The following is a 144,179-nucleotide window of genomic DNA, read 5'->3' as shown; positions in this document are numbered from 1 at the left end:
GTATATGGAAAGCTAAATCCTGCTTGGCTGCATACAGATAGACCTATCCAGCTGGTTTTTAAGATAAGTCAGCCTTGGTGTAACAAGTGCACATGTCAGGGGATGCTCGTTAAGCCGACTATCTACAAAGACGTTTCAATGAAATGTGACCCATTTTTCATTATCTGCTGACTGCAGTGTCATAGAAGAGACAAACAAGGATTGATACTATAGTATGTGGGCCTCTAGCTAGCTCAAACGTTAACTCACTATTAAAGAGCACTGCTACAATTATTGATTACTTCACTCTGACTACACTGCAGGTTAGAAACAAGCATTTAAGAGACGCGTGTAGCATATTTCCAAATTGTTAAAGGTTTTTATGACCTCCTTCTCATGCTTCCTTCTACAGCTCAGTTTCTGTATGAGTAATGATAGGTGTGACATTCACTCCTCTCCATGAGGAGAGCACTCCTTATTCCCTCAAGTTCAGAGGTGCCTACATTTTTCCAAACTGTTTGGCACATCACTCCTAGGTTAATTTTACTTATGAATCACATTGCATGGTTTGGCATACACAGCTATCCTGGAAGTGTCATGAGGATTTGATGTTCTAAAAACAGGCTGTATGTCATAAGGTTTCCATGAAAACATTCTTTAACATAAGCACACAAAGCTTAAAAAGTGCATTTTAGTGCTGCTTTGTTTAAGGAGACTGGATCTGCAACTAATCACAGGTTTTTTTAAGACTCTGAAGCTGCATAAGGTTGATTCAGATTTTTTCTTTCTGGCTGCCAAATGAAAACATTTATCTGTTTTAGTGCTCAAAGTCTAGAGAGCCAAACGTCTCTTACATGCAACTCCAGTCAAGTCAATGGATTAAGAACTAGGATGAATTTGGCACAGTGGATGACACTGCTTGTGCTTAATGTGAACCTGCCTTGTATGATGAAGCTATCATTACAATTCATGGCAGGAATGAAATGTCAGTGACAGAGAGTATTGCTACTTCAGTCATGCCATGTATCTCAATGTCAGAACTCCCCTTGGAACTGACATTTCATTGCTACCACGTACAACGTTTTGATGGTAAGAATAAAATAAAATGTTAATAAGCAAGGAGTAGATATGGCCATACCAAAGATTTACATAAAGCTTAATGTCACAGGAGAGAATTGTTTTTCATTTATAAGCATTGCAGAGAGATAACACACACGCGGCATGCTCTTTTTCTCGGCTTAATCTCAAAATATTTTAAGATTATGGTGAAAATAGTGACTAAAGAACACACTGCATAGGAGAACTAAACACAGGCTTGAAAGAGAAGCTTTAAATCACTTATGTTGCAAATTTTGGATTAGTCAAAGTAAAAAATAACTGCAAAGAAAATAATTAACTCAATCCTGCTTCACTGTCTGTCTACTACAATAACTGGAAGAAATAGCTTACATGGTGGTTTTAAATTTGCTTATAGGAAATTAGAATTGTTCCTCACAAAGGCATGCAGTGCAGACTTATCTCTAGACAAACACAACAGGTTAATTGGGAAAGTTGATCAGTAGTAACACAAAGACTTCTTATATCTTACTGGTAATTGTATCACAGCATTTTGTGTAATGTGTTTTGCTTTATGTGTCACTTGACTGAGGAGCCACTTTTGAGTGGACACAAAAATATAGTATCACTGTATTATGTAAGTTATTTTAATGTTCTGAAAAGACGCTGCTGAAAACAAGGAAATTCTAGAACATGGGCATTCTGGTATTTATTTGGTATTTATTATCTGTTTGGTAGTTTTTCATACCTGCTAAAGCTAACACATTAAAACAAGGCTACATTATAAGGAAGAGGCATGAGGTAGGTATATAAAAAGACATGAGTAAGTGCCATGACTCACCTCCCAAAGTACACAGTTGCCTACATGAATTACACACCTAAAAGGCAACTTGTACATTCATATACCAAATTTGTGCTTGTAGTCATACAACAGTGCATGATCCTTAGGTCTTCTCTCCTGAAAATGTGACCATTGACAATTATCACCAATTGCAAATCCTGAAAACAACAGCAGAATAAACCATATCATACAGAGAATTTTAAAAATTCCCCATTCAGGATCACAGGAATCCTATATCATTTCCTGGTCTGGAACTTAAAAACGGTACTAATCAGTTTCAAAGGACCTTTTCAATCAGCCCTGTGCTGCACATTAGCATACCTCTCCCTTGGGACAACATTTCCTCTACTTACTTATGGTAGAGTTGTTCCTTTCTCCCAGGCACTAGATGTTTATGTTCTGGATACCGAGGACCCTACTACTAGCTATGTCTGTATTTACATGTTTATAAGGACGTGACTGAATAGAAAAGCAAATGTGATGTGTGATTCTGGGGAGCCAGTCAAAAAAACCCCCACTGTATCTCATTATTAGTGGGTAAAACATGAGATCTGGGAATGTCATTATGGGTGAAGTCTAAAATTGACTGAAATAGTTCCTTCTGTTTGAAGAGGTTTGTATGAGAGAATGTGAAGTTTTCTGACTGGACTATGATGGAATATGAAGACTATAGCTCTATCAGAAGAAGCTAGAAAGATCATTATTTTTAAAGGAAATGTATTTTGAATGGAAGTGTAAAATAATTCTTTTAAAATAAAGAAGACACAAACAAAACTAAATGTTAGTGAAGAACCATGCAATCTAATCTACTAGAAAATAATGGTGATACTGTGATAGTGAAATCATTTACAAGAGAGGTAGTTTGTAAATAATCATTTTAAGACTAGAGATTTCACCTTTTTAAAAATTATTTTTAAGTGCAGCTTCACACCTTCTAAAAAAGATTAAAAGAATGGTTAGATACTCTAGAGATATATATGAATATATATGCATGTATGTATTCACTCTGTTCTTACACTCTTCTGTAAGTGTCTGCTCTCAACCACTGTCAAGACAGCACGCTGGGTTAGGTGGACTTGTAGTCTCAGTCAGAACACCAAGTTCTTATTTGTCTTTTCACATGTGCTAGCTCACCTGGCATCCTAGGATACGTGCTGATGTTATTATTCCCTTTTGCATGGTGACAGCTGTGCCTTACATTTCCGAAGGTGCTGCATGTTGTATGTTTGCTGTCCAGAACACTGTTTATAGCTGTATTGTGTGAATCACCTTCCACAAGATCCATTGCAGTTTGAGAAGTAGCATGAATGGCTGCTGAAAGCTATCCTGGAGTGAAGTGTTGTCCTAGACAGATTATCCACTGGCAGGATGTACCTCGGAGCATCTCGTTTTGCCCGCCAGAGTTGTAGAAAACCCAGGAAATTAACTATGGTGAACTTCAGAGGGACAGATGAATAACCCCTTAACCTCGTGGCTCACGTTGAGTTCCAGCAAACAGCTGTGGCAATTTAAGATGCAGCTGAAGCCTCCTGACTGCCCAGTCCCTTCTTTTATGGTTATTAACATTTACCCAAAGTGACAGATAGGAGAATTTGTATGGTTCAGTTATCCTAGATCCACATGTCTGTTGTTCTGGTGCAAACCTATGTTCATTAGACAGAACAGAGGCAGCTGGGCCTGGGAACAGATTTTGCCCTGCCATCCTTCCTTCAGAGCAAGAATCCTACAGCAAAGAAGACAGCATCAGGATTTAACCTTTTAAAGTACTGCTGCCAGATCTGCAGGAGCTTGTCCATCACTGTCCTAAGGCTCAAATGGAATAGAAAGGAGTAACTTTGGTTGAAGTTGTCCACATAAAGCAGTGCCAGTCTCTCGTTGGTAAAACCCTGCAAGAAGGATGTGGATGTATTTTAGTCAAGCGAAGCTGTCCTTCAGCTGTGAAATGTCAGGGAAGAGAGCGGGGACATTTTATACCCTACTGGCATCCTCATTTAACATGATGATATTTACTACATGACTGTCCACTGCAATTGGAAAAGTTAAGTTCATAAAAGTAATTTTCTTAGACCCCTTTTCAATTCTTGTTACAATGGAGGCTTGTAAAAGAGGACAAGGAAGCAGATGTAGACATGAAGCAAGACTTTGAAGTTCTAGCTCTCTAGCTACAGAGGTTTGCCTTTCTAAAAGGGGAAATTGTGCTAAGCAGTATGATTCATTCTACAGTGCAGGAGCTTCCCTCCGTAGCAGGCAGACCTGTACGCTTTCCAAGCTGTACATTCAAGTCAGTTGACTGTACAGCTACAGATGACACTAATGTGCAGCTCAAAGTGGACTGGGGAATACCCTGTCTACTGTAAGAAAGCCGTGCTGGACAGCTAGGACTGATGGTGCACAAACAGTGCGTGGTTTACTTCTTAGCTATGTAAGCAGCATTTCAGTTCCAGATCTGTACTCCTTCATACTTCGTAGTCATTTGAGGCTACTTTTTCCATTCTACATTATATTTCTATTAAATTCTGTTTTTCCATTGGTATGGACTGTCTTACAGGTTTAGTTTTTTCCAATATATTAATTTGGGGTTTTCATCATGATCAATTTGTAGCACAAACTGTTGTAAAAAGATGTGCTTCCAAGAGGTGAACACAATTGAATGGTTACACAAATTTATTTATTAATGGTTTTCTAAATTATCTGAGATGGAAATCTATCAAAGTACCTTACAGTATGAGCCAGGAAATACAAATTATTACAATTTATTACTCAAAAACCTATCCTTATCCATTCCACAACTAATCTTATTTGCTGTAATATAATAGTAAATACATTTGCCATTGCTTTGATAGTATTTGTATGCACTCAAAAGCTAGCAGGCACTTTTACCAATTTACCATAAAATATGGATGAAACAATTATTCATTTTTAAAAAAATCAATTGAATAAAAACTGTTGTCAGTATGACAGCCCCCACCCACACATGCATAAGATGCATTAATCAACTACACATAGTTGAGAAAGCAGCAGTAAACAGAAAATACAAATATTTTAGTGGAATTTTATATCTATATTTATGAGAAAAGTTACAGTGAAGATGAATTCACCTTAGTTTGGCTTTTCAAATTTAGCAAGTTATCTAAAAATACAGGTATTTCTGAGTATTATTTCAAACATTTAAGTCTGGATCCCTATACATAGTACTACACCTTCTCTATAAAACCGAGATTATCTTATTAAATTTGAATCTGATTCTGCAAACCCACCTGCTTTTTCTCTTTCTGTTCAGTCTTTTCCATATTAACAAGCAAGAACAATCAGGCCTGCTCTCCCCCCCTATCAAGTTGAGCTGATAGTGACTGTCATTAACTCATCCTGTGGAGCTGTCTTTTCAGGTGCTGCTTTTACTTTTGCTTGGATTCCGGCATTTTCTATGGAAACAACCCCCCTGAACACTGAGGGACTTAGCAATGCCTTAGATGAGAGCATGAAGTCTCTAAACAGCCCAATATATTCTTGCATGTGGGTTTTACTTTTAAACATAGCAATATGATGCAGGAAAGAATTTGAGGCCCAGCTGTCCCACTGGCCATGTCCCTCTAAGGAAGTGCTTCTATATTGTAATAGATCACTTCTCTGTCCTTGTGATAAACCTATGCCATCTTTTATAAAAAGCAGATGGTCTTAAATATTTGACAAAACAAAGAGTAACATTATAGTAAATTTCAGTCACATTCTGAATCAACATGAACTTCGGTATCACAAGTTTGAGGGTAATTTGTTCGCCTAGGGGTTGGGGTTTTTTTGCCACAGTTTAAGCCACAACGTAGATCTAAATGTACCTCAAGAGAAACTGAGAGCTGGACTGATAGCATTCCAAACTCAGAGCTCTTCTACTCTACTACTGAAATCTGTATATCAAGAAAAATACGTGCTAGAGTCACTTACATAAACTAGTTTGTTTAAATACTGCGATGAAAGGAACTGTAATTGAATATTATGAAAATCATAAATATTTTATTCCTAAGGCTGTTGATTCGACACTTGCCTGCAGTGCTCTGTCAGAATCAGGCTAAAACACACCCACTTTATCATCAGAGAAACTTTGAACATTGTCATTCTTGTTGTCAAGTTGTTTGCATTCATTAACAGTATTTTTTGCCTTGCAGGTGGTACTGTGAAGGGAAGGAGCTTGAAAACTCACCAGACATTCAAATTATCCAGACGGGTGATCAGCACTCACTGGTTATTGTTGAAGCTTTTGAGGAGGATACGGGACGTTACTCGTGCTTTGCTTCAAACATCTATGGAACAGACTCCACTTCTGCAGAGATTTACATAGAAGGTAATATTAGAATTGTGCAGAAACTGATTGTTGAAATTGGTCATACAGGACTAAGATACAATTGTGTATTTTGTATGTTAACCGTGTAATAGATTTGTCACAAAAAATACATAGCAGAGAGTCAACACTTTTCATCATTATTTACATATTTTTTATTTATCTGTAAAATACCCTTCAGGCAAGTGACTGCCCTTTACTTAAAATTTTATTGTGTTGCTTCTGTTTTCTTTTCCTTATGCTTTTAATATATCCTGCTTGGCTTAAGAGAGGTCTGTGTTGCTTCCCAGACATTTTATATATCTCATTGCAAGATCAAAGTCTAGAAATATTCAGATTCTGATGCTACCTTATATTTTTTGTCTGTGGTATTCTACAGAAATATAAGAACCTATACTTTGTGTCTATTTATTATTAGAGCCCTTTTCCCTACAGGCATTATTACAAATTGAATATAGGATAGCTTCATCCTAACCCATTATTTGGACCTTGTAATCAAAATAAATATGCCAGCGATTTGATATTTTACTTGCACAATAGATGCTGTAAATGAAACAGAATGCATAGCTGCAGATTTAACTCTGTTTTCTTTCTCCTTATGCTTTTTACTATATCCTACTTGGCTTAAGAGAGGTCTGTTTATTATATTCCTTTTTAACACTTTTTTGGGTAAGGTTTTATATTGCATCCATCATTGTGCTAGCAGGATTACAAAATTAAAATAAGCATATAGAATCTTTGGGGGTTTTTTGCCTTTTTTTCCATTTCTCAGGCGTACTGTGAGTAGCATCACTGACAGCAGCGGGACCATTCATAAATTAAAGCACCTACCCTACTTAATACAAAGTTAATTTTGCTCTACTGTTATTCTTCTTTCATATTTCTAACCTGACAGTGAAAGGACAAATCCTTTTTTAGTATCTGCACTGCCTCTGGCATTATTGGGAGATGTCTGTACTTGCAGGGGTTTACTCGTTCTCAAGACTGGGGCCAAGGCCTGCTTCTACCTACCTCAGTGGATGTTGGATGGAAGCCATGGCTGATGGAGATGCTCACTGGCAGGAACTGCAGAGAAAAAGCAAATTCTAAACTCAGTGAAGGCTGAATCAGAAGTGTAAAATGTCTCAGTAAGGCAGCTGTTAGTAAACTGAGCTTGTATCTTCTCCAAACTGTGCTACAAGACACCAGTTTAAGAGTAATAGCTATGATTCCAGGTCTCTCTTTTTTTTTTTTTCCCCCCCTTTTTTAAAAAAACTGGTAGTATCAGGTGTCTGAGGAAAAAAAAAAAAAAAAGCTCTTACTTGATTCACAACAGCAATTACAGACTAAATCATACTAGTGACACTTTAAAGAGAACCTGAGCAAGACCCAGGTATACGTTCACTTGTGGACGCTGTTTTCCTCATTTCAGTCACACCTCATCCCAAATCTGCCTGATGTCACTAGCAGTTCTGCATCTTACACAGTGTGCAACGTTGGTTCCTTTCCCCTGCAGTATGAGCTTTTGTTTTGGCATAGCTTCATAGTACATGCCCTTAGAATGCTCTAGAGGAAATTTGAATAAAGTTTTCTATCATTCATAGATAAACTTCTACAAAAACCCCTCTGCAAAGTGATTTTTTTTTTTTCTTTTTCATAGGAGTCTCTTCTTCTGACTCTGAAGGTGAAATCATCAAAGACGAAATGGATCAGTAAGTCTAAAATCAATTACATCTTCCTTATTTCTTATAGTTAAAAAAACCCACAAGTGTAGACATTTCAGTTTCCATTAATATTTTGCAACTTCCAACACATTAGGGTTTTGTTTGGCATTCGTTTGGATTATTTTTTGTTGGGGGTTTTTTGTGTGTTTGTTTGTTTGCTTTACAAATAGTGTGGAACAAATACACGTGTGCTTGTGTGTCCTCAACCTTAGCTTAGGAATTGAAACTTTAATATTAAATACAAACAGAAGAAGTATGATACCTTAAAGATTAAACTACTAACATTAATTTACTAAAACAGATGCCACTTGACTAGACCCAACTTAAATGCCAATTTAAGCATCTGACTTGGAAAAAGAGTGTAGCAAAATTTCTCACATGAAAATATGGTATGTCATTAAATTTTTGGCAGAAGGTGGCTATACATGGATTATTTAGATCTAAGATCAGGAAATTAATACATATGAACTAGAATACACTGAAATGATGGTTCTGGAAGACTACTTAATTATAAAAAGAAAGAAAAGGTGTCAGATGTAATCTAAAACCTAAGAAATAATTTTATTTTTCCTAAATGAAATCCATTCCCTGGGCATTTAGAACATGATCCGGTGCTGTTAAAAGCTATAGCCTTTCAGAATCAAAGTCTTTGTGTTAACTGGAAAGGGAGTCAGACTGGTTGAAAACTAAAATAACCAATCTCTTTTTTTTTAACTCCTTTGTATGCATTAATTCATCCCCAAAAGCAACCAGTGCCTTATAAAGAAGGAATTTTAATCAGGTAGACTCGTTTATCTATTTTTTCCCCCCCATTATTTATTAAGGAAGGTTCTACTCCATTACAAATGTAATATTCTTTTAAAATGCAAATACAAAACACTGAAGTGTGTTTGACTGAAGACCTCAGGCTGACAGCAAACCCTGTCTTTGGTGATTTTTACTTCAAAGTCACAAAAAATTCCAGATTGGGTTTGTTTATGATAATTTTGATAAATTGATAAGTTTTAATATAAAACTTAAGATCAAGAACATCTCAAAGGTTTTGGGACAGATTGCTAAGTTTTTCGTAGTTCTAGCTCAGACTTTTCCAAATGTCTCAGGCATTATGTTTTTTCTTATTAATCTCATTAGATGTTACTGTAGTGTTGACCATGATTCTTATCACTTGATGGCATCTCTAATTTGCTTACCTCATTAAATTGGGAAGTAATGAATTGCATTCTGTAGTTCTTAGAAAAAAAAAAGAATGCTGCTCTGACATTGTGGTGGGATGTCCTCAAATGATAGAATTATGAAAGATCAGGTATAATCAGAGCATCTTTATTTTTGCTTAGCTTCCAGCTGTCATCACATGAATATGAACACCTGGAATTACAGAGAATTAAGATGAGAATAGGTGAAAAGAAAGTTGACAATTTTTAAAGTTAAATCAGTGATCACAACTGTATATTCACTCTGAATAAGGCTTCCTCTGATTTGAAGGCTGGCTTTCCTGGGGCACCCGTGGTACATTCCAGAGTGGTTAGTACATACCTCAAACTGAATAAAAAGTCCACCGCTTAATTGTTTCCATTATTCTATTTAGCAATGAAAATAAATAGGGTCAACTCTTTTACTTCCACATAGAAACAACCTAGAAGAAGTGAAGAGGTGCCAATCTGTACACTACCAAAATTGCATGATATGCTGATCAGAAAGCATACCGCCCTATTTTTCAGCAGTAAACTATTGAATCTGTATCCAAGCAGACCATGGTATTTTCATTACCTTATAGACCCAAATCATCATATAAGCTCAGGGAGCAGTGCAAGAGAGGCTCGCACTGTCCTCTGAGAAACTAGCACCACTCCCTCATTCTGCCCAGAGCTGGTAACAGCAGCTTTCAAGCCACAATTGGGTTAATCCAAGCCATTTATGACATTTGGTGTAACTGAACTAAGTATGAGTGATTTGAGTGGCAAGATATGCAGTCTGAGTCTTATAAACTGCAGTTTACATAGGAGTACGTATCAGTTTAGGTAGCTGGAGTTCAGCCCCAGAAGTGAGGCTGGGGTTGATGTGTAACTGGGACAGACATAACTGAGGGACACACACGTAGCTCTAGCTTCCAATTAGAGAACTTGTTTTTGGTTAATATTTCACAGCAAACCAAAGCCAGCTGATACCTCCTTGAATGCAGCATCTCCCGTTGTTAGAACTGCAACCAAGCATCAAGAAACCTCCAAGGCACCATCTGCCATGGTTCAGCCTGTGTCTGTGCCTGTCCAGCCTGTGCCAACACCAGTTAATCAGGTAGGGGAGGCAATACGGGGAATTTCAAGGCCCAAAATAAAGCTCTTAAAGAGGTGTTTCTTCGACCGTTTGTGACTCAGAACCCCCAAATTTTCTAATTTTTGCTTTGCTGTTGAACTTCAGCTTTGAACGTGACAGCCATACCGTAGTTGGCTACACAGAAGAGATGTCCTGCCCACTTGCTAACCTTTAGCACCTGGCAAAGGGGAGGGAAGCTTTCATCCCCAGGTTACAGGCATCTCCGCGGCAGTGAGCAGAAGGAGCAGCTGCCGCTCGCTCAGCCAGCGGCGGGAATCCGTGAGCGCTCCGGCAGTGCGAGACTGCATGCCGTGAGGGGCACTTGGGTGTAAGTCACCTCACCACCCTCTTCACATTGCACACTGACTCATTCACTTTCAATAGAGGCAGCCCATAACTTTTTCTTCTCCCTCTCTACAGAACTCACTTGAAATCATTTTCTTTCAGTGAGACTTACTTTAAGCTGAATCATTTCACTACTACATTTACTTTATATGTAGGTATGCTTATTTACCACATAACATTTTAATAGCTAGATCAAAGTTTATCATTAATGTTAGCATGCATTTGGAGTCCTTTTTGTTGCAAACCATCAGAATATTCATAACTGTGAATTCTTTCCTAATAGGAAAGAAGAGCCATATTCACTTAAAACAGAAAAGTTAATGAGAAACTCACTTCACACTGCATTTTCAATGTTTACAGCCTAGAATTAGGTGGTAACCAATAAACAGATACTGAATAGGTGAAGCAATGCACGAGTGCTTTTGACTACAGAGAGAATAGAAGTAAGCCTCAGTGACATGTTGCCATTTTGACCGATGTTGACTAAGTGTGATAGTTATCTCAAAAATTACCACCTTTTAATCTTGTTGACTTACAAGACACCATTCATAAAATCTGGCTGTTTCCTGAGATACTGAATCACTAATTCTGCTCTTCTGGGGCAGCTTCTATTTCACTAAAATGAAAAACTCTACTAATCAAGTTACATAAGGAAGTTTTCCAGGAAGATAATAATTTCATTCTGATGTGACTGAATAAGATCAACAGGATGATATTCCACCTCTGTAAATTGTTTGATTTTGTCAAAAAAGAATTACAGTAGCAGTCACACACATGGCTTGACTTAACTTTTCCCTAAAACATCCATAAATACTTTGCAAGTAAGAATTTTTAAAAGAAGACTACCACCAAGCAGCCTGCATCCATTTGCCTTAGTGAAGTATTAATGAAAGAAGTTATAATACACTGCAGCAAAGTTTTCTTTGCCCCGATTAACTCAAAAAGGCAATAAGGCAATAACAGCATTTTTGTTACTTAGGCACTAACCCATCCAGGAAGATCACTAGCAGTTGTCTACAGTAGAGCACCTTTTATTCATTGCATTAAATATTTTGCTTCGGACTTCACCCACTGAAATCTCTTCCATGTCATTCCAAAAGTATGTTTCTTCTGTATATGAAAAAATAACCTCTGTACAACATCATCATGTGGTGTTTTGCAATCTACAGGCTCAAAGCCCCACTAACTATTTGCAAGGACTGGATGGAAGACCTATAATTGCTGCTCCTGTATTTACAAAGGTAATTTGTTCAATGACATATTTGAAAACTATACAGGTCAATTAATTATATGGAGAGATAATTGACGTTTTCTATCTATCAAATATTAAAAAAAAAAAAAGGGAATTATGCATTTCTCAAGCCATTCAGGGATTTAAGTGGCTTTATGAAATCATACTGAATGAAGTAAGATTGAATTAACTGGTATTACTTCAGTCCAATAAGACACTTACTGACTGTCCATTCATTTTCTCTATTAGATGTTGCAGGATATTTCAGCTTCTGAGGGGCAGCTTGTTGTCTTTGAATGTCGGGTGAAAGGAGCTCCTTCCCCAAAGGTTGAATGGTATAGAGAAGGAACACTGATAGAAGATTCTCCAGATTTTAGGATATTGCAGAAAAGTATGTTCCTTGTGTGGAGATATTGTGTCTAATAAAATACAGGCAAGCAACATATTTTCTAACATAGCAACACTCTGACTTTATTATTACAATGGTAAGAACTATATAAGCCATATTTATGGCAATAAATCTGGGTTCCAGAAGCCAAAACTGGATGAATTGAACAGCATACTCCTAAGCAGTATTTGTCTGACATTTCCCAAATCCCCAACTATTGACCTGATTTGCCTTCTGCTTTGATCCTTTTGTCACTTTAATTTCCTTTTTGAATTCAGCCTTACTCTGCAGTTTGTTTTTGGTTTTGCACCATGTAGAGTTCCACTGCCTGTAAATCCCTCATCTTTTAGTCAAGTGCTATTATAATAGTGCTTATGGGCAGTGGATTGGAAATGTATTCCACAAAAGTAATCCGATGTACACATTAGCATGCTTACACATACATGTGTGTGCACATGATACATGATAGGTTGTAAACATATACTTCTACTTTAATTTTCAAATTTCTCATAAGTCACTGGACTGCTAAAATTGCTAAAACTCAGTAGAAATTCCTTAAATACCACACTAAATTAAACCTGAATGAAACAATGTTTATCATAACTTGATTTTATGTCTGTAATAGTTTCTGAAATTGTCTTCAAGACACAATAAAGTAGTACTAAGATTGCAAAAATTTACTTCTTGCAGAATTTATTTCCTATTCATAAATTCTCAAAAGTGTAAGTGTTCATATTGTTCAGTGGATTTAACATACCATTGAGTACAAGGCCTGGCTGTCTCCACCACCCTAAACAGAAAATTGGATCAAAAGGAGTATTCTGTCATATTAAGAAGACCAAGCTTCCTATTTAGTGCTTAAGGAAAAAAAAAAAAATGGCAGAAGTAAGTATATTCAACCTACTAATTCTGCTCTTCTTCCCTTTAGAACCACGATCCATGGCTGAACCAGGTGAGGATCATCAAAAGGCTCATACTCATTTGATTATACAAATGTGGTGATTTAACCTCACAAAATATTAATTATTTAAACTCCATAATTTCATTAACATAATTTCTTTTTTTCCCAATGTTCTGTAGCTACTAGTGAGATGCATTCCACTGTATACTGTTCCATAAATGTATAATTTGAATTCATTCTATCACTTTTGAAGAAAATAATGTTTCCATTCTGCTTTCACCCACTTCTAATTTAGGACCTAAATGTTACCACCTTATGAGCTAAAGATTAACAAAATTAATGTATGAGGGTCCCCTGTATATCTGAGGTTCAGAAGTACACCAGATGATGTAGGACTGAGCTATTTTTATCTAGTTTACCAGTTAGGGAACATTGCATCAGATGTTTAGCCATGTCAGCCATTCCCTTTGCTCTCTACCAGCGTAATATGAGAGTATCACATCAGGTGTTCCACCCCTGGTATCAGCAAATCCTGTAAAAGTGGCTGGATTTGCTAATTTCGAGGGTGAGCGCAGAGTGTAGATTGCTCTGCATGATTTGAGCAAAGGAGCCTTATAGATTTGGATTACTTCTCCATGAGACAATCACTCTCACCATTATGCTTTTCACTATTAAAAACAAAAAGCTGCCCCTCTTAAGATAGAAAATTACCGGAGTATTAACCCTTACGGAATATAAACTTCTGTAACTCTTCTCCTTGACGTATTAAAAGTTTTTTATGCCAAAAAGTGTCTTGAAAGAGATTCCCTCTCTCTGTATCATCTCTTACTGAGACTTAGGAACAAATAAATGGAACTTCTATCAGAAGCCACACTGATGCTGTTCCTTTACTGTCCAGTGGCATCACTGCTGAGTAATGTGAAGCAGTTCTTAGAGGGTAACCAGTTGGGTGCAGTTGTCACTGCCTCATCACCTGCTGCTCATTCAGAAGGAATCTGGATTTCCATGCATGCAGTGGTTGGCAAATCTAAGCACTATAAACTAGATACTATAATGCCTTAAACTAGTTCTATAATCCTAGTACTATAATAAACTATTATTCTCCTAGAGTTGTTACCAAATAATCTCTTTGTTGTTACTAGATTTTCCTCAATGATGACACGAAACAATCACGTTTAAGAGTACTATGGTCTTCTGCAGAAATACCCATTAATCCTGTAGGATTTTAGGAAAGTTTCTTGCAAAATGGTAGCAAAATAGTCACTGACTAGTTTAAAAAAATGCTATCAGCCTACATTTCAATATGCTTTAGATGTTACTCACCCTCCCTATCTCAGCTACCTGGTCGGACAAAAGATTTAAAATCACACCACCAGTATTTATTAACTGGTACCACTGCCTGGACATGTCAGATACTGGTCAGACAGGAATGTCATAACCCCAGATTGACTTTTTAAGACAGAATTTAATTTTTGCTAGTACAATTTTGCTAGCACATTTCTGGTGCCCATTAGTCTTCTTCACAAAGAAGTGAAAAGGCAACTTTCTCTAAGCACAATTAGCACAATCCCCTCTATCTGCAAATCTGCACTGGTACTTTTGGAAAACGCCAGCCTATATGTATGTGCTTGGTATTTCTTCACCTAATAGAGTGACTCCACTTGAAGTGTTCCCAGTTAATTATAACTAATCTTCCAATCTGTAGAGGGATAAAAGTACATCTATCTTATTGAGTTGTAAGTGCAGAGTATACTATATTTCCCCAAACTAAATTTAAAGTTCTTCAGAGAGGAAGTCTGTACTTCATGTGATCAGGAAAACATTTTCTAATGTTTTCCAGACACTGCTGACACCTGTTCTTCAGTTTCCTTGGGCATGCTGGAGCACAGAGGGTACCAGTTGCTGCAGACAATGCTGATAACAGCTGCATGCACACAAAGACTGCCAAAACTGATAATACTGATGAAACTAAAATCAAACTGAGCAAGGTGGAAAACCTCAAGGAAATGTCCCCGAGGGTAGTCAAGGCTTTGTGTGTTTGTTCAATGCATGTTCCCTTCAAGTAATAATACTGCTCTGATGCTTTGCAGAGGAAATTTGTACTCTCGTTATTGCTGAAGTATTTTCAGAAGATTCTGGCAGTTTCACCTGTACTGCAAGCAATAAATATGGCACAGTATCTAGTATAGCTCATCTAACTGTGAAAGGTAAGAGTTTGTTTTAGTCCTTTGCTTGCTAGTAAATAGAAGCAGAGCAGGTTGCTGCACTGTGCAGTCTAGGCTGCTTATTGAACATACAGATTGCAATGTCTTTTCAAAGTGTCCTTCCCCAGTTAGAAATGTGAAGGGACAAGGAACATTAGGGAATGAATCCCAAACAGCTCTTCCAAAATCACAGCTCTTGCTGACCTCAAGAGCTGGGCAATAGCCATTTTTTGAATCTCTATGTACTGTCTAGTTTGCTGTTTCAAGAACCCACTGGTGCAGAGCCCAAAGGAGGAAACCTCAAAACAGATTCTTTCATACTGCCGACACGATTCATGCTGCCAAGGTGCTAAGCAGTTAGGTGAGCAAAGTACAGAACATAAAAGCATAGTGCACTGTTGACTCCAATTCAGCTCAAGTTCTGGCAGTATTCTTCATAACTAAGAAGTTAGAGAAGTCTCTGAAAAGAACGTTTATATTTTGAAGATGCGAGTGGAATTCACAGGGACATGGATAAAGACCTTTGTTGGATCTTCCAAACTAAAACTGTCTCTTTTTCCCCTGCCTTTACAATATTCATTTGGTAAGGGAATTTGTCGTTAAACAAATGAGGTCAAACAACTCAGTTCAACAGCTAGAAGGACATCAGAGTGAGTTTTTCCAACTCTAACTTTTGTGATTTCATTTCACTATAATTTATGGTATTTATATATCATCAAAAGTTTGATATTTGCTATTTCAGCATCTGAAGACAGTAGTAATGCTGCTACCCTTCACACAATGAGCTCGATCAACTTAATTGCTGCTGAAAATCAACCTCCTCCACGTACTCCTTCCCATCATGTCGTAAATCAAACCCCCAAACCTAAACTTGAAGGTGTCCTTGTGAACCACAATGAACCCAGATCGAGTTCCAAGATAGGTCTCCGTGTGCACTTCAAGCTGCCTGAAGATGATAAAGGAAGTGAATCATCATCAGAGGATGGACCTGGCACTACAAACCAAATCAGACCCAACTACTTCCAAGAGAGGATAAATGGACAGCCAATGAAAATACCAGAGCCAACATCGCCATCCAAGGAACCCCCCCCAGTACTGGCTAAACCAAAGCTGTAAGTAAAAGGCATTCTAAGTCTCAGAAGCATCACTGATAATATTTAGTATTCATAGACCAGGACACTATTGCACTAGAGCAAAAAACTCCAACACAGAACACAGTCAGTATCACATGGTGCTGGCCTAATTAACCATACTCTTAGAAAACATACTCTACAGAGCTAGATAATTTTTTTTTCTGTATATCCTCCTTGGGGAAAGTGTTCTCCAGTTTTAAAAGGAAAGTGTTTTTCCTTTGAAATTGTGTTTAATTCCTCAGTAATTTCTGCTGCAAACAAACTTGAACAACTTGCTTTTATGCAGGCAAAATAAAAGCAGGTTCTGAAGATACATCTCATTCAATTCTGAGTATGCAATTTTGCCAAAACCAAACATATTATACACGCTATGGGCTAGCAACTGCAGTCCCAAAGGCCATACCTCATGACTTTTATGTCTCACAAACATAATGTCCTCCTAAAACAGATTAAATACTTGGAAATGTTTGATAATGTGAAACCACTTGAACTAAAATGCACCTGCGTGATTAGTGCACTGTGAGCTCAAGGGGAAATTTTAAAAATTAGTGTGCTTTTCTTAGAGGACAATTTATGGAATTCACAATGCAGTTCGTTAAGAACTATCTTTTCAGCATTTTTGAAACCTCCCAAATCTAGTTGAACAAAAAGCATGCGGAGTCCTTCATTTAATTTGTTAAATAGGCAGAAGCTTTAACTAAAGGCTCAGGAAGGACTTTATAGAAAGTAATTCATTGGTACTCTTAAGCACGGATGTAATTTCATAGCATAAACATTACAAGTGAGAAGACAGAACTTACATACCATGGAGCAGAGGAAGAACTTGGAGCAGTGTTTTTTTTAATTTGTTAAGCCCATATTCACAGCCCTATTTACTTTCAGAGCTGTAGTGTGTTCCAGGGGGCAGCAGAAGCAGTATTTAAGTTGCCCAGTGCTTGCATAAAGCAGAACTTCGAACTTCTCTCAACCCCCAGAAGTTGCAAACTTCTCTCAACTGTAACAGAGCGCATTATTATGCAGATGTATATACAAAGGACAAAAAATCAGGACTGCACAACTTCTAACTCTCCAACATTCTGCTTTCTGAAAGCTTGAAATTGCTGTCTATCTACCTGTAATGTGATTTTTGTTTAGTACATTATAGAAACAATAAGTCTGTTAAAAAGAAGTTCTGTTGGCTTCATATATTTGGTTTGTCAGTACCAGTTGTGGTTGGTCTCTACTACATTTTTCCCTTTCTAACAATAGCTATTTAATATTCAACCATTTAGTACTTGATCATTTTCCATATCCTCTGTGTCCTTTTTGGTTTTGGAAGGGGAAAAGTCAGCCTGTTTTCCATATGCTGTATTTCCATATATATAATAACTAAATAAACCACTTGACAAGGCAAAATAATTTTCTTTAATTGCAAAGTAAAAAAGCCCCGAAGACCTACACATAAGACAGCATCTAGGAAGCAGCAACTGCATGAAATGCAAGTCGTCTCTGAATTATGCACCCCTGCCTGTCACCAAATATCAACACCACCTAAACTATGTCAGTAGTATCTCTTTTGTTGGATTATTACAACACTTTATTAGCCAAAATACTGGTTTCAGAACCCACTTTAATAGAAGCTAAATAACTGCAATCTGGCTTACAAATGCTCAATAAATCCAATAAACAAAATCCTACTCTTAAGTTACACAAGCAGAGAGGTACTAAGGTGACATGGAGCAGAATTTGACAACGCTATCCCTTAAATATCTTTAAGTAAGATTTATATTTATATTTCATGTGTTAAAATGTACAAATCATCCTCAGAGAGTTTTCAGACACAAAGCGTTAGTGCCTCGGGCAAAGAAGGGAAGAGGAAGGTAAAGTTTATTTTAATAGCAAAGTAATGTTATGCTCTTCTCATAATGTTAGAGAATATGTCATGTAGCAGTTTCGCCTAGCTCTTGTTTCCCCTACCTCTTACTGTATCCCAGGACACAGAATTTTTCTCTCACAGTTCACATAAGGAAATGTAGTCAGCCAGCACATTCAGGGCTCATGACCAATTCTGCTCATCTTTGTTTTATATGCAGCGATCAGACCCAGTTAAAACAGCTCCACAACCAGGTCTTGCTTGAACAACAGCAGGTGCATCAGACACCTACAAGAGAGTCGTCATTCAACACAGCGTTATTGAATTCTGCTACTTCGCTCCATCAACAGTCCACCTCAACCACGTACAAACAAAGCAAAGCCTCTGCTTCACAAGCATTCAGCTATACCCGACCTAAGCAGTTCCTACCACCACAAACCACACCGCCTACCAGCTCCTCTTCTAGCTCCTCAGTTACAATATTCAGCAATGTCTCTCAAGGAACTCAAAGAACAAATAACAAGGAAAATTTCACGGGAAATCCTCCACCTGCTCAAGCAAGGTCTTCAGGAGGGTATACAAGCAAAAGTGAACACTCTCCACCAAGCCCAAAAGAATCCATGGTGCCTCCATTAACACTCTCTACATCTAGTGCAAAACAGTTTCAGCCGCAGAATGTGACTCCTGCTCCTCTCTCCCCAACTGGCCGGATTCAGAATCCAGTAGCTTTCCTTAGTGCTGTTCTTCCTTCACTTCCTACTGTGCCACCAACCAATGTTATGGGACTGCCCAGAAGTACACCAGCCACGTAAGTAGCATAAACCGTATGCGCAGAAGCAGGGACAAGAAATACTCATAAAGGAAACTAAGAAGTATTTCTGTTCAAGGGTTCAGTGGGGAGTTTACTGAAATGCAAGTCATTCATAAAATAGAAAAGCCAGTTACTCATACATCCTGGTCATTTCATCTAACCTTTACACTCTGTTAAGAAAGGAAGGGATAGTAGCTTCTGTAATAAGATACATCAAGAGTAAGATAAATTCACGACAGAGATGTGATTTTATAAACAGATAGATACAAGAATTTGGGGGCTCAGAGATTCATAAGACTTCTGGTAGGAGAAAGGAGATTTCATGAACTTGCAGGATAAGTCACTCTAAGACCATTTGCCTACATGGGCTATAAAAACATTCTTACCTATTGTAAGCAACGAGTAGTTTTAAAAGGTACCTCATAATGTAAGTTATTTCTTAATTCACGTAAATCCAAGAAATAACTTACTATAAAGGTATTTTTCTGGTTGCAATACTTTGTATATTTAAAGTCAGAAAATCTCAGGACACTTAATGGTTTGAACATAAATATATTAATTGACAGTCAGCATGATTTCTGTGGCAAAAGGGCTACTACCATAGAAGCAAATAAGGATGATGATGTACCGAAAGACTGTGGCCTTAAGAGTTCCTTCTTTACTAGTAGAGTTGAAATTAATATCCCTTTTGTGGAGTAAATGAACGCTGTGTCAGCACAGCTAGCACCAGTAGATTGATACAACTTTTTAACCATAGAGCTCCAAATTCTGAACAAGGAAGGAAAATTTCCCCCTTTTACCAATGGTACACTTCAAGGTAGTGACAGCCATCAGTAAGTCACAATCTCCCAACTATCCTGCCGATACTACATCAACCAATCTGTAATTATAACACAAAAGTGTCCCTGTATATGTAACATTCACCACTCTGTGCCAGGAAATCCTGCCTTCAAACCATTACTCCTACTCCATCACTCCTACTCACAGACTTCCCAGTTGCCCAGCACAGCCACATAGTTGCCCTCACCCTGTGCCACATGCCTGGAAGCCTTCATGGCCCTGGCATGATGGGCAGCCATACATAATAAAGTTATAAGGTTCATGGTGAAGGTTTTAACTCTACCCAGCTCAAGCCTCTGGCCTGCTTTCACAACATTGCAACTGCAAGCAAAAATCAACTGCAGCTACTCATCCACTCCCCTCCCGCCCCTTCAGAGCTGGTGCACAAGTGCTCAAGCCCTATTCTCTTTGCACCAATGACACTTAACCCTTGCAAAGTGCTTTACTTCTTCTAACTGCTGTACAAGCATTACCAAATAAATCCTTACAATATGCCTCCCAGGTAGAGTGGTTAAATATTGTTTTCTTCATTTCACCTCTCCTGGGTCCCAGCCCAGAGCTGAATCCCCACATAACTAGAACTCGTGCTGAGATTGAAATCTAGATCTCTACATGGGAGAGAGTCAAGCGAGGGCACAAAAGATCAGGAAGGAACCTGAACAATTCCTGTGCTAACCCGTGAATATCTATTGAAGTTTCAGCTTCCTTTTTTGGCATTATCAATTATAACAATTCTGGTTACAAAAACTGAGAGATCACCAGGTCTGCAGGACAAAAGGAAGATCTCTCGCACAGCAATCATCAGTTATGCCTTTTACCTAGACCCCCTGCTATTAAGATCCCAGCTCCTGGTAAACTACTAGAATGTTGCACGCTCTAGTAGTGTGCTGCTGCTGTGCTTCAGCAGTGCACTCTCACAGTCTCCCAACAGTCTTATTTAAGAATTGAACGATTTTCAGACCTTATTAAAATAAAACAGACCGCATCTATAAAATAAAAATAAAAAGAACTATTGATGTTAAGTGTCATAAAAGGGTGAGAGAAATGAAAGAAGTAAAAGTTCATGGAAAAAGTAAATTATCAATGAAGATGTGAGATAAAGATCAGTGAGAAATTGTATTAAGTTTTAAATTATTATCTGATACAGTAAAATGTACAAATTGTATACCTATGGTAACACCTATACGCGTTTCTTCAGCATTCGTTGTGACATCATTATTCCAGGATAAATATAAATGGGACTTAGATGCTTATTATAATGTTTGTTCTCTTTAAGATGTGTGTCCGTAATTCCTACTGGCATGGGAATAGGATGCACCATTAAAACAGTACCCAGAAAATCAAATCCCATATTGTGCTTTGGCTTCTACATAAATAAATAATAGGCTCCTCCAGACAAGTGAAGCATAATATACCATATCACACAGATGACAAAAAAAAAATATATACTGGTTGCTACATGTTAGTATCAGAATTTTCTTTTAATAGCCCGACCCAGAGATTAACAAAGAAAAATCTGAAGCCTCTGCTGTTAGCAACAGATGATTCTATTCGTGAAAATAAAGCTGCACTTGTAAAAGACCTGGAAAGAAAACTGCAATTCAGAGAGGATGTTAATCAACAAAGTAGTCAGCAGGTAAGAAAATCAAGTGTTATTACAATAAATTTCACTCATGAACAAGACATATTTGGCTTGTGGAACAAAAGGTGTTTGTGTGGTCGAGCTGCTACACTACTTTGTGGAGTGAGCTGCTGTGGTAAGTACTGGTTTGGAATAGCAAACTGAAGCTTTAAATAGGAAGTATGAGGGCATGCAGCTGTAGAGGGTTTGCTTTGTGACTGAGTAGCATTTTTAATTTTTGATCATCTCTATTAGAGACCAGTAGGAATGTAAAACCTTTTTCTTTTCATGGGAGCTTTTGTATGCTGAATTTCATTTTTTCACTTTACAAGTTGCTCAACTCATTGCACATACACACTGTATATTTTAAAGACAAATTAAGCAGTAAAGTAATCAAACTGTTGAAGAAAAGGTTTCTGGTTTTACTTCAGTTGAACTAAAATGCGGGATTCAATTTTTAGCATTAAACCTATTTTTCCAAATCTCCTGACTTAAATGAATTGACAGCGACTTGTTGGGAACTTAACAAAGTTTTTGGTAGCTGTTACTGGCATACACCGAACTTTAGGCCTAGTATTATTAGAGTTTAGCAAAATAACAAGCTTTTCACAAAGTTTAAGGAACTAAGTATCAGCTCATTCTTAACTGGAATCAATAAATTAATTAGATCTGGGCAGTGTCTATGAAATTAAAGAAGAAATTAAAAATTAAATCATACTTTGAGGTTGAAATCGCTGTAAATCAGGTTCAACCACCCCTGAGTAACAGTAGGTCACACTAAGGACTGCTAGATAGCTGTTCCGTCTGTAGGTAATTATGCCACTCTCACCTTGGCCACAGAGCCCTCCATAGCTGTCCCGCCAGCTCAGGCTTAACGCAGCAAATAATGGTTTGCCCTGATCTGTCGTCAACAAGGGAACTTTTCACAACGTCTGTTAGCCCTTCTGACAGAGAACATGCAAAGATAAGCAAAAACCCATGGAGTCTCTGGAGCAAATTACCCTCTGTGAACAACTGCAATGTAATCCCTGTTTTTTTAATTTTGCTGTTGACCTTTCTTTCTGACAGATCACGCTGCCAAAGCACTTTGAGTAAAACAACTGGCAAGCGGTATGTTTTGCAGATGAATCACAAGTGTTACAGTTTGTACTTGCTATGGTAGTAAGACAAATTATTTAGAGAGCTACTGTGAAATACCAGTCAGTCTTTTGAGTTAACTGCATGATAACCCCTTTAGAAACAATGATCACTACTAGTGTCAGTTATCTGCTGACAGCAAAAGTTATTTATACATTTATTTGCTATTCTGTATGAGCCCAAACCAAAATCTTGATTCCTAAATCCCCCATACACTGAAAAACTTCAAAGCTGGCACTTCTCTAATTGTTATGGTAATTAGAATGCCAATGGTAATGAACCAGAAAGCAATTTCAGGATTCCTCAGTAAAAGTTCCCTCATCTTCCCCTCAGTTCCCACCTTTAATCACTTCTGATTTTATTCTTTCACATCCAGGAAAACCACTGCTCAGACTGACTCCAGCAAATTCAAGTCTGAGTTTTCTCCTCAGTGAAATCAGTGATTATTTAAAGGGATGAGAGGATGCATAGTATTTTCCAAAATTCCTGTTGCTTTGCCATTTATAGAACAATCAACATCATGAGAATAGTATGTTGGAGTGCTGGATTCACACCCACAGATTTTGTTCTGTTTTTTCCTCTTGTAGCTAACACAGAATTAAAAAGGAAACATTTTCATCCTATATATATCATATCTGCATTAAACTGATTACTAGAATGGTAGTGAAGGGCTTCTTATTCACTTTCTCATAAATATAAACGCAACTCTCCTCTGTGTGAGAGATCACTGCATAATGAATGGAGTACAGCATCCAATAAGAATCTCAAAGTGTTGGCTTCCTTGTATTTTTTACATGCTATTTTAGAAATTCCTTCTCATAAGATGTGTCCTATAACATATTTTTATTTAGGGAATTGTACTGTAACCCCCTATTTCAATAGCAGCATTTGGTCTCATTTACAGTATCTGCAGAGCATGTAGGGATCATCCAGAATGAGAGCTGCAGATGACAAGTCTCTGCTTTAAAGTACTGGCATTGTCTTATATTACTATATAAAGTGCAGTAATGAACACGGGTGATTTACATTCTGGTGCTCTATTTATTTTCTATCACTGACTTCCATATGAAAAGTGTTTAGCTTACAAATCAAGAATTTCCTAAGTGTCAGCATTATGCGCTCAGCATGATATCTAGTAATCCAGATGTACTCCTTCTGTTTCATCCCGTACATCATTCATCACCAACAATAAAGAAATCCAGAATCAGAACATAGTTGGTAATTTTGCTGATGTTGCATGAGACAGAACAGATTAGTCTCTGGTCTTCTACAGCTATGATAATCATGCGGTGCTGACAGAAATACAAATATGATTTTGCTAAGATTCTAGCTGCCACTTTGATCAAGTACATGCAATAACAAGCTGTCATTTTTACCAGAAAAAAGCACCATACCTGTCATTTATGCAGATGGTAGTATGCTACATTGCCAGGTGAAATTTCACAATTAGAAGTGTTGAAAAAAATGTGGCTCAGTTATACCAAACGTCTTCAGTCAGATTTGCTCAGTTTTTTCAAACAGAAGATACACTAAATGAGGATTAGCTTTACGCAATTGCAGGAAGAGGTTAGGACAAATCCCAGGATGTAGGAGATTTAACTCAATTTCTTCCTTGGCCTGGAGACAGTCGAGTTACAAAGGTAACCCTTAACCCCCGTAAGGGCAACCTAACTTCTTGCTGGTGGGTACGTGTACTGTTGGTGCTGTCCCAGGTTGCACAAATAATTAATCATTCTTTATCAGCAGGATAAAAATCTGGAAATTCCACCTTTCAAAATAGCTCCCATAACAGGAGACCTGAGACTTTCTCTCACTTTCTCCAGCTTAATGAATAAAATTTAACACTTTCAGGCAGTGTGGAACAGGCCCTCCTTTAGCAGGACATTTCAGAGAGCTTAATGGTTACGGTGGTTTGAGGAAGCTGCTAGAATAATTTCTTCCAGTTTGTTTTGGATAAAAGAAACAGAGACAGACTGAGAAAGAGAGAGAAAAAGAGAATGACTCTCCTGCCTAGGAACCAGGACAAATACCTGGATTCTTGTCCTTGTTGTGGTGGATGTTTCAGTATTTTGGCAAAGTGAAAGAACAAGGACAAAGAACTTCATTGTCCACTTATCACAAGCCCCATAATGTTTTATTAGCATGGAGCTCAGAGCTTCCTCTTGGGAGTCTGAGGCTGAAATCCTGTGAGACAAGTCTAATAACCCCAGTGAGCATCTGGGCTACTGCACCATTTGATGAAAGGACAGCACAGCCAGTGTTATCTACACTTCCCAAAACCTGTCAGTCTAGTCCATTGGGCCTTTTATTTTCCTTACAAGTAAAATAACTTAGTAATGTTCAGTCAGAATATGTCATGTAGAAACAAAATGATGCGTAAGACTGCCCAACATCATTCATCTGCAAGAAATAAGTTGCTTCAGTGATACCTCTTCATGGGACATGATAAGTGAAGAAAAGTATTCATGTTGGATCTGTTGTTTTTTTGATTCCCACCACTGAGAGGAGTGGGGACATGGAGGGAAGGAGAGAGAATCCAAACTAAACAGAAGATTTCAGTCAGAGTAGCCTAGATTAGACTTTAAAGCCGAAGAGTGTTCAGGTTTGGAAACAGACACTGAGATGCAATATATGCCAGTTTCTTAGATAAACTGTTAACTGGATTTAGAATAACTCTGTCAAAAATGCCAATCTAGTACTGGGATTAAGTTGGGAAATTTGTCTGGAGTTGGCAATGACTGGCAAACAGAATTATGACTTTATACAGTATATGAGAATCAACATTCAAATAAAGTTCCTCTAGCCTTTCTATTTGTGGTAATTTCCATGGGTTACTATGCTAACATCAGATTATTTTGATGCAAAAAGCTTCTACTAACTGTTAGCATGTATTTCCACTAAAATCTGAATTCTGCTAAAGGCAACAGCAAGACAGGTTTTAACTTCAACAGGTGCAGGATTTTAGAACTCATATTCACACACAAAGGTGCTTAGAAACCTATAGAAATTACTACAGTCTATCAATTCCCTTATTTGCCAGAAAGGTTCTCAGATAGCACAATGGCCAGGAGCTCGACTGCTTGACTCATGATCTAGGAGATCATGATCCAACTCTCTGTGCCGTCACAGACTTTCTGCGTTACCTTAACGAGTCACTTGGCTTCTTTCGGCCTCAATTTCTCATACGTAAAATGTAGGTAATAGCCTTGTCCTGAAGGGTGCCTTGCTGTCAGGTGCTCAAAAAATGATGATGATGGGGCCACATAGAGATAAAATGATGAGAATCCGTACCTTCAACAATACTTGCATTGAGAGAAGGTTTTGTTTGCCACACTGGCCAAATTACAACCATTCAGCAGCACCCTACAGCAATATTGCCAAGGCAGTGCAGAGGCTAGCAACTCCCCAGAAGAGAAGTTGCATTTCACTTCTCCATCTGCCCCAAATTTCCACTAGAACTTTTCTGGCTTTTTTTTTTTTTTTTTTCCCTTTTGAGTTCACTTTCTTCTAGCTCACTCCTGCAGAATAGGTCACTGTGGGCTTGGATGACCACCAGTGATGGCAGGAGGGACGTGTGGGAGCACATGAATATGAGCAGGGAGGGAAGCGGGGGAACGCTGCTGCTAGCACAAGCTGGCAGCTGAACTGGTTCAGCTTCGTTGTCAAATCATACACTGAACACACTACACGTCTCTGTGGCAATAATGCTGTGCAGCTCACTTACAAGGTGCTACTAAGGACTAGAGAAAAATGGTACAGAACTGCTTAAGACACATATTCAGCAGCACATCTCCTGGCTTTGCTCTGGCCAGTTTTAAGTCTTGTACCCTTCTAGCTATACCCTGACAATATCAATGCAAACACCACTGCCTACTCCCTTTTTCCTAAGGCATGTAAGTGAAATATCCAGGTTTCAAAAGTTGCAGTCCACTCAGCATATAGAGAATTACATACAATTATAATATATATGTATTATATATATTATAATCTGTACAGAAAATTTACACCTCTAGATAAGAGCTTGAATTTTACAGTTTTCTAGCTGGGAGAAGGCACAATCTTAAATATCTGGATACTATATTAAACAAGTGTGTGAATCTCTGTCTGTAAAAATTTCATGTTCCAGGAAAGTTGCCAAAAAGCAGCTGGAACCCTATATTTTTGACCCAAAACAGAACTTAAACCCTTATACTCTTTCCCTTAGTCTCCTCAGTATGCTGAACTGAAGCCTAGTTTTAACATTGTACCCACTGACTTGTTCTTTGTGTGATGCTTTATGAAATACTTGTCTGAACCACAACTGCAAACACTTTGTCCTACTCCACTTATGTAATCATGTTCAGAAATAGTTTTATGGCTTATGTGATAAAAACAGTTCTTCAGAAAGCCATATTAACAACTATTTTCTGTTCTTACTTATCCTAGAAGAAAATCTACCAAACAAGCAAAAAACCCCAAGATTATATTCTCTATACAACTGTGTATTTCCAGTTATTTCAGAGATTCCTGTTCTTTATAAGAAGTTTGGTATAACACCTTCAGTATATGTATGTTGGTGTTAAAATTTTCACAGCAATGTTAACTTAGTCTTAATGAAGTAAATTTTTTAAGAAGTTAATATCTTCAGCACATCAGTCAGGAAAAAAATTATACACTGTGTTCACATAAAACTATTCAGTTTTAAAACTGAGGCAAGAAACGTTAGGTTAATTACAGTTAGAAAATAATTGCTCTAAGTTTAATTTATGTTAGACAACTTAAGACAAACCTGTACCTTTGGAGTAGAGGAAATAAAAGATGTTAATTGTCTCTATCAGCATTGTTTGGTTTCATCTGTAGGCCATCATGGCTACAGCAACCCTACACTATTAATTTCTTATTACATATCACAACTTCTTTCGGACAGCAATGAATCTGAAAAAAAAAAACAGTATGAAAAACTGCTGACTCAACTCAACTCTCTATAAACAATACTGGACTCTCCCATTAGCAAGCAGTATTTCATTGCATTTTAACCCCACTTTGTAGCATTTTGTTCTGGAGTCAACACCTTACTCATTCGCATGATGCCTGGAAAGTGTAATGGCAATGCCTTCCTAGCCCCATTAATTCCCTCTGCTAGAGAACACCATTATGATGAAAAACTCACTTCAGGGACCAAGCAATGATTCCTCAATCTTCCCCTGTATCTTTGAGGATGTATTAGAAGTACAACACTGCCTTTTTAATTTGAAACATCATTCTCATCATTAGAAATTTTCATTTCCAAAACCTGCTTGTTGTGGTTTAACCCGAGCTGACAACTAAGCCCCACACAGCCACTCACTCATCACTCACTCACTCCCCCCTGGTGGGATGGGGGAGAGAATCAGAAGGGTAAAAGTGAGAAAACTCATGGGTTGATACAAAGACAGTTTAACAGGTAAAGCAAAAGCCATTCAAAGGAATTCATTCAGCCCTTCCCAACGACAGGCAAGGGCTCAGCCATCTCCGTCACACGTAACGGTCACTTGGGAAGACAAACACCACCACCCTGAACATCCCCCCCTTCCTCCTCCTTCCCCCAGCTTTGTATGCTGAGCAGGACACCACACGGTCTGGGACATCCCTCGGGCCAGTTGGGGTCAGCTGTCCCGGCTGTGCCCCCTCCCAGCTTGTGCACCCCCAGCCTCCTCGCTGGTGGGGTGGGGTGAGGAGCAGAAAAGGCCTTGGCTCTGTGGGGGCACTGCTCAGCAATAGCTAAAACATCCCTCTATTATCAACACTGTGTCCAGCACAAATCCAAAACATAGCCCCGTACTAGCTACTATGAAGAAAATTAACTCTCTCCCAGACAAAACCAGCATACCGCTTTTGACACAGACACCAGAACTAAAGAAAAATTTGATCTAGACATTAGTTACATCATTCTGAAAAAAAAGTCATCACATTCATGCCTTGTAGGTCTAATGAAATGTGCATATAACTCAATGAAGTTGGAGACTATACAACTAAGATAGTCCAGTGGCAGATTTGTACACTGCCATAGAAGAATGATATTAACTGTTGGTAAAGTTCACAGGGAAGTAAATAACTGGTCTGCTGACTTCCAGATAATGCAGATTGAACAGTCTGGGATGTGGGAGAAGATGCAGGCCCCCTACTTTTTCTTCCTTTGTTCTTTATTATGTTGCACTTAAAAACTAAAAGGTGTTGGCTCTTGCAAAAGCCCTCTTCCAATTTTTAGTCTTCTAGGCTACTACTTTCTGATTGCTATCTGACTCTGAGAAGTCTTAACACTTTTCATTCCCACTCACTTTATTCTAATCTGAGTTCAAGGTTGCCCTCTCCAAGTAAAAATTCTTCACAGACTTACTATGTCTAGCTTCTAACCAATTTGTGAGTCACTTTGTCTACTCTGTCCATCAGCCCTGTGGCCCTCTAAACATACATAACACTTGCAAAATGGTTTATATTTGCAAAGGAAATAACAGTGCTCAGAAGTGCTCAAAAATGATGTGAAACAGGTACGCAAAACAGTGGACTTAGCTTTATACTTAGGCTGTCATATAACCAATATCCAAAAATAATTACATAATTTCTGAGAGGTTCATACCACAATAAACAGTAACATGTGTAAACAGGCAGAAATTAGACTCTCTGTACCATACTTGCTATGGTGCACTGACCTTTATTCATGTGACAAATCGATGATGGAAAGGGAAGGAGGGAAAGAGATGACCCCTACTTTAATTAATCCTTAATCGGTCTCCACACTTCCAAAGGCCACAGAGCGTGTGAAATCCCTGATAACAGTTTCATTCTTAGAAGAATTATCTATAGTATCTTCAGGTCCTACTGGAAAATTCAGACAGTCATGGTAATCCTTTCTCAGTAAGTCAAATTTTTTGCCACAGATTTTGCTCTCTGCTGCCAAGAACTACCTAAACAACATGAAAGAAACTGTTGAAAGATCTAAAAGTAGTGGAAGGAAGACAAAATTCCAAATATGTTCCTCAGTATATTGCTTGCAACCCAAGTATTTAGGTTTGAATTCCTTAATTTATGGGAGACGCTAGAAACAAAATACGACTGCAGCACATTTTATTCACATGGCTGCTTCATAGAACATAGTAGTTACTCTCTGATTTTTACTTGCTCCTTCCTTCCTGAAAACACACTAGCCTTTTCTCAGTATCAAGGGTGAAAGACTGATTGCTTAACTTTCCTTGGAATACTGTGACCAGCTCTCCTCATCTAAATGGAAAAATGATAGCTTTGGTTGGTCAGAAATCAGAGAATCTCTGGTTTTACGCTGGTTTAACTGAGATTAGAAGTTGATTTATTGAAGTGATTTGTTGAGACACGCTGTGTGAAAGAAAAAAAGCTCAACAAGATGAAATTTTGTAAGGCTGTTTGCTGACCACCAGCTGTCGGCCGGCCCACAAAGCAAACAGCGCCAGCTCAGCAAGAGGATGGTACCATCTAGTGGCTGCTCCCACCTCTTGGCACATGTCTCGCACACTTCTACAAACCTGCAGCTCGAAAGCTGCTTGGCAAAGCTGTGCTCCAGTGGTACCTTTGAAGAAAGTAGCAGAGAGCAGACTGTCCCTGTCAGAGTGGAGGGAGACTGGAAGGTAAGGATGGCATCTGGAGGGGGGGACCCAGCAGTCTGAACTCCCCGCGAACACTCCTGCTGCCCTGTTTGGAACTATCAGCACTGCTCCAAAACGGGGAGGAAGGGACAGCCCTGCAGCATCAGAGCAAAAGGGAGGAGTGGAAGGAGGGCTCAGTTTCCAGCAAAGAGAGTTCATTCATCAAAATCCTTCCCTCCCTGCTCTGAGCTGCCTGCCTTTTCTCGCCATAGCTAATCTTTACTAGAGCTGACCTTACAGCAACCCCCAAAAAATATTTCAGATGAAGAGACCAATGTACAACATCTACCATTACAGTACCAAAATCAGATATTACCAGGACATTTACTCCACCATGGCAATTTCCAACTTCTTTTACTTTGTGGCTGCCACATTTTGCTCCTTTCACCCCCAAGTCTCACAGACTCCTGTCTCCCTAAAACTCCTTTATAACCTCTCAATCTTTGGCCACTCCTGTCCCCTTGGTCTCCTGAAGAAATCAGAAGACTTCAGAAGAAATCAGGTAAAATTTTGTGCTGCCTCTCCATCTTTGCTCCCTAACCTTGGGGAACTACTGGTCAAGACCATGATCAACACTATGATGGAACGGTTAAATGATCAGGGATGTAAAGTCCCAGTGATCTGGAATATTTGCTGGTCCTTTAATTAACTTTCTGTAAGATTTCAGACAAGACACATTTTCTGAACCTTGTTTTTTTCAGCAAATGGTATGTATCTAAGGATAGGCTATGTCCTTATTTACTATTCACCAGTTTCTAAAAATCTATTTATAAGAATTACACTTTTGGAATTGCATAAGTATTTCTCTTCCAAGCCACAGATCATTTCCTTCCCATAACAAAGCAACAAACCCCATCATAATAGCACTATCTGACAGATTAAAGTGAGATTCTGAAGCTCCAAGCTTGCCACAGAAGACGAATAAAACATAAGTCTGCTTGCAGAGTGTCAGTGCCCTTCAATAGAAGGAGGAACGCAAACTCTGGTCTTACAAACAGCATAAATTCACGTCTGAGCAAACCGATTTGGTTACTTCTACAGGCCTACATATGGTATATGTATCCCCACAAGATGGTTTATAATGAATTAAGCAAGACATTATTGCAGCTGTCTATGTTAGTGTAGCTAGGCAGCGACTGCTACCCGAAAAGTCCATTCAGGTGTATCTTTAGGGTTCCGCCCTGCCCAGGATAAACACTGGTTTAGTGTCAAAAACTGAAGCTGGCTGTTGGTGTGAAGCTTCACATGTCACAGCAAGAGACATTTGGCCAAATGCCTCCTGGTCTAGACAAGAGACATCATCATGCAAAACAGCTAAGTAACAACAGGTTTCTAATTCAGTCACAAGGTGTTAGGAGGAGGCTCATAATCACATCAAACTATGTGGAAACGGTCGTCTGTGTAGGAATACATTGGTTTTTCTTGCATCATCTGTTTAATCTTCTAAGGATTTAAATGTGATATGTTTTGCTTTCTCAGTTACACCAGCTAGAAATCTGGTCAAGTTTTAACCTGAAGGCAAATTACTCTTTTAGTAGGTATAGTTTTCCTTATTTTATTCTGAATTGAAGTATGTATAGTATTCATTTCTACAATTAGCAGATGACTAATATTTGAACACAAAATCCTCAAAAATTTGGTATACTTTAATGACCATTTTTGATCAACAGTGTGCAAGAATATCGTTACTTCACAGGGACTTGCAAAAATTACATGTTTGATTTTTTCGTTTCATTAGTTGCATTCTGCAAACTTAAGATGCAGTGGGAATCTGTGTCTGCAGAGCAAATTCAGACTGTTTCGATATGTCCTGGTTTATGTAGGCTTTTTTATTTTCGCTCATTTTAGAATTAGTCTGAAAGCAGAAATAACTGCAACACCCACAGCACACGACTTGTCCTGTTCAGAACCGTGCCTCTCTCACTCTGCAGGAATACAGGATTTCAAGCTTTGAGCAGAGGCTGATGAACGAAATAGAATTTCGCCTTGAACGTACCCCGGTGGATGAATCAGATGATGAAATCCACCACGAGGAAATCCCTACAGGCAAATACATAGCACCCATCTTTGATAAGAGACTCAAGCATTTTCGGGTAATGGAAGGATCTCCTATTACATTCACTTGCAAAATAGTTGGAATACCTGTTCCCAAGGTAGGTCATTCTCACTCTTAGCAGTAAAGGAATAAAAATCATCTACTTGCTATATTCTATACATCCCTCTGGAAAGTCTCACTTCTAAGAACATGGGTCTGTAGAGAGAGCTCTAAAACAATTACTTCCTCCCCACTTTCTAAAATAACACTATCTGCTCCTGAGCATCTCTCAGCCCTTTGTGGACTGCCTCACAGCCACCTGACTCCAAGAGAAAGAGAACTTCATAAAACCCCTTTCCAGAGAGATGAGAACCGATCTGAGATAAGCAGTGATGTGTCTATAGCCAAGAAAAGACAACCTGACAGGCCCAGCTATATAAAGGAGATACGCAGATATAAAGGAGATACTGTTAAACCTGAAATCATTCTATTTCACATCGTAACCAATCTGCAAATATTATAATATTCTAAAATTTTTACTAGCAATTAGTCAACTTATCTCATATTCCTATCTACATTTTTTTCTAGTCACTATTCCACTACAGAGCAAGTGTTAAGTCACTGGCGGGGGGTGGGTCTGATCACTGCAGGTATACTGGTTCAAGGATGGCAAGCAGATTTCAAAGAAAAACGCACATTTCAAAATGAACAGAGAAGAGGATGGCACATGTTCTTTACATATTGAAGCATCTACTAATGATGACGATGGCAACTATACAATTATGGCTGCAAACCCACAAGTAAGGTGTTTTATTTTCCTCTACAGGAACGCTTGCTTCATCTGTTTTTAATGTATGTTAATAGGAACACAGATTGGCCCACCTAGTCTGACATCAAGTGGTGACTGTATCAAAAATCAGTTGCTTCAGAGGATCGGAGAGGAAACCATGCAATGAAGAATGATGAAACCACCCACCTATTCTTACACATCCCAGTTGCAATCATTAAGGACGTTTTTCACATTAATAACTCCTGCCCTATCTTCTGAGTCCCCCTCCTGTTGCTGATAGTTACCTTTTAAGATGTGGTGACGACAGACATGACATTTTGGACAGAAAAAATAGACCAAGTGGAAACAAAAAGTTACATCAAATTTAGCAGTGTTACCAAACACATTTATTCTTTATCTAGGATGCAAAGATGTGGTTCTGATAATAGTCTCGTCCCCAGTACCATTCTCCTTCACCCTGTGTGCTAGCTTAGCTGTTTATTTAGCAGTACGCTCAAGCAGATCAGGCAACTTTTTCCAGTTTAAATTTTTCCTTTTTTCTGAATTATATTTCAGCCCAACTACTTTTCAGTTTCTGGGTGGCCATATAAACAAGTATGCTGGTACAAAAGTACTAGTACCCGTGGAGACACAGTGGCAGGGATGAACGAGCAGGGACAGGCGCTGCTTAAGGTGGTTTACACAGCACCACTGCTAACTGCATTGCCTCAGCCTTGAAGGCTCTGAGAAACACCCTGCTCGAGACACACAAAGAAACCCCCTCCTCAGCTGCACTCCACTGCATGCTAACAGCATTTGCTTTGAAAAAGTAATACTTACCCTACAGTTCAGTTACTTTACAAAAATAAATCCGGATGCACTGTAAATGTTAAATATTTATACTTTTAAACAAAATGAGCTATTAAGCAACTATTAATTCTGATTCTATTGTGATTTGCAGGGGAGAATCAGTTGTTCAGGCCACCTGATGGTTCAGAGTATCCCTCTTCGGGGCCGAATATCAACAATTCAGCCTCACAGGTAAAAGGAGAGACAAGTCCTTCAGACCCTCTTTATGCTTCTTACTGAAGGCACTCGAACTAACTAGCTACTGTACTTCAGTGCACCCTGTACGTCAGTTCTCAACCATAAAATGGAGATAACTGCAGCAGTTCCCTCCCAACAGGTCACTTCTGGAACGTAATATTTTTGAAGGTTAGCTTCAAATATGGGGAAGTTTAAGTGTAAAGTGTTATTTCATTTACCTGTTGCAGTGGAGTTAAAGGCAAGGGATGGATTAACAAGATGAAATTCTGCCAAAAGAAAGCAAAAAGAAGTGGAGCACAGATTGGGAATCCAACAATACTACACAGCATAGTTAATTTGGTAATATTTCTAAATGGAAATAATGCAAGTATTAAACTACAATCAGTCCATTTCTTTCTGCCCTTTTATTGAATTCCAGCTATCTGATCATCCTTTCCCACAATTTCTTCCTTTTTTCAAACATCAGCAAAAAAAGTTTGACTTCCAAACATATACATGCAATTTTTTGTGTTGCAGAACACGACCTCGGGCGCCAGAAGGAGACAAAGAGACGGTTCAAGAACGCTTTTTCAGGCCATACTTTCTACAGGCTCCAGGTGACATGGTAGCACATGAAGGGCGACTTTGTAGGTTGGATTGTAAGGTACTGACTGTTTCCTCTGTTCATTCTCACTTTCCCTACCTCTCTACATGTACTGCTAAACATGTTCTCATGTTCTTTATTGCATGCGTGAACACCTTCTGTTAAAGTTCTAATGCTTCATTTTAAAAAATTATTTCTTATTGCCATTGTCTCCGAGCTGATTCAGGGGATTTCTTTTCAACACATGTTATGTGGGATGAAGAGCACCCCAGGAATAGAAGGCTTGATTACAAGGTTGTTCAAATTACTAGATATGTTCACCGTGTCCTTTACCAGTGCAAACTCCAGAAGTTCATCTGGGAATAATAGGTCCTCCTGCTCCATTATCAGATTCTTGAACATAATCCAGAATAGCACAAAACCATGAGAAAGAAAGGATTCAGCGTGTTGTATTCTGTACAAACAACTGTTCCCATTGTATTAGACTGAATTACTGAAGATTAATACTCCCTGAAAAGAGGGAACCGAGCCCAGTTCATTTTATGCTTCCCCAGCATGCACAGATGCAGAAACATCCCCCACTTACAGATTCAAATCCCCACATGAGAGAGTTGTCAGAGGTTAGAGTACACAAACTAACAGGAGTTAGTGAACATCCTGTTATTGAACAGCTTTAAGAAATTCATCCGCTCCAACATATTTTGGCAGTCCCTCTATATCCCAGTAGCACAGCAAAGGTACTAGTGCTGACACTGACTTCTTCCATGCTCCAGAATGTCTCCTACCCTGAAGAGGGTAGAAGTTCTGAAGCAGAAGTTAATGCCCTGAAGATGAACAAGATTCCTTACTACTTAATTTACAATGTAAAGTTTACTCGGGAGCATGCCAAAGAATCTGGTTATTCTTAGCTCTGCTATCCTGGCAGAGCTTGTGAAACCTTAAAGCATGTCTGGTATTGCACAAACCTGGAAGACAGCAGTCCTCGTTCAGGCAAGTTCCACTTCCCTCTTTCTCTGGTTTGTAGAATATAATTTGGAAAGCGATATTTTGGACATGAGTAAGTACTTCTATCTATTGGAAGGAACTTTATAATACAATCTAATAATCTTTCAAAAAAATACTTAATTTATAGTGTTCTAAAACATGCAAGTTTAATAGCTACAAAGAACTATATCATCCTTCATGAAATTTTAGTAAACACAAAGTCATTTGTATAGAACTCTTTTTCTTCTCTATTAAACTCTGTAGTGGTTTAGATCCAGGGTTATTGTTTATACTCAGCACTAAAAAAAAAAAAAAAAAAGAAATCTAGCAGATTACTAAGAGTCTTTTGTGAATCTGATATATAACCAAGGTTCTTCCTTTCTGACTAAGAGAAATGTAGGCATTTCATGTACTTGTTTTTCTTGGGATTTTGTTGTTTGTTTGGTTTGGTTTTGTCCCTTTTGTAACTAATCGGAAGAAAAACAGAAGCTGAGAAATAAAAAAAAAAAAATCTTTGTTCTAGATTCTGACATCATTCAGATGGTACCTGAAAAAAGGCTTACCTACGAATTTACTAGAATCAGTTTGTGAGTTTGACATTTGTCTCTAGCTGTTTCACTGTCTGTTAGGTGAGTGGGTTACCAACTCCAGACCTGACGTGGCTTCTGAACGGCAAACCTGTGCTACCAGATGGCACCCACAAGATGCTGGTCAGAGAGACTGGAGTTCACTCTCTGCTTATTGATCCTCTCTCCCAAAATGATGCTGGAACTTACACTTGCCTTGCCACTAATAAAGCAGGACAAAATTCATTTAGTCTGGAGCTCACTGTTGTAGGTAAGAATCATTGAAAAACTTGTCTCAATGCTGAAGTTATTCGTACATGCTTCTTTGACTTTTCCCTACAGACAGGTATAAATAAATAGTTAATCCAATGATAACAGGAGAGTTCAACAGCTATAAAACTCATCTGATGGAAGGAAATGGATCTGGTGCTCACTCGATAGGTAGACTCCATTTATTAACAGAGGGCTGGAAGAATTCTGTCTCATCACTTCACTGCTCTTGTCTTGGCAAAATGACATTCTCAGCTTTCTCCCCAGAAAATGCTTAGGGTTTGAATTCATAAAATATGTTGAGGACTCCTAGATTCCAGTTCCAATTTTATGAGTTTCAAAGTATTTTAAAATAGAAGAATACAATTCTGAACACTGTCCTTTATTAAAGCTTTACAAGATGTGAGATATTGAAATTCATGGATCTGGCATTCATTTCCTGCAATGGTAGTATGTTTAGACCATTAGGTATGCACACATTCTTTTATGAACATCAGTTCTGTCTATTATTTTCTTTATATTCCCTTACAGAGGCTATGTCATGGCATTTCACTTCCCTTCCAATATCCCATTAAAAATCCACAACCTATTTTGATATCACAAGAATAATTTTTGGTCTTGTTCTTCCATACTGTTCAAAGCAAAACAGTGACTAAAATATCTGTTGCTCGACAATTTTTTTTTCTCTTTTTCCAGCAAAGGAAGTAAAAAAAGCCCCCATGTTTTTGGAGAAGCTTCAGAACTGTGGTGTTCCTGAAGGGTACCCTGTCAGATTAGAGTGCAGAGTTGTGGGAATGCCACCCCCCATATTTTACTGGAAGAAGGATAATGAGACCATCCCATCAAACAGAGAGAGGATGAGGTACTGTGTCGCTGTACCCATGCTTGGAGTTTCTTGTGGCTGGGCCAGTTGTTTCCATGAAAACCTGTGTGATAAGTACAGGTGGTGTTCTTCTTAAAACAACATAAAGATTTTAAATCTGGCTTCACTGTGAAAACACAATAGAATAAAGGATGGAGCATAATATGCCACTGCTTCAGAGAGTGGTGATAGACCTTTCGGGCCGTAGGCCTGCTACAGCATATGCATCTTCTTATGAAAGATATTATGATATGGTATTTTAATGCATTTTAGCAGTTTATTCTCTCTCTAAGCTGTTTTTTTCTCCAGTTTAGTTCTAACTATGGATAAATTCAAACACAGAACAGTTAGAACACAGTTCTGAATTCCCCAGAGCACAGGACAATGGAGAGTTTAACATATCAGATACAGAGGCTGATAACAAAGTTTGGTCACAAACGTAGGCAAAGAATTTGATCCATGCTTACAAAATTCGAGTTCAGCTCTTGCATTCAAATGCATCACTACTTTTTCGGTTTTGCAAAAGAAAAGCTGATGAAATAATGTGCCTGGTTGTAATTAATGAGAAATTAATTGCTTTCATTTATTTTTTAAAGATTACTGCTTCAGCATAAATCTGATTCCTAATATTTTGTTTCATTTGGCTCCAACTGATGATTCGATGAAGTCATCGGATCTCGGAGATCAACTTCAAGCAGTACAACATTTTCACATGCACACGCTGCAGGCTCTCTGTAAACTGTGCACAGCAGCACTTGTTACGAATGCACACCTGTCATGAGGGAAAGCTTGCCTGTCCCCACTCCGAGACTGCCGTCCTCTCCAAAACCCCCACCTGATTCTGATCTTCTACAGCCTGTACTCTCTATTCCTCTGCCTCTGGGCAGATTACTCAAGGATTTATTTCAAGTACTGGTACTTTCATGGTATTATGTAATTATGGTTATACACATGCAAGCACTAGTTAACGTAAAATGAATAACTGTCCTAAAATGCCTCATTTCCAGTTGTTTCACAGAAGCTTAGAAAACAAATTTTTGCTTCAGCTCAGATGAGGACAGACTAAGGGACACCTCCCACACCTCCCAGTGCCAGGAGCTAACAAACACCTCTGCTGTGTCAGCCTGGCATGACCAGACTGCCTGCCCCCAAGGCCTCGAGTGGTTCTGCACAGATCCACCTCAGCCATGGGCAGCACTGTCCTTCTTTGTCCCTAACTTGCCTCACTATTATCTTCCTGCCTGAATCCAAGAGACCTTTTTTTGTATGACGATATGGACGTGCATAAGCTTCTGTACTACTGCACCCACAACATAAAGCAAATTATGTAGTGCAGCGAGCAAAGGGTGAATGTTCCCTTTTATACTAGAGCTGTCAGAAGCACAAAATGTGCTCTTGACCTGAAATTCTGTGGTTCGATGTTTCATTCTAGTTCATAAGGAAACAACATCTCAAGTTTCAGAACTTCCTGCAACTTCCAAGTATTCTGACGGTGCTCATCTCCCACCTCTGCCTTTATAATGAGGGAAACTCTTGGGTTGATATAAAAGACCAACCACAGCCTAGAAAGCAGAGGAGCCTCTGTTCTCGGATATACTGCTGAATAGTTTTCCCTTTAAATTGCAGCCAGAAAGTCTTGGATCACTGAAGAGCAAAGGAAGATTAGGGAATAATGAAACAGATTTCTTTTAGACTGTTGGCCAAACAAATCTTTAAGATTTTGCCACTCAGTCATTTTCTCAAGAAAAAGGGTGCTGTAAGACAGTTTCTGACTAGCCCTGGTTACTGTTGTGAAAAATATCACTACTTTGTACAAATGTGCTTTGCATTTTGTTATGTTATTCTTCCAGCTTCTGATTTAGGAAAAAATATGGTATGATTGTGCAACAGCTTTGTGTGGGTTTAGTTCACTGGAATTCAATAAACAATCATAATATTAACACATACAAAGCAACAGTTCAGCTCACACGGTCAGGCCATGGCTTTGCACAACTGAGAAGAGCAAGAACAGGTTTCAGCTACTCTGATCATAGGTTGAGGCTGTACTGAAAGCAAATCTATTGACTACAAATGTCTTGGACTGCTACCTCTTGGAGAATAAAAGTTACGACTCATCTATTTCATATTTAATGTACATATTGTAAAATCTCAAAGTTGATATGCTCTTGAGAAATACTAACTCCAAATCACGTGTTTTCCCAGCATGCATCAAGATACAACAGGGTATGTCTGTCTCCTCATTCAACCTGCCAAGAAAGCAGATGCTGGCTGGTATACCTTGTCTGCAAAAAATGAAGCTGGTATTGTCTCTTGTACTGCTAGACTTGACATATACGGTAGGTACTGCTTAGTAAATAAAACAAATCTGAATTCATTTTGTTTGACCCGTCCCAGCCCTCACTTAGTTCTTAGTCTGTAAATTTTTGGTTTTGACATGGATTAGAAATCAGTGTCACAGCATGGCCACATCTTAATATGGCCACCAGGAGGAGATATGATGATACAGCTAAACAGCCAAATTAGCTCTCCTGCATCAGATTAAAGGCAGGTAAAGAGAAAAAACAGAGGAGTTTTGCACAATATTCTCTACTCTCATTTTCTGCTTTCCAAATTCCCTAGACACATAAGCATATAATAAACATGAATTCAAACTGAACCTTAACTCTATTCCCTCTGACACATGCCCGTGCTACAGTCCTGACCTGATATGGAACAATACATTGCACACAAGAAAGTAGACCCCTTCTTCTACGGAGCATGTATGATGCAAACTATGCCTAGTTAATGGAGGCTAGTTTGTCTAGCACACGGAACGCCCCAGCCCAGCTCAAGAACTACAGCACATCCCTTAATCACTCTGTATCTATGCAAGATGTAATAGTTAAGAAAATTCATCTAGACCAAGAGTGTACTTTGACCAATTAAGCGGCATAATGAAACAGTAGACATATTCCACAAACTGTCAGGTTATAGTCATACCCTCAAAGGAAAAAAAAAAAAAAAAAAGAAAAAAAAAAAGAAAACACCACATTTCTAATTTTTTAAAAAAATCCACTTAATTATCAGGGATAAAAAGAAGTCACCAAGTGCATCCCTGTCAGTTTTTCGCCACCTTGTGGAGATACCGACAATAGTAATGTAATGTTCAACAGAAGGCTGGTGAGAGTCTGATTCAAGAAAGACCACACAAAAAGAAAAATAATTCCTTAGGTATCTAAATGATGCAAGAGTTCATGATTAAATTTTCATATGAAGGATTCAAGGTACAGACAGGAAAAAGATGGAAAGTAAGAAATGCTTCCTGATTCCAACCATATTTTCTAAAGACTGCAAGTTTTACACTGCAAAGGGAGTGACAGAAATGGTTTTTCTTTATGCTACTTTGAATGGATGGGATTGGGAGATTGAAAGCGTGGTCTGATATTTGCAACTACATGTGCAGAGAAAAAAGTACAGTAAACAATGAGTGTGTTGTTCAAATAGAAACAAATTGAGAGCTGCAAGAAAAAATGAGGGGTTTTTTCATTTTTTTCCAGATAGACAGGGTCAAAATTCAGCATGGAAAGACACTTCCTATCAATGCTTGTCATGTAGATTGTAGGTCTCCCACACTAATCTCTTCTCAGAGTATCGTAGCCTGAACTTCTACCCTTTCATTTTAATTGCTGACACATATGCTTGTCCAGTTTGGATGTAGACCTGGAGGGTTTGTATGGATAAATACTGGAAAATATCAATTTCCCCTTTCTGAAGTGTTTTAAGAATAATAACTGTTAAGTATTATATAATAGCCAAATATTCTTACAAAATCATAATGGTATTTATTCATATGGGAACATGTTGAATGTTACTTTTAAATTACTGAATATATGTCTTTGAATTACATTTCTTTCAGCAACTTAAAAAATTTAGGAAACATGTTACTAGTTATAAGTAGTAGAGGGAAATAAAAATTGTAATCACTTCTTAAAAAAAAAATCCCCATATTATTACTTTGAAATTAAATACCACCAAAAAAAAAAAAAAAAGGGAAGAAGAGTCTCCCAGAGGATGGAGTAGTACAAAATCAGAGCCATGTCCAGTCTGTTCACCTCTGTTCATGCTGTGGTATGTTTTTAGTTTTGATTGTGTGAGCTTTGGAGAAGGCTCCAAAGATTATATTATTAATTTTAGGACTTAATGAAATCCATATAAACATTGTCATTGAATTGAACAGGGATGGAATTCCCTCTGTAGACTTCAATAAAAACACTCAACATACAAACTATGTCAATGATTTGAAGGAACAGACCCTCAAACAGGGAACAAGAATGCTGTGCTCTCTTCAAGGATGTCGGAAGCGACTTTTCAGTTGTGTGCATTGATTTCTGTTGTTTCATTGCTAACTTATTTAAAGGTTGACACAGCCTATTCTGTTTCAGCTCAGTGGCACCATCAGATTCCACAACCAATAAAACTTCGACCTGGTGGCAGCCGGTGTGCAAACCTCACCGGTCAAGGACTTGAAATTTTTTCTGCCTTCCCAACTACTGAAAGCCCTATGCTGTTTTCATCCCCAACCCAAAAGGTGGTGGAGAGTGAAGAACTTTGAAAAACAAACAATTGTTCCAGTTACACCTGCAGAGATACTAGAACTGTGGGGGAGAAAAGAAAAAAAAAAAAAAAACAACACAAAACAACAGGTACAAGTCAAGATGCTCAAGGTTTACAAGCAACTTGTTTGTAATTGTGTACTGCTGCTGCAAATGTTGCAAGTCACATATCATACAAGACTTTTGCATATTATTTTACTGCAGGATAATCGTGGTATGGAGTGTCGTGCAATAAATTCAATACTGTGTAGTTTGCTAAGAATTACATAGTAAACATAGTTTTCAGCACCTAAAAGCCAATACCACTTTTACTGCTTGAACTAAAGCTACTGTACTGTAGCAAACCATGTAAAGGATTGGTGATGTTCAGCTGGAATACTGCCAGTGAAAACACTGACGTTACAATAACAACAATCCGGAATGAGGGTAAACAGCAAGACTTTGAATGTAATTCTAAAAAACATGCCAGATAATCACAAAGCACAAGTTAAAGAGAAAAGATGTAACTCATTTTTATATATTATTATGCCAGATAATCTTAGAATTTTTGAACTCAAGATTAGATAAATGTAGTGTTTCATGTAGGTATGCCCTATATATTTATATTTGTGTGTGTGTGTGTACTCCATGAACTGTGTACTCACGGTGTAAGGATTCATAAAGTAAGGCACAGGGCACGTGCATAGGATGCTAACATAGGAAACCAAAATTCCTATTGTCTGAAGCATGTTCTCTAGAGCCCATAGTTGAAATTATTTTCCAGATGTGCTTCATACTTTTTTCTTTACAATGTTAGTGATTCTCTGCCTTTAAACACAGATGTTATCAAGCTTGTAACTTCAGTTTTTAAATACCGGTCTCTTTTTCCTAATTTTTAACGTGACTAAAAGAAAAGTGCATTTACCATCTAGCTCATATTTTTAACTAACTGAAAAGAAATTATGATCTGGTGGAAATTAAATTTTCACCATCATTTAGGAAATAGTCACAAGTGTGGAGTCTACTATAAAGACAGAAAATTCTGTTAATATACAAAAGTTATGAAGTTAAGCAACAGTTATGTTGAAAGAGCTAAAACCCCTAATAGTAGCAATAAAATAAGGCAATTTAATAGACATGCAACAGAAGATGTTAAGTGACAACACTGAATGATTAATTTAAATATATTTAACATCTATAAAGTTGTATTAATACCTCACAGCACTTAGGATCCATGAATATCTAAGATGATTTCCTGAATCTTTAAATCACTGCTACCCCTCTTCTTTGGACATTTTTTTCAACAGTTCTTACTGCTTTCAACATGGCTGGAGAATGCAACAAAGTCCTGATCAAAGTCACAGAGATGAAAAGAAAAATTAACAGACACTTTCGTTTTAGACCTTATTTGGATTTTTTCAAATTTTAAAATGTAACTTTAGAAGATTACATATGCAAAGAAAACAATGAGGAGTTACCTTAAGAGCAACAGGATACTGGATATAGACAGGGACAGAGCTAGCCTTTCCCTGGGTTCCCTGAAGATCCAGCTTATCTTGTCTCTAACTGTTGGTTCCCTAAGGGTTTAGATGAAGTGAATTTCTCGTATTGTTCCAATTCCCACCTGAGTGAAGACCATAAAACAAACCCATCATTATAACTTTTATGCTTCTGTTTGAAATCTCAGGCCATTCACCCCACATTGAACAAACCAGGAAGCTAAAATATATTCTTCTCCTGAGACACAGACAAGGTGCAGGTATTTCAGTGGGAAAGTAGAAATACCAGTTGTTGCCCGTGCTGTACCCCCTCCCTGGCAAACAAAAGAAAACTAATAGCTATTAAGAACGATGCACTGATTCAAGTGACTTCAGCTATGGGGTAACTAATTTAAGACACGTTGTGGGTCTGATTTTCCAGGATAGAGTACCTTCTGCTTCTCTTGTTTTTAGGATTGCTTGAGGATTCCAAAACTAAACCTAGACTGAGTCAGAATTGGGCAATCCAAAATGTAAAGTTTCCCATATTAGTAACTAGTCTTGGGAAAATAATCCAAGGAAAGTTACTGTATTTTGCTTGTTTAATCCGGTGCTGTTGGGAAGTGGGAGGAGGGGATATTAAGACACGAGAGATCAAATTCTACTCCCACCTACAGCCCCAGTCTTCCCATTATTTCATGCCAGGACTGAAGATTAGATTTTGATCCCAAGTATTCCAAGTTGTATACTGGTCATCAGGCTTTATACTTAGCACAGGCTTAGTCAAGCAATTGTCTGCTTAGAAGTCCCCTGTGGCCCCCTTGTCTGACTCTGAGTGAGGGGTTGGACCAGATGACCTCCTGAGGTTCCTTCAGACCTAAATCACTCTGTACTTCCAAAATTATTTCCCTTTCCACTGCCTGTCTGAATATCCTATGTGGATTAGTTACCTATTGACTGAGTAGAAATTAATTCAGGCAAGCACAATCTTTTCCTTTTTGACTGAGATATAAACTATTAGGCAACTGTAGCTACAAGAGTGATCACTTTAATCAGAGTTCTTTACATAGTTTGGAAGAAAGGAATACTAGTACTATTAGCAAGTATCTGGTTACCAGTGCTGGAATCATACTTATTAATATTACTGACAGTAGTAGTGGTTCTCACATTTTACAACGTCAGACAACACAGCCAAAAACTCAGTACAAATTAAAAGACAAAGTGCACAGAGAAAATGTGTAAACCATATCTCTTCAACCTTTTCTCCACGATTTCAGTGTAATGTCTCCAAACTTACATCACTATAACCTGAACTGACAAGCTGAGGATTAAGTGGTACGATGTTTTTTAACATTCAAGTTCAGCTTTAGGAAGTGGGAGGACAAGAAGCTACTTCTGAAAGACTTTTCCCAAAAAACTGTGTAACAAGGATTAATCTTTAGCCGTTGAAGAAGGGGCCCCAGAAGTCTCACTGAGAGGTAGGCTACAGAGAGTGGATCACCAAAACCTGTCAGCTGAACTGTAACATTCTCTCCTTGACAGTATTTACTAACAAAAGGATCAAAACTTTACCCATCACATCTCCCTACACAATGCAGAATCAGTAATTTCAATTATTTTCAGTGCATCTGATATAAACAAAATCAGAGTTCAAATGGCCTGTAGTCATTAAATTTTGCTCGTAGTCATTAAATATTGCCACAGGACATTTCTCCTCTCCATATACTGAGCCCATAAAATGAGTATGTAAAGGAAGCTTATGTGAACACATGTAAATGCTGTTAATTAGTAGTATTGATGTGCTCATCACAAAGAAGACTTGCTAGAAAAAGACACAGAAATTATGTTGGTGTTGTTAACTGATGGAAAAGCCAAAGGAAAAAGGCTTTTGTAAGCAGCAGAGACAACACTGTGTTGTCACAAAACATGTGGTGCTGTTTGAGTTCATGTCCTCTGAAAGATGGCACTATCTCATCATACTGTGTCAAGACGCACTAAAGACTATGCAGCTGTGCCCCCTTCCTGAACAGCTTGGCTGTCCTCTGTTTTTGTTTAACTGAATAACTCGTTTGACTTCAAACCAACACAGTATTTCATTCTTATTCAGGGCAGGCTGCTGCAACAACAAAAATCAATGTTAGAACTTTCACTGAAGTCAGTGTTAGCTATTATCTCCCACAAGTCCATTAAATCACCACAGTGTGGAGCATAACATTGTATCAGTGGGATACAGAAATGCTCAGGTCTGTAACCTTGTTGGTTTCTGATTCAAAATCTTGTGGGTTTATTTAGTTTCCTGTTTCCTTCTGGTCCTGGTTTTGCATACAACCAGAGGCACAGTAAATTTCAAAGAAGAGCAGAAATTATAACTTCCGTATTGCAATTCTAGAACGCAAAAGTTTTATCTTTGCCTTAAAATTTTGGTCCAGCTTGGTGCAAACCCAGTTCTCAGCAGCACCACGTAGCAGTTTGCATTGGTATCACTGGACTTCTTGCCTTAAAACAGCTGGATTGAGTTCCTTTGCTTCCACGTGGGAGGCGGAGCGTACATTCTGAAAGCCTCACGTCTCCTCCCGTGAGGAGAAGATGAGAGCACACCTTCAGATAGGAAAAGCCAAGTCTATGCAGTCTTTATCTTAATATGTTAATAACTGCTGATCCCAACTGTTTACAGTAATCATAGGTACTTCAAAGCAACAAATCTGGAATAAGAATACCTTTAAGAACTGTGTTCTTAATACTACCAGGTTTTAAAGTGTTAGTTTCTGGAAGATGTCTTCCCACAAAATTATTAGCAAGACCTAATGAAATATTTCAATTGTTAAATATTGGAGAAGTGAACCTTTATTAATTGCCTTACTATTTCCAACACAAAGTTGTCACTTTGAGCCTTAAAATTCTATTTTATAATTTTTTCTTGATTAAAGTTGATATTTTTTATTTTTTGATCCAAAGTCATTCTCACCGGGAAGAAAAATGTTAATGTCAGTTTTAAAGTATATTTTAATTGCATATGAAAGGTAAAAAAACACACCTGCCTGTTCAGTAATGCATTTCCCTTTGTCTCACCTGAATTTAAATAAATGCTTCAGAATTGCATACGACTGTGTCCTTCACGTGTTCAAATAATTGTGAGTGTGCAACAAGACCAGAGGTTTCCTCAGAATTTTGCTGTGACAGCTGATTAATGGAATGACATCTTATATTATTTAGAAGAAAATCATAAGATACTGTCAAGTTATATACGAGCCATGCTTCTAGCAGGTAGTTGCGAAATATAGTTGTCGCTTTTTTAAACAGTTCTTAGTATCAATTTACTTTGGTTTTAAATTATGTGCTTTTTTTCTGATAAACTCAGCCCCTTCATCAAAGTTTGAAAGAACAAGTTTTCTCAGGGGTACCAGAGCAGAAGCCAAGGAGTCTTTAGGGCAATTTGCATGTTTTAAAGGTCAATAAACTTGCCAGATTCTCAGTATCTTGGAGAATTAGTATCCAAAGCCTGTGCTTGAGCATTTCTACCTACAGACTATCATAGCTGAACTGCATTGTGTCTCAAAACTTCATGCAGAATCTATCTACTACTACACCGGCTGCCCAGCCCACACACTGCCCCTGCAATACCTGTTCACTAGGTCTAGACCGACACACCGAGAAGTTTCTCTGTGCAGTAAGGCACTGCAGACCTGCTACACAGGACTTACTTTTTCAACCAATAGCTTGGGTTTTTCAATCCAGCACTTGAACAAGCGAAAATTGAATGAGGGAAAAATCAAACCAACCGACCACACTGAATTTCGCTCTTCCTTATACATGTCTTCAACTTGAATGATTTAACGTATTCTTTGTATAAGGGTCCATTAGCAGACTTTGGAATTAATTTTTAATGAGCAGCAGATGCAAAGACAACACTTGAAGGAAGCTGGATCTTATAGCTTGGGTACAGAAGAGAACAGAGTAAAAAATAAGGATGCATCCCGTTACATTTGCTGGTACTGATTTTTCTGCCATGTAACCACGTTTCCATTCTTACCTGGCTTGATTTCTGTGTAATTCTGTGCCTGCTAGCTCACAGACAATGTTCTTAAGACCATTTTAGCTCAGCTATAGCCCCACGAGCTAAAGCAGCTACTACACATTTTATAATTTCCTCTGAACAACACAAGCTGCTTTTATTAATGCTTTTATCCTTCAAGTCCACTATAGATACAAAGAACCATTTATTGCATAATACGAAGAAATCTTGGGTCATATGTGCTGTGAATGTAAGTGGAGTTCTCCATTTATATCAGTGGGAAATTCTGCTCAGAAACGGATCACACAATCCATTAGTAGCAGGCAACATTGTAAAGAAATGGAAAAATACTGAAGACATTCTGACTACACACCCCAGGCTGCAGAAAGCCATTCAAAAATGAACTTATTTCTTGGAGTTACATATGCAGACATTTTAAGCAAATTCTGTAGAAGATATATTTTGCATGCTAATTTCTGTACAAATGAAAACCAAATTGCAAATTAGAAAAATACAGTAGACAATATTAAAATGTACTCTTTGGTAGAAGATATATTTAAATATTACATGTGAAGTTGCTTTGGTTTTTTTTAAAGCCACAGTTACTTGAAATGTAATTAAAGTTCAAAACATAGATCATTTTTTTAAAAGTGTCCAAGTATCGGGTGAAATCGATGTTTGTTGCAAGATATCTGTGTAGAGGAAACACTGGACTGCTTCTTCAATGAATAAACATGTCTTTATTGTCAGTGCATTCTTTCTTTCCCTGGATATTTTGTAAAGTAGAATAGCTGAACATATTTAGTGCAAAAAGAAGAAGTTCTGTAAATTCTTACTGAATTTTAAAAACCTAGATAAATTTCACTCCTAAATGACAGAAATTTGCATTCATATTGTTTAGCTCAAATAGCTGGAAACCTAAGCGTAAGGGTACCCATCTTAAGGCAGAAGCTTGTTTTGGAAAATCAAAAATTTGACTGGAAATCACCTCTTTTTTTAAACTTGTGCCTAAAGAATCACATCACAGTAGGGACTTCCACAATGATTTCACCAGGGAAGTTCTACCTAACAATGATTAGGAAACTTAGCTAAATACTAAAAATCTCATGTTTCCCCACGTGAAGGAGTTGTAATGTCATCGACTTTACAAGACTATAACTATGGTTAGTAACATTTTTACTTTTCAGAGTTTGTACTGCAGCACCATTTAGGAATTCCAGCCAAGAACTGAGCTTTACCGTGTAAGTGTGTATAGCATAAGATGGACTGTGCCCTAAATACCTTATCAATGGTGAGATGGAAAATAGAAGCCTAAAAACTTGGAAAGAATTAAAGTTGTAAGACTTGCTAATACACAGCCACTGATGACCTCAATACTTAGACAGGAGGAAACCACTTTTCATTACTAACACATTTTGGGAACGTGCTACTCTAGTTCTGCTTGCAGCCACTGAAAAGTCACTGCAGTTAAAAATGTCACTCCAGTTCCGAGTTCAAAAATAACTCTGGTCACCTTGTCAAAACAGGGTGATATGATTCAAAGAATCACAGAAGCAGAGTATCTATAGCTACTTCAAACAGAAAACCCTGCAGTCTGAACCTTTTAGAAGAATGTTAATTTTGCACAAACAGTTCCTGAGAACTTCACACTGAATTTCAAGAGCGAAATGTGCATGTGTGTAGCACGCAACAAACATTTAATGAAGTAAGCATTTCTCATCCCAATGTTTTCACAATAACGTGGTTCTAGAAGTACAATGTACTGATACTACAAATAGAAGTATTTCAGGTTTCCACTGCTGTTCAGCAGAACAAAACATTATGAGCAGACAAAACTCAATCACTAAGAACACATCAAGCTCTAAGCTTTTGCTTCATCTGGAGGCCCACTGGAAACAATATTTAAGGAGAAGGGGCTTCAAATGCCCATATGAAAAAAGTCCAGTACAGAAGAAGGGTCACAGACATTATCTGACAAGCATCAAACAGCCAGTGGGGAACAAATAGTTGGGAGCAATAATCAAACCCGAATTAAATGGTCAAGTTCACAAAGTGTCACTGAAGTGTTTGTAAAGGAAAACTATGAAAAGAACCCAGTGACTTCCTGAATACTTGAGTTTGAGAAGTACAAACCAGCATGGATAATATCTGCTTGCCTGCAGAAAAAATTTTTAATGATTAAACTTCCCCCTCGCCCCGATTCACTCCCCGAAAAGCTTTGACAGATCATCAATAGACAGACCACTGTCTATACACTACAAAGAATTTGTTGCCTTCAGTACCTATAGTAAATTGGAAATCTCAACTTCCAGCTCAACACTGCACCCTACCAAGAAAAAAAATACTACATTATATAAAATCAGTTTTTCCACTAATAATATTACTAATTATTATCAATAGATACAGAGACCAGTAAAACAGTCACCTCTCACTAGCACAACCAACTTGAAGAGAATGGGGATTGCAATCTTATCACATTATGCAACAGCAGAGATTGATGCAATGACCTAATTTACAAAGTGTTCACAGGATATTTACTGCACTGAAGTGCTTTTTAGGACTTTAGTTTCAATTCTTAATAATATTTGGTAACACGACCACAGATATTTTATGTTTTGTGTTGGTTTGTTCCTCTTTATGCTAGCTTATTATCATTTAATCATTCACTGCACACTTACCCCTTGTTTTTATAATTATATCTACCATCATATTCAGTAGACAGTAAATTACAACACAACCTACAAAATCAGAAGAGAAATGGGTGTTAAGTACTTCTACATAAATTGCATACAAACTGCAATGTCATGTCCCACAAAATCAAATTATATGCCAGTAGTGCAGAAATACATCAGTACTATTCTTGCACACTGCTCTGGTATTCATACTTTTGTATTGTATTACCCTTCCCACCCAAGGTTTGGAATGCTTTCTTTCACTAAGCCAAGATTTCCACATCATATAATTGCGTGATTTATTTGTATCATATTCCTGTTTCAGGATGGAAAACCCACTACTGTGCTAGCAGTGCAGGTGAGACAACCTCTGCATAAAGTTTACAGCTAATAAATTAGTGTAAGATGGCACATCATCTAATTGTTTAAGGATTGTATTGATTCTTATTACATACAAAATCTTGTCACTTAATGATGAGTAATATCCAAACAATATTAACTTGGATATTTGATGGACAGCAATTAATTCTAGTCTCTCTATATAAACTTCTGCAAAGAAATCGGTGAGTAACATGATATTCCCAGAAGGCTGAATCTGCTCTTTGCTGATAAACATATAAGGTAATTCATAAGAAGCAAAAGCCCAACTTTAATAATTAACACTATTACCTTTAGAGAGGATAAAATATTTATTAAAAAATATTCTTGAATGCCAGTGTTTGAAGGAGAGAGTTGCTCAGAATATACCATGCCTCTTCTACGTGTGTTTAACCCAGCCTGAAAGTCTGTCCCAGCAGCTTTCATCCCATGAACAGTCCAACTCCCGCTCGGGAGATGTACTAGTCCGCACAACAGTGACCAAGGGCAAAACGTCAATGAGGGTTCTGAGAGAAGACAGACAGTGAGGTCAGGTCTTTGTATGCAACTGTTCCGGCAGCAGAGTCGCCCTCCCCCAAAACAGGGCTTAGTTCCTATTGATGCTTTTGGTTTTCACTGAAAGCTGCTTAATTGTTGAAAATAACTCCTATCAAAGCTATTCATTTGTCATTTGAAAGAATTCTGAAAGACGAGACATGGCAGCAGCCAGCAGGGAACCCACCAGCCTTCCCTGCTGGAAACCCACCAACAGCTGTTCCGGGACAGCAGCTCCTTTTCTCCTTCTCCCTCACAGCTTACACTGGCAAGGGCTTGTTTCTGGAAACTCCCCTCAGCAGAAGTACCCTTCAGCTTCAAAGTCTGCCGCCATCTCAACAGACATCAGCAGTCAAACTTTTGCAGACTCTACATCCTGCTACAAACACATCTGCTTCTCCAGCCGTCCTGCTCCTACTTATTTTTTGACCTTCCCAACCTCCTTCCCTCTTCTGCCTTTTCCAACCAGATCCCTGTACCCTTCACACGTGAAAGAAGCAAACAAACAAAAGGCAATTCAGGGCACCACCAGGGCTGAAATGAGCCCCACTGCTTTGCAAGAATGCTCTGTAACTTTTTACCAAACCCTTATCTTTAAAGGCTGTTTTCCAGAGGGTACATAAAACACACTTCTTACTCTAACTGGGAAGCAAGAATCGTTTGCTAATTGATTCTTCTGCACATTAAACTGTCAGGACTGCGATGGAAGCAGTGTAACATTTGGGGTAGGAAAGCCACTATAAGTAATTCCTAGAGTAGGAATTTCAGGTAGTTGGTGAGGACATATCATAGAAAACACTTTATTTATAATTTACAAAATCCGTTATTGTTTCCAGATAACATAAAATTAAAAAATAAAATCCAAACATTTAAATTCTACAAAAATCTAGAAGTTTAGATTATTTTCACGCAAGCATTCCCACTTATGGTACATAATCACACGTGCTTTTACAGCCATTGAAAATTGCTTCCATGACTTGAAACATTCCTTCGATGACTTGAAACCAGCTCTTTTTCGAGCATACAAGAGACACCATAAATTGGATTAAAGCAAACCTACACAACCTTGGAACCCATAGGTCAAACTTACAAAGTTTAAGAAAGTTAGTTCTCTGAGGACTAGAACTCCAATACATTATAAAACTTTTTCCATGGGAGCCATATATGTGAAAACAAAACAAAGAATAACTTTAAACCTGACATAAAAGTAAAAACATGGAATGAAGTTCATTTCTAGTGTTATTCCATTCAGCTATACCACCACTGGTCAATTTGGCCTGTGATCTGTAGAAAACACTGTCACAATTCATCACAGTAAAAAAACCAAACCAAACCAAACCAAAAACTTACTTAATAAAATAATAAAATGAACTAGATAACTAGGAAGCAATTGTCAGAAAGGTTTCAAATTTAAAGTATGCTTTCCACCAGCGTTAAATATATTCAGTCTTCCTAAATGCATTTTGATATAAAGATCTCAAAGCAAATTTATTTTGTCAAATTAGTATAAGACGCAACCAAGAATGAGCTATTATAATGCCAATATTACCTTATTCAAGTGGATTAACTCTTGCTAATTATTAAATTACACATCTGGCCTGCTGCATATTCTTAGTTCGTAAAAAGTTCTAATTAGCTATTTGAAAGTGTTCGGGGTGATAGCTGAATATTCGCTGTGCGTAAGGATCACTGTCTGCTGCCACTTTTTGTGCTGTGTAATGGTGGTAGCTCTCCGGATGAAAGTGTTCACAGTGAAGGCTAATCCATTCTCTTTCAGTACTGTATCTTTCTGCTTCGGCAAGTATTCTAGTGAGAGCCATGATATAACTCAGAGCCATCTGAAGGGTCTCATACTTGGACAGCTTCTTATCTTGACCCCACTGTGGAACCACCTTTCTCAAACGATCAAAGGCTGTGTTCAGTCCTTGCATCCGTCTTCTCTCCCTGGCATTGGCAGCCAGTCTTCTCTTCGCAGCACTCTCCATCCTTTCCGAACTGCACTTCACGACACAGCCTGGTGCACTTCTGCACTGGATGTCTGATTCGACGCCTGAATCCAAATGACTGGATTTACAGGTTTTCATATTCGATGCAGCTTCAGTTTCACACGCACAAAGATTACTTTTTTGAAAATTAGGTATCTAAAAAATGGTAGGGAAAGCACTCATGTGAGTAGCCTATGTACTTCTTGAATCTGTTTCCAGATATCAATGATGGGATATTTTTCTTAGCATCTAAAAAAAATATAATAAAATAAAAGGTCTTCTGGTTCTTCTGAAAATGTCTTAAAATTGTTTCTTATTGTTTAAAGAAAGAATAAAGAGTTTTTAATGTCATATGCTTTCAGTCTTTTAATTTCTTTAAACTCAGAGAGTCAGAAAACAATGAAATCTCCATTCTCAAAATGTATGTTACTGAAGAAAACGGTCCATTTAATTCAAAAAGGATCTGAATGGATTAAAGACACATCAATTCCAAATGAAAGAAGTTCTGATTCAGTTTAGGAGAGTATTTTGAAATGATGAATGGTTGCGATCTGAAGACATTACTTCGTAACAGAAATCTCTGCTTTCTTGACTCCTGCCGGCAAGCAATGATTGTGTCTTACAGACAAGATGAGGCTTTATAGAAACTGCAAAAGCTAAACAGGTGGTAGCAGGTGGGCGGGCGGCACTCTGCTTCCATCCCAGTACCTTCCCACCCTGGGAACTACAGGGGGAAAAAAAAAAAACAAAACAGTAAAATCCGAACATTACAGCCTTCATCTGTTGAGAAGTCTTCCAAAGCCGTTCTGTCCAGCCCTAACAACTTGCCATCTGGAGTAGTGTCTGGCTGGCCCCACAAGACTCTGGGCAGTTAAGCAAAAGATCCTTTCAATGGATAATCTGTTGCAAGTCAGGAAAAAAAAAATCTCTGTGCATTGTAGTATTTGTACATTAAAACTTGTGAAAATTCTCATTAGATGGCATTAAGGGTAGAAGAAATAACTGTTCTAATGAAACAGAGGACAATTAGCTTAATGGTATATGGCCAAGAATACTACTGGTTTGCACTGTATGGTACCAAAATAAGTAGACTCAAATTATTAGAAACCCTTCGGCACTCACAATTTGAATATTGTATAAAGCACATTGCAGAGAACAGTATCTTGAGAAAACTGGGAATTATGTATTCGCCTGTCAGCAAACCCAATGTCATTAAAATAATTTAGATATATTTAAACAGTTAAAATGTAGCCATGGATTTATCTATAATGATTGCAAAAATATTTAGATAGGTTGTGATATAGACATACACAATAATGGGTAAGAATACACACTGAAAACTGCCCTTTTTAATATACCATATTAAAGTATATATGTATATTTTATGGGAATTTTTTTTTTAAAGTGTCTTTTAGTACTATCCCTAAATAAACAAAGAGAATGAAAGAAGATGTGAAAAAAAGAAACCTGCCTCCTTGGAGTAAGGACTCATTTCTGCTATCAGCTTTAATGATGAAGCCACCCTCAGACACCCTCACCCCATAATCAAAACATCTTTCTTTTACTGTACTTATATTATTAAAACCATTATCTACATAAACTTACGAGGAAATATCATTAAATCATTTTATGATATACACAAACGGTAAAAAACCCCTGCCATGCAATGATTTCTTATCTGTATTGATTTCAAACTTAATTAAATTGTTACCTGCATTCATAAATTAGTAACTTTTTTCATTAGAGACTGAATACTGTATATTTATTTAGAACTATAGCTCAATTGTTTTCATTATGACTCCAAAACTTGGTGTAGTTGTAAACAGCTGATTAATCCCTAGCAGAAGCAATGACAATGAAATGAGGTTGAATAATCCAAAAACAATAGGATGCAATTGAACACTAATGGACTCCAGCATGACAGATGTTGAACGTAGGCTGTTACGCCCAGTTGCTCTGCTCTTAATATTCTGAATCCTAATGGTCTTGAACAGACATGATAGTAGGGGTAGGGAGTCTCCATTATTCCATTATCAAAATGTATGCCACATCTTTAATTTTTAAAGTACAACTGCATCACTTTTCATTATAAATTTTCAATATCTTGTGCACTGACCTATTCTCCCAAACATAAAGAACTACTACCACGCATTAAAATGCTACTTTCTGAATGACAATTTCTGATTATTTGTGTGTGCGAGAGAGTTGAGCACGGCACCTTTCAGAAAAGCCACATAAACTTACGTCTTTCACAGAGGATCAGCAATTAGAACCTGTGAGATATTTCTTTTTCTGAAGATGCTTCATGGGAAGCATCATATGTGCAGTGAAAAAAAAATACACCTCTGATCTTTATGCTATTGCTAGAGCATATTTCAATGCTACAGCCTTCTATGCCCAAATAAGTTCGTTAGGTAAACCCTTTGTCTCTTATAAACGAATCTCAAGGGATTTTTGATGTAAAAGAACACAATAAAATTAAGGTGTTTTGTAAACTAATAGATATTGTGCATTCTCATGAGATAGCTATTACACAATTCAGATAATGAATCACTCTTAGCATTGAGTGCTGTTAATTTCATTCCAGAAATATGAAAAGCACGCCTTTAAAATATCATATGGTACAATACTGTATTTTTTAGTTTGTCAGCAGTTCTCCTATTTTTAACTTATTATCTCCTGCCAGTATGAATTACAATGAAGACTTCAAATATAATGAAAAACACACTGCTTAAAAACTTCGCATTTTACTCCACTAATACATAGTAACATAGTACATGACAGTGCTGTTAATTTTCCCTTTCTTAATTGATTCACTACCATTATCATGCTTTGACTAACACACTGATATAATCCCAAGAGGGAAGCTGTGATTTATCTCTCTTACTGAATAAATTGCAACTTTACCTTAAATGATTTACTACCAAATCACAGGACAAGGACCCAAACCCATCTGGACTAGTGATGAAATCCTAACAGGATTTTATAGCTTATAGGCAAGGCTAAAAATTGTTCCGTGGCAGACCAAAATGCCTGCTTTTCATCACTCATGATTTTTAAAGTTTCTGCTTTATGAACAGAAATAAGAAATGCAAGCATTAAGGTCTTATCCACACTAATTAATTTAGTTCATCTGCACAGCCCACCAGCCATATGTAAATACGTTATCTCAGGCTTACAAATAAACTGCCTTATCACTCAGTCAGTAATAGAAAGGGTATCAGTGAAATTTTCCCAGGTTTCCTTCATCTGGTTTGATTTCCTCTATATTTCAGCTTGTCTCAGCTATTGTTTATTTAACTCTATTCCCCCCTCCATTTATTTTTAATCATTTCTCAGAGATCTTCTTTGAAATAATTTTTCAAATTATTCTCAAGATTTTTATAAGTTTTGAAAAAATTTAATATATTCTGATGTGATATACTGCTATAGTGATAAAAACTTCTCCAGATCCCACCTTATATTAGATTTCTCTTTATTGTACATCAATCATTTCTCAAGAATTTCCCTTTTACTCTTATTTTATTGTCATAACGTAATCTCAAGCCAGAAGAACATTAGAATCACTAGAAAGTTCTGTGTCTACTCAATTACTCAGATTTCAATCTTTGAATCTCTATGCAGGTACAAATTCAGTGCTACTCCATGACGCTAGCAGCATTATTCTTGGTTCACATTTTAATTCTAAAACAGTATCCTTAATCAAAATATTATGGTTTTCTCAGAGAAAAACAAGAGAGACAGGTAAGAATGCTATTTCAGCCATAAACCAAATTATCTTAGCATCTTTAAGTCATCACTGATCTTAGGAAAATAAGGGATAGTTTCAGTCCATTAAAGAAATTAACTAGTTTCAGGATTTATGACTACACATAAAAATACATTAAAAACTGCCTGCTAGATATCCAAGTTAATAACTCAGATGTGATTATCACGGCACCCATTAAGAAGAGCTGGATATCTTCCATCTGTACTACTATGGAAAACACAATCTAATTACTTCTGCTGTGGAAGGACTGTGGACAAATACTCACTTGAAAAGGAAGTGAAAGTAACATTTCTGGTTAAAGTCTAATTCCTCAATACCTTCCCTTCTCTAGTCATACTAAAAATAACACCTACAAGCAATATATCAAAGTAAGAATCTTACCTCTTCCTCTAGGCAGAACTCACTGATTCATCTCAGGTAGACCCTTTCTAAAAGCCTCATCAAGACTTCCTACCACCGTAGTTTATACTGAGCAAGGCTGAAAGACTGGCGTTGCTGTATGCTGCTTAATTAAGAGCAGGTGGGTAACTACCAAAATATGACCATCCTTAAGGGCCCTATTTCTAGTAATATTTGACTCAGCTCACAAGACAGGCTAGAAATCCATAGTGTGCAGAATAATGTATTTTCCTGCTTTGGTTATTTGCATTGTTGTCCCTGTGATGACTACAGGACAATCAGAAAACAGAGTAATTCACGGGTGAATGTTGTATCCTGAACTGAAGGGAAGTATAGACACTAACTCATAGGGGGAAGTTGAACAGCGATCTACAGCAGCGAGATGAGTTTACAACCATTTCACCTAGGGCTTCCCAACCTCATACTGGACACCCTTTTCTACAGGGTGCTTAGAACATTTCATTTTCCTCTTGTCTCTCTTGGCCAAGCTTTTCTTTCTAATAGTCCAGCAAGTCTCCCAACCACACTTCAGGCTCTACTTGCCACACTACCCTCCAGCTATTGCTTCTTCTCAATTTACCCATTTCTCCTTGCCAGTCATCCTTTTCTGTTGACGTTTTCTTTCTTAAGTAGCTTTCCCTCAGGTGAGGCTCAAACAGCAGAGCTTTCCCCAGTGATCCTGCACAGTATGCCTTTCCAGTGTAACTGCTTTTAAAGCAGGCTTCTACAATAGGAGGTCTAAAACCTCCAACCAAAAAAAAAAAAAAAAAAATTCATTTTATCATGGTACTAGAGGAACATGCTTTGAACCTTTAACTGTCTAAAATGTTTCTCACCTATGCTATACATTGCATATGATTACTATTACATACATATATACACACACATACATATACACAAGGCAGTTCATTAAAAGAGTTTCCACTTAGAATGACATTGCAACCCATTGCACCACTAAAGCAGCCAAAAAAGCTTTGACATGTCCTTACAAAACTGGCAAATTTTCTGAGTACTTGACATCATATAGGTTCTCATGTGCTCAAAAACATAGTGATCTGCCAAGCACTATAGCACCTGCACATGCTCGGCCATCTGCAAAAGCTGGCCTGAAGTTTTTCCCCAAGGGACCTATAGGCAGCACAGGACGGGGGACACAGAGTTACCCAGCACAATGTTCACTGTTCAGCTGGCGTTGTGCAGGGAAGCTTGGATACTGAAGCAGTACAGCCGGGGAAGTTTTGCTCTACTGCTGAACTACCTAGCCTGGGTAAAACACTGATCCTCTGTTCATCTTTCAAACATGAATTAACTTGTTTGCACTGGCTTCAGTAGCACTGGGTAGTACAAATTACAAATTACAGATTAAAATTACTTGTTAGGCATGGCATAGGCATTCTGGCACACATAAGAGCAGAATCCATCTATTTAAGATGTAATTCAGTTTCTTTAACTGTCTTTTATTTTCCTATTTATTCAATTTCAATGAGGCAAGAGTTTTCCAGAGAAGACCTTCCTTTACTATATAGCCAGAGACTTTCTAAAAGCACTAGGCTATGCACCACAAAACAGATGAGGGAAGGGATCTGGTTTACCCTCCTGACTCCAGACCCGGATTACTGTTATTATGATCTGTGATAGATGTTTTTCTAACCAGTTCTGAAAAACCTCTAACAGGGTAACTAGGAGCACACGTGACAAATTATTATTTTTTAATATACCAGATACCTCAGGATTAGAAAGATGAAGTAGGTGGTTGGGACTTATTTAATCAGCTGCTTTGACCGTATTTGCTCACAGCAGAAGGAAGTATAAACTCAGGACTCTTGGATTCAACTCCAGATTCTGGAGGGAGCAGAACTCCAAGGGAATTGGCTGGATGGTCACACTCAAGAGAGTTGCTGTCAATGGCTCGATGTCCCAGTGGGGAGCAGTGAGGAGTGCTGTTCCTCAGGGGTGGGTGTTGGGACCAGCACTGTTTAACATCTTTGTCAGCGACAAGGACAGTGGGATCAAGGCATCCCCAGTGAGTTCACAATGACACAAGCTGTGTGGTGCGGTCACACACTGAGGGAAGGGATGGGCCATCCAGAGGGACCTGGACAGGCTGGAGAGGTGGGTCCCTGCAAACCTCATGGAGTTCAACAAGGCCAAGGGCAAGGTCCTGCCCATGGGTCGGGGCAATCCCCAGCACAAACCCAGGCTGGGTGAGCAGTGGATGGGGGGCAGCCCCAAGGAGAAGGACTTGGGGGTGTTGGTGGATGGAAAACTGACTGTGAGCCAGCAATGTGTGCTCACAGCCCAGAAAGGCAACGGTGTGCTGGGCTGCACCCAGAGCAGGGTGGGCAGCAGGGCGAGGGGGGGGATTCTCCCCCTCTGCTCCGCTCTGTGAGACCCCTCTGCAGGGCTGGGTCCAGCTCTGGGGCACCAACAGCAGAAGGACACGGACCTGCTCGAGCGGGGCCAGAGGAGGCCACGAAGATTCTCAGGGGGCTGGAGCCCCCCCTGTGAGGACAGGCTGGGAGAGTTGGGGGGTTCAGCTGGAGAAGAGAAGGCTGCGGGGAGACCTTAGAGCGGCCCCCCAGGGCTGAAAGGGGCTGCAGGAAAGGGGGGAGGGACTTGTCATCAGGGGGTGTAGGGATAGGATGAGGGGTAATAGTTTTAAACTGAAAGAGGGCAGATTTAGATTAGATATGAGGAAGAAATTCTTCCCTGTGAGGGGGGTGAGGCCCTGGCACAGGTTGCCCAGAGAAGCTGTGGCTGCCCCCTCCCTGGCAGGGCTCAAGGCCAGGTTGGACGGGGCTTTGGGCAACCTGGGCTGGGGGAAGGTGGCCCTGCCCGGGGCAGGGGGTTGGGACTGGCTGATCTCTAAGGTCTCTTCCAACCCAAACCAGCCTATCGTTCTATGTCATAGCAGCTTCTTACAGTCATGGGGTGTGAGGGCTCTCCCCAGCTAGCTGTTGAAGATCATTAATTATCAACACGTGAAAAGACAACTACTTTTTATTTTCTCATAAACATTTTTCTCTTAATATATGGGGATTGTCTTCTTGATACACAAGAGGAAACTAAACCTGTCCATACAGTAGTACAGGCTCTTTGTATTAGCAATGAACTTACTTTATCACAGCCTAGGGAAGAGACAGCTGTTACACTGTTTAATACTGAGGGGAGAAAGAGGAGTAGAGAAAGGGAGATATAAAAATTACTTCATGGTATCAGAGGAGAGGAATGTAAGAATGTGCTCCCACTGAGTTTCCCGGTTACATCATCACAAAGAATCTTACTTAAAATTGAACAAACAAACTGCTTGCACATGCAGATTCAGAAACAGAACAACAACAAGAAAATTGCAGCATTTTACCTATTGTTTTAAAAGTTCCCTGTACAAGTTATAACTGTCAAAAATTGCACTGAGCCAAAGCACTGTTCCTCTCCCCAGACACCGATGGCTAGTCCCCTTCACTTCTCGTGACTTCTTTTTCTTCATATTGTCACCTCCCACACGACAGGACCAGTAATGGACTCCACAAACATTCAGCTTTCTGTTCCTTTCACCAAAGTGCTGGAAGATTAATTTGCTCCATTTTTTCCTACAGTGAAAAGTCACTGTCTATAGCTTATTCTTTTCTGTATGAAGAGGCCTGAAGACCCTCAACCTGAAGCTGATATCTTCCCAGCACCTCTAACCACAGAAAACTAAGGAGACATAAGTGAGTGATGCAAATTGGTCAATCTGTTTATGAGACACTATTACTTGTGTCTAATTTCTGTACCATAAAGACTTTGCAATCTGCAACCTGCAGCCTGCTTCACTCAAAGTACATAAAGAATTAATTGTGCAGGAAAATACAAGGTAGTTTAAGTATGAAAATGAGTATGAAAATTGTCGAAAATAGAAATACTTCTTGATACGTAGACAAAATCAAAAACCATAGAGAATGGTCTCTGTTTTGAGAATCAGAAAAGTGCACAAGAAAGAAGCTCTGTAAGGGGTAAAATACAGTGTCTAATGCCATGAACCTGCAAAGACTTGAGTGTGTTTAATATTAAGCCCTGAGGAATCCCACTGAATTCAGTGGCAGCCTGCTTACAATAAGGTAAACAGCAGCACTTGGAATTTCAGGGAAAAGAGAACAAGCAAAGAAAGGCATTGGGGAGAAACAAGGGCCACACAATGAGATATAAGCGGAGATACAGGCAGGAACAGAAAGTGAGAATAAAAGGAAGATGAAAAACAAGGGAAGGTTTCAAGTGGCCTGAGTTGCAACAGTTTACAGGGGCTGGAATCTATAGTCTATAATATTAGGAGCTGTCTTTTTTTATCTTCTCAAACTCTTTGACTCATTGTTGTGACACGAAGAAGAGACTGTAATGCACTTTGGAAACGAACTACAGTTATACATCTGGTTCTTAACCAGTTAGGAAGAAGACTCTCAAAACTCCTCATCTCCCAAAACATAATTAATGCTACAATTAATGTTGCTTGCCTAAAACAAAATCACGTACAGATTGTGCCATGTAGTTTATTGACTGAAGTAAAAATATATGAAGCAACAATGGAGAGAGTAATGCCAAAGGATGCTGTAAGCTTTTTATAAAATAATTTTTCAGTTCAGAAGGAGTTATTTTCTTGTGCAAACAGGCATAAAATTACTACCCACTACCGCGCTTCTCATCGATTTCTACTTGGCACAGTTTGCCAGATGCTGTTTGGTCTAAGTGTTGCCTTGACCTCCACTGTGACGCTGGCCCCTTTTTGCTTTGTTGCGCAGTATTTTCCCAGCAGGGAGGTCCCACCCCTCTAATAGTTCAGTTGCAACTTTTGCTAAAGGCTTATAGGTTACCCATATGTTGTACTGGAGGGGCCAGCCTGACTGGAATTAACTCAGAAGTGGCGTCCAGCATTGTGGCTGGAGCTGGCCCAGAGGAGATTATAAATGCCCCAAAACTAATTAAATATTTTGTCTCCTGCTGGTAAACAAAAGCGAATGAGGGCAAAAATATGAAATGCCTGATTTAACTAGGATCTGTAAGTAGCTTGACAACGGCAACCCTGAAGTCAGTGATGCATGATTTAAAAGCCCCTAATGGGTCAAAGCTGTTACACAAATGAGACATTTGTCAATTATCCTTCACTTTATCTACTTGCAAAACTGTTACCTAAATGTACTTACTATCAGTTTTCCGAGTATTTCACAACAGCATTTCTGGGGTAAGAGCCGTGCAGGCCAGATATTTATTTGGAAGTATTTTTAACTTGCAGTTCTGCACTGAAAAAATCCAGAAAATAAATATGACAACCCAAAAGAAATATGTACAAATACGAACTGACAGTATTTTCATAACATTTTCAAGGATCTGAACTGTGAAATGGTGCTCCATAAAAACGAGATAGAAAAATTCTCTTATTTAATAGCATATTTAGCAACATTTCTAAAAAAAATGTTAGCTAAGTGCCTTTTTCAAGGCGCTTCTATTTAAGAAAATATATACAGAATACATATAGAAAAATAGATATAAAGAAATCAGTTAAATTATGTAAATACAGAATAAAATATATTTAAAGAAACCAGCTAAAATATTTAAATAATGGATAAAATGCTTTTGATATATGTCATTCACATTCAAAGTATTCAGTTTTGTAAATTAAAAATCCTCTCTCATGGCATTTTAAATATTGCATGTCCATAAGGGTATACTATATTTTAAAATACACAACTGGAGACTTAACATCTTTTCTCTTAGTAATGCACAATAGTTGTAAATATTCCATGAAAAGGTTTTAGAATGTTAAGTGAAGAAATGTCCCACAAATATCCCATTAGTAAAGAAAATGAGAATTCTAAATAGGTGTTCTATATACTTATTTCACATACATGCTCAAGCTCACATTTTTAGGTAATCCTACTGCAGTTAATGAGACTAATCAATTGTCAAAAGTTAAAAAAAGCTGTAAGTTTGGGTCACCCAGGACCTCAGTTCATAACGCTGTTAGCATCAACTAGAAAGTGACTCGTTTAACAAAAGCAAGCATTCACCTCTTCTGGGAGGACATATGTTAATTAATTCTTTATGTTTTCCATAAGCACATTTTTACTTACTTTTTATAAACCTCTACAATAAGGTTATCTTTACTTGCTGAAATTTGAAACACCGAAAAATGGCAAGGATCAAATTTATGGGTGAAAGAAATGGAAACCTTCAAACACTTAAAAACCTTAAAACCTTAAAATTGATAGATGCGTATGTATAAATACATATACAAAAAACATATACACCTCAGTTCATTTTTTATAGTACTTTACCAATAGATTTTTACTTTAGAATTAAACTATTATGCAAATTAAGTAATCCACACCCAGCTTAAGTAAAAGTTTACGCTATTAACTGTAAGGGCGGATGTTGTAATTAATGCTTCCCAAATTAACGAGGAAACTTTGTAGCTATATTGGTTTGCATCCTGCCATAAACAGATGAGCGCACATGCACACATGCATATAACACATCTGCTCTTTTGTCCAAACGGACAGCAGGACGCCACAGAGGTTTTTCCATCAAAAGAAATGCAGTTCTAAAAGATTAAGATGTTCTAGTTAGGCACATGGTAACATTTGATGTTTCAGATTTTCAGATCTCCCATGTGTGACATTTCCAAACGATAATGAATTAGATGTGACAGGTATATTCTAAAAACTACTAGTAAAGCTGGTTGTGAATAAAGGAACACTTAATGTAGTGCTTGCTGCTGGATTTAGAAGGCACAAAGGGCAATGTTTCCCGTTAGGTACATGAGAATAAAAAGTGATAAACCATGACTAGAAGAGCAAAAAGCTCACTTCACCCGATGTGCATAGAAAAAGGACCAAATATTTCGTATCAAAAAGCTAGTTGTTTCTTTTCATTCCTTATTATTTCAGAGATTTCAAGAATCTCAGATGACAGCATTCTATCAGATTTTAGTGAAGTTTTCTCTTGATTAGCCAAACCTGAGGATTTCTCAGACTTAATATCACAGGGGAAATTTCAAATGAAAAGCTTTTTACCGCAATATAGTCAGCCACTTCTGTCAAACAGGTTTCCTTTTAAATATATATAAATGACACAATCTTGCTTAATTAATTACAGACACTGTGGTTTATGTCACCAGCTACTCACGAACTTTAATTCCTAATTCAAAAAATGCAGTAAAGCAGCTACATTTCTGCTGCAGCTGGTTCATACGCGATTGAGAAGCAAAAAGGTATGTATTATTCTGTTCTTCCTTACAGCTTAAAAAAAGTGTCTGAGCATAGTAATAACTCTATTTTTGCAATTCAGACTCACTGAAAAATACGCATTGAATAGAAGTGCTACGAGTTTAAAGAATTAGGGATGTTCTTAGACTCAAAGACTAGGAAAAAGTCCCACCCAAGTTCTAGAGCATTAAAAACTCAAAAATGCAAGAAAGCAAGGAGTATTTAATCTAACAGACAAACCCATTAAAATATCCCATAGCTGGAGGACAAAGTTTGAATATCAGGAACTGGAAACAGAGTATTTTGCCAAGAAATATGATAGATTCTTCATAAACTTACATTTTTATATTAAATTTGGCTGCCTTTCTACTATGCCTAAATCACAAAGTATTGGCTTCAGGGCACAGATTGCTTTGTGCAATATTACTGTCTGTGATACGTGTTCAGGTCATCAGATGATGGCCTGATAGATACGCATCTGTGAAATGCAGAAAAGACTACTAAAGTTTCCTAATAATCCAAGACAGTGACCCAATAAGCACCTGAAACTACAGAGAATTCTGGCAGACTACATGCAGATTGATTTACTCTCTAAATCTTTTTCTTTAGGGAAAGTATGTATCTTCTTTATGGTGAGTGGAAGCCATTTATGTATCTCAGACATTCAGAGAATAGAGAAACTATAAAATTCAAAGTGCTCAATGAAGAGGAAACAAACCCATATATTTTACTGGTCTCATTGAAGCCCAAAACTTATCACTGTATATCACTCTGTCTTCCTCTGAATCTTGAGGAGTATGAGTGACAAAACAGGAACGTGTATTTCTGTACAGGGAACGCAAGCTTGCATCTATCTTTCCAGAAGGGTTGTTTTTTAGAAAGGGTGTTAATGTATTCTTCCACAAAGGAAAAGGATCTATTAATTAGACTGCTTTCAATACACTGTTCCTATTCCATAGGTACATACTGGAAGAAGCATGGGAGAAAAATTGTCCTAGTTACAAAAAGACCAGCATAATCCATTTCAGCTGTCAATAAGTAAGATGAAAACTGTTAAGAACCTACAGAACTTATGATCTCTCTTCTACTGTTTTTTTGGCTGGCAGGGAATGCTAAACTGAAGTAATGAATTCATATTGTACCATTTTAAGGATGAAGATTCCAACTTCTTTTTGTCCATCTCAAAATCCTAAAGCATAGCACAACTTAATCCACACTCCCAGTCAGCAGGGATATCTAGCAAATTTACACCTCTGGAAGTGCAATTCCCTTCAGAGCTCTTCCTGGAACTGTCTGTATCACATTTTAGTCAGTGCTAGTGCTTGAGACAATTGAATCCTTTGTTAAGAACTTCCAAAATAAAACAGAAGTACCAATTAATCGGTATTCTGACTGGGACTAATTCAAAGGTGTCTTCTAGTACCTTGGGATATGGTGTGTGCTGCTTTGGAGAGAATCAATCAGTCAGAGATTGATGAAGGTGTGCTGAGGTCAGGTTTGCAAATACAGAACCATCTGCAGAGTCTCCTGGGTTGGTACCTGCAGCACAGTAATTTACAGGAGCAGGTGTTTCCTTTTAATCTACATTTTTTTTTTCTGCTGAAATTGTAACTTTACTGAGAAAGTGCCTGCAGTTTGCTATTAAGAGGATACTTTGTTTATTGATGCTATTAACTATTAACTGCTGAAAGGTTTCTGAAAGTTGTAGTAACCTTACTCCGAAGAATAAAGGCTGCGATGTTAAATATTCAAGTCAATTAGACATATCTTCAGAAAACTGCTATGCATAAACATATTAAAGACCAAAAGGCTGTTTTTAAAACAGAATTATTTTGTTCAGGAAGGAGCCATTTCCTTCTGAATATGAGTGACTGAAATTATCATAGTCGTTAAGATTATAATTTGTTTATAGCCAGAAATGTTTATGGAGAAAGGAGGCATTCTGAAACAAAAGAAAAATTCAGTAATTCCAGCTGGAATCTCCCACCTGAATTGAGCTTGGTGAGATGGGCACTGTGGGAAGTGCCCTTTGGTTTGGATCCAAAGCATAGCAAAAGGTCAGTAGAGAACACAACTGAATTCAAATTCAGGTTCCTGGCTTTGCTGCACCTCATACTCTGCTCCAGATCCACTATAACCTACATAATCTCTTCTCTAGCCTAACATCTCTAAAACTGGCTCCCCGATCATACAAACTATTAACTCAAACATCATTAACTTCAACTAGTGGCAAAACCCGAGGGCATGCCCTTGAGTCTTTTAACTATGCTACCATACACAGGTATTACACCTCCTTCTCCTCTTCTGCTCCTCACAAACATACTTCACCTCCTTCAAACTCCCTCCTCTTCACAATTTTAGAAATGCTCTTGAGAATTTTTCTTGGGTCTGCTTAATGTATTTGATCTACCCTGTAATTCTTAACAGGGCAAAACTTATGTATGGGAAAGTGGTTTCTTGGTTTGGGTGTATCACCAAAAAAAAGCCACAGAACACTAGAAAGTGGATAAAACTTAGGCTTTTATGGTTCATGACATTAAAAAACAGGGAATGTCCTCCTTCATCAATCAGTGAGGCAAAAACACAAAGTGAACCTCTCACTAAAGAAACCAACAGAGTTAAAAATGGTTTGGGTTTTTTTTTGTTTTTCATATTCTGCTTTAGACATTAAATCTAAACTAAAGGTCTTAGTCTAAAACTGACCTGTAATTTTTAAAAAAAAAAAGTTCACATTATTTTGACTATCTGGTAATATGTGGGGTTTTGTTATTCTACTTTCCATTCTTTTGAAAATTTTTAATTGTTTGTAGTAAATTTTAGGAAATAAAAGGAGGACAGTGACTCAGCAATTTAGAAAAATCCTTTGCTCTGTCTTTTTGGTATTGTAAAGTCTGGTAATGTAAAGCTAGATCTACTCCTCTGGGAAAACAAACAAACAAACAAACAAAAAAACCCAAGCAATTTAAAGTCACAATCAAGCTGCTTAACTGGTGTATTTTTCAGCTTTTAATTAAACTAATTTAATTTTTACCTGATCCAGTATCACCCTTAATTTTCATTAGTTTCCCTTTTTAGCTCCTGGGAAGGTTCCCTCTGTTTCTGCCATGTTTCTTTGTCACTCTGATGAATCCTGAGACAAAGAAAGCTTTCCCTTCCCAGAAATAACTGCCTCATCTGTTGCTAATTTCCCTTCATACTCCTTACGAAACACACGGCTCCTTTCTATGACCTCTTGCTGTGTACACATTCAGAAAATCTTTTATTTCCATCTTTTGCAAAATTTTCCAATTTTGATAACAACTTTTCAATGTATGTTTTCTGTCTATTCTCATCTAGATAACAGAAAAGAAATGCAAAGTATTTTCATGAGTCCTTTAACCAAATCTGTTAAATGGCTTATTGCATTAAAAATCGCTTCCCATTTTCTTTTCATCCCTTTTAGCTGTACATTAATTTCCATAGCAACAAACTTATACGGTTTCTGTTGTTCGATTTGATTTTTTTTATTATTTTGTTTCCTTCCTCACAGCTATGTGCTTCCTTCCTGACCCCTACACGGGCTATGCCTCCGCAAAGACACACACCAAAGGTGTAAAATGAGCAAACGTGCGTTTAAATTTTCATGTCTCGGCTGTTGGATCTAGCCACAGATTAACTCAAAACTTACAGTGGCCTGGAACTTAATGACCTTTTCTTGGACACACTCACAATAAATAACTCTCCAGTGCACAGGAATTTTTGAATTGTATTTTCCCTTTACACAATTTGGTCTTCGTTCAACACATCCCTATGCTAACAACCTTAATTAAGAGACCAGCTCAGAACAGTTCTGCAAATCATAGAATCAAAGAATTATTTAGGTTTGAAAAGACCTTAAAGATGATCAAGTCCAACCATTAACGTAGCACTGCCAAGTCCACCACTAAACCATGTCCCTAAGCACCACATCTACACAGCTTTTAAATACCTCCAAGGATCCTCTGCACCAGAAACTGAAGAGACACTGCATTTTTCCAACCTCCCACTCAGTATCTTCACTTAATTTAACTTTTGATTCAACATTTTAGTTTAATCAAAATAATGCAAATTAGCTATTTTCTTAGAGAAACATTAAATTCCAAACTTCTATGTTAATAACTGTAATATCATACAGGCAGCTCCAGAAAATTCTCTCTTGAACAGAGGTTTTTTTAATTAATGAGTAAGGCCTAGCAAATTGCATTAAAAAAGTCCATGGAAAGTCCATGATGATGAGGTCTGCATGAAGTTCTACAGCACTCAAAGATTGTATTTCGCATTATAAGGAGCTAAAAATTGTGTTGCGTAGGTCAAAGATCACATGGCACTAATGCTTATTTAAATTATAGTAGTCTCTTCACAGAAATCTGCCTTCAAGTATTGTTTTCTTTGTACATTTTCCATGCTGGCTTTGGCTTTTGGAAATTAACTTGAACATCACTGTGTTCCACACTTTCTTCATGTGAAACTCATAGAATTTTGAGTCCGAATCCTCATTTCAAGTGTAACCAGACATTTCATTTGGCGCTAAGGTAACCTTGCAACCAGGATCTTGCTCAAAGATAGTTACATTAGATTAACTATATACAGCTAATAAAACCAACAGGTAAATCCTTCACATGAAAACATGAAACAAGGCCACAAAAATTCTAAATAATCTTATCTGAAGCTCACACAACCTATTTTTTGCGCTAGGAAAGACAGAATTTGTCAAAACAATTTATTTCCTCTGCTGTTGACTGAAAATGTGCAATGTATTAAAATAAATCTTAGTGAGTAATTAGGATCACCAGGTCAACTACACACATTTCATGAGAATAAAGTTGCTACTCAGAAAATGAGTGCTCTTTTTCTTGCCACTCTCAGCAGCCTTGCTTGTTTTTGCATATGGTTGCATATTTAATTAGCAATCCTTCTGTAAGTGTCTGCAATTAGCACAATGATGATTAATAAAATAACTCCTTTAAAGCTCCATTTAGGCAGCAGAACTGCACAATCAGGTATAATTAATTCATCATTAATAAATCATGGCTGATTAACTAATCTGTTGATTACAAACACATTACTGCATAGTCTCCCACCTGAGCTCTGGTGATTTTTCTATTGTGAACAGAAATAGGGACAAAGTAGTAGTAAACTATAAAAAAAAAAAAAAAAATGCATTAAGCAGCAAAGATATGGGTTTGGTCAGGAAATTTAGATAGCAAGTATATACAAAATTTACCGGGCTTTGTTCATTATTAGTCCCCTTGAGTAAAAAAGTTATTGTACTGTCTATTTGTTAAATGTGGATGTGTGAACAATAATTGCTTCTTTAGTTCATTTATATTCTTAAGGAAGGGTTGGGTTTTTTTTCCCCAAAGCATCTCAGATTCACTCTTTGCGTAAGCCAGTAGGAAGCAGCAAATGCAACAAAACAAGCTTGCAGTATTGCTCCTCAGGAAGATCCAGGTCACTAGCCAGAAAGTGATCAGTCTGCTTTGTGAGAAGGCAAGGTCGAGGTGGCTACTAAATACGCCACAGCAGCATCGCTATTAAGCTGCCTCCATGGCTGTGCCTGGCATCTGATGACGAGTCCGTGTTTATAAGCCACACTTCAGGTCCATGAACTACGCAAGACTGAACAGGGAAGAACATGCATTTCCATCTGGAGATTCCTTTTGCTTGCCACCTACCTCTTGAGCGTTGCAGTGCATTTAAATCGTATATTCCATATGTTCTGCGTAGCGGCGGGAGCTAGAAACTTTCATTTCAAATGAATCCTAGGATTCTCACACTTATCTGTCTTCAGCTACTCGGACTTAAGAAAGATGTAAGTTACAATTTATGATAGAATTCAAAATAGCTGGAAATAGGGGAACTTGGCACAACCGAGTTCCTCATCATTTATAAAGGGCTGACATCCAGCTGTTCCCATAGTATGAAAATACCTCTGAATTCAGAATACTTCATCCTGAAATACTGCAAACAAAAAGAACTAAAGCAGAGCTTAAGACAACACTGATTTGAAAGGGAAAACAGAGCTTTAGCTAGAGTAACTGAAACAGTTCAATATTCCTAAAAAATCCAGAGAAAGACAAGAACACTAAAGAAAAAGTGACAGAATCTGAAGCAGTACACTTCATGAAGAAAATACAGAAGAAACTTTTAATTTAGGAGCAAATCTTCAGTCTTTGTAAAGTAAATGACACTGCTGTAACCAATAAAGCTTTCTTCCAGATTTTAACCAGTTTTATGTCACTATGTCAATCTCTTAAATCTTTCCACTAAAACTTTAATTAAAAATATTGACTAAGCAGCAGTACTATGGGCCACTGCAATACCATTCATCTTTGAAAAATACTGTTTGTAAAAGAGAACCATAAAGCACATTTCTAAGCTATTTATATTTTTCATATTTTTAATTCAAGTAAATTAATGAACTTATGAGCATCATTTCAATATATGGCAGAGAAATTTATTTAATTTTTTAAAGTACTGTAGTCAGATTTCATGAAAGATGACTGAATATGGAAAAAGTTTGATTATTTTATCCATCAGAAAGGTTTACAATTTGGAAATAAGGAACAGAATCATTAAACAGCAGAAAAACAAGATAGCTGTCCTCAGACATTTTCTGAGGTCAGTGTACATATGAAGTGGCAAGATGAAAGTGAAGAAAATAATAGCACGGATCTTGAAGATTAGAAGTGAGCATATTCAAGCAATTTTTTTTAAAATAGACAATAAGTAATCAAAGACTTTTGCAGACAGTGGTGATTCACGCCTAGAGCTAAGATATAATCAGCATAATATGAGCAATTTGAAGGTGTGGGAAATTAGTGTCGATTTCTTCAGAAAGTCAGGTTTCCTTTTAATACAATAGCCATTTGCCCCGCAATATCAACTCTTCCATCATTACGCAGCGAAATCTTCAACTCTCCTCCACGGCGGGAACACTGAAAAGCTAAATGGAAACAAGAATCCACAGTTAAAAAAACTATCTATCAGAAATTATTTAAAAATCCATTAAAACTCAGAGAAATGAGGTTTCTGTCTCCAGAAAGCAAGCAGCACCAGGGATACCCTGGATGAATTTGTCTTTACAGATGATTAGCTGAGGGTGTGTATCAGACTAGAACTGGTCTACTGAGTCTGACAAAAACATTAATTAACACAAGTAGTGAAGGATAGTTTGCTGCGATGTAGCCAACCATGTTTCCTTTCCTAAAGAAGTCTTGAATTGTCCCATCCATGGGAGAGGCAGTTTCTGTAGGTACGAGTGAAGAACACCAAGTATTACCTGCATAAGAGAGAACCACTTACCATACTGAACATCTCAAGTAGGTATTAGCCAAACACATTCTTTGAACCTAAGTAAATAGTAAAGTAAATAAATAGTAAATAAAGCTCAAGCAGGCCGTGGAGAAAGCCTACCAAGAAATAGATACTCCTTCAGCTGCCATAAACTGAGACCAAATTCTTACACATACAGGAACAGCTATTGATTTATATAATCCTGAATATGTAATTTAATACAGTGGGATAACATTTAAGTAGCAATAGCCTTCTGCTTGTAAATAATTACAGAACTAAACTTTTGCTTTAACTGTTTATTCATATACAGGTAGGATGATAATGCTCACTTAACATGCTGAGTCTGCAGACTTGTTTCAGTAGTCCAATTTTAGTTGTGCAACTACTTGATCAGAAAATGGTCTGGTTCAGATGGCATTTAGCAAAGGTTTGAGTTTCATATAGTGTTGTTTTTGTAAAAGACTGTAAATGGAAAAGAGGCATTAATGTTCAGTCTTCTTACTCAGTGAACTTCCAACTACTACAAAAGTTATTCAAAGCCAAAGGGCATGTTTTTCCTCACAAACCCACAATTTGTAAATTGGGTAGAGGTTGCATTCAGATCCTGACAGAGCACAGGATCTCTAACAGATGGCCTATATACTGTATGCTTTAAAACAATCCCTCAGCCACAGCTAAAAAAGCTCAGTCCTGGATACAGCCCCTTTTCTTCACAATAACTTGGAAAGTTCTCTATAATCTGTTTGAATATACCAAATTCCTTAAGCATGTTTATAAATGTTGTCTTAGAAATGTGAAAACTACGTGAAGGGCTGGATACAGAGATAGTTGCTAAATATTGCATTTCTTAGCAATTATGAAAGTCTACACATCTGATATGAGAGATTATATTTTTTTAAATACTGCAGAGACTCTTGAAATGAAAAACCAGCAAGGACTGATACTGAACTCTGATTCAACACTCAGCTTAAATTCAAGGATACGTAAAAAAGTTTTAAGAACAATCATAAAGTATTACACCTTGTAAAAAGACTGGAAAATTCTCTTTGTAGTTGCTGGGTGTGGTCATTATTTGACAATTTGGTTTAATAAAAGTAGGAAGAGAAGCCAAAACCAGGAAATTATGTCTGATACTTCAGCAAAGATGCAGCTGACCTCCTCCTAGAGGTCACAATACCCCAAGAGATCTGACAATAGATTTAATGTTCCTCATTTTTATATTATTTCATATCTGATCTATTTTGGAACATCTTTCATTTTATGGAAGAAAAAACTTCCTTTATTCTTGCAATAGTATCAGATATTACAGAAGCTACTGCAAAGCCTTCTAAAAAGTCAAAAGATGCTCTCATTCATTACTGTTTGGTGATATGGAATCTTCTTGACTGTCAACCATCTTTTCCAAATAATCTCATTAGTAATAGAATTCGTCCTAGTACTACCTGATACCCCCTCAGTCATGTGTATGTAAGGAAAAGCTACTTCTCAGAAGACTACATATTGATCAGATGTCAAATTAACTTCTCTATTTAAATCTCTTCTATGTGATTTCTACCACAACAGAAGTTTGAGAACATAAATGCATTAAATTTAAAAAAAAAAAAAACAAAAAAACAAAAAACACCACAATCTTCTGGGAAGACAGGACTATTTTTTTTCTGATAAACACATTAGAGAAGCTGATTACAGTATCAATTGCCTTTAGTGCCTGAGATAGTTTCTCTAAAAGAGGAAATGGCACAGTACATACAAAACACATGAAAATGCAAAACAGGTAGAAAGTATCACCTAAAAATACATACGGAATTTCCGCCTGTTTGATTACTTAAAGAAGCAGTGTCTATAGATAGCATGGAAGTTTCAAATTCCACATTAACATGCGAAAATGTCAAAATCTTCTGAGAAACATCCAGTCCATACGGAGGCATTACCAAAGACAGTTTCTCCTTTTCAGAAAATACATTGGGATTCTTCCCCCCAACATTATGGAAACTTTCACAGATTTGTGCAATGTTAATGCAAATGTGAGATCTTCAGAATGTTAAACCTTTCCTTCGGTCCACAATGAAGAAGGTCTCAGCCACTGTGGATTACCACCCTGAGCTATGGAGTGCAAACAGATCTTTTAAAGAGCTTATCATTCTCAAGAAAATCCATTTTGAGATTCATTTGACCAAATAAAGGAAGGCTGATAATCAAGGAACCTGTTTGGAAAAGCATTTACTTTTATGGATGAGGAACCTTATTAGTTCAAGGCTCCAATCTCTGCTCCAAACTAAATGTTGCCAAAGACTTAATTGTTGTCAGGTCCACAAAAGAACTGTAATCCCCTGCTCCCCCCTAGACAGGGACTAGGCTATTTTATTGCTTCTGTTGTTCTTCCATTCTCTGGCAAAGCACTAGAAACATGAGCAGTAAACAGACACCCAATGCCTCTTTATCTAGTGTTGTCATGTATGAACAGTTTCTCTTGTTTTTTTCCACCAAGTTCTTCAGTTTCTTGCTTAACAACAAATACATGATCTAATAAGCATATCTCACTGATTGAAAGAATGCCAATAAATCTAGATGTTCTTTGACTTCAGAGGTCCAGCCATCTTAAATTCCTTTAAGGCTTAATTATTTCAAAGTAAAACTGCAAATAAAATCACAAACAAAATTTGCCCGTGCCCATGTATCTTGTCCCCATTCTTATATATTTAAGGTCAGTCAAATTCTTTCTGCTCTTGTAGTGTGACTTCTTTTTTATATTCTTCCTTGCTACCATGTAAAATATCATCACCCTGAGGAAAACTGATCTTCATACCTAAATATAGGTGTATCAGAAACCAGAAAAACCCTGTACCATAAAGCACATTCTGTATGTAGAATCTGAATGTTAGAAATACATCACCTCTTCTTAACTAGCTATAACAACACTAGCTATTCTAAACCCTAAGTTTCCTAAAGAAGTCACGAAGGGATTAATCTGGAGTAATTCTCAAGAAATTTCCAAAATCAGGCAGAAACCATATGACTTTTTCAGTCTCATCTTACTATACAAGGGGAAAGGAAAACACTGTCCAAATTGTACTGATGAGTACACATCCTAAATGAAAATACCAATACCTTTTCCCAATACCTAACATGTGAGTCATAAAGACCAAGAAGTAAAGTAAAATTCAGTCAAAACACAAAAACATCATCTGAAGTTCACCAAGCCTCAATTATGATGAAGGGTCACGAGAACTGAAGTCCAAAGCTGAAATCAAAAACTAACTGCAGAGTTACAATCCAGAAACTGATACTTCAGACTCTGCAGGCATGATGTGTCATGTTGGTGGGTAGAAAAGAAAGCTATTTCTTAAAGATTATCTCACACACAAAATATTACATAATGTTCTATTCCTATCGAGAAAATGGATAGGGAGTTATTTCTACAGTTTGGAGTGTATCAATAATATTACTTTTTATTTTTTATTGAGTAGTTACATGAACGTGCAGCTTTGCAAGAAAACAGTTTCTCTTACCAAGCATTTCTTTCTTCCCCAGCTGCTCTGACCAGTAGCTGCTTAGAACAGCATGGGCAGATCCTTAAAAGAAATTGGAAAACAAAGTACAGAGTTAAATTAGAATTGCTACTTTATAGAGCAAGCACCTTCAAAATGTAAATGCCATAAACAAATCAAGTGCCACAAGTGTTTTTAGGGCAAAAACACCTAAGGGTTTTCACAGTAGACAGAACTTAAGGCTTTATAATTTCATTTAGTTATGATAAAGCTGTATTACTTCCTCATCCTCTGACTTCAGTGGAAATTTTGCCTAGGCCAGGGCTTTGTGATTAGCCACAAACAGGCAGGAATTACAAATAGTATTGATTAAATTGAGCCAAAGTACTCATTTGTTTAGCAAAAGTGAAGTTTCCTAATAACAGAATCTGAAAATATTAAACTCAAAATATTATTATTCATCTAAACATGATGTTATTCAAAGAAACATGAACGGCTACCCATCAAAAAATCTGAATAGGCTTTTCAATATTTTTTAAGAACAAACAGTTAGATAGAAGTGACAGTGTAAAACAAAAAGTATTTCCTCTCATAACAGTTTTTCACAACAAACCTGAATGCTGTTAAGTATCAGGATGTAACTCAAGGAGATCTTTAAGGTCTCACCACAGCTTCTGAAAACTAAAATACCAATCTCTTGTTTCCTGATCGGCAGATGGCTTAAAAACTTTGGATGACTTCTCAGCTTCATAGCTTGTCACGCTGCTTCAGTCTACATTAGCAGCTAGGGGCAAAGACACTCTGCTGGAAACCCTGCTGTGAAGTAACTATAATTATCAGGGCTCAAGGACACCGGGGCATGTAAACATTATTAAGAAATAATTACAAAAGAAATATAATACAAAGGCCTAACTGTTAAAAGTATACTTCAGCTACACAATAAAAAGATTTGTTTTCATCAAAGAAATTACACTTGAAGATAGAAGACAAGCAACAGTGAGCTATAACAAGCCTAGAAAAATCTCAGAGATTCAGGAACTTCCAGGTTTTCCTACATATCAATACTAGTCTTCCTAGAAGTCCTAAGGAATGAGCTCTGCGATTAGATATGTCTACAAGACTCTGACTCCATCTTTATGTGGAAAATGGGACTGAAAGCTTAAGAAATTGTTATAGCTCATATGTCTTCGTAAACCTTTCTTTCTGCTAGGAGTGCTGAATAACCACCATTGTTCCAATAAAGAAAGTTTCCTCTTTATTGAGCAAAACTCTTAATGAGCAATTTTGACCAAGTTCTCAGCTGCCTAATAATTAACCTGTAATTAACTGGTACCTAAGCAAATAACATCATTCTGCAGCAATCATCACACCTACTGAGTGGAACATCAAGGGAACAGGCAGAGAACAAGTCTGTTAAATGTCCCTCAATACACAACTAGCCAAGTTCATATTATTCACAGGCCTGAGAAAATCCACAATAAGTGTCATGAAACTAGAGGAGATCTCAGCTTAAGTCCAAAAAAAAAAATACAGGACACAAACAGAAGCGGCTATGAACTTCTGCAACATCTATTCAATACCAAACTAGTTTCTCACTTTTCTCTAACTGGAATAGTTCAGGGAAAAGATCTGAAAGAGACACAGGAAAATCTGACCTGATGACAGCAAGAATTTTTTCTGAAAGAGCTGGCATCAGTCATGAAAGTTCCCAGCTTAATGAGCACACTCCTGCTGTCCATATAAAACAGTAATTTATCAGAAGGACTCCAAAGTACAGACTCATGAAGTTTAATAAGAACCTTTTAATTGAACTGAAACAAGAGTTAGAGTCGCTTATCGCAAAAACACAAACCTGTAACAGGGTCCTCCAGAACTCCATACCAAGGTGCAAAATATCTGGAGTAGAAATCATGGCCTTTATGTTTTCCACTGGAATTTCCCTTAAGAGTGAGTATGAGTCCTTTCACCTTTCCTGTCTTTTCAGCTGACAAAAAACTTTGTGCGTTCACTTGCAGTTCTTCCAACACAGACCTTGAATATAATCACAGAATTTTAATAGCTGATATTCTTTATTTTACATGAACTTAAGTATTGAAAAGAAACATAAAACTACAAAATCTTCTTCTGTACAATCCCAAAACAGACATGGTAAAAAGTTAGAGACAAGACTTGCAGACCTGTCCTCCCAATGTTATTTGACAGAAGACTACCTTGATTATAACAGACTGAGTGAACAGAGAAAAAAGTTCAAGCCATGCACTTCCTATTTATTTCTGAAAACAGAGCATCCTGGAATATTAGCTACAAAAGAACACACTTTTCTTGCAACTTTTTAATCATTGAAGAAGTATTTCATCACTACAAAATGCAAAGAGTAAGCCCTCCACTTCCTTTCAGAACAAGCAAATAACAGCATTCAGATCTTCATGGGATTCTAAAGCATTCTACAACAGTCTCAAGTCTGTGAAGCTGCAGATACCTCCCTACAAAATAAAGTTTGAAAGAGTAAAAATAATAAGTACTCAGCTGAGGATATTTCCATCTCCCCACTAGACCAACCTTTAAACATTCGTTAGGCCAAATTTCAAGTGAAAATAATAGTAATTTGGCCTAAGTAAAGAAGTTGTGTTTCAGTAATATATACTCAAATCATACTTGACTTAACCATGAAATTCAGCTCTCTGAGATTAACAAATGCTTTGGAATTATTTGAATTGGAATTTCCTCTCTAAAGCTACTTACGATGCTGTTAAGTCTGTGTAAGCAGATTATAGTCAAATGGGAACAAGAACCCATGGCGTTCTGGCAACGTGCCCTGTCTCGCTACGCTACGCAGCTCTGACTTCTTCATTTGAGAAGCAAGACTCCTAATTTCCTGCTAGGTTACTGAACCATTTTTTTACTCAGATGGCAAAAATACACCATTGTTAAAACTGTTTTCTACACCTCCTTTTCTTGGAGATAGATTTCAGACTGATCTTAGTCAGCTTTGCAGGTTCATTAAGCTCACATTAGAAGATAAAATAACTATTTAACACAGGAGTTCAAATTAGAGTTTTTAATGCCCACCTGTTTTAAAACTAGCTAAAAGAGCCTAGTATGTAAGGAATAGAAAATTAACAATCAGACTCAATTTCTGTACACTTTATTTAAAAAAAAAAAAGTATAAGACACCTTTCATAAGCATCACTGAGGCGGACTAAGAGTTTCTTTGTGTCAGGAGAATAACGGAGATCTTGAACAACCATGTCGCCAATGGCTGCCTGGTGGAAAAGTGAAAGGAGACAAAGAAACACATTGTCATTTGAATATGAAATACTATTTCCTTAACATTCGCATTGAACAAGTACCCTGCTAGATCAGGGCTTATGCAAGGTCTCTCATGCAGCCCTCAAGTCCATGCAAGCAAGAAAAGTAAATGCACTAAGTGCATGAATGGGTATGGCTGGTGCTAACAGCTCCATGTATGTCAATTTAGAAAGAAATTCGGGGACCTGAAGAGGGCAAGGACATTAGATTGCCCTCACATTCAGACAATAGGCTGAAAATGCCACTGAAATAAATACACTCCAGTCGATGATAGTGAGAGTCAAAAGTTCAGCTGCAGCATTTTCCTGAGCTGCACGACTCAGACCTTTAAAGTTTAGTACATCAAGCAATGCCATGCTGTCACTTTTCAGACATTTTAATACACAAAAATAAGTATAGCTCTTGTGAGACTACATATAGATACTTTTTTTACCTTTATTAACTCTTCTACTTCCTGAAGTACCTGAAGAAAAAAAAAAAAAAAAACACACTGTAAAAAATAGAACATATATATGTATGTATCTATCCAGCTACCGACAGACAGATATACTTACATACCCATACAGACATAAACACATACTTCCCTTGAAAGCCTTTAATAATAAAATTTTGACTGACCTGTGGGTAGGTGAAGTAAAGTGGCAAGTCCAGGACAATATGATCCTCCACTTGTCTGGCTTTTAATTCCCCACTCAGCGTCATGAACGTGAGAACTGAATTTATGTTTTCTAGAGAGAAAATATTGCAACATTATTAAACATAAGAATTTGAATCTAAATTATTTTAGCTCTTAGAGTAGCTCAGCATATTCACAAAAAGTTCATCATGCAGCTAAAACGTAGTAACTACAGTAAAGCTGTATTCTGTGACAAAACTCCAAACTAACTCAATAAATAATCTGCTGAGGACAATAAATACAGCAAACGCCTGAGTCTTTCCTGCACGTTCCTAGAATGAACGGGAGATTTCTTTTAACAGAAAGAGCAATATTCCCCATTCATCAAATTTTACTGTACCTCTCCCAGATGACATTTGCATATTTAGGGCTTTTCTTAAACAAGAGTAATAGTAGTGCATCAGAATCCAAGTGTAGGCATCAGACTACAACCTTATAATTGCAAAGCAGTTGTAAAAGACAATACCTAAGTTATCACCATATGTGTTCACTAAATGTTCTGAATATTAATTGCCTTTGTTGCAGAAAATAGAGATCTTCTTAATTAGAATTAAATTTTTGAAAAAGTTATAGTAATAAACAGATTGTAAACATACTTTGTACGTGAAACAATACAGCAGCTGCTGCAAGTGTGGCATGACCACAAAGAGGAACTTCATTGGCTGGGGTGAACCATCTGAGTCCAAAGCAGGAACCTTGGAAATAAAGTTTATTTAGCGTTATTAAGTGGAAGAAGACTAGTTCTTTAACTTATCTCAAAACCTTATACAGAGTAATGACATTTCAGTTAATCAAAATGCATGTTATAATCAGTCTTGGTCTTAAACACACTTTTAGGAACTTACTTTGTACTGATTTTTGGAACAGCTATTGCTTTTGAGTCAGGCCAACAACAGGAGTCTACTATTGACAGACTAAATGCTTATGAAAATATATTTCAAGTGAGTAATTACCATACAAACAGAACTAAAAGGTGCAAAAGAAACAAATGGTAGTTAAAAAAAACCCGAACAAGTCTTGTCAATGCCCCTGTGAAAAAATAGTGCATTAAATAGCCCTATCTAATGAAAACAAATAGAATCCCAACAAAACCTAGTGGATGAAACTAACGGTGGCGGCAGAGCAGCGCGCTGAGGCAGGGGAGACGCAGGACTCAGCTGTGGGACTGCCCTGTGGCGTCAAGGCGCTCCCCCAAGTGGACGTTGAGCCTGAAAGCGAGAGGAAAGGCGTCGGCCATGGCCGGCTGGAGACAGAGAAGCTCGGTGACCCAGGACACCTGCCTGGATGCTTCAGACATGCAGCTGCACTCAGACGGAGAAGACATTTCGTACTCTCGCCAATTAATGTATTCCTAAAATAATGCGGATTTTTAAAAATTAAATGAAATGCACCGATCACAAACGCATACTCCTGCAAAAACATACTCTTTGTCCAGGAGCCCTTAATACACCAATTCATGTTCCAGAAGCAGATGACAGTCTCATAAATGACATTCTGATGCTCCTGGTCCCCTCTTGCCCCCATCACCCCTCAATACACACTTCTAAGCTGTAGCTCAGTGACTAAACTCCTGTGAAAAAACCATGCCTCTCTTCAGCAGCTGCAGGGGTCTGATGTCACAAACTTTACTCCCATCAAAAGCACTTTAATGAGAAAGAAACTGGCATTTCATATGCTGTTGGGTATGAATGACTTGAAAATAAATAAATGTGTTAAGCATGTTAGCAAGGTGTTAACATGAAAAATTAAAAGTATTATCACTTCTTGATAAAATATTCTTTACAATAAGATAATTGTAAAACAAATTACAATTTATTAACAATAAGAGTAAGTGCTGACAGTTATTACTTTAAGAAAATCCTATTTAATTACAGAGACTGTGCAAAATTCCACTCCCTGGACAAACAGTCAAATGATAAAGAACAGTTTCTTTGCATACTGTCCTAGGGTTAGGGTCTCTTTCAGACAGCCAATAACCCCAAAACTGTTTCTCTCTCTTCCACTACATGGTATCAAAGCGAGGGCATGCCAACATGATACCTTAACCTGGAACCTAAACTGCAGGCTAGTTGGGTTCCAGCCCCTTGGCTCCTGCCACCACACAACTGCAAAGTGAGCAGATTCAGCAAACTGATTCAGCTGAAAATTAATCCACAGAGCAATTCCGACCAGACTCTTTGTCCAATATTTTCTATCTTGTCCAGTGTCTCTCCATTTCCCCTTTGATCACACATACATGCCCTACCAAAGAACACCAGTTAAGTCCCTCCACTCAGACCAAGCAAATGAGCAGCATTTGTTCTGGGCAACTTCAGATTTCCCAGTTTTGTTGGAAAACTGTATTTTCCAATATTGGCTCCACAGACAGCTTACGAGATTTTGTGACAAACTCGAGTAATAGCTTACAGATACACCAGCAATCTTCTGAACAGCCAAGCCAGATTCTACTCACTTTGGAGTCTTGTGCATATGGTATAAGTATGATCCATCTCTACTCTTCTGCTTGTATAATAAGAAATTATCTCAGGAGATTATTAGTAGTAATGGAAGTATTAATTGAAGAATATTTGCATAGCATTTTTAGGAGATTTTCTGTATGCAACTTGCCTGTTTAGTAAAAGGCACTAAAACAAATGGTCTAATTTATGAATAATAAATGTTTGTATATTGTAAAATGAATTTGATATGCAGCACAAATACTTTAAAGAATCCATGTGCAAACAGCTTATTAACATTATCTTGAGCAAGATACATCACAACTCCGAGATTGTGCTTTGGCTGTCTTACAAATTAGCGTTGTTCCTTATAAATCCACCCACAGGGTCTTCCTATTCCCTTGCAAGAGATTTTGGAGGGTAAAGAGAACCACTCACTTTTGGTAAAGTCATCTCCAGGGTGCAGTTTTCTGATGAAAGCAGTTTCTGAAAGGTTCATTTCTGTTGCAATTTTTTGGTGCAAATTTTCAACCAAGTCCTAATGATAAAACAACAAATCTAATTAAAAGCAGGCCAAAAAATGCTGAATCAAACTGTCTGCCAAATAAATAGTGTCATTTCATTTTCTATTATAATAAACCATAGATTCATTTTTAGTTCAAAACACTTTTGAGAGTAAAAGAAGCTTTAAGCATAAAGCAGGATAACTAGTTCAACTGTTATGATACCTGGGAAGTTCTAATGTCTGTACTATTAGTTCACAAATTCTTGGAATACGTGGAAAATAAAATCACAAAAAAAATAAACTCAGTCTTTCCATGAACACAAAACTTTCTTAAAAGTCATGATTAAAATCACACTGAAAATTCATTATTAACATAATCTGAAAATAACTACAAGTCCCTTTCTATGACTCTGAAAAATCCACGCCAGCAAGAGGTATGCAGCAATGGCTGGGGCAAGGGCCGAGATGGCTGCTCAGCAGTTAGGGCTGTACCCTCGATAGCGCTCTTCGAGCAACAGGAACAATATGCTAAGTCAGTAGAAGCTGAGAGGAGATAAACTGAAAACCAAAAATGCTGGAGCTCACTCCGTTCTGCTCTAACTGCCTGCAGATTTAAACCAGTGAACGCTGATCCAAGGATACATGAGCTGAAACAAATGTATAAAATTCTACTTCACCCTTGTTCCATTGCTCTTTCCCACCATTATGCTGACTGGCAATGTTTGAGAATCTGGTCTTTAAAAGACAGAAACAGAAATGAAACAAAGTACTGAGTGCACTTGGTCAGGTTCAACCTCTGACAGATAAAAACTTGCCCTCCTAACTTTACTTGTTTCTCTTAATAACTTTAATCCTTTCCAGCCAGTGATCCCATACTACAGATAGGAAACAATCACCGATGCAACAGATCTGCATGTGCAAATTGAATTCTGTACAATGAAACAACACTCTTTTTACCATAATAAGCATTCCTCCTCAGAAAAACAGTTCCATCAATTAGATACTAAAAAGATACTAAACCAGAACAAAGACCAACCAAAATGTTATTAAAAATAATAAAACTTTATTGAACTACTGCCATCCTGTGGCACTTTGAAATACAGGAGGGGCTTGTGCCATTCTGGGTTTTTGTAAAGCATCTGCTGAGACTCTGAAGGGAAAGGAGAACAGAAATATTGCTGCTAGGTACATCACACTTTCTTGGAGATTAGAATAAAACTACAAATTAGGATCTGCTCTTTAACTGAATCTCAGCTTTAACTCTGACACTGAAGCCTCTAGCCCCAGGTTCTGTAGAAAACAAACTTCAAAACCTGAACACTCCAAAAGCAACATGCAAATAAGTTGCCCTCACAATATATTAATATAATAAAGTAAAATTAATATGAAAACGCAATTAAAAGCTCATAGTTTTAAAGTGCATTTTGAGAGGGAGTATCTAGATTTTAGGGGGTCAAAACCACCTCTGAAGGGAGATGTTCTGTTATAACTTCAGCTGATCTGGGAATTAGGCTATACTGTATGAGATCTAGACAAGGCTTAGGAACATTTAGAAAGGATTCATATTATCAGTACAAGCGACTAGCATTGACTGTTCTACGGACATTTTCATACTCATAATTTTCATCAAGTGTTACTATACAAATAATATAAGGCCTATAAATTTCTAAACCAGTTTAATAATTAGTTTTCGGTAGACATTGTCAAAAGTGTACCAGTTAGTACCAACTGTTCACAACACCTTGATGAGAATGATGACTACTGTCAATTGCACTAAAACTACCATGCAACTTCAAAGCAATAAAACCTGGCTGTTTAAACTTGGCTAAAGCCAAACATGACACACTAAAAGTGAAAGACTCAGACCCAGGTCTATAACTCCTCCTCTTTCCTTCCATAGAAAAGAGAGGAAAAAAAAAAAAAAAAAAAAAAAAAAAAAAAGGGGGGGGGGGGGAAATCCACACCAAATCCCACATTTTAACAATTCACTCAAAAACTACTGAGTACTGATTCAGTGTTACTGCATTTCCTTTCCATTTAATTCTGAATCCATGGGCTTAAGAAATTAAGCCGTTTCTTTTTGACTTGGTGAGACTAAAACCAATATGTTCCTTCAAAAAACAAACAAAAACAATTAAACCTACAAAAAATGCAAAGCATGTCTTGAATGAAATTATTCTGACGGGGGGAAAAAAAAAAAAAAAAGAAATCTCTGCTTTGCTAATTTCTCTATTCGGGAGCAACAGCAAACAACGCTTGCAAGAACTCCCGAGCAAAAGAAGCAAATTCGAGTGCTGTGCTGAGTGCTCAGGCCAAGTACAGAATGGCAAATGCCATTGCAGTCCCTTATAAAATCGGGGGGGTTTTTTAACTTACATTTTCAAGCAGACAAACTGCCGCAGGATTTCCAGAGAAAGGCCGGTTTGTAAACGCATCAACCGTAAAAATTGGAATTTGCATTGTCGTTTGCGCCTATTTAGTCTTAAGCTGTTTTCTGCAAGGTACTTTGTACCTGTTTTATCCCCGAGTGACAGCAGAACTCCGAGTTAATGTTTCCCGAGCGGCAGGAGGAGCCAGCGCCCCCCTCCCGTCACTTCCGAGCGCGGACATGGACTCAAGACTCCTTCCATTCAGCGCTCGGCACTGATTTAAAAAACTTTAACCTCGCTCTCACGTCGCTGGCTACCAGCTCCAGAACGCTGTAACGGGCCCGCCCGCCCCGCGCGGAGGCACTGACGATGCCCGGAGCCGGGTCAGGTTCCCGCGGGTCCCGCCTAGCCGCGGGCTGACTGAGGAGAGGCGGACAGCCATTACGTGCGCCCACACGGGACGCTCTTCCCCTCCCGCCCAAGCCGAGGCCGAGGCCGCCGGGCACCCTGAGGACGCACACACGCTCCAGGACCCGACCGGACCCCCGTGCCCGAGGCGCCCCGCGCCCAGACCCCATTTGGCGCCAAGCGGGCCCGGCGGCCGCGTGACCGCCAGCCCAGCGCGCACGCGCCGCGGCGCCCCCCAGCCCTGGCGCTGACAGAAAGAGGCGGGAACGCCCCGTCCGCCCGCGCCGCGCATGCGCGGTTCGCCCCTTCTCCCCGGAGGCGCGCATGTGTCGGGGCCGCGGAGCGCGGCGTGGCTCTCGCGGTATTTGCGCGGCCGGGACGCCATCCTGCCTATCTTCGTTGCGTAGGTTTCGAGCCCGCCGGGCGGTTGGAAGTGAGGAGGAGCTTCCTTCCCGGCAGAAGCTCCTGCCGGGGCACGTCGAGGGGTGTGCGAGGGTCTTCTGGTGAGTGGAGAGGGGAGAGCGGGCTGAGGGAGCCCCGGCCGGGCCCGCCCGGGGTGGCTGCGGGCAGCGCGGCGGCAGCGGTGGAGGCTTGGGCCCTGAGGCGGACCGGCCTTTGCGCCCCTCGGCGCGGTGTCGGGGCCGGTGCGCGCCTGCGGGGGCCGTGGGCAGCGGCGCTGGGGAGAGGGCTATGGGGGAGGGGGCGGCGCGGCGCCTCTCCGCGGAGCCTCGTTCCGGAGCGTGGCCGCCATTTTGAGTGGCGGAGCCGAGGGCGGCGACGGCCCCAGGAGAGCGGCGCGCGGCGGTGAGGGGCTCCCGGGGGCGCGGAGGTTGTGCGGGCGGAGGCCGGGCAGCTCCTCCGAGGCGGAGAGGTGGCAGCGGGGCGCGGCGGGCAGCTGGGCGGGAAGGAGGGAAGCGGGAGGGGGCGGCCCTGGGGAAGCGCGGTAAATGGCGCCGGGGAGCGGGCGGTGGGTCAGGGCCGCGATTTCGGCGGTAGTCGGCGCCGCGGGTCGGAAGGCTGGCGGCGGGGAACGGGGGGCTGCGGGTCGCCGGCCGTCACGGCTCGGCGGCCGCGCGGCCCATTGTGGGGCGCTCCCGGTACCCCCCCGCTCCGAGCGCGCACGCACCCCCGCCGCGGCTGAGGGCGGTGCGCGCGCACCTGCCGCCGCGCGGGAGCCGAGGCGCCGGTGCCATCCGCCGCGCCGGGCCGGCCTCCCCGCCCCGGTGTCGGTGCGCGGCGCCCTCCCCTCGGCGGGGGGCCCTCCCGGTGCGGGCAACGCTTCGTCGGCGCTCCCGGAAGGGGGTGCGGAGGGAAAACGCAACGAAAAACAACGGGGAGCGCGGCCCGTGGCGCTTTGTTTGCAGACAAAGGAAGGCCTTGTGTTTCCACGCAGGAAGCTTTGCGTGGTTCCTATCCCTTCTTCAACTGTCACGCTGAAAAAAAAGCCACCCTGAAATAACAAAAAAAACCCAACTCAAAGCGTTATGGGACAGATGTTCCGTGTATTCCGAGTAAATAATGAGCTTTATGTGCGGTGCCTACCCACGTGCAGCCCTCCCTCCCTACACGCTGTGTGCCCTGTCAGAGTTTGAGCGCTTTTAGATGCACGTGAGCTCTGGATGTGATAAGCACCATTTTAAGTGTGTAACAGAATTAAAGTTCGTTATCTATACTACTAGTTAGCCGAAGAAAAACCTGCCACATTTCTTTTGACGGGAGGGACTTAGGCATCTCTGGAATCTCAACATTTTTCCTTCTTTTTTTTGTAGGGTTTGATTCAAATAAAAGATGGACTGGAGTGGAAAACATAACGGGCCAAATGATACAACTAATGATGGAACAGTGGTACGACTTCGAGGCCTGCCCTTTGGCTGCAGCAAAGAAGAGATTGTTCAGTTTTTCCAAGGTACCTCTAGTATAGTCGAAGTATAGTGACTGAGTTTTCTTGTGTCTTACACAATGTTTTGCGCATTTTAATTTGTGATAGCTGTTAATGGGGTGGAGGGGAGGGATTGTGTTAAATTAGTTTGCCTTAAGTAAGAATTATGCCCTGTAAATGAAGTAGAAGTAACCATAGATGTAGTAAAACACAGTATGTGTCTAATTCTGTCAAGGTGGTAAACATATGCATATTGGGGTAACCCGAATGTTAGCATTTGGATCAGTTAAATTACTTGATTGGTAGCTGTATTTTCTTCATGTAACATAGGTAGCTGTATTTTTACATAGTTTAAACAGAAAAGAAGTATGGCTAAATCCATAAATGTTTAATGAAAGATCATTGGCTTGCATTGTTGGGTGATGGGGGAAACAAGGTGGTTTTCTTTTTCGTTGTTGTTGTTTAGATATGCTTTAAGTATTTGCTACAGATGGGAATGTTTCAGCCTTTAACACTGTTCCCCTTGATGGGGTTATTTGTCCTTGGGTTAAAGGGTTGGAAATCGTGCCAAATGGGATAACATTGACGCTGGACTACCAGGGGAGAAGCACAGGGGAGGCCTTCGTGCAGTTTGCTTCAAAGGAGATAGCAGAAAATGCTCTGGGGAAACACAAGGAAAGAATAGGGCACAGGTGGGGATGGAGAGTTTGGGATGGTGTTAAATCTTTATTTTTGGGGGTTGTGGGTCAGTAATGCTTTTGGGGGGGTTGGGGACCATTATATGGAACTGGCTGTTTTTAAGAATTTTTATAACTGATCCTAAGTTAACTTGGGAAATATGGTAGATTGGGGGGTGGGGGAGACAGTATTGCTTTGGGTAGTTTGCTAAACTGAGAAAATTGTTTCAATCGTACTTGTGTAGGGTAATTTGATAAATGCTACTATAGCTAGACGTTGTTTTTCAACAGTATGTTTCTCATACTGGAAAGACATGTTTTATGCTTAATTTGTACAGCTAGAATTTTCACGTAGTAATTTTGGCCACTGTAAAGTGTTTTTTTATACACTTAAGATTCTTACGGTTTTGAGGAGAAACTTAAGTTGTATGGTACCTCTAGTCACTTGTATTGGATTGTATGTTTAGTTATAGAAAACATAGTATGGCCTTTTATAATATTCAGAGAGCTTGTGCGTGTATTCTTATTGGTACCTTGAAAATCCTCTTTTATTAGATATATTGAAATCTTCAAAAGTAGTAAGAGCGAAATCAGAGGATTCTGTGACATGCCGAGAAGAATGATGGGACAACAACGACCTGGACCATATGATAGACCATTAGGAGGAAGAGGGGGTTATTATGGAGCTGGGCGTGGAAGTATGTATGACAGAATGCGTCGAGGAGGTGGTGGATATGACGGTGGTATGTTTATCTAATGGCTGGAGGTTCTGTTGTCAGTTTGTGTTTCTGACATCTTTGTCAAGAACTAAAGAAATGGTGGTAGCTGCAGTGCCCCTTAGGTTTGACACGCTGCTCTCAAAGAAATTCTTACTTGTCATGTATCCAAAAAATGTGGCTTAGTATTTAAGAGTAATGGAAATAATAAGGGAACTGTTTTCAGCAGAATTTGATGTCTCGCTTGCATGTTTCAGTCTTCTTACTGTATAAAAGAAATTTCACATTTGCACTCAGTTCAGAAATCCAGGTTTAACAGTCTGTAGAGACTGTTTGCAAACTTCGGGGTGCCCAAAGACTGAAAAATTTACTCTTGTGCATTGCTTAGTGAAATTTCAGTAATAATGTAATAATTCCTTTCTTTCTCTCCATTGCACACAGGATATGGTGGCTTTGATGATTATGGTGGCTATAATAACTATGGCTATGGAAACGACGGCTACGATGACAGAATGAGGGATGGGAGAGGTAACAAAAAGTCTTTTATAATTGTTTAAAAAGATTTTTGGATTATTTGAGTTGGAAATACTATGAATTACAAGACAGAAATAATAGCTTTCTTCATTAGACTACATTGTAAAGAAAGGAGGTTGTTTAAAAAGGGGAGGAATTGGGGAATTTCAGGAAAACATAAATATGTTGCTTAGGCTGTCTTCTGGTTAGGTGTCTGGGCAGATAAGCAGGAAGTGTAAACATCTTGCTTTCAGGGGCAGAAAGTGAGTGCTTTCCAAAAACAGTAGTGAGGACTTTTCTGGGGGATTTCATGATGATTTTACAGGTGTGTGGTTTTGTTTGGTTTGGGTTTCTTAATAGGCATGGGAGGACATGGCTATGGTGGAGCTGGAGAAGCAGGGTCGGGTTTCCATGGTGGTGGTCATTTTGTTCACATGAGAGGACTGCCTTTTCGAGCGACGGAAAACGATATTGCTAATGTAAGTACGATGGGGAAAGGGGCTTTCTGGTGCCAAGAGCTCGCATGTTCTTGTCTGTCTTGTTCCAAACTCGGTTAAAGTTCTCAGATGAGCGATCAATAGCTCTGATATATCTGCTAACTAAAGTCAGGGCTTGCTGTGTGAGTTCTACAAAGCTTAGTAGTGAATCAGCTTCTAGAAAGGTAACGCCTGAGGTAAGGTTACTGGAGAGGTCAGCCAAACTATACTTAACGTTCATCTCTGTACTCCACATTTTCATTTCCATAAAAGGGGTATTGGGAGAGGATAGTTGTTGCAGTTGGTATCCTCGTTTTTAAGGCTTTCAGAAGTTTAACTGGAGACTTACAGCTCTGTGGAAGAGCGATAGCAGATGTGAAATTTTGATTGTAGTTTGTGTATGTGTGTGACTTCAGACTGACTTTAGGAGGGACAGGATGGGCAGGCTGTAGGGAGCTGTGTTTGGTTGGAGGGGACGGTATCCCGTTACTTGCAAGAGTCGAGGGTGGCAGATAAAAGCACATCTGCACGATTTTGGGAATGCATTTCTCTGTGGCCTAAGTAGGGGAAGAAGTTTTCTGGGATATAAGGTCTGGTTTAAACACAGCCCCTCTCTACAGTGGGCTGCGTCTTTGTTAGTTGCACCTACATATTATGTATGCAGAACTCTGTTCTTAAGATTGTGCTTTTCTTTCTTGCTTTTTTTTTTTTTTTGGCTTGCTGCTTTTTTTTCAATTAAGCTATATTTTCTTCTGTCAGTCTAAAGACTCTCAGAGCAAGAGCTTTGATTCAGAGCATGTTACTGCAAGGTGATGAGTAGCGTACCATGGGTTCGTTTGTAGGTGCTCTTTGGGATTGAGGCTGTTGTTCAGAACTCCCACCATATCCCCTCGAGTTCTGGAGCGAGCAAAAGCGGTCTGGCTGACAATCAGCTGGTTTTGAATTCCATAAAGATGTCCTTGCTTTGAGACATTGGGCTCTGCTTCTTCAAAAACAAATTATTTTCCTCTTCCAGGATGGCATCATACTAAACTTCTTGATTAAAGCAGCGTGTGCAGGCAGGAACTTGTGTTTGCATCTCTGCTTTTAAAGAAAGCTCCTCAAGCTCTGGAGCTGGAGCTCTTGGAGTTGTCTAATAATAATAGATTGTGCTTGTAGATTAGTCTAATGTTGAAGGTCCACTGTCACTAAGTAATACTTTGGAAATTAGTAGTTAAATGTATGTGGTAGGATGAGATGAAATTGCTGCAGTGCTCCACTACCCACTGGGATGAAAAAAAAGTACCTGGCTTGAATTCTGCATTAATGTGATGATTTCTGTTTGTTTTTCTTCTTAGTTTTTTTCACCATTGAATCCTATAAGAGTTCACATTGATATTGGGGCAGACGGAAGAGCCACGGGAGAGGCAGATGTGGAATTTGTAACACACGAGGATGCAGTAGCTGCCATGTCTAAGGATAAAAACCACATGCGTGAGTGTCGGGTTCACGTGGAGCTGTCCTGGGCCAGGCTTCAGCGCGGGCTTGAAGGGCAAACGGAGTAGGTGGCCTTAAGCCGCGCTTCACCCAGGGTGCTGTGCAGTGAATACACAGACTGAGGCTTTTTGCCAGTTACCACATTTCAAACTGGCTTTTCGGGGGGCTTGTAACCGCTACTCGTAAGGTGGGGGGTGTTAGCCTTGCATCTCTGCGCTGCTGGTTTCTGAATCAAAGTCCGTCACTTTTGTTCCCTGCAGAGCATCGATATATCGAGCTGTTCCTGAACTCGACTGCTGGAGGCGGCTCCGGGATGGGAGGCTACGGCAGAGACGGCATGGGTACGTGCCCGCCCCGCACCCCGCTGCCGCCCGGCCGAGGCCCGCCGCTCCCCAGGCCCTAACCAGGCCCTTTCTGCTTTTCAGATCAAGGCTACGGCTCCGTGGGTAGGATGGGAATGGGCAGCAATTACAGCGGTGGATACGGCACTCCCGACGGCCTGGGCGGATACAGTAAGTAGCGCCCTGTCTGACCGGGCCTCTGCGGGAGCGCTGCGGGCGCCCGCCTGGTGAGGGGGGGGCGGGGGGGTGCAGGCTCTGCGGGGGAGGGCAGTGGGGGGGGACAACTTAAATAAACCACGGGGGGAGGGGAGGGGGTTATGCGTTTTGCTGCTGCAGCAAACGCTTGTTTAGAAAAATAGTGTAAGTTAAGTCATCTTCAACCAACTGTTCTGTATTACCCATCACATTTTTTCTTTTTTTAAGGTATGTATGCGTGACCTTGTGTCAATTGTTTGCAGGTCGTGGCAGTGGAAATAGTGGAGGATACTATGGGCAAGGCAGTATGGGTGGAGGAGGATGGCGTGGGATGTATTGAAGGGGTAGCCTTGCTCCACAAACCATCCTGGAAGAAACAGTCGCTGGTCTACTAGACTTTCTTACAAAATTTAATTTCTTTTGTATTTTAAGAACTTTATAATGACTGAAGGAATGTGTTTTCACAATATTATTTGGTAAGCAACAGATTGTGATGGGAAAATCTGTTTTCTGTAGGTTTTATTTGTTGCATACTCTGACTTTAAATAAATTTTTATATTCAAACCACTGATGTTGATACTTTTTATACTAGTTACTCCTAAGGATGTATTACATATTCAAGACTACAGTCGGTTTAAGATGTTGTACTATGGTTCAATAAAGGTGGTTGTACTGTAACTCCTATGAACACTGATTCAGTTCTATGTAATTTTGGTGTAGTGAATGAGTTTGCAAAATCCACTTAAGGGGAAAAAGGTAGACGAATAGATTAGTTTATTTGGTAACAATCTTTCCTAAACCCTTTTGGTAAGTTGTGTGTAACAATTTCTCACCATGGCGTAAAGCTGTGGAGGCTCTTAAGTCCCTGGCCTGGCTTTTCCTCCTGTGCTGCCCTGTCTGCCCCAAGCTGGGCGGGGGCCTAAAGGCCTTTGGGCCTCCCCCAGCCCCAGCAGTGACCTTTGTTTCCAGGCTTTGCTGTGGAATCCAGGTAGATCCTGCGTTTCACACCTCTACCTTGCAAGTCACTAGCACAGCTTTGAGCTCTTATGAAATAGGGCAATAGGAGTTAATTTGAAGCTGTCATCTCCTTAGCCTTTTTTTCCACAAACACTGCTTTTGCAAAGTGGGAAGAGTAGAGGGATTTGGAAGCAGGTTAAGACTTCTGTCATGAAATTTCTGTATTTAAACCCGATTCAGCTGCACAGAGCTGCTTTGTCTGTATTCAGAAGTTGACGAGTTGTTCCATGGCTGAGTTCAGTAGAAGCAAAGTATCTAAAAGACCTCTTAAGCCCAAGAGTTGTTAAATAACACGCCACCCAACCACGTTGCTAAAACATTTTGTGCATTTGTGACATGTGAGATATGTAAGAAACTATTGTTTGAAGACACTTACCATACCTGATGTGTAATGAAAAAGGTATTTATTCTTCTGAGCCAGTGTGATCTCCCAAATTGACTGCTTTGTCCTCAATGCCTCCCTTACGATGTCAAATGTGATCTTGGGTATTGAAAGTCTGTCACCTGTTTGCTAGTGCTGTGTTATATCTGTAATAAATGTCTTCTTGTGGGAGAGAGGAGAATGGAGTTTATTTCACTAGAGAGCGTGTTCCTGTGTCCCAGTGCCTGGAAATGCTAGCGGCAGGGTGAGCGAGGGGCGCAGGAGAAGGGCTGAGAACTGGGAGAGTTGTGGTTCGGACGGGGAGGGAAAATGAGACCTGGACCCCAGGGACCTCCCAGGGCCTGGCTGTAACCTGGTGCTCCTGCAGAGCAGTGGGTTCTGGGTCTGCTGCTGAAAAAGCTGATGTGTTTGGAGAAACCGAGATGGCAGGGCCCGGGACACGGGTGAACCCCACTGGAGGAAAATACCCAGCCGGGATCTGCCCCAAGGGTTCTGCGGGGGCCTATAAAACACCGTCGGCCCTGGGGTGCGCTTTGCCACGGGTTTCAGCCTTACCTTGTGAGAGCAGGCTGGGAGCTCTGCTTGGAGCCGCTTCGTATCACCGAGCCATCTGCAAAAAGTACACTGAAACACGAGTTGGGGAGCGAAGTCCCGCTGCACCCTTCAGAGGGGCCGGGCCTGGCCCTTCCACAGCGACGCTGCACCCAGCCCTCAGCCGGTCCGGCCGCTGAAGTGTTTAAATTGCAGAGGAGTTGGGTTTGAGAAGAAAACCTATGAACAAAGATGGCTCGGTCAGGGAGGAACCGGCGCTGCCCTGTACGCCCGGTTGCTGTGAGGAGCAGGAGGGGCCATGCAGGGTCCGCGAAGCACCTCTGTGGGCAGAGCTGCTGCGTCCCGGCGCGGGGGCAGAGGACGTTTCCTCACGAATGCCCCGGCTGGTCGGGTCAGAAGCCATTGCCCAGGAAACACAAACGGCTGCTCTGAGAGGGCGGGAGCAGTGACAGTTTCTTTTGATGGAGTCGGTGCCCCACAGCTCTTCCTGTGCGCAGTGTGAGGATGGTTTAGAATCACAATCTGTCAAAGAACAGGGTTTTACAGAAAGACGGAGAATTAATGACAGCGTGCTCCAAAAAACTGCTAAAAGCAGGCCAGTGACGTAGTTTGATGCCAAGGGAAATAAAACCACACAGAACATACAGTCTTCACCCTTCTGTTCAAGGCAGAAGTTCCACCTGGAGTAAGAAGCCGCAATCTGAATTATTGTACACAACTGTATCCAAATAGGGCAGCACAGAGGGGAGGAAAAGATGGCAGTTACGTGACAGAAATATCATTTATTGCATGTTAAATGCAGTATACTCCTATATTATTGTCCATTTTAAAATTAGTTTTGTTTAGTTGCATATTTTTTGAAAACTTTCTTATTAAAGCAGAACAGATAAGCATCATCTCTATCCTAGACCAAGCCCTGCTGCCTCCGTGCCCACCCCACCTGAAGCTCCCCAGCAAATGCTTTCAGGAGGCACGTGAGCAGTGCTTGGTTTGTTCTGTCCTCAGCAGGGCACCTCCCCACTCCCCAGCCTATGCAAAGACCTTCTGAGCAACTTGAACAAGTCATAATAAAATACTCAAAATACTCTGAATTACAAATTTAAATAAAGTGACATTATTCCCATAGTTAAGTTGCGGATCAATTAAATTTATTTGTTCCCAAAAGCTATTTACAGATTTACAAGTATTTGTTTTGTATTTTACAAAAAGTTACATCAGGTAATTTAAAAACCATTTTTCTTTACAAAAGCTACATAAGCAACTACACTGAGGTGTTAAAAAGAACAGTTGAATTAGCTTTTTGAATATTAACTAAATGCCTATCCTCAAAAGACAAAGCTAAGCTAAACAAAGTGCAACAACAATTAAAAGGCCTGTTTCCAAGCCTCCCTTTTCCTGTTAGAATATTCCAAGCCCACAGCTGAAGGAACTACCAGGCCTGTCAGTGCTGGCCAGAGAGTGGAGGCCCCACGGCCAGACCCGTGGCACGTGCAGAGACTACAGGGAAGAGGGTAGACTGGTTCTGGTGCAGTGGCGTGGAATTTATCAAAGGATGTACTTGATATCTGCCAGCAGGAAGGATAAGGATTTACATTCCAGCAGAAGTTACCATCAGTGTGAAGAGTGGTCAGACCTAGAATACTCAAAGTGCTCCAGAAAAAAAAAAAAATCTAAGTTTTGGAAGTTTTGTCATCGTCTTTCTCTGAAAGTTTGAGAAAGATGCTGACAAAATGAGGAAGACCCTTCCTGTCCCACATAGAAATGATGCAGTCCCCAGTATTTAACCCCAGTCTGTCTTGGTGGCAGGTTCACTCAGCTGCTAGAGCTATACAGTGACTACAGGTACAAGCTGGAAAGCATGACTTACATGATAAGTAATGCGAAGATACTTGTTCAAGGTTGCACGCAATGTCAGGCAAAAATTTTGTGATGCACATCTCTCTTAGTGGAAATACAGATAGGTCAAATTAACAGTTAATTAAAAAAAAAAAAAACAGTTCAGCAAAACACACCTTTCTTCATCAAGTGCCTAGAGGCATTGTCACCTGCCCTTACACCTGTGACTATAAAGAACAGAGCTGTCAGTGCAATATTCTTGGATGTATCAAATCTTGACAACTGAGGGGAAGTAAACAAATACGGTATTTGGCAATAACTTATTGGACCACTGCATTAACTGCATTAATTTTTTTTTTAATACCATTTAAAACTAGCTACCACATGGTTTTGCTTCACAACAGAGTACCACAGGCACATTCTGCAGCAGAATTAGGTTGGACTCGTTGCAGACTAGCCTGTAAAAGCAGGTAAGTGTATCACCTTTTTCAAGATCGTCATAACTAAAATACTCATCAAATACATGTTACAAGCTGCCCCGCTTCCTCCAAAAGAGCTTCTGAGCCGTCTGTTAGACTAACGTTGTCACCTGTATTTTGAACACATGCATTTTCTATGTTTGGGTCCCCTGTTCTCTGTTTCAACAAGAAGCAGACAAGTAACTCCTCCACAGTACCTTGAAAATGCAACTCTAAACTGCTTACCTGAACTTCTGGAAATACTGCTGTACATTCCTTAGTTGTTTGGCTTTTGTTTTGGATTTTTTTTACAGGATTAGCTAAATACCAAAAGGTAATAAATATCTTGCAAAATAATCTCATGGCACGGTAGAGGAGCACCTCTGTATAAGTATTGCATGGCAGGAATCACAGACCCGAACAGGCTTTGGTGAAGAAGGCAGAGGCAGTTCATTGTCAGAACAGGCATTACAGAAGATCTCACCACAGTTTCTACAGTGATGCTAAATAACGGGGAGAAGATTAAAAATTAAAATTTACAATGGAAATGTACTTGATAATTGGATACCAATAAACAATATACACAGAACAAACAAAATGTGATTCCTTCCACTTCTTTAGTCTAAGCATGGAATCAATTCTCCAAAGATAACTCATCATACCCCAGCCTGTGATGCAATCCTAGACAGACCATGGTGGCACCGTAGATAGATATATGGTCTGCCTAGGACCATATCTATTTATATATGTTTTACAAATTTTATTGAATCCCTGGATTAAGAACATATTCTGCTATATAAAAATATAATATAAGCATATTCAAGACAGTGGATGATTCTGTCAGGTAGCTCATTGAAATTTGACATTAAAAGGTAAAATAAAAAATCCTGCATGCGTTAATACAGCATGGAAATCAACATATTTTACTTGAAAATTACAATAAACTCAACATTTCTTAGTGTGTTGCATAAAAAAAGACACAAAAATACTTTCTCATGTGTTAAATTGTAACAGTGCCAGAGCCGACAAGCATTTGAGATGATGATTCCATAACGTAGGTTGAATAATTTTTAAGTACATTGTGCACATTGTGGCATTTCACCAAAAGGCAGTGTTTCTTTCAAAATGAGGGCCCAGCTGCATTGTATACATCAGAAAACTAGAAAGAAATCTCAAAAATAACTATGCATTCATCTGAGCGATGACATTTCATGCCACACTTCTAAGATAATTAACGTTTTTCTCATAATACATGTAAACAAGTTGAAAGAAATTTCATTAAAGTTTTACCTTCCTTTTGGAAAGGGAAAATTCCTTTTCACATAACTTGCAATGTGTAGCCTCTTTGTCCTTCAACCACACCTGGCCCTGGAGACAAAAAGTGTCATAACTATATGTATGCGATGAAGTTAAACTTTGGGTTCCAGGGGACAAGACAAATCAATAGCAGTACATCTACTGCCTGAATTGTTTAATGCTCTGAGACCAGTACAATGGCAAGAAAGACATCCTAAAGCAGTACAAATCTCTCCAAAACACTCCAAAACCTTATGAAACAAGACAGAGCAGGAATAGATGCAAAGAGAACATGCTCGAGGTAGTAAAGCGAGTCAATGGCTGAGCTGGGAAAAGCAGAAAGGCATCCAAGTCTCAGAGATGAAGCCTGTTTCCCTGCCCATCACATAGGAACAGTACCCAAGATGCAGGGAAGCAAAAAAACCCAGGACAGTGTCAAGAACTGACAATTTCATTCAGTCTAAACCAATTATTAAAACAGGAATCTGCTCAACAAAACCACTTCAGACACCTTTACTTGGACTGAAATAACACACAAGGTGACATACCATGTGATTGAACATGTGCAGACAATATCTCTGCTCTCAAGTGCTTCCTGCACACCTTTAAGAAAGTTCCAAACCTCTCGACATTACAGATCATCTTTTATCAGCTTTGGTACTACAAGTTTACTTAATTCCCAGGTTGATCAATTACAACTGATCACTGAGAAGGAGTATGTAATTGATGCTCGTTTGGCTACATAGTCTGTCCCAGTTACACTCTGTAAAATACAGAACGTGTACCATGGCATGAAAAGTGTCAAAATGCATAGCTGTACATCAAAGAAGAAAAATCAAAAGCAAGTGAGTGTTTTCCTCATGAGGTTACAGGGAGTCTGTGGTTCTCTCCCACTGGAGAAAGTCACAGGAGTCTCTTCTGAATAGTTGCTGTTGGGAGAGAAGTCTTCTCACGCTTGCAAAATATTTCAAAGGAAACAGTCAAAAAAGAAAAAGTTACCCTTTCCTCCAAATACTACTAACCTGCAACGCTTTGTTTGCTTCTTTTATATCTTCTATTTTCAGCTTTGATCTAAAGAATAAGATAATGCTATTTCAAACTCCCATATTGTCGGTTATGGTCAAACAACTTTAAAAGCAGCTACTTAAAAATTATAAGCAAAGTTCCCTGACTTAGTATTTTGTATTACAGCAGCATCCAGGAGATGCAATCAGTATCACACCCTGCTGTAATAAGCACTATACTAAGCTCTCTCCAAAGAGCTCAGAATCCTTTGAATGGCTGTAAATTTGCTTGGGGTTACGTGGATAAGAGAAATTTGTACCACCATAGCTCTGTGCAGATACCTAAAGCTAGCATGCAGCACTGGTACAAAACCAGAATTTAAACTTCTGGTCTTGTACAAGACCACATCATGCCATTACGGAGAAACCTGCCTCCCCCCAGGCATGCAGTGCCAACCCACTCAGAACTGAGTCACAGCATATGTACTAAGTTATTTTACAGGGCATGAAAGTCACAGCAAAACTACTTGGAAGACAGAGAACATTAAATGAAACTTTAACAACACTAACAGTGACGAGAACCGTGCTCAGAGCTTCTTGCTCACTATAGTCTGGAAGGGTTATGATCAGGTAATCCCTTATATTTAGTAACAATGGCCTATGATCCTCCTAGAGAGAATATTCATCTCTTCAAAGAAAGGAATCCATGAGTGTGTGTCCTCACAGAACGACAAGCACTGTCCTGCTGGGGACAGAGCTGTTCTTCTCTTCTACTTAGCTTCTTCTTTGGGAATGCCACAACATGCAAACTAGCCCAGCATTTTCAACACAAAACAACTCCTAATGCCCCCAGGCCCTTTCAAACTAGGATTTTCTGTTCAGAGCACCAGAATTACCCATGAGTTTACAGCTAGCCCACCAGCCAAAAATAAAAATAAACGGACCTGATCTAAGTAGACATATTTCTTTTTGATAACTGGCTAGGTACTACTGTTGTATACAGTCTAATTCACATGACCACCATCCTATTATTTTTCCTAATTCAAGTTTATATGACAAAAATAATCGTCATCATGAATAATGGAATTACTCGCTCAGCTTGGACGCCAGTTCTTGGAGAGCAGCTTCTTGGTCTTGACATATCCTTTTCAGTTGCTTGTTCTTTTCCTGAAGTTTAAGGAACTCCTTAAAACAAAAAACAAAACAAAACAAACAAAAAACCCCAATTATTCTCTAAATTGTATTTGCCTACTGCCTAGAAAAATGCTACTACCCAAAGCTGATCTTGCCAAGAAAGCCAAATGAATGAATGATCCATCACTGACTCCATTAAGATTCCCAAATCCAATTTGAACAGCAACAACTCAGGATTAAGCCCTCTTAGGCCCTGAGAAATGAAGCATTTTTGCTACTGCAGTCCTTTCCAGGAAGAAAATAAAAACAGTTGATGGCAGAGATCAACAACTCTATACAACCACGTATACCAAGGCGGAGAGAGGCCAAAGCACCTTCTGGCCTACGATGAGAAGACAGAGTCTTCAATAAAACTGAGAAAGGAAAACAAGGATTGTGTTTTCCCTTTTTCTAAGAATTGAGTTCTGACCTGAGGACTAAATGGGAAGCAAAAAAATCTGTCTTTTTCTTAGTCTTAATCTTTTCTTAATCTTATTTTATCCTTTCTTACCTACTTGCAGAAATTCTTAAAAATACCATTCCTAAGTCCATAATTATCTTTGCAGTCAATTTCTAAATTATTAGTCAAGTTTTACTGCAGAATTTACTTTTTTAAGGTTAATTATTTCTTGGGTCTCTATTCTCAGCTGAGATACAGTTTCCTTTTCCTTTTGAAGATCATCCTCTAAGGTTTGCCGCCACTCTTTTTCTATCTTCAAATCTGTTTCCAGCTGAAGCCTAGAATATGCAAAACAAAAACAAAATCACTGTGCACAAGAGTATAATTTTTAAAAAACAAAAAATTAGTTTATTTCTGGGTGCAATATACTATTACCATAATAAACAATCAACTTACGTGTTTTCTAAAACAGAAATAAGATATCGATATAATATTTTAGACATCAGTGTAATAAGTAAAACAAAACATTGCCACTTAGAAAATGCTTTTAAAAAGAAACGTATATAACGGACCAAGAATACAGCATAATTTTGAAGAGCTGACCTTTGCAATAAATGAGCAAGAGAATATTAACCACAAAATTCTGAAGTACTCTTAAAACACACATAAGGCAAAGCCCCCTTAACTGTACATAGCTCGTTTCTGAAATAAAACCAACCAACCAACCAGCCAACCACACTGCCATTGGTGGTGCAGACAATGATTGCATACATCTCTGGTGCTTGTAAAAGTTATTTAATATTATACCCTTCAGATGTGAAACTTCTATTTTAGACTAAGGCGTATAGCATTTTGAACAGAATTGAAAATAAAGGAGGAAGGACTTTAAATTACTATTTTCATTGAGCTTTCTACCTAGCTGAGGTTCAACATAAAAAAAGGATCTAAATTCTGTCAGTTTAACTGGAGTCCAGTTAAAGGAATTAGGGCTACTCTGATGGAAGATCCACTCTAGCTGGAATTTCACTATCGGTTTCACAGAAGAGTTGGTGCTTAGAATATTACAGAGAAACCAAAGGATCGAAGCAGACTGCTCAACCTTCTAGATCTAAATTGTGCCAACACAATAAAAGAGGAGAAAAATCTGAGAGTAGTCATGCAAGGTTTTTTGATGAAAAAACCTGTATCCACATTAATTTTCCTGTTTTAAAATCAAAACCGTTTTTAAAGGAAAGACTTACATTTTGGGACACTACCTCAGCATCTGGCTGGAAAAGATCAGAAGTGAACATGACCTTGAGGTTTCAGAATTGCAGAATTCTAAGGCTGGGGTCTGAACTGTTCTTTTGCCAAAATCTGCAAAGATGACTGTGGTAGTAAAGTGAACATTTGTCATGACAGTTAAACAAGTTTATTAACATTCAGAGTTGTAAGAGAGGCAGAGTGGGCTAAGAACTGGATTGGAAATCACTGATTTTTAAGCCCCAATCCTTGTTGTGCCACCGATTTGCACTGTCTTATATAATTTACTTCTTATCTTTCCAAACAGGGAAAATACCTGCCCTTACAGGGAGCTTTTTAAGTTACATATTGATCTAAATCAGTACTGAAGGATTTAACAGGAGAAAGACTAGAAGGTTGGCTTTTATATTATTTTTTAATATTTATGATTCCAGTGGAGTTTTATTTTTTATTTCCTGCACAGTGGTTAAGTTAAACCACTTCTACCTTATTCATACACCTGATGAATTAAATTATCCTTATACCATTTCTGTTTAAGTTTCTACTACCACATACTCATTAATTTTGTTAGAAGTGTGTATTACTACTACACTATGTATTTGTACCCACTTACGATAATTTCCTTGTGAGTTAAGCTGGCACTTTTAGAAAACAAAATAATGCTGTTCTTCCCCCTCCTTTCAAGCTGCACATCATTTTAGAGGCACCCAAAGGTTGCCTGATTTTCTTGGCATATTTTCTTCCACCTTGCCAGTACCAAACATGAAGACCTTTAGTATTTACATTCTGTTCAAAACCATTTATCAACAATCAGCCTGTATTAAGACACAGGGCATACCGCAGCGTAGAGTCTCTACTGCTGTATAGTTTTCCAAACAGGAAGGATATACTTACAGCTGTTTCTCCTTCTGCGAGAATTCTTTCTGCAGACTTTCAGATTTATTCACATATTCCTGTTTAAGTTTCTCATCCTCGGCCTCAGCCTCCGTTTGAGCCTTCTCTGCTTGCTGCAATCTGGTGTAATTCAAATCAACTTTGGGTAAAACTGAAGCTAGAACTAGGGTGTAGAGGGTGAAGAAGACAAATAAAAGAAAAATGGGGAAATAGAAACATTTCTAAATAAAAACAAAGTTTGGGGGAAACTCACAAACTCAAACGAGAAATCCGTACAATGCCTAGAGAACTAGCTCCTGTTTTTTCATACAGTAAGAGAGTAATCACTGTAAGTAATCACTGTTTTATTTTATGCTCATGAATAACAGATGCCAAAGCATGATGATACATATTTTAGAATTGAAGCATATACCTTAATGCTTTTTTTTTTTTCCTTTAGCATATGTTCATGTGTTATTCTTGGAAGCTTTCAAACACACACACCACACACACCCCCCCCCAAATAAATCCTGTAAAAGTTCTTGGCTTGTGCTAATCACCCAGCATGTGTTGTGTAAAAGCAGCTCAAAACAATTCAGGCATAAGGCTGAATACAGAGCACTGCAATCAGACAGCAAAAAACTCAACTAGCCTAATACAAGACGACACACCGTAACAGGTCCCACTACATTTATAGAACTACCTCAACTACATCATATTATTAAATTAATTTAAATAATCTGTATTAAAAATAATGCATTCTTACACTGGTTAAAATAGCTCCGTACTATAGACAAAATAAATAAAACCAATTAATCAAGAAATGAGGGATTGGTCTTTTTATTTAATCTTTCCTTTTTGAATTCCAGGGGTTTGTTTCTGCTTCAGGTAGCACTCCCCTTGGAATCCATTAGTTTACTGTGGCTCCTCTCTGCTTGGTCACCTCTTCAGTCCAAAAAAAGGTGGGTGTAATGTAACAAAAGTAAAGGTACTAAAATAGAACTTGTGCTATATCATGGCTACACCTGTCTTGATGAAAAGGCAGGAGAGTAAAAGAGCCTGTAAAATACCACTGAATGCCCCCACCTGCTGCATTGTGTTTAACAACTGTTTGAAGGGCCTCTCGGGTAAGTGGAGGGAGAAATCTGTGATACTCTCTCTCTGTGCTTGGTTTCTCACTTCCCAGCAGCTAGCTGAACGCAGATTAACTCACAACTTCCAGTGTCAGCTAAAAAGAAATTAAGTCAGCAATATGTCTACATTTGTGCTTCTACTGATGAAGTTGCACCATCAGGAGTTTCCAAAAGCTGCCAGTAAACAAGGGGAAAAAAAGACTGGAATTATAACTGCCTTATAAAGTGTGTACTACCTCATTCATCTACAACAGTTGTTTTGCGAATGTTCTGAATCACATTTGCAATGGTGGTGCACAGAGGGCCAAAACATGTATGGAAAGGAGAATGCTGAGAAAAAGCAGAGTCAATCCACTGGGCAGAAGCAGCTGAAGCTACACAAGACAACATCAAAAGCAAGTCAAAACCCTCCCTAAATCACAAATTAAACTGCAGTGTAGTTTCCACAATCAAAGGAGACAGGGAGCTTGCTACCCAAGAAGCACACTAGCCAAGCCAACCTACAGCACCATCCTCTAGACTAGCACCGAGGCCAAGTGCACCGCTGTCACGCAGACAAATGTGGAGCTGGACCGCGTTCGCAGCAGGATTTGTGACTCAGATGATACTGAGGCAGACACTTTTTTGCATAGATGACCATGAGATGGTTATGCTCCCATTTCTGCTCTGGTCTACCTGTTGTTCTATTCAGTGTTTCTGGTTTGGGTTTTCCTTTGAGGATGGGAGATTTTTTTTTTTTTTTTCCAATTTATTTTTATTTTTTAGTAGCCAGCCCATGTTAAAGGCTCTTTCTGATTCCAAACCAAGGAATAAGGCAACATGATGGGAGTAGAAACCCTCTCTCTATTGTTTTGTCCTGCCCTTCACTTTTACAAACACATCCCTTTCTGCTGAAAGACCCTAAGAGTTTTTTCCGAGGCAACTTACGCTCCACACTTCAGAGGAAACACTGGGAAGCACATCAAGGGAAGTCAGCAGCTAAAACTCTGATTTCTGCAGTGCAGGCAAGCAGCAACTCAAACCAGAAAGGAGAGCTGTAAAGATTGCTTAATGATGGGTGGAAGAAAAAAGGGGTTGGGCAAAACCACAGGTTAGGATTACAGTGTAGAGGCAGCCACAGGCAGGCAAGATCCTTAGCTGACAAACAAGTTAGACAAGTTCAGACTCTGGGCCCTAAATGTAAAAACCTATTTATTACTACAACTTCCACTGTAGCTGTCAATGTGCAGCTGTTCTAGGCAGCAGTCACAGCTACAAAATTTGCTAGGGTGTGCTGTCCTTCCTGTCTGGAGCCCCGTCCAAGTCCAGGCTCCGAACACATTTTAACTCTGTGAAAATATTCTAACCCCCATCACATCAGCAAAATGGAATTGTGCTTTAGCTGCCTTCTCCCCAAACCCTGTAATTCTTCCACTGTACATACTGAACATGTATGTCGACACCACTTTTTTTTTTTTTTACTATATCGTTCTGATATAGCACTCAAACCCCTTTCCCCCAAACTCCTGTCACTGTTTAAGAAAACAGTGCTAGTTACAATCAAAAAAACCCAACAGAGAGCATGCTTTTGGGATAAATACAGCCTAAAAGTGAAAGAAATAAGCAGGGCAGAAGGGAAATATTAGTCAGAAGGGCTACTTTTTAAATCTATTAGTACCATAAAGAATAGGAAAAATCACTAATTAGAAACAAATGTCATAAAAATGTACAGCCAAAGTAAAGATAGCTAACCTTTTAAAATAAACTTTGTTTGACAGTTAAGAAGTGATTAAATAGCATTAGAAAACTAGCTTACATTTGCTTAATAATAGTGCAGTAGTTTACTTTTTTTTTTTTTTTTTTTTTTAAGAGGGGTAAAGTGAGATCGGAGATGATGTTCTTTCAGAAAACAAAATAGAACCCAGCTACGATCAGTTACAGTGCAGGATTTCTAATACCACTTTATATTTAGAGTTGTAATTTAAAAATTCGTTAAGTTGTACTTTATCAGTAATTATTTAAACACAACAGATCTGGAGGAGCTTTCAGAATGAAATATCTTTGACAAGTTTATACTGGTGCTGAGCTTCATTGCTGGCACATTTGATGAATGACATTGCAATAGTCCTAGTTTGAGTTAACAGATCTTTGTCACTTCATGAATGCAGTGGACAAAAATCAAAGACAGATGAAGGCAGCAAAATAGTAAAAACAGAAATTGGGATAAAGGATAAAAAGAAAAAGAAAAAAGAGGGAAAAAGGATGTCAATAAAAGAATATTCATGTCACTAACTTTTTTAATACATAACCATGTTTTTCATAATCAGATTTAAACGAAAAAAAAAGACATGTCAAACACCAACATGACAGGGCTTATGGATATGTTATATTTTACAATTAAAAAGATCAATGTTGCATATTGGCCACTAAATTAAAACATATGAATCACATTTTAATATTATGCAATACATGCAATCTAACCGTAATGTAAAATTTCTATACTGGAATTTTAGTCTTTCACTTTTCAACCTTTCAGTGTAAAAACTCATTATGTCATTGAAAATAATGGTGCTTCCAAAGCAACAGACAATTTTAACAGCTTCAGCAAATACAGCAGCGATCCATGAAGGCATTACATGTTTATATTAAGCACATGCTTAAGTATAAGCAAGATTAATGCTTTGGTTTCTATTGCATTTCATTCAGGTGGGGGGAAAAAAAAAAAAAAAGGTAATAATGAATCAGAATTTTGAAACAGCTGGAAGAACAACTTTTGGTATCAGCACAAAAACCCAGGACCAGAAGAAATATGGTGGAGGAAGAAAACTGAAAGATTAAGTCTGTATTTAGAATAAGTGTGGTTGTTAAAAAAAAAAAAAAAAAAAATCAAACAGTAAAGTACTAGTTAATGTTTCAGAAAGGTTCTTTTCAAATTTTCTAATTGAAAGTTACATTTCAGTGGCAACTGTGTAGGAATATGGTAAAATGTAAGGAGATGGAGACACAAATGAAGAAAACCAAAGATGGGCCTGTACCTTTGTTCTAGTTGTTTCATAGTTGCATTAATTTGATTGGTCTTATCCTCTAATCGACCAATTATTTCATTCTTTTCTTTCATAGCATCTTCAGAAACCTGTGTTACAAAAAAGGTTAAAACTGAAGTAGGTATATATTGTTACCTCATGGGGGTTTTTTTCTTCATATTTGAAGGGAAAAACATTAAAACAGCTTCAGGTTTTGATTCTTCTTAAACATTCCCATCTAAAAAAAAAAGTAGCTGACAGTACTTAAAATGTTATGCCTAGCAAATTTGTAGTTTTGTACTTTGCAAGTGCAGATGCTATTTAATAAGGATATGTTTTTCATTTTGGTTTCCTTTCTTAGTTACTCATTTTTCAAGTCAAAGTCACAGATCACCTTTTTAAGAAGCCCCTCAGAACCTTACCAGTAAAGGATGCTTAGTCCTGGAAATCACTAAGGTTCTCCAACTTTTATGAAACCACCATATGCACCTAAAAATCTTGTAAGAATTTTACTAAACACATTTCACAATTTTGATTCTTTGCAGAGCTGCTACAACCACAGCTCAAAGATCTAAATAAAAAGTAGAACATTATCCTTGCTATCAAATGGCCCCTAATCAGCAGAGACCGAGCATGATTAAACTGTTCTACTCTGCCCAGGAAGCGTGTCTGAATGTCATTAAGTGAAATCAGTGTTACCCACAGTCCCCAGAAGTACAGCTTTAAAAGAAAAAAGAAAACAACCTACAGATCCAAACAAACTGAAGAACATTCTCCTCTTATTTTTCTTTTCAGTTCTACTTGCATTTCTCTTCCTCTCGTCCAGTTTCCACACAGTTGTACGTGGAAAAGTTGCATCCTTTGTCCATCATCTCAACTATCTCTCTGCAGCATTCTAATCTTTTCCCCCCCTCATTCTGCCACCAATTTGACTGGTTTCTTGTGCTGTTTTTGATAATTTATTCTTCCCTTGGTGTTTGGTCATCTGTTACCTGCATGTTGGGCCTCTGAGATCCATGTTCTCCCAAAGAAGAATTGCATTGTTACAGATTTTCTTAGTTTGTTAACAGATTAAGAAAACAACCTGTAATTAGCTTTTTCCATTTAATACAACCCTGTTTTCCAAATGCCTTTCTTTACTTTGAAAGCTCAGATCTCCTCTTTAACTCCTCACTACGTACCTACATTCTCTTGGGTTCTTTATAGAACACAGGCCAAAGAGTGTCATTATCACTAGATATACTATTACTCTTTCCATTCCACATAGCAAGTTATTAGGCCATGATCTTATTCTCATGCTCTTTTCTTTTATAAACCCACTAGCATTAAATGACTGCCTTAAGAGCTTCTTTGTGTGAAATCATGCTTGCATCAGTAAAGTTTCAAAACGACAAGCTGACCTGAGAAGCAAAAAGAAACCAAAAATTAAGGAAGAAGCAGTACTTAACTAAACAAAATGGTAATGCATCTCTCTCGCTCCAATCAAAGTAATTTCATCAGCTTAACGGCAAACTGTTCCTTTACCTGCAGCTTTTGGTACATTTCCATATTAATTGCTTTAACTTCATCAAGCTGCTGTCGAAGGCCTATGAGGGTATCCTGCTTCTCATGGATGTCCTTCTCCAGCAGCTTCATGGCAAGTTCTATCTCGTGTTTCATACTGACTTGAACCACTAGCTCATTCTCCATATCCTATAAAACAAAAACACAAAATATTTAAATAATTATGCAACATTTTATCTCTGTTTTGAAAAGGATAAAAGCTAACACTAACAGAGCTGCAGCACCACCTATTTCACCACTTCAGAAATTCTGCTCCTCCTTAACTTTGTAAATTATCCACTACATAAACATTGCACTCATGTACTTAGTGACCAGTGGGGTTTTTTTTTAACTTTGGGAGAAGAAAACTTGCATTATAAGAAATTACCCTGCCAGTATTGCATAGAGTTGCCTAAGTATTAATTACAAAAGTAGAACTAAAGGATTTCTGTTTTCACAAGAAAGATTTAGCATACATACAAGAGCATACAGTATTGCTAACAATGGATGGAAAAATTTCTCAAAGAAAATGTATTGTTACAGAAATATTTTTTAAAAATATTTAGAAAATCCTTTTTATTACTAGCAGTTAGAGAAAAGGCAATTAAAGTCGATGAAAGGCAACACCTAAGCTCAGCAGAAGCAAAACTAGAAATATGTACAAACTGACTCTGCTCAAGCATAAACTTTTCTAGAAGTAGTGTAATCCTAGAAAAGAACACCTACTTGACGAAGTTGTGATTCTTCTCGAAGTTGTCTACGCGCTTCATTGTACATTTCATCTAAACCCTGCCTGGAGTGTTTGTATGTCTGAAGTTCTGCTTCAACATCCACTTTAGTTGCCTACAAAGATACGGAGAATCTATTTTTCTTCATCACAAGTTTAGCAATTACTAGCATAACACTCGCGGGGAAAAAAGAGCGCTTGAAAATACATTCTCCAAACACGCTACAAACACTGGAAAGAGCTGTTTCTGCTATGTGATCATCAGTTTTATAAATCTAGCAAAATAAAAATCTGTACTGCAGTACAGTCTTCCTCCACTAAGTCACTCTAACACACAACTATTTCAGTACTGAGGGATCCACACTTTCCCTTAAGCTGTTCTTTTACCAGTTATCCTGTAAAACACATACAAGAAGTTACACAAGGAGCTACAAACCACAGCTTTAAAAATAAGCTCAGTGATTGTATATATGCTTACTCCAAATGACATCTATACAATGAGACAGGTCAGAACGGCAACTAAAACACACACTATTTTGACAAGATTTTCAGATAATATTGCTTTAAATGCTCTTAGATATAGCTTATAGAAAAGAAGAAAAAAGAAAGAATGGAAGAAAAGTAGAATACAAGGTAAAATGCTACAAAATTTGCATATGGGTATAAAACAATCTATCCTATAATTTCAATCCTATAATTTCAGTCCTATAATTTCAATATATTTATGCCATTATAAAGCTTTCCAGATTTAATAAGTCTTTTCCCTAATAAAAGTTGGTTTAGATTTGGCCCAGCTACTGCATACTTCAAGTTGCAACGTAAGAACATTTGAATGGCAATGAACGATGTGACATTGCTACATTAAATGTGATAAAACAAACATACCTCTAGATGATGCTGTGTTTTCATTAAAATAAGAGTATTTTCACTCCTTAACTGATGGTTTTCTTCCTGAAGTTTAATTATATTGTTTTTGGCTATTGCTAACTGTAAATAAAATAAATAAATAAATAAAAGCAGCATAACTTTTGTGAGTAGAAATAGATTTTAAAATGTTCTGATGAATGCAAGACCAAGACATTCTCTGCTCTATTCTCACAGCCTAACAAACAGAGGTTTAATTGTTTTTAAAGAAAACATAAAGCTCCTGATTTTAATAATGGGCCTCATTACACAACAGCATGCGTATTGAATATACTTCATTATTTCATGTCTGGTAAAGAATAATCTTTCTTTTCATTGTTTTATTATGACTTAAAGACCCTCAATTTCCTTTCCTCATCCTAAATTTTTTCCTTCCATTTGGATTCAAATATACCCAGTTTTGTTCTTTTTTGGACATCTTAATGTATTGTATGGAGCAATTTACATAAGGAATCATCTTCCAGATGAAAAGAAAATATTACAAAAGACAAAACATTATAACTGGGCCCTACAGTATATACATTAATATCAGAATTATAAGCCAGCTGATCAAAATAGGTGGACTTGGGCTGAAGGCTTGTAAAGGAACCAGAATACTCTGAGAATTAACACTCAGTAAAAATGTTTTCCCTCCATCAGGACACATTAATACCCAGAGTGAGCTAGCTATCCCTTCAAGAGCTGAATTTAGACATTTCAATTTTCCACTTCATTAACTATTCCTCAAGCAGCTTGGATTAAAGAAAAAAATTGTGCTCTCTCTTACAAAGTTAAAAATATTGGAATCTAGTCAAGCATCAAAGATAACTGGAAAGATAGTACATAAATTCAAAACCAGAGCAGGACAAGTCTAAAAATTGTATATAAGCATATGGTAAATAAGCAAGAAACTATGTTACCATTTACCCTGAAAATGGGAACAGGAATTGCTTGGTGAACTACTTTCTGTCTCTTTGTAGCAACTGCTGTCATCCATTAGGGACTAGTCATCTGCACAGAATCAGACTGACAGCTGGCATTAAGAAAGGCTTCTCTTTGGGTTTTGTCCAAAGTGGGAAATTGCAATGTTCTACAGAATTAATTTACTGATGCTGCAAGCTACCTAGGCAAGCTGACTTCAAATCCCTGCAGCTACTCCACCTTTTCTTCAAGCCAAAATAAAGGTATCTGAACATGTTATACAGAACTCATGTGGATTAAAGTAATGCAAGTATGTTTGGAAAAATAGCATTTGAGAGTAAATAATCTATTATGCATTGCTAAAAAAAGTACCTCTTCAATCAGTTTGGTGTTTGATTTTTCTAGTGAATCAACTCTTGCATGTAGACTGCTAACTGTGCTACTGAAAGAGAAAAAGAAAAAACGTTATTCAAAATTATATCAAAACTCATTCAACCAAGCTCAAAAGCTTTAATGTGAAGTACAGTGATCTAACAGTTATGTGCTAAAAGGTCTGCTCCCATTATTTGAGGTTTTCCTAAATATAAGAAAATAAGTCTCTTTTGTTAAACATTTATATAATTCCTTCCATCTCCCAATGTCATCCCTGCCACTTAAACTCCTGGTTGGGTGTGAATTTACATGTATTCTCCCTTCCGTTTATCCTCACAACTATATTGCATCCAAATGTTTAATGGCTTCCCTTAAAAGACAGTTTACAATCTTCTTGAGGTTTTCTCCCCCATATAATGAAACCATTCTCCAGGTTCTCTTCCTTCAAAATACGTTTCTTTTACAAAATTATTTTCTCCTCCACATTTTTTGAGATCTATCTTCAGGCTTTGTTGATGCTCCTTGACTTCGTTTATAAGTCTCATCAAAATTTTGTTCCCTTTTATTACTCTGTGGGTTTTTTTTATCATATCAAACTACATTCAGGCCTTCTCCATTACCTGATTGCCTATTTCTGCTGTAAGCACATTTTTTAGGCTGCACTTCACACACAGAAAAAACCAAACAAGCCCTGTTCTGTAACACTGTTTACTTTTCCACGTCCTTCTACTGTGGTGTCCTCAGAAGTTACCAGTTCATTAAGAATGGCAAGGCAGAGGAGATTAATGCATTTTAGGATGTGTGGAAAGTAACAGCTGGCCTGAAATTAAATAGGAGAGTTGCTGAATCACTGGCTTGCAAGTAATTCCATGCATAACCAGTATACAAGAACATACTCAGTACAGAGGGGCTCACCTGAACAATGACAGCTATCATCACACAACACCACTATTCTTAATTGTGATAGCTCCTTTCTCCTTCTTAACTTCCATTTTGCTGATATTTGACCCATTCAGTTATTCTGTCCCGTTGAAGGTTTCCACTCAGCGACTGACACAATTCCAAATCAGAATATCTTTACCCCAACAGTAGCTACATAGTAACTAGTGATCAAAATTACCCGTACTAAAAATGAAAAGATGCAATTACATTTCAAGAAGGGATCAAGAAAATCAGATATACTACAGATTCTACAGAAGTTCTTTGTGGGTTTGTTGGGTTTTTTTCTTTCTTAGCTCCGCACATAGCTTAATTTTGTACAGGACTCCTCAGATAATTACAATCACCATTCCTCTATTTGTACATTAACAAACACAGCGGTGGACTAGGTTTGCTCCATCCAGCAAAGTAAAGGGGAAAGGTTGCCTTCCTGAAAACTTTCTACAGGAACAACAACCTACAATGTGTAAGTAATTTCCAGCAAGTAATGAACTTATTCAGTTTTAGTCCTAGGCATTAAAGCTACAGACTACAATATTACGAAAGGCAAAGAAACCATATCATGTGGATTCACCCAGAACACTCAATAACACTTTTTGAAAACTGTTAAATAGAATGCAGTTAAAATCCAGATCAAGCTTTTCATTCCCGTGTAGTTAGGAATTGTGAGGACCTTGATCAGCTTTGGACTGCTGTTTTTTATTTCTTTGAAGAATAAAGGTTCCGGCTGTCAAAAACAAAACCATGAAAACTAAGACTCCTTGAGTCTCTCCAGAAGAGTGTATCCCTTCCAACTTCACTACCTCCTCAGTCTAAACATAAAACAATTTGCACCCCTTCTCTGAAGTTCTCTCACAAAGCTGTGGTACAAAAGGAATCAGAGGTGTTTTACCTGTAGGCCTGGCCTGACATGCATACTTCAAAGTAATACTTACTTCAATTGTCTGTTTAGCTCTTCAACATAATTCTTTTGGTCCAAAATTGCAGCAATCTGTACATTTCTAAAACAAGCACATAATAAAATTAGCTTTAACAAAATGATGTATTGAACTATGTACTGAAAATATACCTATCATAAGCAAATGTCCATCTTAATTGGGCTTTTTAAAAAGAAAAGAAGCAGCTTCATCTCACAAGCATCAAGTCAATAACTTAGATGTTGTGACATCAGCGAGAGACAAAAAAACCCAATGCTTTAACTGCAAACAATTTCTCTACATAAAACATAGCAACATACAGAGTCTCATATGAAAAATGATGTTTATTTACTCTGCCATAACTCTGCTTCACTGAAACACTGACTAAATTCCAAGCTGAGGGCTTAAAGGTTAGCAGGTTTCTTTTCATTGCCACCTTGCAATCCTCCAACACTGCCCATCAGGAAAAGGAAGTAGGTGATGTGGCTGAGGCTTGCTTCAGAGGCCAAATATTCTTCCAGCTAACTGGTAATACAGAACCATTTTTCTCAAGACAGTGAGATCAGAAGACTTCATCTTTAGGGAACCTGACTTATTTCTACAAAGAACAGGGCACCAGTCAAAAAAATCATTTGTTAATGTGCAAAATTCAAGGTATTTGGTGAGGACGTACCTTTCCTTACCCCCAATGTCATCATCACTCTTTAAATACATAGAGAAATCGATCACCCCAACCTAGGGGAAAGCAAATGTACACAGTTTCATCTCATACAAATAACTGCTGTTGAGATTCACAGTCTTGTATCTATATAATTACTAAAACCTCAGTCACATCAGCTTTTTCAAGGTTGGTTGAGTTTCAGCCAGAAGCTCAAAACACTGTAACATTTTAAACAAAATCTTTTTTTAAAAGTATAGTTTCATGTATTTTTAAGAATTATGTTATCTTTGAGCAAAATTAACAATGGACCATGTACCAAACCCCAAAGAAAAGATTACTTCCTACCTCTGATTGAGCTTAGCCAAGAATTTACAGGGAAGACTTTCATTTGGGAAATTACTAGGTATTACTTAACCCTGTCACTGGTTGAGTAGACTTGTGATAATCTGTCTGTAGTGCTTCTCACGATTTCCTATCACAGCATGTCTCCCAAACTGATGTTTCCCCCATGTTTAGTTTTTCAATATTTCTTGCCAAATACCCCTACCTCTCCACACTTGCTGATTCCCAGGTGTGCCAACTCAACTGCATTCATTTTTTTAAACCTTGCTAAATCCAAATCTAATTATTTTCTTTTCTATTCAATTGTAATTTAATCATATATATGATAAATAACATTACCATGAGTTCTGCTTCCAACTCTATTCACAAACCTGTAACAAAAGTATTTAACCACGTTTGCTTTATCAAAACCCTTTCTTTTTGGTGTCTAGCAGCCTCTTCACAAAAGTATCTCAATTTCTCTGATCTACAACTTCCTTCTTGAGCTCCCTTTAGCTTTTGAATACAAGTAACTTGCTAAGTCTGACATTTCCCTGGGTTATACAATACTTTCCTGTCAGTTCCCTATGACAGCCTTCTACTTGTCACTTCCATGTCTTTTGTAAAAAGTCTCTTCTCCAACGGCTTTTTAAAAAACATATTTTGCTTATGAAAGCAAATACTATGTCTATGAAAAAGTGGAATGTTAGCTCTCTAAAAGTTACTTCTCCAGGAAGTTATAAAAGTTAACATACACACGTTTGACCACTGAATAGCACTCTTCTAACAGACCAGAACTATGCTTCCAGATGCAACCTCATCATCCTTCAGAAGTTTCTCTTTCTGCTCAATACAACACACTGCTTCTGGTTTCTCTGAGAAGGTGACTTATTTACACTACTCTCCACAAACAGAATTACTCTAAATTCTCATCTGGACAGCCACTACTACCCTCTCAGATCAAGTTTTATCTTCCCTCATACAGGAAAGCCACTAAGCGACCTGAATAACAAAGGTGTAGCTAGCAATAGATTTTGTGATACACACATATAATTTTCAATACTAAGATGAGCACATTGATAAGTTTTATATAATTACAGGCCTTTCAATGTTACATCTTCTGGTACACAAGATCAGTGCCTAAAACATTAGATAGTAACTAGAATGAACACGTGAAGACAAATTAATCCCATGATTCAACAGCACACATACCCAATTAGCTATAACTTTTCTTTGCCATAGAAATGGCTGACATACAGTAATAATCACTTACACTGTTTTCCACAAAGAAGCTGGAAAAAAAAATCAGGACTGAACACAGCCTACATTTCTTTACAAACACTTGTGCGTCTGCCTTTAAAAAGAATCTGTCAAGGTTTTCTTGGAAAAGATCAGAGTTCAAAGTCAAAGCACTCTGCAAGGGAGGAAGAATTCTAAGTCTTGTTGTGCAGATTGGAAGCAGTGACCCTCTCAGTAAGGTCTTTTATTAGACTGCCTGAAGCAAGTTTTTGTTTCAGGTCCTTGAAACATTCCTATCATGTTCCAGAACAACAATAAATGAACCAAATGGGATAAACTGATCATGGAACTATACTTCTCCCACAAAGGAAAAGGAGTTATGCAGTTAACACGGAAAGAACTCTGCATTGCTACTATTGCATCCATTTTGATGACGAAGCATCAAACTTTACCCTTGCACTCTGACAATTATCACTATCTAAAGGCCTGACCCAACTGATACTGAGGTTAATGCAAAAGGCCCCACTGATCCAGGAGATGGATCACGCCCTAAAGTCTCTAGTAAGATTTCTAACAAGTCACAACTCCACAGTAACAAAATCCACTGTACATAAAAATCTTATGGATTGCATGTACATTACTTTACCTGTACTGACTTACTTGTGAATCTAGGTCTTCTCCCTTCACACACAGGTTAGCATCTATCACATTTAACCCAACTAAGAGCCCAACAATAACTGCTCCTTCTTCCTCCATCATTAGTGCATGATACTCATAAAATTCGCTGTTAAAGAAGAAAATTGTGTCTTATTGGTATATTCATTATATTTGCATCCAGTACATTAATAATACGTGACATCTAAATCTGAATTGTTTCTCTGATTTTAGCCTTACCCCAACATCATAAAGATGAACTGTATCTGCTCATACTTTACAAATATTTAAAAACTGAAAGTACATGGTTTGTTTCAGAGGCTGTTGAAAACAAAGATGCTACCTCTGGCTCCAGAAATCTGAGCCACAAGCTGATAGAGGGCTGGAAGATTTGGGAGGCAGGACTTACTTTGTCTTTAAAAAAAACACAATAAAAAAAGGCTTTTTCCTATACACTTGCTATTAGCCACTTTTGAATAGGATACTGCAACAGGTGGATGTTTGGCCTCACTGATTCTGACAAGTATTGTGTTGTTAAACACTAGAGAATACAAAAGAATGGTAAAAAATTTAACTTGTGTAAAAAGGTCTGGACTTTAATGAACACGTGCTTGAAATTAAAAGTGAGAGTGAGAGAAAAGAAATGGAAAGGCCTGAAATGCTAAAAAGGTTTTTAAAAGAAAAAAAAACTACACTAAACAACAGAATACCCACATTTAATTCCTCCTCCTTGCACTTCTAAAATAAAGTTTTAGACTCTATGAAACAAACTGTGCTTTAAGGGGAAAAGTCCATAGCTGATGAACACCATTGTCATCCTGACATATCAGCATGATCTAGGCATACAAGAAAAGTCTTAAAAATATGTATAGGTTATAGAACTGAAATGAAGATAAGGGGTTTTTTCCCCTTTGTGTTCAACTACTCCATCAGAGAGAAGTTATACTAGAAGAGAGCAATGACAGTTTTAGAACTGTGAAAGGAAAGGAAAGTTCAAAGCAATAGTCCTCCACGCAATGGTAGCTCAGTAGGAAACCATGCATATGGCAGGGGTGAATTCATCTCCTCTCCGGAGCTTTCCAGTCTGTATTCTGCATGGCAAAGGAATGCAGCAGGAGCCCTTCCCCATCACCCTCATCTACAAATGGATCATCAGGCATGTTGCAGAAGGCCCACCTACATGATGGCGAGAAAACATCCCTTCACCCACCAGCTGGCCCTCTTGATGAGGCAGCAGTGTTTGGTCCCTCTGCCTTGAGGACTGGAAGACATCAGTCCACAGACCAGAATCTACACTTTGTTACGCTAAGGATACATTAAAAAGTTGGGTGTTTTTTTTTTTCAGGAAACTAGAGCTCTAAAATAAATTATAAACAAAATCTACTTAGTTGTTTACCTGAGAAGATCTCTCTGAATGATTAAACAGCGAAGATAGTCAGCCATTTTCTTCTGCATTAGTGCTAACCGTAACCAGGCCCGAGCACGGCCCAGTGGTGTTCTGGAAAAAAAGGCATGAAGATAAATAGTCCCAAATCCACAATATAACAATTTGCTGTCTTAAACATAAGCCTACTGGTAGAGCAATCGGTATTTCTGGAAGGGTATTTTAAAGTATTAGCTGAGCAATGCAGTCTGGGAAGCCATAATGTCTAAGCTTTGACTCCAAGCTTTAGGATAATATCAGAAAAATTTTCATCAGCTCATCTGGGCTTGGGAGCAGACCCTGGAAGGAACAGGAGTTGAGGGCTCTATCCCCTGCTCCTCTGCCAAGCAGATCCCTGAAGCAGCCAAAGTCTGCTCTCCTGAAGTCCAGGGTGGTGAGTTTGCTGTGCACCCTCCTCTCTGCCCTAAGGACCTTGAATTCCACCATTTCAAGGCTGCCCTTGAGCTTCACACTCCCCACCAGCCCCTCCTGGTTGGCAAGAACAAGGTCCAGCATAGCACCTCTCCTCGTTGGCTCCTCTATCACTTGGAGAAGGAAATTATCATCAACACATCCCAGGAATGCCCTGAATTGCTTATGCCCTGCTGTGTTGTCCCTTCACAACAAATAGCAGGGTGGTTGAAGTCCCCCATGAGGACCAGGGCTTGTGAACGTGAGGCTGCTCCTATCTGTCTATAGAGGGCCTTATCCACTCGCTCTTCCTGGTCGGGTGGCCCATAGCAGACCCTCACTATGACATCTCCTGTCCCTGCCCTCCCTTTAGTCCTGACCCACAGGCTCTCTGTCATCTCCTCACCCATCCCCAGGCAGAGGTCCCTGCACCCCAGCAGGTCACTGACATAGAGGGTGAACCCCCTCCTTGTCTGCCTGCCCGTCCTTCCTGAAGAGCCTGTACCCTTCCATTCCAACACTGCAGACACGGGAGCCATCCCACCAGCTCTCAGTGATGCCAGTAAGATCATAGCCCTGCAGGCATGCATAGGTCTCTAGTTCCTCTTGTTTATTCCCTATAGAGGCATTTAAGTTGGGCCCCTGATGAAGCTGTCTTTCTGACTGCAACTCCTTTATGCTGCTCTCCAGGTGCTCTCCTGCTGCCCTGTGGCCCCTCTCCAGGCTCTGGGCATCTATTGCTGGCACTGGCATCAAGCTGGTAGGAGTGGGATGGATTGAGGTTCCCCTCCCCTGGCAACTTTAGTTTAAAGCCCCTCTTCACCAGTTTGACAAGCCTATGACCAAAGATGCTCTTCCCTTCTCTGGCAGATGGACCGCAGGCTTCCCAAAGTGAGTCCCATGGGCTAAGTAGCCAAACGCCTGGCTGTGGGGGGTAACCAGTCCCGTAACCGATTGTTGATTTGCCAGGTTTGACTGGTCCTAAATGCAAAACAAGACCCCAAAAACCAGCATGCTATATCAGGACAGGAAGAGTGTAACACTTGACAAAAGGAGTTACTTCAACTGGCCTGGCACAAGAGCAAATCATAATTTATATACCTATGTGTTTTAGATAAGGTCTAAAACTATACATTATAAGCCTTATGCTACCATATACCAATCACAATGTAACCAAAGCCTTTCAGAATTTAATGTATGTCCAATTATAAAGCTAAATACAAAAGCAGAGTGCAGAGGAATGGGAGGAGATTGTAGTTCACAGCATAGAATTACATTTGAGAAGGACCCTACACACAAGAATCTGAAAAGCTGCCTAATACTTTCCTCTTCTATATGTTACCTTTTGTTTTTATACAGCTTTTGGTGACTAGACTCACATGTTTCCTGCAGTTCTAGACTGCAGACCTGTTCCTTTTTGCACCATTTTTGTCCACCATTCAGAAAACTCTTCTCCCAGGACATCAGAAAAGAACATAAAAATACTACATTTTTTAGCTATTTTGTGCAGAACGTGAAAAGCTAGCAAGATTCACCGATGCTCTCCCCCAATATCATGTGCTAGCTGTTCAAAGGCTTGATTAATGCCAAATGAAATCATTAGACATCTGTAGATTCTCAATCAGGCCCTTTATTTTCTTGCTGTATTTTACCAATACTACTTACTTAAGGCCGGGCAAATCTCTGACACTTGCTGCTATCTCCTCAGCTTCTGGATATAATTTCTCCACAAGTTCCAGAGGTCCCCAGATGGTTTTATTGTAACTTAGAAAGGATTTTCTTACTAGGAAGAGAAAAATCAAGTAACGGAGTTAATTTAAATTAATGGACTAGCTTCCTTCAAAATAGCTGCTGTGATGAAAGGGTTAACCACTGAGCTTAGATTGCCAGATAACTGTGACACTGGTCAGTTCACCAGTCCCCAAAGCCATCTTCTGAATTACTTTGCTGTGAACATAAAATTGCTGTGCCAGAACAAAAATAATATAAAAAGGATGACTAGCTAAAAATATAAGCTACATACATCCATGCAGTTGTAGTAATCCCTGGAGCACTTACAACAAATGGTATACAAAAATTGGTAAATGGGGAAATATATGTTGTTAAGTATTAATAATAACACTATTAATTATAAAAAGCAAAAATTTACAAATTTTCTTCACTTTTTATAGCAACATAACACGCTTTGATTTTATCTCATTCGAGAAAGAAAGGAAGAAAAACAGCACGTTTGGGATGAGAAATGTGCAGCTAGAGCAATTACCACACCTTTAAGGCCATGCTTCAGGCAGTGCTCCATGACAACAAAGAACTGCTGCAAAGGTGGGTAGTCAGAATCCAGAGTGCGACCAAAGCTCAAAGCTGATTCAATGAGTCCTTTGATACTCAATTTCGCCATGTTCAGTAAATTTGCTCTTTCTACAGCTGTAGGGTCCTTTACAGCTAAGACAATAAAGAAAAAAAAAAAAGTTATGGGTCAAGTTTTCAAAGAGATGCAAAATTATAAAACGCTTCGTAGCCACCTGATTCAAAGAAAAACTTACCTTAATCTAGATATACTGAAAGGAATAATTCAGTAAGGGCTATAAACCACCATGTTATATAAAAACATCCACTCCAACAAACATCCACCCTTACAGATCTGACATCATTTTAACAGGTGAATGCAAAAACAGGGCTGGGAATGTCAGTTCTCAGGTACTGTGTGTCTCAGTACATCTCGGAAGCAGTCAGTAACTGCAAAATAACACAGGCATCGAGGCTGCACTCCAAAGCTCTGCTGCATAACAGCAATCAGTGCCCTTACCATGACACCAAAGCAGCACTCCTGTTAATGTCGGTATCTATCTGGTGTATTATAGTCTACCTACAGCAACGGACATCATACTTCTTCTATATAATCACTTTCTGCTTCAGTCTTAATTTCACAGTGACATAAACGCATGCTTTCCTTCTTAAGCTGTGCATGGCCTCAGCCAGTAAACCAGGAGCAGTTTCAGGAAAATATTACATACTAATTTCAGTTTCTCATATAGCTACAAAACATTTTCTACACAGGAAAGCTTAGGAACTAAAGGTTTCGCTTTACTCTAAAAATGGTTTTGGTAAATTTGACAAAATGTACACTACAAAAATATATTTGGGGATTAAATCTAGTCAGCAAAAAAAACCCATCATCTTAATCTGACAGAATGGACAAGGTTAGACTTCTTGGAGGTCCTGCTGCTGAAACCAGAGCATTCAGAAGATTCTGAGTTTATTTTCATTTGTAATGAAGCAGTTCAAACATTCAGGTCACCCTCTATTTTGTCAAACTAAAAAAAAGGCAAAACAACCCTTTGTTTTTCACTATGATCAAAGTGACTTGGAAAGAAGGAAAAAAAGTCAATAATCTACTGTTTTCTGCTATTTGCAATCAAATTTAACCAATTACGTAAAAACAAAATGAAGAGCACAGATCATCTTTTTTAAGACATTGAGACACAGATGTCAAAATATCCATATAGATTCGTGTCTGAGAAAAAATGCGAGCCTCTTCCTCTGCAAATCTGAGTATTGGTAGATGACCTCTTTGCACATCAGAAAGCATAAAGAACTGTATACATTAAAACCAAAAAACCCACATCACTATAACAGAGGGATACTTTCTCATTTCCTCAAACAGTAATGAAATGACTTGTCTTGTTTCTTGCATACCACAGCCTTAGATATTTAGGTATTAAACCTTAGAAACTTAGAAAATTACTATCTAATTTTCTATATTCCTAATTGCCTGTCAAATATCAAACTGTGCTATTACCATACAACATACCCTATCTAAGTTTTCTAGGGAAAAAAAATACAATTACTGAGATGACGTACACAAGATAACCTTAAAAACTACTTTTATAGTCTCTCATTTTACCAGTACTTCAACAGAAAGCATTAAAAGATGTTGGAAGACGCAGCAGACAACTAGCAATGGTGCTCCAGCAAAAGTTTACCCAGTTAGCAGTCACAGCTCACTAGTTTGTCTCTTGATTTCCTGCCCGCTCAGCCGCAGGGGACTGAACCAACCCTACCCAGAGCAGCACCAGTACCCCTGTCTGGAACAGACGGAGGCTTACAACAACGGGGGCGTTTCTGCCGGTAAAGCTCATGTCAGACTGCCTGATATTCTATGAGGTTTGCTATTGACAGTACTAAATACGAGCGTTATTGGAGGAAAAGCCTTGTTCGAGTCAGACTTCAGGCGGATAGCTCTCCCTTGCCAAGCATCCAGTCCATTTCCCCAAAGGCATCATACAAATTCCTTTTTCAGGTGACCTCATTTTGACTTTTGGAGCTGATCCTCCCCACAGACAGACTTCCAGGTCTACTGTCCTTTTAATTATCAGCCCTCTTGTCTGGTCTTTCTGAGGCAGAAACACATTTTAGGTCCGTTTTAAAGTGTGGTCTACCTGCATATTTTTCTTCACCTGCTTCTTTAAAAAAAATAAATAATCAAGATTTATTATTTCGCATGACATGTTTTCTAGTAACCGCTGCTCAGGGATTGTGTGGGGTAATCTGCGCACACATGGAGCAAAAGGAGCTCGGGAAGGCTCTTTTCGCCCCAAAGCAGCAGCCCCCGAGGGGACTATCTGCCGGTGGCGCTGACGTCGCCAGCCTCACCGGAGTCTGACTAGCAAGGCTTGGCCCAAGAGACAACATCCCTCTCCCAGGCCGGGTGAGCAGCCAAGCCCTTACTGCAAACGGTATTTGTGCAGAAACCCACCGCCCAGCGCGTAGCCGCCGCGGCCACAGCCTGAGCGAGCTGTCCCCGTGCCACCCGACGGCTGGCAGAAAACGGGCATTTCCCTCCCCACCGGCATAACCCCGCACCCGCCTTCCCGGAGCGCCCGGGCCCCCGCGGGCCGTCCCCAGCCCCTCTCCCGCAGCCGCGGACATTTTCTGCCGGTGCGGGCGCCGCCGCAGCGCGGTTGCCAGCCGCTCCCCGCGGCGGCCGAGGGGCGGCGGCCGCCGCGGGTCCCCCCCGCCTCTCCCGCTCCGCATCGCCCCCCAGGCCGGCCCCGCTCCCCGGGCGCCGCCGCCGCCGCTCACCCATGGCTGGAGAGGAGGAGCCGCCGCCTCAACCGCTCCCTGCGGGCCCTGCGGCTCCGCCCGTCCCGTCCCGTCCCGCCGCTGCGCGGGCCCGGCCCCTCCGCCCGCGCCCCACGGCGCCCCCGGCGGCGGGAGGACCCGCCCCGGCTCCCGGCCCGGCCCCGGCCGCGCCGTCCCGTCGCGATGAACCCCCGCGGCTGCTGCCCGGCCCCGGGGCTCCAGCCCCGGCCCGGGGGCGGGGGGCAGCGGGCTGCCCGCCCGGGAGGGCGCAGGGCAGCGGAGAGGGAGCGGGGCGGCACCGGGGCAGGCGGCACCCTCGGGAGAGAAGCACAGGCAAGCGGCAGCAACCTGAGGCTTCTCTACCGCTCTCTTGTGACTAAAAGCCTCAAGGCCTAGCCCTTATTCTAAATAATAATTCTCTAATGCTGAGTAATGCCTCAGAACAAAAAACTATTCTTGCAGAGAAATCTTCAGTACCGTAAAAAGGTGCGTGCTCCTTAAAAAGGAGTTGATACTTCTGTTTTTTAGAAGATCTCAACTACCCACAAGTCCTTGATTTTTAATTTTTAAAAACCCTGAAATTTGAGGCTCACAAGAAAACCATAAAAAGGCTGAGGTTTAACTCATGCATTTTCATCATGTAGAGAGGGGATGTCGGTTTGTACTTACTTCATTCTAAGCGCTACACAACTTGCTTTGCTTCCCTTTATAATTACTCTAAATCAGGCTTTTTCCCTCTCCCCTCCTGAGATGGGGCGAAGGAGCAAGCCATAGAAGAAAAGGGCTTCCCCTGGCCCTGCTGCAGCCACTACACACAGCACAGCACAGAGGGGGCGGCTGTCAGGGGCTTGGCCTGCAAGGAAGGACTGAAGGACAAGGGCAGCATGGGGATAGAACACAGCCCCTGCTACCATCCACGATTCCCACCTCTTTCAAGAGAAAGAACGCACCTATACCTGTAAACATTAAACAGCCCTCATAATCAGGCTCTGATCCTATTTGGCATGAAACAACTTTTTTTTTTTTTAAGAATCTCAGCAACACACAATGGATAAAGTCAGTGCTGAACCTGGGGCTGTATGTTTTCCAGCAGTATGGATGGCTGCTTCTGCAGAAGAAAGCTGTTTCAAAGACAGCAAACAGAAAAAAAGGGATTATTTTTACTTTTACAAGATATTCCTTTAATATATGTATTTATTAGGATGCAAAAGCATTTTAGAGAATCGCATCTCAATTTTATTTGAGATGCCACACTAAAACATTGTTTAATCTGTAGATCTCTGCTCAATCTCACTTTTACCATGGACGAAGGATTCTACATTGTAGAAGTAGATACAGATGTATGGGATTGTTCTTGTGCCCATTTCTCATGCAACTTTGTAGAGGGATGGCAGTACTTCCGATTTATTTATTACCTTTTAAAAATGCAGATCACTTTCTGGATAAGCATAATTAGGTGTAAGAAGATAAACTAAATCTTTTGTACACATAGAAAAACTTTCCTACACAGGGATATGTTATTATGAAATCACTACTGTAATGAGTATATTTTTTTGATCTTTTGAAAGACCAAAGCACATACAGTTGAGGAAGCATGTATCTTCATCTGAAAAAGAATATCCTGTCAACTATCCAAATTTTTTGCACTGTTCAAAATATTTGTATAATACAAAAACAAAGTATTAAAAAATATAAACAACTATAACAAAACCAAACATTAAATTTTTATTATTTCAAACATTACAAAAGTTAGGGAGCAGTTTAAAAGAGTGAAAATGCCCACACAACATCTAGAAGTTGTCTGCAACTATACGCACACAACCACTTGACACTGATCCAAGAGAAACAAATACTAATGACTTTGAAGAACCACAAAAAAAAAAGATTTTTCCACCAATCTTGGAAAGAAACTTCTCAATAATAGTCTAGAGTATGAGGTAGCAGAAAACTAGAAGAGATCTGTCAAGTAAAGGATATTTCGTATTATACATATACTATCATCTTTACAGAAAAACAGAACCTGAACATGTAAACTTGGTCATCGAGCTGCATCTCTAGTTTTGTTTTTTGGAATTATTTTTTTTGAAGACAAGACTACAGATCAGATAACTGAAACCGGATTTTTACTATGGTGTGCAGCTGGGCAGTATTTCACTTCAACAGATTCATCTGCTAAATAAGTTAGTTCATAAAAGGGAATTAAGTGAATCAACATCACATTTCTCCCAGATGTATACAAAATCAAGGAAGTAGAAAAGTAATCAAGAGATCTTCATGAGAGATTAATTACATTAGGTATATAAATATAAATGACTTCACTATTTAAAAATGCAGAAGTACACTTTAAAGAATGTGAGGCTTTGAAGAAGGGGGAGAAGTTTTTTCTAATTTTCGAACAGCACAACAACACAGCATCTTAATTAGGAATTCTAATAAATGCAATTACTGTATGTAAACTACTTCTTAAAGTCTTTGAAACCAAAATGAGCCCAGAAAACTGTGACTCAGTGCAGCATTGATACAGTCCCCTGTGCCGCCTCAAGTGTTTCTCCATGTACTTATGCAGATAACTGCTTGTCAAGATAAAAGTGAATAATGAAGTAGCTATCCAGGATCCGAATGACCATAACACTTTTGTGTTTGTTACACATTCACTAGTACTAAAACGACCAGTTTAACAATCAGCTTAAAATGTGGACTGTTATTTTACTCAAAGAAAACCTTTAAAATAATCAAATGTTATTTCTATTTTGGCTTCATTCAGATTAACCAGTGCACATCAGCACTTGTACCCCCCTTAACTAGTTATTTACATTCAGCAGCACCAGAAGAAGATACACAAACACCTTTAAAACTCCTCACAATCATAAAATGTTACACTTGAAGATACTTTCATGAGCCCCTGCCGGAAGATTGAAGATGTAGCAAGTTAAGGAAGCATTTTGATATAAGGTATTACCTGCACAAAACCACAAAACTTGTTTCAATACATATCAGTGTTTGCAAAAAAAGCAGCTAACGAGGTCTTTCCTATTTAAATAGGTGATGGAGAGAGCCATAGCTAGAGCAACCTCAGTACACTGCTGAAGGAAAAAAAAAAAAAAAAAAAAAAAACCACACCAAGTCACCTGAAAGTTTCACCACTCCCCATCCCAGCAACATCTTTCATGAACTGTTCTCTCACCAGATGTGTTTAAATGCATGGTACTTCCAAGGAAAACAAATCACACTGACATTAAGATGCCAAAAAACTAGGATGACAAAAAAAAAATATGCAAAAGCATTAAACATGCGGGCCTCAAAATTAATTTTGTCAAAATTGACTTACAAATCAGCACGGATTTTTATTTCTACTTCTGAAGACACTGAAGGTTCTAGATCCATCCATTACCTTGATCTCAAGTATATCTGACATATTTAATTGGCACATTTTGTACTGTGTTGCCAATCAGTGTCACAAGCATAACCTAAATTATTTATCTTCCCATCCTTGTCTCAAGTCTCAACCAGTCAATCTTACCCTTCCCCTTTCACAAAACAGCGTGGAGAAAAAGGATATCATTGCCTCAGACTGCAAGTGGCAGAGCAGCTTCTCTAAGGGAGGATAGCGGCACAGGGATGGAACGCAGCCCACCATGATTAGTTTGTGCTTGGCTCTTGTGATAGCAACATTAAGACGTCGCCAGTCCTTCAGGAGGGCGCCAAGCTGTTAAATAAACATAATATGCTTTTATGGTTCTTACTTGAAATTCAGGATTTCGTGTAGATGGATGCATTTTGAAAATGAGGGTTTTAACTATTAAAATGACTGAAACAAAATTAACATGACCAACTTACATTGTCATCATTACTGTTCCTAACAAAAGATACAATTATGATACTTTTGTCTCTTCCTTGGTATTTGTCTACTGTGTTGACTTCCACTCTGTTCTCCTTCAATTTTCCCATCAAATCAGTGATTGTTTTTAGTTGATGTCTGTACGGTGATATAATGCCAATATCTGAAGACTTACAGCCTGCCTAAATGAAGAAGAAACAGAACAAAAATCCTGTCACTGCAGTTAGCTCAGGATACTCATTACTGTCACAAGACCCTCAAGGTTTTTCTTAATTTTTGTTTTGTTAATAAGTGCTACAAGATACTACATCTACACTAAGTTGTCAGTGGAACTTTATGTATAACTGGTACTCACTAAAGAAAGTAGAAAATATTGGTTACTGCAAGCTCCCAAGCTTGCACAATGACAGATAGCCTTGAAATCCTCATTTTTCTTCCCTCAAACTGAGGTGTACATTCAGAACTCCTAGTCTGTACTAGTCCTGAAGTTGACCAGATGAAATAAGGAAGAAAGGCAAATACTCTCCCCTCCCTCACAAGGAAGTTCACATCTCTTAAAAGAATTTGGCATCCAGGGTTTTTTTGCATCCCAAATCCAACCAGGCAAGGGACAGGGAACTGACTGCAGATCTCAAGCTCCTCACTGTACTGACATAGAGCCAACCTCTAATTTATTCTTCAATTTATTCCTCAAAGAATAACCCAATACATAAAGTGGTCATTACTATAGCAATAGAAAAGCCGTCCCTCAGAACAATGTAATAAAGTAAAAGATACCTTAATAAATAAGGATGTGAGGAGGAGTACTAGTTTAGCTTCTGTCACATTACTTACACCACCTTTTTCTGCATGTTCTGGTGCTGGGACCTTTAGAAAAATAAACAAAAAATAATGACTCTTGCGGTCTACAATGGCATACTATATTCTGATCCCTAACTCGCTGTATCGTATGTGTTTTTACGTGAACAGTTTTACAAAAAAAATAAGGCTAAATGCGCAATTTTAGATAATCTAAGCATCTATAATGTAACTTCAGAATACTGCATTTGCAAAACAAGTTGAAACAATCTCTAAGGTCCTTTCCAACCCAAACCTGTCTAAGGTTCTAGCCTGAAGTCTCAACAAAACCAAGAGTATTTTGGAAAGTGAAACTTTTTTGTTGGTTCTACAAACAGAACAGCTGTCTTATAGTCAAGATGGGTTTTCCAGGGAATTAAAAAAAAATTGAAATGGAACAGAAACTTGAGCTTCCCCATTACCAGTTTTGGTACAAGTAATAGGTGAACAGTGGATAAGCCAGTTTCCTATTGGAACAAACCTTTTGCCCAGGACAAACTGTCTGCTTTTTCTGTGAAAGGCACAGCAGCTATCGAGGCATTCCTGCTAAAGGTCGCCCAGTTTAGTTCAGGCATTTTTAGCAATTTCTCCAAGTCACTAAAATAAAGACTGTGTTTCTTCTCAGATCACTGAGTAGATACTATCAGAACTGTTACTGAAAAAAAAATATTCTGTAGAATGTCCTGGAGAGCAGAGATTGGAGAGTTCTTTCCAAAGTCAGCACAAAAGATCATCAGTCAAGACAATTATTGTCAAAATGTAGTATTAACAGGAATCAACATAAAACCTGTTAAAGAGGAATATTGACTCAAATCTTCATAACCCAGTCACTAACTACAGTGACAGCAAGTACCAGAGATCAAAAATACGTACTAATTAATATTTTTCCACATGCATTTAAACTCTTCCTCATTTTACTTAGAAGTCTGGAGTTTTTGTATAATTCTTATCCACTCAAGTTTTATTTTTCTGGCAAAATTTTGAGTCTCGTGAAAGGACACACCTAAACCAACTTATTCCTCCCTCACACTTCAGTGTATAAAATGTCTGCAAAATTCAGTGGAGAATTATAACGATTCCTGCCCCTGGCACAGAGCTTAGACACCACTGACCCTCACCCGCTGGAAATGAGATCATTCTGTGGTTGCAGGGGCATCCACTGTGACGACACATCGAGCTACATTCCATACATGAGAACAAAGTTTGTAGTACATTCAATTTTTTCTGAAATATTATCTGAATTAAACTTTACAGCTGCTCTTAGATGCAGTGTTTTCAGCAGTTGTACCACCCCAACTGATCATCTATACTAACAGCATTTTTACGTGTTGCACATTTTACTAAATAATCGTTTTTTAGTTACACATTTTACCATACCCAAGCTGTATGAAGTTTTACATGTTAACTGTATTGAGAACTTGCATCACAAATACAATTTTGAGAGAAGAACATAACAGACTTTACCTTTTCTGTGTTCAGAAAACATACAGGTGTGTCTGGATCAAGTACTTCTTTCAACCATGTTTTTGATGCATCTGCAAGCTCCAGTTTCAACTTTTTTAGGTTGGGCAAGCTCACAGTGGCATTTGACACCTTCTCTGAGCCACATTCCAGTTTGCCTTCATACACTAACGTGTTACTCAATGACATAATTTTACTAAAGATTTAAAAAATAAGAAAAGGTGTCAAATCTTATGGTTTCAATCCCACTTTAAAACTCCAGTGAAATAAACGTTTAAAATACCTATTCATTCTGTATTGCACAGTTAACTGGACAACAGCATTTTGGTTTTGTTCCAGCCTTTTAAATAAGCTTTCACTCATGCCAAGATCTCTGTTACAAAACAAAAACCAAAACACAGAAGTGTGTCAGTCAAAACATTCCAAGAGCCTTCCCAGAATTCATGTTACTAATAGTTGTCCAGCAACATTTTATTTTACCTTGCTTCTGCATTCAGTACAAGTGGAGGCAGCTGCTGATGATCCCCCACCAGCACAAACCTTTTGGAGCAGAACAGTGGGCCCAGACAGATGAGCTGGCTTATTTGGGAAGCTTCATCAACTATACAGAAATCAAATTGCTTCTGAACAAAGATGGGGTGATTTACTCCCATGCAAGACGTTGCTACCACTGGCTGAAAGATACAATTTACATCCTTTAGCACTATGTTTTCCAGGTTAAAATTTAAAAAAAAAAATCCCATTAAACTAAACTAAAATGTAAAATAAATCAAATTATTAATACTTGAAATGGACCAGCACACCTTACACACACATTGGCCTCACATGCTCTTGCACTGATTGCAAGTGACAAACAAAAAAAACTTTAGAGCAAGTTGTAGCAGATAACTTGTTCCTGCCCTGTGTTCAGAGCGATATCAGGTTCTATGCATATACCATTCATAAAGGGTGCTGAAATGACTACTGTAGAAAATTGTGGTTTGGGGTTTAAGTTCCAAAGAGACAATAAAACAGCAGCAGCACGGTTCTTCCCACTGCTGTGCTTCCACTGCAATCCAAAATGACTAAAATACAAAACGTTAAGTCACTTCCCTCGGGATTTCAGTCATTCCCCTGCACTGTCTATTAACAAAAAGTGGCAGCCTTTGTAAAACTGGCATTTACTCCAATTTCCATAAAGTTTCATTCTTTCAATGAGTTTAATTTAAAGCTGCCACTGACTCAGTTTACTCGGTTCCCATTACGGTTTGCATTAACAGTCACAAAGGCAGCACCGATCTTTAAGTCAAAAAATGGGGTTTGCCAGTTGTCCAACAAGTACAAGTGGGAGGGGAAAAAAGGACAAACAGCAGCAATAGGTGAGTGAAGATAGAGAAGGTTGCAGCAATTAATCACCACTCCCACACAGATCTCAGATGAAAAGCACTGGAGTCTTCGGGACTTATTACTTACAATTATAAGTTATTTTGTGTGGACATAAACAATGCTTTTCAACTTTCAAACTGTTAATGTTGGTCATTATTGGCTATAAAGAAATTGAAGGGATGCGGAGATCAAGTACCTCTTTTCGCTCAGATTTTGTACAGCTGTAACGTATCCTTAGGATGGGTTCCTACTCTGCAGCATCCAAACACCCAGAATAGTAATGTAATTATCCTTAATAATTTGCAGGGCTAGCAAAAAACACTTCTCACCTGACTGCTATAGACCTCTTCCAAATCTGTTACAGATTTAATTGACTTGGACCTGCAAATTTCTTCTTCTGTAAATTTCCGTATATCTGGATGAACCTTCTGAGCTCGCCCCAAGCGCAAGAAGCCAACTTTGAATTTGGCCAACTTTAGCAGGATATTGTCTACAGCAGTGTGTGTAAAACTCGTCAGAAGAACACTGAAGCCACAAGCAGAAAGAATTCTCACCTAACGGGTGATGAAGCGAAAGAAAAGAGAAAGTTATTAACAAGAATCAGCAATACGATGTTTGACTAGATAAGAAGTTTTGGAGGGAACCAAGTATGACTTTGTTTTTATCAGTCCTTCTGGCCAGACCTGCCAGTTTGCTATTGTCAAAGCAACCCGGGCAGCAGACCTGACGGTTCTCAGCAGCAGCAGGCTCACCGCGCCTGCTGCAAACGGAGCGCTGACAACATCCACACACGCTCGCAAACCGCAGCTGCGAGGAAGGAACCGAACCCCAAAGATCCCCCCACACGGTAAGAACAAGTCAGGCAGCCCGTTCCCACACACACTGTTCTCCATGACAATTCAGCCGCAACACATTCAGCAGAATGAGCTGATCTGATAATAGCAGCAGCTGCTTGCTCTCCAGCCTCCTCTTTCCCCACAAGATGATGACAACTGGAAGTGAGAGGACATTGCTATTTCAAGAAACTCGTTCGGCCCACAGCCTGATTCCAGTATGCTCCCAGAGTCTGTTCCTGGGGAAAGGGAACCAAGTAGAGACGGCTAGCAGGCTGCCCAGAGCTTCAGCACCATGACTTTATACAGTTTATGGTGGACAAGTTACTGATTTCCCCAAGCAGTGCCTGTTTTGAGCTGTAACTTAGGATTTGAGGACTTGATATTTGGAGCCAAAGAATTTTACATTAAAGTGTCACAGAAATGGTTAAATATCACACTTCAATCTCCTCCCTCCTACATATACTCCTACACAAGTAAAAGAAAATCCTGCTCCACAATATACATTTTAGTTCTACCAAATATAAGTTCTTAAGAAAAAAGAAATGTGTTTTCATTGCAATTACACAGATATCAGTAGACTAAGTCATGACTTTTTTTTAGACAGGACACTTTATACAGTTTGTTTAATGCTATCCTCTAAATCTCACCCCAAAAATTTAAACATCAAGGTACACAGTCTTACTAGAGCGCATATTGTAGTAGTTTTTCCTGTTCCAGGCATACCCACAATAAGTGTGTAGTCTTCTGAAAGTAGCACTTGCTTCATCGCCTGTTTCTGAGGCTTATTTAAACCTTTGAGAAGAAAAATAAAAATGTCTACTCTTGATAATTATTGTAATAACTGCTGAAGTTAATAAAACAAAACTAGAGTTTCCTTCTCCACTAAAGCCCTTAAAGAAACGAATTGAGCAGAGGAATTCCGTAGGTTCTAATGAATGATATTAAACATAATACACAAAACGCATATTTCTAGGACTGTAGAGCAGACCCTCTACTAAATCACTTAAGACATTTTTATTCTTAGACCTTCTTGTGACTTTTTTTCCCTCAATATCCTAAATGGCTGACTCCATGTGATACTGTGCACAGGCATTTCTATTTTATCATATCCACTTTCACATTCAGACATACATACTGCTCACAGCTAAGGGAAATGAGATGCACGTATAGCATCACCTTGTTTAGAAGTAACGTTATATCAGAGCTGTTTTTCCCCAGTGATGCAAACAAGTACTACGTTCCTCCTCTTTGGACTATGTAAAGCTCAAGTGAAAAAATAAGCCTTCAGACTGAGTTTTTATAAAAAGTTCTATTTGCTCTAAGAGAATTCAGTGAAATTTCTGTTTTCACAGACAACTCTGTCAGAAAACAATGAAATATTTTCACCAAATGAGACACTGCCACATATCTAAACAAATTTTGTTTTTAAAGAAAAAAGCACCACAAAGCATCACACACTACAGAGAAATCAAGTCAGCAAGAGTGATTATACAAGTGAATGCTTACACTAAAACCCATCTCCTTCCATTCCCTCAAAGTCTGCTTCCTCTATCCTAAGAGCCTTCGCCATTCCTTTCTTCTGTAAACATTAGCAAGGCAATCATACGGCACAGTGTTTGAAACTGCAAGCTGACCCCAAAGCAGGAAACCCCCCATACATTTAATGCGATATATGCTTTGGCTATAGAGACCTACTACCAAATAGAGGATTTGGGAAAAAGTGACTTTGTACCCTTTAAAATATTTGCAACGGTTTCCTTTGCTTCTGGAGGAAGGACAGAGCTCAAATGCTGAATAAAACGTGGTTTGTGGAAGTCAATTATCAAGTTGCGGAGCCTTTCACTGTGGATAAAAAGAAACAAGAAAGACTCATCAGTTGAGAAGCTTTATCCAGAAATACTGAAAGTGTGATATTAATTTGATTTTTCATACCTGACTTGGGAATCTTTCATCAGTTTAGAAAGGTTTTCAAAAGGAACTCCTATACCAAAATCTCCTTCTTCGTGATCCAACCTAAATATGGTGTTCTTAGGGAGCTTTGACAAATTCCTGAAAGATGACAGGAACATGGACAAAATTCCGTTTACAAGCTGTACGCTGAGGATTACAGTCTCAGTAGTAAGTGTTAAATGATATCTTCCAGAGGTCCCAAAGTGAAACAACAGCTAGAAGAAACACACTACTAACTGATCTAAAACAAACATGATCAGAGCCAATTTAAAGGCCATATAGTCTGAATAATGAAAATTACTATTAACACAGTAACCACTGTATCCAAAGAGTCTCGTGTCAGAGACATAAGGAAACCGAGTTTGCAAGCATGCTTTTATTCCAACAACCTACTTAAATAGACAGGTATGTACACTGACCAAGCAGTGACATTTTCCATCAAGGTAAGAGAATTTCTGAAGGGTACTTCCCCAATTCCAGCGAAAGTCAGAACACATCAGAGCTTTTTGAACACCTAGAAGTACCCTTCCTGAAGCCAGTATCATAGTGTCCTCAAATATTTGTCCTTTTGTCCCATTACCTGCCCAACAAACAGGAGACTTTTGTCACACCGACTTCTCTAACATAGCCAGTAGCCAAACCAAGTAAACCATTTTCCTCTCCACTCACAACCACTCGATCACCAACCAACAGGTTTGTTCCAGGTATAACGCCGTTTCTACGTTGGAAGAAGTGTAGATACTGTCCCTCAGAAATTTCCTGCACTTCATCAACTCTAATCATGTTTCCAACACAGTCTCCAGCCTTCTCTCTGAAGATATTAGAAAAAGAAATATATTTTAATATTAAGATCCTCTCAGTAATATAAAAAAACCCCACAAGTGAAAGAGCCATACCACCCACAACCAATCATCAGAACCAAAATACAAAAAAGAACCCACAAAAAAATACCCCCAAAACACACACAAGAAACAGGAAGATTAAATAGTCACTTCACAATAGTCACTTTGACCAGAAAAGGATTGTAAAAATATGTAGAAACCTTATACTTGTTCAAAGAACAGACTCCAATATTTTGGCTAAATTTATTTGTAATTTTCTTTTAAAAACAAAAATACAGGCATGTATGGATCCATTTCACTAAGATGTTCCGTGTTCGCTTATGGAGTTGCTTGTTTCACTTCAAACAACTCAGGTGCATTTCGCTTCTACAGATGTCTTGAAATGAGCCTACAAACTGCCAAATATTTTTCCACAGCTGCTAGACTAGGTGATGTATAATAACATAGTACTTCAGCCAACAAGAGCCCTTAGTCTGCTTTTATCCACATGCACAGCCACGCCTAAGAGCGTGGTTCAAAACACATCCCTGTGTCAAGTAAACTCTCAGGAAGCCACCAGCAAGCTGGGCTCACAGTCAGCACCCAGCCTCAGCCCCAGAGGCACAAACAGAATGATACAAATTCTACTTCTGAAAACTGAGGCTGCAGTTCACTGCTTTCTACGTGTGACTTAACAACAAAAAAACAAATATCATATTGCAAATACAAACCCAGTAAATCTATTAGGCTAATGTTTCCATTAGGTCACATCCCACAAAAAACCTACCTATGCAAGTAGCATATGTGACTATTTCTACAAGCACTAGAAAACATCTAGTTTTCTGCTAAGTGAAAACACAAGTTGGTAATGCCTCGTTTCCAGTTATTGAAGGGAGCAGCATTTGTACCAGGTTAGACATTACACCTTACCTTTCCATGGAAGGCATCATCCATATATTTTTATATCCCTTTTTACCCTCTCCACTTTGCAGCTCCAGGGTCAACATTAGATACCACAGGCTGAAATACTCCAAGTGGGAAGGTTTCAAGTGCCGGGTCTCTGTTTCAATAACCGGTACCATAGCAGGAGGAAAAGACACACTGGCCATCTTTTGTTCTACAGCTCTAGATAAAGAACCAAACACAGGAAAAACTCATATCTTTTTTCCTTGCAAGTCTATGTGTACATAATACCAATCTAAATATATACTGTAACATACCAGATAGATTAATTTATCATCACTGAAACAAAGTTGAATCTGTATCCTTTGTTCACATGAACAATCTCATATTAGTAACTTGATATCATCTCTGTGATTTTTGAATTAAGGACAATAAGTTAGTCGAAGCCCAATTAAAGACATTTCAAAGACAGTACTGTATACATTTAGATAGTTGATTTTTTCTTTCTTTTTTGGTACCATATGAATACCATATTGAGATTTATCTAAGCAAAGGGGATTTAATAGTTAATACACAAGCAGACAAGTCAATTTATCTCAGAACTAAATATCAAGACATTATACCTAATCATGTACACAAAATACAAAGAGAAAATTATTAGTTCAGAAGTTAATAGTTGCCCAGTTAGTAATAATCCTGTTGCTAAAACAACTGAATATTAGAAGCAATATTTCATAAAAACTAGGTTACAAAAGCATATTATGTATGTCCACAAAGCTAGCTCCCACAACATACTTTTACCCCTACAATTTTAAAAACAATCAGGCATTATATTTACATAAAATCACCTCTAAAGCTCTCCTGTTCTAACATCTCATTTGATCTCTTCAGTACACAATTTGTTCTGGGTTTTGTGCAGCATAAAAACAATACTAAAAAATTTTTTAAAGCAATAATGCTATGTGAAAATTTATCAAATATTTACTCATGTCTTCTCTTTAACAGGAGATGCACTAACACTTCAGCCGAGGATTATCATTATCATTACTTGTGTGATACCCCACAGGGAAACAACCTTCTACAGTCAGAGAGCTGTTGTCCAGCCATGCATAATTCAGCCTCCTAAGACAGCACATTTCAAAGAGCTGCAAAAATATAGCTTTTTCAAACCATAATTATTAACTTAGATATGACAGAAATCTGTTATCGTCATCAACTATTTTGTTGAGACATCTCAGATTTTGTCTTGCAACAAGTGTATCTGAGCAAACACATCAAGTCTCTGAGCTCAGGGACTTGCACTATAAAAGTTGCAGTGGGGTCTATGGAACGTTCTTTTGGGGTGCAAGAGTCCTCAATAAAGGAAAAGAGATACTGTCAACCATGACAGTGAAATCACAGTATCAAAAGTTACAATTGTTCAAGCTTATTTTAAAAAACACAAGTCAAACTTTTTTTTTACCTGCTATATAGAAAGCAATTGTGTATTTGGGAGCAATATTTACAGGCTTGACTGTCATCGATTACAGGAGGCAAAGCAGCAAGCTGTGAACGCTCTTTTCCCACAGCAGATTTATACGTACTGTGCGTTAAGTAGAAGGCCACATGATTTCTTAACTTCATTAATTCTGTCAAGAAAAGAACAAACTTTGTTTTGTTTTGTTTGTAATACTTTCTAACTCAAAAGTAACTAGGCATCAGCTTTTTAGTCGGTTAAGAAGTGAGTATTCACATATAGCAAAGTCCTAGTCAAGTTTTTAACATAATCTTACTGGAATTAGTAACATTAAAACAAGTGATTACCTCTCTAAGTACAGATACATTCATGAGAGTAAACTTTCTATTACTAAAGTGTTTCATTTTAATGAAGATAATTATGGTTTCTGGGGAAGGGAAACAACTTTACCTCTTCGGTCCATGCGAGTTCCTGAAACAGGGTACATAGTACCAGTTTTAAGATAAAGAAGAAATCCAGCTTCAGGATCTACTCTCCGTTCTAAGTTCATCAATGTATAAAGAATAACCTGCAAATATTAAATATAAACTTATTACAATGTATTAAAACCAAAATACATTATAAGCTGTATTTAGTTTTTCCATCCTTTATATGGTTAAGCGGCCACTAGTATCACAAGTAACCTAGAAGCTGTAAGTCGTAAGCACCTAACCAAGGATTAAAAGGCATCTTCCTTAAAACCTTGTAACAAGGCTACTACCTCTAGATCAGGCCAGCTATCTGGAAGGATGCACGACACCAATTCCTGAAGCAGTCTGCCTCAACCTGAATGTAGTAAGAGGAGACTACAAACCAGATATTTCAGGATAAAAACTATAAATGTGTTTGGAAGTGGGAAATGTATATACTTCTCACTCCTCAGTTCACTTTCATTTTATTTCAGCAGCCTTGGGCATGCCAGGATCAGCCACCACCCATAAATCTAGACTATACTACATACAAAGCGTCTGACATTCATAAGACAAAATAGGTCATCTAATAAAATAAAAAAGTATGCATAGCCAACAACAGTGAAATTAGACATTTGGTTTTTTACCTGACTTCTGTGCTCTATGGAATTAGATTCCTTGCCAGACTTGAGCTCTAAGGGCATTATCCTGGACTGTACTCCAGACTGGCGATGGATTTTCACTCTGGCTGTAACATCAATCTTTCCCTTTAACCCAAACCTGGGAGACCAGATGTTCTCTTCAATGTCTAAGATATCTACAATCTCTATCTTAGAAGACAAATCTTCTGGTTTGTCATGACTTGACCTAGGAAGAATGTTAAGTCAGAAGTTAACAATTTCCCTTAATTCTTAATATTCAAATATTAGAATGCATTGTAATTAAATACATCTTTTGCATTACAGGTGCTCTTTAGGTATGACCTTTGGAAACAAAGCACAACGAGTCTCAGTCAAACTATCTTCCCATTAACAGAGAAAGTATCATATCAGGAAGTTACTTTAAATTGCACATTGGCATGCAGTTTTGCTACTCACCTTAATTTCAAAGTTTAAAGAGAATCTTAAACTGGTTTTAATATTTTTTTTCTTTTCTGAATAATCATACCCTAAAATACTTTGTTTCTTCGAAACGTTTAATAATATACTCTAGAAAGTAGCATACGGATTTTACTCAGACCTGCCATTTCACTGAAACTTTAAACACCGTGGGGCTATTACAATTAATAGCAAGAAGTTATAGAAAAGAAGAGTTCAGCAGCAGCTGAGTAAAATCACCATGTCACTGATAAACTGTTATCTTAGTGAAGAAGTACATTTGATCAACAAATAGTTTCTCATTCTGATTTGTAGTCTTTCACATATCTACAGTAACTTCTAGCTTAGATAGTATATCAAATATGCTTCCTTTTGTAATTACTAACATTTCTACTTCCTACCACACTCTTCTCAAGGATTTTAAGTCCAATAAGATCTTTACGTCAGTTCACCCTCAGTCTTAACATCTTCCCTGGTACTCACAATGGCAGATAAACATGCAGCTCTCTAGCTATTTTGGCAGTGAGGCCATGAATTGGCTTCATATCAATGAACAGATTTGCGTTAAAAGTCTTACTCTAAAAATTAAAAGTAAAACAAACAAAATATACAAGGTAGAATGGTTCTAGTTTTTAATTTTGGCTTCTTACAGTTTTAGTTGCATTTTATTTTGGTTAGACGGATTATGCAAGAAGTCTTCTGCCCATTTGAAAAACGATGGCAAATATTCTTCCACTTCCTGCATTATTTCCATTTGTTTGAGATTTAAGTGATACCTAAAAAATAAAGCCATGCACATTAAGGAGACAGAAATATTAGATCTGCTATTGGTACAAGATTTTGCCTCAAGTAACAACAAGATTAATGAAATAACTTTCAAGTTTTAATAAACATCCATAAATCGTAGATGAGAGATTCATTAAGGTTCAACTCGACTAATTCATAGAACTATAACTGAACATCCATTTCAGGAGACAGAATACACCATGTTAGTTTCTGACGTAACTTTTGAAACAAGAGGCGTAGCACAATGAAAGCATCAGTACAGTAGATGTGATGAAACAAAGATAATAGTTAGACTGCAAGAAAGGAGTACCAGACTCATACATACGTTTTAAAATGGCTATTCCTATGCTTTATGCAAAATTGAAAACACTAAAAAAAATTTTTAAAAGACCTTTGCTTTTTGTCTGAATACACTGATGTGCTACTTGTTCTTCACATACATTTTTGACAGGCTTCAGATCATTTTACTTGGAAAGGAATCATGATCCTCTGCAGTTGCTAGTTACAAATACACAAGAAAGCAGAAGTCTCATTACACAGAACCTAATCATGTGGCATTAGATAATTAAGTGCCAGCATTCACTGGAAATATCATTATTCTACAGCAACAAAGAAATACAAGTGCATTTTGCACTAAAAGATTTATACAAGTGCAAATGACCACAGCCAGCCGACTTACATAACTTACTTTTAAATCCCAACAAATAGCAGTCTACGTATGCAAAGAGGAATTGCAAATCAACAGTTTCAAACAGAGGCCCAGAGTGACACAAAAGCCTCTAAGTGATCTTACTGATCACAGTCCAAAACAGCTACCCTCTTAACAGAGCTAGAGTAATACATCTGGTTACAGTTTTAACTTCCAGCTCATCCGTAGCTAACAAATACTGGCATTGCCCAACATACAATTTATAATATTCTAGATATAATATTTTTTTATATGACTTGAATTAGATTTGAAATCAAGTCTGCAATAAAATCTTAAAACCACATTGCCATTTTCTAATGGAAATGTAATGTCTATTTATTTGGCTACCATTTGTCAGCTTTGCAGAGAAAATAAGTTAAAGGTTGTCTAACAAGTGAGCCATTAAGTAACTTGATAAAGTATATGAAAACATCAAACATCTCAATGCTTGGTCAGTCACATGTTTCTAGTTCATCTCCTGAGGATCAAAATTAATTATGTTTGTCACATTTAACTCAGCTTTGGGAGATGCCTGGAAATCTAATGTTACAGCCATAAGCACTTCAACCTACTTGGACTGAAAGAAAAAACACTAACTACATAGTTACTCCAGAAGCATGGTTCAGATCTATAGAAGTAGCTCAGCAGGGAAGACAAATTAAGTTACATTACGAAACAGGGAATCATCTTACTAAAAAGATACCCAAGTTTCATTAAGCAAGGTCATTTGCCAGAATATTCTCCCAATACTAGTGCTATGTTTTTTAAAGTAGAACTGTACCTGCTAGTTCAAGTGTCCCTACTCTGTCTTCCAAACATAAAAGACACCTGCAATGTTACTTACATTTCTCTGAGATACTTTTGTCCGTACACAATTTTATTTGCTAGTTCTTCTACTTTTTCTCGTGCCAAGTTATTCGTTACCGATTGCTGGAAAATTTCATGAAGAATTGTACCAACGAGTGTTTGACGTGAACCAGACTCTGAGCCCTGCAGAAGATGTTATATAACACACATACACACATGAAGATTTACACCTACTTCATACCAACTTTTCTATTAAATTTCTGAGTTTTATTTGCTGCACATGATGGACTGCTCTTATTTAATGGCAAGATCATTAGAGCATCCACCTCGCTAACTAATATCCATTCAAACCTGATGGTGGAAACAGCCAAATTGAAGTGGATCTCTCCTATTGTTTCATCTCTCAATTTTATCCCAACCCTGATAATGTTACGATACAATCTTTATGTGACTGACAGGTGAGAAACAAAGGCACAGATTAAAATTAATCTTGATCAAATTTTGCCTGTGGCCAGTATTAACAGAAGTATTTCTTAACGCAAATACTTACTTCATAGTCTTACAGATACTATTTTTTGCATGAGTCAGTTTTTTCTGTTACCAATCTGCACAGAATTATTCCAAGTATCACCAAAATGCCTCAGAAACCCATCACCAGGACTGGGCTCTGTAGACTCAAGAATTGAAAGTGGTAGTGAGTTACAACCTCTGCAAGAGCCACCACCAAACAACTGGAAATCTAATCATTGTGGTTTAAGTACATACTGGTATCTTTTGCAGACCTGGCACCTGGGGGTTGCACTCACCACTGGTGAGTGGTGTTACCCCAGGGTTAGGACCCTCTGCATTGTCCCTTCCAAATGATTAGTTTACTCTCATTACTCTGCTAATGAAGGGCTGACACCATTTCACAATCTTAATCTCCTGTACTTAATTTTCTTGTTTCAGGCCCAGGCTCCCAGGTAGCCTGATTACCACTCCATTATGATTCCCTTTCCCATTTGGATGTATAATCCTACTATATCTGGAAGTTTTCCTCAGCTGAAACTCACAGCTGTTGCTTCTCTGCCATCCACATATCAGTAAGGACACTACCACAAGAAACTTCTCTTTCCAAGTTCCAGCAGCTGGATTCAGATTCCAGAGTTAATCCACACCCATTCTTAACAGAATTGGCTGATTTTTTTCAGAGACTTCTACGTTGGCTGAGTGTGGTTACTTTTTTATATGGTCAACAAGAGCCACATTCGTCACAAAGGATTCACATCCACACAAAATGTGGCAAGAGATTCTGAAAAGTGTTGCCAGAATTTTAAGTGGGAAGACCATTTCTTAGTCTCACTAGCTATATTAAGAATACAGAATTATATCAGCCACAATTCTCAAAAACCTCAAGATGTTCAGAGGCAATTTTCATTCTAAATTGTTCTATGTTATAAACGCCATGAATAGCTAATGTCAATATTTTACAACATAGCATCTCAGCCAGTTTTAGTATTGAGCTAAACCACCAGCCTCAGTGGAACAGTGACCCACCGAGACGCTTGATGCTCTAGAATTAACACTTACCCTAAACCTTTCGCTCAGCACTGCTCTTCTCATACACCGAATACTATTTGATATTGTAGTGCCAGAAAGCAGCAGATCTGGGTAAAGAACCAGGTATCCAGACTGTTGATTTATGACCCAGGTACCGGAGCTACATTCCCCTTCTAAATGAATGATGTCTCCTGGAACAACCGGCACAGACTCCCTATAACACAACACATTTGAACAACCATTTGCAAGTTATGGACACAAGGTGTTAGAAATTAGACATTAATATATCAAATTCAACATACTTTGAAGCAGGCTATTGTGATTCTTTTTTAAGAAGTTGATCTAAATAAATTCTGAAAGTAAATAAAGGAATTTTTACTGACAAAACTTTGATAGCTTTAAGTACTGGATCACGCATCAGGACAGCCTGAACGTAGGGGGAATACTGCTGACTTCAGGTTATTCCAGATCCATGTACCGAGTCACTTCAGTATTGTTATGTTTTATATTGACATACTACTTTTTCATTACATGAGATCTACCTTTTTACTTAACAATTCTGCTTGTTTGAGCAGCTCAGCAAAACCTAAAAATGTATTTATTGATTTAGAAGGGTCAGTGTTCAAGATCTTTTATATATTTTTCCTTCAAGAAATGGAGCCTTATACTTTTCTCCCATCTTTCAGGTCTGCATGCAAATGAAAAGCAGTGCCAATTAGCTTGTGCATGCCCATGTGTTTCAAAAGAGCTGGTCTTTTCTTCAACCCACCACGCAACACGCAAACACCTAAATTAGAATCCTATCCTTACTTGAAAAAACTTTTGCAATAGAGCTCAAGCTAAGGTGATTTTAAGAGATTGAAAAAAACCTGACATTTTACAGACATAGCTTTGTACCTTTATGTGTACAATGAGCATACATCATTTAGAACACTTCTCATTATTGCAAGACAACACTTTAAGAAAATAGCTTGCTTTGAGCCTATTGTCTTGCTGTTTGTTAGTACAAGGACAAAATTTTAAGGTAGCCATAATCACACAACACAAGTTACATGACATCAGTCCTCTCAAGATGAATATTCGTTACAGTAATATCCCGAAAATATTGAGTTAGATTAAGGTTGTTTCATCATTTTGTACCACTTTTAAGACAGTAACGCTCATCTCAAAGGCAACACAAAGAAAATTGACTTAATAATCCAGTATTTCATCCTGTCTTCAGACATCTACATTTCTGTATGGATTACCAGCCATTCCTAAGAATGCACAGTTGTGTATCTTCCAGTGACTCAGATGCTGTAATTGTCAAGTGTTTCTCAGGGTCACTTCCATTTCTCTGTATTACGCTGACGTCCAACACACGGTATCTGTTGTTCAACCCATTTCTAAGTATTGTGTCAGGGGAGCCAGTCACTTTCTTCTGAAAGCTGAAGTAGCAATTCATTAATACAAAGACATGACACTATTTGAAAATAGCCAACCCATACCCAAGAAGAGGGAAAGTTTCATGTATAACCCCAACTGTAACCCTCTTCAATTTTTACATATATATATATATTTAGCAGGTCTTTATAGTTCTATACAGGCAGTGTAGGAAAACTTCTCTCTGGTAATGTTTCCACGTTTTCTCTTTGGGTGACAGCGATGAAAAACAAGCATTCAGACATATAGACATAAGGAAGGAGACATAAATATTAAGTTAGTTGCTATTTATTGCAGCTAGGGCTCTTCCTTTTGGTGTCCATATATCTGTACTCACTCAGAAGTTAATTATAATGGCACTGCAACCTGTGCTTGTGAGAAAGCCTGTGTCTCTTTGAACACTGTAAACCACAGAAGAATCTCCACAATCACCCAAGCACATCAAACACAAAGAACTTTTTCCCCCTTAACCCCAACATAATCAGAAGGTTCAGTTTTCACCTGGCCCACAGCTAAAGTTTCAGATAGAGAGTTCAGGCCAGCCGCTCCCCTGACACCGAAGGTACCTGCCGGCGCCGCAGGGCACAGGCAAGGGCAGAGCTCGCACCAGGCGCCCGCAGCCCGGCCGCAGCCCGCCCCGCCCAGCGCGAATACCAGTTACTCGTTGAGCAACGGTTCTCACTCGTTACTCCGGGCAGTGCCCAGCGCTTCCCAAGCCCGTGCCGCCCCGTCCCCGCTCCGGCGGCCCTCAGGACCCCTTTCCACCTTCCCGCGCCCGGAGGGGCCGGGAGAGGCGCAAAGCGCGGGAAGTAACTTGAAATTTCAAAACCCGGCGCTCGCGGCCGTTCCCGCCCACTTTACTCATCACACACAGAGACAGAGAGACACTCGGTCGCTACCTCTCCGCCATGAGCGGGCCTGCCACCGCCGCGCACGGCTCGTCCCGCCTCAGCTCCGCAACCGGGCCCCGACACCAGCAGACGCGGACCCCCCGCCCCCCCGCCCGGCGCCTCACAAGAGCCCGCCACCCGCCGGCGCGCATGCGCACAACCGCCGCCTTCCCCGCCCGCCCCGCGAAGCCCCGCCCCTCACGGCTCCCCGCGCGGCCACTGGCTGGGCCGGCGCCAGCGCAGCCAATGGGGGCGCCGGGAGGGCGGTCCTCCGCCGGAGGGGCCGGAGGCGCGAAGCGGCCGCCGGGGCCGTGCCGGAGCGGGCGGTTCTCCGCCCGACCCGCCCTTTGTCTCCACAGCACCGAGTGCGCCTACCACCGCGACCCCTCCTATGGTACCAGTGCAGAAGCATGAGATAAATCAGATGTGCCTTTTGCTCCCAGCTGCTTATGGATGAATCTCAGCCCGAGAATCGAACTTCTTCTCTGAGAAGAACTTGTTCTTACAGTCGGTGCCGTTCACTGACAGGTTTGCAGAGGTAGTACACAAGTTTCAGATATGCAGATTTCCTTAATTTGCTTTTTTTCGGCCACAAAACCACCCCTTCAGCAAAGCATTCTGGTTTGCAGGCCACTTCTGGCAAAGACTGAGGGACACATGTATTAAATATACCCCTAATACATCACCGCATGACTGTTCTGTAGTTTAAACATCAGGAAAATTATGTATTAAAAGAGTTTAGTCTTGCATCTCTTTAATGTTACCAGACATTGGGAAACGGTATGAGGCTCCAGACAGTTCTGGCCAACGGTTAGACATCCCACAGAAGGATCAAAACTTGAATCTTAAAAGGTGAGAACATACTTAAATCATCCCCTTTAGTTTCCTGTGGAATAGTCCTGAAATACATGCAGGAAACTACATTAATGTTGCTTTCCATTGCAGAACCTCTAATATAAGCTCACTTGCAATTTTATAGTTATATGTCAATACTAAAATGCAGTTACATAATTTGGTACAGTATTAAAAGAGATTACATATATACTTTTACTTTGTACACTTGATAACCTTGTGTTCTGTAGTCTCATGTTGCCTATACATCTGTCATACACAAAAAAATATCTTAACAGAACATGGTTATAAAAGTACAAAATAGGTTTTAATTTTTTAACTTAGCTAAAATCCAAGCAGTCTGGGGAGTCTCTACAGAGAGCCTGCGAAATCCAGAAAAAATACCAAACCCTACTTTAGTACCAAAAGTTGCACTGAAGTGTTCAGACTATGGCTCTCTTAATTCTTTCTGGCATCA

The 144,179-nt window shown here is 38.8% G+C and overlaps 6 protein-coding genes across 14 annotated transcripts in view; 2 read left to right on the top strand and 4 right to left on the bottom strand.

Moving 5' to 3' along the window:
- Positions 1-42,962, top strand: part of MYPN (myopalladin) — a 58,663-nt gene extending 15,701 nt beyond the window's left edge. Inside the window, exons 3-20 of the mRNA XM_074924258.1 lie at positions 6,037-6,212; positions 7,849-7,900; positions 10,057-10,204; positions 11,737-11,808; positions 12,048-12,189; positions 13,115-13,138; positions 15,178-15,294; positions 16,034-16,403; positions 18,497-19,084; positions 21,416-21,563; positions 32,251-32,472; positions 33,005-33,154; positions 34,085-34,164; positions 34,687-34,813; positions 36,367-36,574; positions 37,270-37,435; positions 39,638-39,771; positions 41,857-42,962. Of these exons, the coding sequence (XP_074780359.1) occupies positions 6,037-6,212; positions 7,849-7,900; positions 10,057-10,204; positions 11,737-11,808; positions 12,048-12,189; positions 13,115-13,138; positions 15,178-15,294; positions 16,034-16,403; positions 18,497-19,084; positions 21,416-21,563; positions 32,251-32,472; positions 33,005-33,154; positions 34,085-34,164; positions 34,687-34,813; positions 36,367-36,574; positions 37,270-37,435; positions 39,638-39,771; positions 41,857-42,026 (3,094 nt within the window). The 3' untranslated portion in view covers positions 42,027-42,962. The remainder of the gene's footprint in view (positions 1-6,036; positions 6,213-7,848; positions 7,901-10,056; positions 10,205-11,736; positions 11,809-12,047; positions 12,190-13,114; positions 13,139-15,177; positions 15,295-16,033; positions 16,404-18,496; positions 19,085-21,415; positions 21,564-32,250; positions 32,473-33,004; positions 33,155-34,084; positions 34,165-34,686; positions 34,814-36,366; positions 36,575-37,269; positions 37,436-39,637; positions 39,772-41,856) is intronic.
- A 9,746-nt stretch (positions 42,963-52,708) lies between these two features.
- ATOH7 (atonal bHLH transcription factor 7) lies at positions 52,709-53,164 on the bottom strand. Its single transcript, XM_074924185.1, has one exon. The coding sequence runs from the start codon at positions 53,162-53,164 to the stop codon at positions 52,709-52,711; it is 456 nt and encodes a 151-aa protein (XP_074780286.1).
- A 17,537-nt stretch (positions 53,165-70,701) lies between these two features.
- On the bottom strand, positions 70,702-85,044 carry PBLD (phenazine biosynthesis like protein domain containing). Of its 2 annotated transcripts, none has more exons than XM_074924388.1 (9): positions 84,572-85,044; positions 82,129-82,228; positions 79,852-79,950; positions 79,198-79,307; positions 79,013-79,042; positions 78,445-78,533; positions 77,123-77,301; positions 75,292-75,354; positions 70,702-71,432 (listed from the first exon to the last, which is right to left on the bottom strand). In XM_074924388.1, exons 1-9 carry the CDS (start codon positions 84,653-84,655, stop codon positions 71,320-71,322), a joined length of 867 nt encoding a protein of 288 aa, XP_074780489.1. In that variant the 5' UTR covers positions 84,656-85,044; the 3' UTR covers positions 70,702-71,319. The 2 variants fall into 2 exon arrangements, with proteins under 2 accessions (XP_074780489.1, XP_074780490.1); XM_074924389.1 differs by having other exon boundaries at positions 84,708-85,044.
- Positions 85,045-85,283: 239 nt separating this feature from the next.
- On the top strand, positions 85,284-92,817 carry HNRNPH3 (heterogeneous nuclear ribonucleoprotein H3). Of its 5 annotated transcripts, none has more exons than XM_074924386.1 (10): positions 85,284-85,475; positions 86,742-86,878; positions 87,405-87,543; positions 88,084-88,226; positions 88,686-88,772; positions 89,118-89,236; positions 90,571-90,706; positions 90,970-91,050; positions 91,135-91,221; positions 91,509-92,817. In XM_074924386.1, the coding sequence occupies exons 2-10, from the start codon at positions 86,761-86,763 to the stop codon at positions 91,583-91,585; spliced, it is 987 nt and encodes a 328-aa protein (XP_074780487.1). In that variant the 5' UTR covers positions 85,284-85,475; positions 86,742-86,760; the 3' UTR covers positions 91,586-92,817. The 5 variants fall into 5 exon arrangements, with proteins under 5 accessions (XP_074780487.1, XP_074780486.1, XP_074780484.1 ...); XM_074924385.1 differs by having other exon boundaries at positions 88,686-88,774; positions 89,108-89,236; XM_074924383.1 differs by having other exon boundaries at positions 88,084-88,271; positions 88,686-88,774; positions 89,108-89,236.
- Positions 92,818-94,328: 1,511 nt separating this feature from the next.
- RUFY2 (RUN and FYVE domain containing 2) lies at positions 94,329-121,801 on the bottom strand. 4 transcript variants are annotated; one of them, XM_074924380.1, is made up of 18 exons: positions 121,726-121,801; positions 118,912-119,085; positions 118,309-118,426; positions 116,206-116,307; positions 114,816-114,939; positions 112,608-112,669; positions 111,953-112,018; positions 110,079-110,148; positions 108,768-108,869; positions 107,882-107,998; positions 107,138-107,305; positions 105,626-105,723; positions 101,500-101,619; positions 99,572-99,701; positions 98,881-98,975; positions 97,809-97,857; positions 96,781-96,858; positions 94,329-95,993 (listed from the first exon to the last, which is right to left on the bottom strand). In XM_074924380.1, the coding sequence occupies exons 1-18, from the start codon at positions 121,727-121,729 to the stop codon at positions 95,850-95,852; spliced, it is 1,821 nt and encodes a 606-aa protein (XP_074780481.1). In that variant the 5' UTR covers positions 121,730-121,801; the 3' UTR covers positions 94,329-95,849. The 4 variants fall into 4 exon arrangements, 2 of the variants coding, with proteins under 2 accessions (XP_074780481.1, XP_074780482.1); XR_012634978.1 differs by lacking the exons at positions 94,329-95,993; positions 96,781-96,858; positions 97,809-97,857; positions 98,881-98,975; positions 99,572-99,701 and adding an exon at positions 102,565-104,744 and having other exon boundaries at positions 101,557-101,662; XR_012634979.1 differs by lacking the exons at positions 94,329-95,993; positions 96,781-96,858; positions 97,809-97,857; positions 98,881-98,975; positions 99,572-99,701 and adding an exon at positions 103,539-104,744 and having other exon boundaries at positions 101,558-101,662.
- A 2,788-nt stretch (positions 121,802-124,589) lies between these two features.
- Positions 124,590-142,890, bottom strand: DNA2 (DNA replication helicase/nuclease 2). Its single transcript, XM_074924358.1, has 21 exons — positions 142,880-142,890; positions 141,806-141,985; positions 140,589-140,772; positions 139,057-139,202; positions 137,389-137,514; positions 136,289-136,508; positions 135,643-135,760; positions 135,199-135,364; positions 133,764-133,958; positions 132,593-132,823; positions 131,995-132,111; positions 131,795-131,904; positions 130,745-130,854; positions 129,556-129,780; positions 128,342-128,535; positions 128,145-128,234; positions 127,865-128,057; positions 126,341-126,430; positions 125,563-125,745; positions 125,285-125,431; positions 124,590-124,646 (listed from the first exon to the last, which is right to left on the bottom strand). Exons 1-21 carry the CDS (start codon positions 142,888-142,890, stop codon positions 124,590-124,592), a joined length of 3,093 nt encoding a protein of 1,030 aa, XP_074780459.1.
- Between the last annotated feature and the right edge of the window lie 1,289 nt (positions 142,891-144,179).

Source organism: Athene noctua, chromosome 21 (assembly GCF_965140245.1).
Source record: "Athene noctua chromosome 21, bAthNoc1.hap1.1, whole genome shotgun sequence".
NCBI classification, from domain to species: domain Eukaryota; kingdom Metazoa; phylum Chordata; class Aves; order Strigiformes; family Strigidae; genus Athene; species Athene noctua.
The sequence above is the reverse complement of the archived record's forward strand: the minus strand, read 5'-3'. Positions and strand labels throughout refer to the sequence as shown.

Excerpts from the sequence above, each read along its gene's own strand:
- ATOH7 (XM_074924185.1), bottom strand. The coding sequence starts at position 53,164 with ATGAAAACCTGTAAATCCAGTCATTTGGATTCAGGCGTCGAATCAGAC.
- PBLD (XM_074924388.1), bottom strand. The coding sequence starts at position 84,655 with ATGCAAATTCCAATTTTTACGGTTGATGCGTTTACAAACCGGCCTTTC. Across the intron at positions 82,229-84,571 it reads CAGTTTGTCTGCTTGAAAAT|GACTTGGTTGAAAATTTGCA; the intron begins GTAAGTTAAAAA and ends TTTTATCATTAG. Across the intron at positions 79,043-79,197 it reads TTTACTTCACCTACCCACAG|GTACTTCAGGAAGTAGAAGA; the intron begins GTCAGTCAAAAT and ends TTTTTTCTTCAG.
- HNRNPH3 (XM_074924383.1), top strand. The coding sequence starts at position 86,761 with ATGGACTGGAGTGGAAAACATAACGGGCCAAATGATACAACTAATGAT. Across the intron at positions 88,272-88,685 it reads AGGTGGTGGATATGACGGTG|GATATGGTGGCTTTGATGAT; the intron begins GTATGTTTATCT and ends CATTGCACACAG. Across the intron at positions 91,222-91,508 it reads CGACGGCCTGGGCGGATACA|GTCGTGGCAGTGGAAATAGT; the intron begins GTAAGTAGCGCC and ends AATTGTTTGCAG.
- RUFY2 (XM_074924380.1), bottom strand. Across the intron at positions 98,976-99,571 it reads AAATAATTAACCTTAAAAAA|GAGTTCCTTAAACTTCAGGA; the intron begins GTAAATTCTGCA and ends TTTTGTTTTAAG. Across the intron at positions 96,859-97,808 it reads AAGCAAACAAAGCGTTGCAG|GGCCAGGTGTGGTTGAAGGA; the intron begins GTTAGTAGTATT and ends TTTTGTCTCCAG.
- DNA2 (XM_074924358.1), bottom strand. Across the intron at positions 133,959-135,198 it reads AATTGCTTTCTATATAGCAG|AGCTGTAGAACAAAAGATGG; the intron begins GTAAAAAAAAAG and ends TTCTTTATCTAG. Across the intron at positions 130,855-131,794 it reads CGTTGCAAATATTTTAAAGG|GTTTAAATAAGCCTCAGAAA; the intron begins GTACAAAGTCAC and ends TTCTTCTCAAAG.